Below are 121,518 nucleotides of genomic sequence, written 5' to 3'. Positions count from 1 at the left end.
GCAGCACCAGCTCCCTTCGCAAGAACTGCTGGAGGTAGGCGGCAGGAGGCGTGGGACGAAGTTTGGACCCAGTTGTTCGCGGAGCAGGGCTAGCTCTCACCAGTGAGCGGCTCGCGTTGGCTGATGCGGTTGCATCACAGGCACCTCCAGCTGTAAACAATTGCCAGGTTGGTATTAGAAGATGGGTTTTTGCTAAGACAGGCTGTGATCAAGAGGTGGTTTCAGGTTTAGAGCTGTACAAGTCAGCCCAAGTGACAAATGTGGGGGGGTTTTTTGTGGGTTGGTATGAAATGCCGGGACATGCAGGGCAGAGATCTTCATTTTAGGCAGGGGTTCTCTTTGCAGCTGTACCAGGTATTACTCACCCGTCTGCTCTCTTGCATGAGTCAGCTCAAGGAGCTACCATCATGAGACTGAACTGGAAACTGGTATTTCAGCACCCTCCTTGCTCAAGGGCCGTCACTGTGCCACCGAGAGAGGCCACAACGGGATGTGAAGAGACCCACAAAACGGCGAGCAGGAGTGGAGACTCATACCCGCCAGCGGGGGCTGCTGGATCTCACGCCTCAGGGTGCAAACAGACTGGGATCCATCTCTGCTGTGTCATCCCAGCTGCCCATCTGCCATTTCCTACACATTTCCTACGGTCTCCGGATACTGGAGCAAAAGGTATCAGCTTGCACTCCATTTGCGAGCCTCAGTTCAGCAGATCCCATCTTTCTAAACCTTTCCTTTCCCTTGCTCTGGTTCATTCTCTCCTCCTCCTCCTCCATGTACTTTGCTCTGCAAGGGCTGGGCTCTGGCTGGGACACGGTCACTCTCCCTGCAGCACGGATCGGCTGCAGTGATACTGGTGTTTTGGCGTGTCTGTCTGGGATCCAGGGGTGGAGTTCAGCCCTGCCCTGCTGCCTCGTCCCATGGTCCAAGCGTGCAGCTCTGCAGAGTTTAGTGGGCTCCTCAGGGGGCTTTGGCACACATGGGGGAAGAGGTGGTGGTGGAAAAGCCAGGGAGGGACTGTTTTCATGCTGAAGCTGGTCAATAATTTAGCATGTGTGCTCCAGGATAGGCACTAAGGTGCTTAGTATGCACCGTGGGGTATGCCTGGTACCCAGGTGTCAGCCCCAAATTTTTCTGCCTTCACAAGCATCTACCCCGGTCCCTGCTCAGCTCACGTGCATGCTGTAGGTCCTGCTGCTCTGAACTCAGTGCCCCAAACCAGCAGATGAAATGGCCTTGACATTTGTGTCCCCCCCTTTCCTGTCCTGGCAGTGAGAGCTGCCGCTGCCCTGGCCCCACCATGAGGGGATGAGAAATCCAGTGGCCGACACTGAATTCATCTTGCTGGGAGAGGGAGGTGGATGAAATATTTGCTGCATACATGTAGCACATGGCAGTGATGGAGAAAACGTTTTAAAGCTGTCACAGGGTGCCCCAAGCCAAACAAATGGCATCCAGGTCAATACATGAAGTTTGTGACCTCCTAAAGGACAAGGCAGGCTGCTGCCCGGGAGGGCTGTGCTCTCCCCCTGCCTTGTGCTGCCGTGAAGGGAGCCAGACGCAGCGTTTGAGCTAGGATGGTGCCCGGGCAGGTCAGCCCGGTGCTCTGGGTCGCAGGGGGATGGCATGGAAGCGGGGTCAGGGTGGGCAGGACACATCATGCTTTCGCCTTTGGGACCCAGCCAGCTCCCTGGGGAGCTGGAGCAGGGGCCGGCAGAGCTTTGCATTGCAACGGTGTTTCCTCCAGAGGGGCTGGGTCTGGCCAGTGAAGCCCCCCCAAGGGTGACCGGGGTGCTGACTGCCTCACGGGCAGTGCGGCCGGAGTCATCCTCACACGACCCCACCATGGAGCTGGCAAGTCTCGCGCCCAACCCGTGCTCCTGCCCAGGGCTCCCAGGGGAACCACAGCTTTCACAACCGCCCTGCCCTGTGTGGGTGGCTGGAAGTCTCCTTTGCTCTTCCCAGAAGGATGGGGTTTGCCTTGATGTCCTTCTAAGATACCTGAAATGGGGTGGGGTGGGGGGATGCTGTGCGTCTTGCTTTTTGCTATGTGCATCCAAAGCGCTCGGGAGAGCCTGTGGAAGGAAAGATGTGGGGTTAGGGCAGAAATAACTGGAAGGCCCTGTAGTAGACAAGGAAGGGAACTGACCGACATCCTTCTTGGGTAGGAAATCACTGGTCCCAGAGCACACAGCACCGGGAGGTCCCCGGGGGGATGCCCTCTCCGGGCAGCCCCGAGGAGAGGGAGCAGGATTGTCCCTGATCTCATTTTGAAACCACCTTCCTCTCCTCCGCACTGTGCTTTTACTGCACGCCTTGCCAAACTCTGGCAGGCACCGCCTGGTTTTGCAGAGTCATTGAACCCCGTGTTTAAAAGGAGAAGTGAGGGAGGGACATGTTGAAATCAATTTTTTTGACTATTTGCCTGTTTCCAGCTGAGAGACTGAGATAAGGGTGAGGGCAGGCTGCGGCTCCAGGATTATCAAGCCAAGAGGTAGGGAGATAAACTGCTGTTAATGCTTGCAGAGGGTCTTTTCCTACCAGGTTTTCCTTTAAAGGGAAGATAAGATACACCTTTAAAGAGGGTGATAATGCTTATTCTTTGGAGATATGGTCTCTCAGCAGCACCTATAACCCTGTGCATGAATGAACTGTGGAATTTATGTATCCTAGGGGCAGCCTGTAACCCCACAGGAGTATAGCCCTGTAGTGTGTAAGGAAAAGGGTTTTCCTTTAGGATGAGTTGTCCTTAAAAGGAATGGAGGGGTTCACTCTATATTGTGCATATATATGGTATGTGCCCCTGGGTAGCTATTTTGGGGGGCAGCTTGATGTTGTGGGGAGGGAGGGCTATTTTAGGGAATGCTGACCCACTCCCTTTGGAAATCAAAGTCCTTTTACAGTTTTCCTGACCTGGGATGGCTGGAATGTTTTGCAAGGTCCTGGCTAATTGTCTGCAGGTTTGGGGCATGGAGTTTATGGGGTTTGTATCTACTAACCAGAAATCTCTGCTAATTCTGGAGCTGCTTATAGGTCTTTTCTTATTGTTTCCTGGACGAGGAGTAATTTGAGGTGCAAGTACGATGAGATATGTGAGCTCAGTGATTTTTGTCACCGGTATTTTGTGGAGCAGGTGACTGCTAGTAAAACCCAGGGGAAAAAAGGATATTTGCTGTTATTGAAACAGGATCACCCAGTAACTCTCCCTTTGCATACACAGAGGCTCAAAACCATGCGAGCCCTGCACAGAGACTGTTTATAAAGCCCATGCTGGCCTCTGATGGGGGATGCGTGCTGCCCACCCTGCCGGGCTGTGCCTGAGCATTTCCAGCCGGAGTTGCAAACCAGCCCCCAGCAATGCAGTGATCAGCTGGGGAACTTTCAGGGAAAGTGCCTTTTGACAGACACTTCCACGCTGAAGCTGAACTTTTCCTCTTTAAAGCCTGCAAAACCCCAACACAGCCACTGGGTCCTGGCTGGAGAATGATTGCCTGATGTGTAGCAGTATTTATGATTGCACTGGATTTTATTTCTTCAGCATTACAAGGAGAAGGGAGGTAGATTTGAGGATTAACTAAACTCTTAGCAGTTGTTCTCTCTGTGCTGGTTGAGGTAAGACACTTTTCCCTGACCCCTGTTATTTTTCGTTGGCAAGAAACAGCAAAAGGTGTGAGCAGCTCAGGGGTGCTGTGTCCGCGTCCTGCCTTTATCTCTGTGGTTGCTCTTTGCTAAGCCAGATTTTGCTTTTGCAATCAAAGCTAAAAGCAAAGATGACAGCAATAATTTTCAAATACCATTGTGCACTTTACATCTCTACTTCCTACTTACAACATTTTGCAGTGGAGCACAGTGCTGATGTCCCGGATCAATACACAGCATTTGTGTGTGTCAAGGGAGAGGGATGCAGAATAGAAATCAGCTCCTCTGCTGTCCCCCTCCACCAGCAAGGGAGGAGATGCTTTTAAACTGTTTGTTGGCCCAAGGTGAAGCAAATGCTAGGCTGGTCAAAGTCAAGGCTGAGGCTACCAGAGCTGGGCAAACACCTCTGAGCATCTCTGCCAGCAAAGGGGACGGGAACCCTCACCAGGCACGGGGGCGATGGGGCGGCTCCACTGCCAAACTGGGGAGCGCAGAGGAAGTGATGCTGAAGCCCAGTTCCTCAGGGCTACTGTGCCGGTGCCTGGGGGCAGTTACAAAAGAGCCCTCCTGACATGGGAAAGGCAGAAGAGTAACGAGCAGCTTTTTTCAGACCTTAGGGCATGAGGCTGAACGATCGCTGTGAGAGCAGGGATGGATTTCAGCTTTTTGGTGTCTCGCTGTATCTCTGGATTTTTATTCCGTAGGTCAGCTCAGTATCCCTGTGCCCCTGGCAACTCGCTGTGCGTGTGCTGTGCAGCCCCTCATGGCCCCAGTCCCGCGCTGGCCGACCTGGATAAAGAAAACCTGATCCCCACATCGACCCGCTGCCAGTGCCGGCAGCCCTTTTTCCATCTCCTGGTCCCCCAACTTCAGGGAACGCCTTTTGCCAATATAACTTGTTCTTACAGGGTTTCAGGGCAAAGGGAAATTTTGTCTCTCCTAAAGCAGCTAAAACAGTGCAACCTGCCTTAATTAAAGGATTAGATGATTGCAAGGATGAAAGGGACTGGCTGCCTGCCTCTCCCCTGTCCTCTCACAGGGATGCTGCTGCCAGCATCCTCCTGCAGCTCTTTGCAGCCCTGGTTTGAGCCAGCGTGCTGCGGGTACCTCCATGCTATCAGAGTCACCTCTTTGCAATGCTTCGGTAGTTAAGGGGACAAACTTCCCAGTGCAGTTTTCCATGGTCGTGGTTTCCTCTTCGGATTAAGGAGAAATCCCTGACAGACTACACGGCAGTGCTGAACCTGATGTGGAGCTTCTGCTCCCTGCATTGCATCTGAAGCATCTTCTTTTACGGCTTCCAGGAGTGTCTGGGGGCCAGAAATAGGAAGGCTGGAAAAAACAAAAACCTCTCTCGATGGGGTATGAAGCATCAGCCGTGGTTGCAGCCCTGCTTCACAGAGCCTGTGGCTCCTCAGGAGCCCCAGCAGTGACATGCAAGTCTTGAGCACGGGCTGATGTCTTTCCCCGGGCTGTGGGTCTGTCTGCTCAGCAGCAAATGCTCAACAGCCCTTCTGAACCCGAGGCTGCTCTTAGCTGTGCATGTAAGTACGTTAGACATCCAGGAGCAAACCAGCTCTTCCCTTGGCCATCTCCTGCAGCTCTTCCTGATGCTCACCCGTGCCTTCCCCCCTCCCATTTGCCACCAGCACAGATGTTTTGATAGGGATCTCCGAAGGGACGGCACTGCTGCTGGTCTGTGATAGGCAACTGCCTTGCAAGTTGCAATCAGATAAAGTGTTTACAAGAATGAAAGCTGACAGTAAAGCATAAGTTTTTAACTCCATTTCCTGCTGCTTTTTTTTCTCAGTAACCAGCTCTGTCCAGACAGCCTGTTTGGGAAAAAGGCCACGTGCCCTTTCCCACTGCCATCCCTGGCATGTGCACTAACTGCATCAGTTCTCAGCCCAACCTTGTCCAATGCGTCTGAGTGCCACAGGGATTTCCCACCCTGCAGCTTTTGCACCAGGTTTTAAATCCCTTCCATCCCCTGGGGCTGAAGATGACTTCTGCTTTCTGCGGGGTCCTTGTCTGCGCTCACAGGGCATGATGGCTCCCAAATACACATCAGAGCCCAGATCCTCCATGTTGGCCCCTCCATCCTCCCCACCGCCCCCTTTCCCTGCTGGGCTTTGCCTTCTCAGGACTATTTCTGTCCACTTGTTCCCAATTCCTTGTTCATAAATAATAGCAGGGACTGGATGCGCCACTTTTCTTTTGCCCCCATCCCATTTGTGCCACGAAGTCCCCATCGCCGAGGGGCTGCCCGTGCAGGACGGGGTGGTGGGAAGCAGGGCTGGGGCGCCTGCGTCCCCGTGCTGCTCTCGAAGGAGGCCTGCGCGCGTTTCCGCTTGCTAAAATGGCCATGGCGAGATAAGGTCTGTGGTTTCCTTTGAGCATGCGAGTGAGGGGGAGAGGCGGCAGCAGCAGACAGAGCTGCAGCCGCTCCCCTGCCCTGAGCTGAGCCTCCCCCCCAACATGGATGCTGCTGGCGAGACCCCCATGGGGACCCTCCCTGGGGAGGAGATCCCCGAGGTACGTGGCCTTGACCCTGGGGGGGGGGGCTGGGGAGCGCGTTTGGGGGCTGGGGAGCAGGTTTGGGGTGCAATGGCCCCAGGGAGGGGGTCAGGGCGGCTGTGCCCAGGGGACCCCGGGGTGCAGAGCTGGGTGCTGAGGCTGTAAAAGGGGAACGAGAGAAAAGGGATCGAGTCCGTGTCCTGGCCAGAAAGCTTTGCAAGGCGTGGGCGTGGGAATGTGGGGGTACCATACCCGTGCAAACGTGCACCCGAGGGCTGTGTGTGGGGTCGGCCGCAGCTCTGTGCCGGCACTGAGGGTCCCCCCCTTAGCTTGGCTACAGCTTCCCAGTGCGTCCCAGCCCCTCTGGGCTCCACGCTGCCAGCAGATCCCCCAAAGCCCTGCTCTCGGCCAACCCAACGACCCAGCCCAACTGACTTCCTCTGCAGCGGCCGGACAGACGGTGTCCCTCTGCCTGCCCCTGTGGAGATGGGACTCGCAGCTCTGCACGCCTCTGCCCGGCGCTGCTGGGAGCATGATTCCCCGTGCTGGACTCCTGGAATGATCTGTCCTGGTGGTGTGTCCCCATCCAGCGACTTGTCCTCCCTCCCACGTATCACTGTCTCTGCAGCCAAGCTGCCCTCCTGCACTGGCTACACTGCCCCAGCTAATGGGATGGCAGGGATGCTGGTGGCTGTATCCGGACTCGGATTTAAGCACCGCTCCCGGATTTGAGCTGGGCTCTTGGCGTGGGGATTAGCAGCAGTAAACACATCCTGGTGGCTCAGCTCGGCTATAGCTTAACTGGTCCCGTGCGCATATGGGTGAGCACGAGGGTGGAAGAGTTGAATTTAGTCCAGATGGCCAGGGGATTATGCCAGCCCTAGATTTGCCATGAGCAAATGTTAATGTTCCAGCTTGGGGTTGGGGTTTTTTTGCTATTAGGGGGATCCTAAGGTCATTTTGGGGCGTGGGCTGACCTACAGGTAGAGCTTATCTGTCCACCTGTGCCCACCAGCCCTGGCTGTGCAGGGCGCTGGGGCTGTGCTCAGCATACACCCTTTGGCACAGAAAGGGCCAAACTCGTTTCAAAAAATGCCATTATATTTTTTGGCATTAACCCCTTGCACTCCGAGAGGCTCCAGCACCGGGAGCCATAACGGATGGCACAGGGGCACCGATCCTCCTCCCTCTGGCTGCATCACCCGGCTTGTGGCGGTGTCAGAGTCACCATCACCCAGCCAGGCTCCGCAGCAGGAACAAGTTGTTCAGCTGTGGTGGTGGCTGAATCCAGACTGTGTTTAGAGAAGCAGATGCAGGATGGGCTCAGCCTAGGTGTCAGGGAGGGAAGAGGGGGTGAGGAAGGGCTGAGAGCTGGGGTTTGCTAGGGAAAAGGGTATTTTTGGCAGAGGTGGTTTGATCTCCCAGCTGGCCCCATGCAGCTCTGGGATGAGTGGGAGCTGACATTTGAGGCAGGGGACAACAGGGGCTGCGTGGGCAGCAGGACTCCCTGGCCAGCCCCGGGGCTGAACACCACTGGAGCTGGGCTGTGCCTCATCACGTGGCACTGTTTTAATTTAATTGCCTTTTGGAAAGTAAATGTTATTGCTGGTCATCCTTCAAGAGGGGAATGGACCTTCAGCTCAACAACGAGCAAGGCACAGTTGCAGTGGCGCTTGTTTTTCTTTCTGGCAAGGGGACTCAAGTCACAAATCCCAATGGCTTTTTGACATCTCCTTGCCCATAGCTGCCTTGCCCAGCCTGCAGCTCCTCGCTGCGCTTTGGCTACCTGCCCTCTCCCTTGGCTGCTTTGCTCTCCAGCCTGGTCCTGCTGGGCCTGGCCGAGCCAGCGAGCAACTCTGTGGGGTGAGAGGTGGGTGGCTGGCTTTTGAAGCCTCTTATGGATCACCCCAAATTGCTGTTGCCATCCTCGCTGCCCCCTCCTCAATTAACAGGGCTTGGGGGTGAAGCCCCTGTGCTGCCCCACCGGTGGGTGATGGAGGAAATGGTCCCTTGGCCACAGGGTGTCTGCAGGGTGTCACGGCATCCTTTGGGGTATCCCACCCTGATGGACTGTGGCTGATGCCACCGTCCCAGCTGCCCTGCCCTGCCCTGCCCTGCCTGGCTGTGGTTTCCTCCTAAAACCACAAAGAGACCTGACGGGAAACCTCTCTGCTTCTCTTTCTCTAGATGGATCTGTCCCACCGGTTCTCCAAGAGAGAGGTATGAGCGTGGCCCCACCACGGTCTCCCTTGGTGGCACTGGAGGGGCTGGCAGCGCTGCTGGGGCTTGGGGACATGGCTCAGCTCCTGAAGATGCTCCCCAGGGACAGCCAGTGGTGGCCAGGCAGGGTTGGATGCTAGTAGGGGGATGGCAGGGACCGGCAGGGAGCTTGGGGAGCTGCGTTGGGGAATCATCCCACTAATCCTGGGGGATGCATGGAGCAAGTCCCCACCGGCCTGGCCCCGTGCGAGGTGTCGGCGCTCCCCCCGCAGCTGGCCCTGCTCTACGAGGAGGTCCTCTACACCATCCTGCACCGCCTGGGCAAGCCCGAGCAGCACCACGTCGCGGACGCCCAGGAACTCTATGCCTACGTGCAAAAGGTGGGTCCCCACCTCCCTGATGGGGTCCTCAAAACCTGTCCCCTGAGATGTCCATCCTCCCAGCTAAAGGGGATGGTGGGGGGCACTCAGAGGGAGTTTTTGACAAACACCTTAAAAGATGTAGCAGCAGCATCCAGCTGGAGGGCTGGGACAGCTTGCGGCTGGGAAATATTAGCCTTAGGGATAAATATTTATCTTAGGCTCAGGATGGTGGGAAGAAGGCTCTCCCTCAAGAGCTTTCAGCTCATCCCCAGCCCTTCTGCTGGGGTCTTTGCTCCTGTCCTCTCCCCTCGAGCTGCAGTTGGCTCCCAGGGAGCAGAGGAAAGTCCCTGGCTGCTCTCCAGCCACCATTAACAGGGCAGCATCCATTACCGGCCCTGATATCTACACAGGCTTTTGGCATGGATGCGGAGGAGCACAGCGTCATCATGCAGCAGGTCAAGGAACTGGAGGTACGCAGTGAGATGGTGTCCTCCCAGTATGCTGCGGCCCAGGGGAGGGTCCCCACATCGGGGTGGTGCTGGGGGGGGCTGCAGTGCCTCTTGGCCCCCATGTTTGGGCTTTGGGCTACGGGGTGCGCTGGGCTGTGTTGGGGGAGTCGCCCAGGAGCTGTTTGCTGGCCTGAGCGGCAGCTGATGGTGTGAACCTGCTCGAGCCCCATCCTTCCTCGCAGGGTTGATGACCCCCCCACATTAATCATTATTTTTTTTCATTCTTCCAGAGCCCAATTTTCTGCCTGAAAGCAACTGTGAAGGAAGCCAAGGGGATTTTGGGTAAAGACGTCAGTGGTAAGTGGAGATGGGTGGGTGTCCCATCGGAAAAGGGACAGCCGCTGCTCTCGACAGGGACTTGCATGCTTTTGCCCTCGCAGGGTTCAGTGACCCGTACTGCCTGCTGGGCATTGAGGCCAAAAGCCAGGAACCAGCCCACCCTGACCACAAAAAGCGGATGAAGGCTGTGGTCAAAGACCTCATCCCTGAAGACCAGATCCATCGCACACAAGTCATAAACCAGACCCTCAGCCCGGTGTGGGACGAGACATTTATCCTGTAATCTGCCACCCCTCGGCTTTGCTCACTGGGGGGCTGGAGGGGTTGCCCAGGGCTCTTGGGGGTGGATGGGGGGGTTCACCACTCGCCCCAACTGGGAGCTGGGGCTCTGCCAGGGCAATGCCTGCTGGGGCTTGCCAGGCTGCTGGTCTGACCCCTGCAGCAGGTCCAGGGAAGTGAAAAACAAAAGCGTGGCAAAGCGCCTTCCATCGGGGCTCTCCTACCACTTCCCCAGGCTGTGCGGGGTGGTTTGGGGTCTCCCCCAGGGAGGAGCCTCCTGCTTGTAATCCCCAGCTGTCCTGCCTGCTTGCTGCTGGTCCCTTGGATGCTGCTCGAGTAACGGCATCCCACTGGTGCCTTGCAGGGAGTTTGAAGACACGGAGACGGCCAGCTTCCACCTGGACATGTGGTGAGCAGCAGCATCCCCAGCCAGCGACCCTGACCCCTGGCCCTGAGCAGGGTCTTGCCTCCCAGGAGGCTCCCTGGGGTGGTCCTTCAACCTGCACACTTTAAAAAGCCCCAGAAACCAGCTGGGGACCCCTTTCTCCCCATCGCTTTCTGGTGGAGCAGTGCACAGTGCAGGATACAACCAGCGTGCGCAGAGACCCCAAGCTGGCTTCACCCAGGCAGGGCTGATCCTGAGCCCTGATTTTATTTATGGAAGGAAGGCATGTGCTTGCAGATTTTGGCTGGACAGCTGGTTTTGGGGGTGGCCTCAGTCCTGACACATTCCCCCACCTCAGCACCTTCCCTTTTCTGCTGTCACTGCAACTCCCTGAACTGTTTTGCAATTGCCTGAATTTCTTCCTTCCCCCCCCCGGTGGGTTTCGCTGCCTGCCCTTGCAGGGACTCAGACATGGTGGAGTCGGTACGGCACAAGCTGGGAGAGCTGACGGACCTCCATGGCCTCAAACGGTTGGTGCTGGCGTGGTCCTAATGGCTGCCGAGGAAAGAGGGTTTGGAAAATGCTTATTTGTCTGCTGGATTTTTAAAAGTACCTTTGGAAGGAGGGAGGGAGGGCAGCAGGTCTGCATCACCCTTCTTTGCCTCAACCACAGCTGGATCATGGTTGCAGGAAACCTTTACACCCCCTCCTTCATTCATGCCTTTCAGGATCTTTAAAGATGCTCGCAAAGACAAAGGGCAGGACGATTTCCTGGGGAACGTGGTCCTTCGCCTGAAGGTGAGCGCCACGGTGCATCCTCTCCTTCAAGTGATTCCCCAGGCACCAGTTAAACCTCACAGGGTCCGGGCAGGATCCCAGTCCCGTGGCAGTACTGAGCTCACCCAGGATCCCAGCTCAGAGCTGCAAATTGATGCCAGGACCCTCAGTTCGGTGACAGGTGCCCCAGTCACTCACAACACACTCACTCAGTGATTATACATCTTTTATTTTTAATCCAATACTAGAGTTACCCAATACAGCACCTTCCTGCCCCATTAACACAGTGGGACCTGGTCCCTGTGTGGGATCCTTCCCCCGGGAAGGCTGCCTGGAGCTTCACCCTTGTCTCTGTGGGTGCAGGACCTGCACTGCTGGGATGACCAGTGGTACCAGCTGGAGCCACGGACAGAGACGTACCCCAACCGGGGACAGTGTCACCTACAGTTCCTCCTGACTCACAAGAAGGTAGGAGGGGATGGGGAAGGGGATCCCTTTCCATTGCCTTGGCAGGATGGGACAGCTGCCTGTCCCTTGGGGCCTACTTTGGGGTCACAGATCCCTGCCCCAAGACCAGAGGTGCCAGCACCAGGGTTTGCATGTGCTGGAAACAAGCTCGACCCTCCCCTGAGCTCCATGCCAGCATGGGAGCCTTGACCCTGGTGCACCTGCACCCCTTGGCTCAACTTCAAATGGAGCTCTCTGGTCCCATGCTTTTTGGGTTCCTGTGTTCCCACTCTGACTGCATCCCCGTGTGTTCAGGCAAGTTATGGTTATTCCTTCTATGCCTTGTCTTTTTTCAGAGGGCCACCACGAGCAGCCGGACACAGCCGAGCTACACTGTCCATCGTCACCTCCTGCAGCAGCTGGTGTCCTATGAGATCCTTCAGCACCAGGTACCGAGGAGGAGAAGCAGTCCTCCAGCAGCTGGGCTGGGGTGAGGGCTTCCTTTGGAGCCCACCATGCCTGACATGTTGCTGCAGTGCGATGGAGAGGAGGGTCATGATGATGCCTGCCTGTGCCTGGCATCCTTATGGGGCACCCGTTCCTCCCGTGGTCCTGCAAACACATCCCCCCCTCCCTCGGTGCCTGTCCCCCTCCTCGCTCAGCCCAGCTTGCTCCAGGACACCTCACCCTCCTCTTGCATCCTCGCAGGCTGGCAGCATCGCCTGGGATGGGGAGCTGAGCAGGCATGCCAGCACCGTGCTGTACCTGCACGCCACGCAGAAGGATCTCTCTGACTTCCACCAGGTCATGGCGTGAGTACCCCACGCCTGGGGAGCCACGATACAGCATCGAGGGGGGGGTCAAGGGCCCCAGCACCTTCCCTGGGGGCCATCTGACCACAGCCGGTCTCTCCCATGAGCTCAGCGTGGCTGGTGTTGCCCCCAGCCCCACGAGACCTGGGTCCTGCCCCTGCAATCCCAGCTGTAGCCGTGGCTGGGGGAGCCCCACGCTGGCCCCTGAGTGCCCCCCCAGCCCCCAGGGACTCAGCCCAGCCTCTCTCTCCTCCCCAGGCAGTGGCTGGCGTACAGCAAGCTCTACCAGAGCCTCGAGTTCAACAGCAACTGCCTGCTCCACCAGATCACCAGCATCGAGTACCAGTGGGTGCAGGAGCGCTTGAGGCCAGAGCAGGTGAGGGGGCTCCAGCACCACGAGGAGGGCAGAGATTGGGGAAACATGTCCCGTGCATCCAACCCCGAGCCTCTCCTCCTGGCTCCTGGGGCCGTTTCCCTCCCTGTGTTCCAGGAAGGGCAGGAGCTTGTGAGGTACGGGGGTGCCAGGGTAGCTGGAGGGCATTTCTGGGGAGAACCAGCCATGGACACCAGGGCAACCCATGGGTCAGGGAGCCCTTTTGCCCTGGGGAGTTTGTTCCCCTCTCCGCGCAGAAGCCCCTACCCTTTGCACCAACATCCCCCTTCTCCATTAATGCCATCAAGTCAATCACAACCCCTGCAAAACTTAAATATGACCCAATTCCTGCTTTTCCCGACCTGTTTTCCTAGGGCATCCCAGCACCCTGCTGAGACTCTGAATTTTTCATGCATAGCAATGAGATTTAAGTGCAAAGCTCAGTTCAGCCCCTTGGGTGAGAAGTTACCCAAGGCATCATGGGCTTTTCCTACCCTCAGAGCAGGCTAGAAAGGAACGGGAGCCACCACCTCCCTCCGCCACAGTGCTGTGGTCCTGCCGGCATCTCTGCCGCTGAGGGCAGTGTGTGTTTCCTTCCTTCTCCCCAGAAAGCAGAGCTGGCTGAGTCCTTCCAGTCCTTGCTGACTTATGGGGTCTCCCTCATCCGGAGGTACCGCATCATTTTCCCCCTCTCTGTCCCGAGGTCCACAGAGAGGCTCCAGTCCCTGCTCCGGTGAGTTGAGCACTGGTGCCAGCTGTGCCTGGGGTCGTATGTCTTGGGCACCATGATGGACAAGCCTGTAAGCTTGAGCAAAAACTCGCGTGAGCCTTTTCTGCCCCTTTCTAGGCTGCTGTGACACTCGTTCTGTCCCATCCCTCGTCCTGGGCTCCCCGTAAGGGATGTTGTTGGGAGGGGAAAGTCTGTTTGGGTAGGGTCTCTGGGGGGAGAGGTGGTTGTTTCTGATGGGCTGGTGCTGGGTTTCACTCAAGGTTCTCGTTCTGCAGGGTCCTGGTCCAGATGTGCAAAATGAAAGCTTTCCGTGAGCTGTGCACGCTCAGCCCCGACCTCCCCCAGATGGTTTCCTCGGCGCTGAAGGTAGTGGGACCAGGGGTCTCACCCTCGCCAGCCCCAGGGAGGTGGGACCCTGCGGCTGTCCCTTCCCCTCCATCCCCTGCCCAGTGCCCACACCTCAGCAAAGCCACGTGGACCACCATGGCTGGGGGCGGGGGAAATACCTGCCCCTCTTCAACCTGGTGGTCCCAGCCTGTGGTTCCCACCACATGGAGCTGGGTCCTGGCCACACCCAGGGGACAGTGAGAGCGAAGCAGGTGACAGAGCTGGCCCTGCTCCTCCTGCTTGCCTGCCATCACACCAGGACTCCTCTCTTGCAGTCAGGCACGACGGAGTGGTTTCACATGAAGAGGCAGCACCTCAAGCCCATGGTGAAGGTCAGTTCCCACCTCTGCCTCACTGACATTATAAGAAGCAATTTGCTGGGCTTGGGGGTGGGATGCCCGGAGGGGGTGGGAAGATAAGGCTGAGATGAGGCTTCTCCAGTTTTCTGATACAGTCAAGGCATTTGGGTTTCTAGCTTAAAAATACCATGAGCCGTGTTACCTGCAGCTGCCAAGGTGCATTGAAGCTGAAGGCCTTCGTGCAACGCTCAGAACAGGAGGTGGTCCCCAGCCCAGACATGCAATCAATAGGAATAAATCAGATCAGAATGGAGCCCAGGTCATCTCAAAATCACTGAGCATCCAAAACAAGCTGTTCCTTCCTTTGCAGAGCATGGAGGAGAATGGCAAAGCCTTGTCCAGACTCCTCCTGGAGGTGGTAGGAGATCTCCAGCAGTGCCAGAAAATCTGGAATAAATTCTTCATCAAGTAGGTTTTGGAGCTTCATCCCCCCTCATCCACCTTCCCTGGGGTCAAGAGCAACAGGGCACTTTGATGCCTCATTCCTTGGCTCTTGGACTCCGCAGATAGCATCTGTGGTCCCATCTCTGTCTCTTAGAGCTGTACTGTCCTCACCCTTACGGCAAGGGCATGGCCTGGGAGGGTTTGCTGCTGGCAGGCTCCTGACTGCCCGGTTCTCTCTTGCAGCACCTTGAAGTTGAATCTCTTCTCCATCGCTTACCTGGAGCTGGAGAGCCTGGTGAGCAAGTTGGGGCTGCTCTGCACTCATGGGACTAAGGTCTAAAGCCAGGCTGAGGTTTTTCACCACGCTTCAGGTGGCAACTGCTTGTTGCAAGCCTGGAAAGGGAGCAAGCCAGGGAAACTCTCCATCTTTCCCTGCATGCCCATCAAATGACTATCATCTGCTTACTTAGAATCATAGAATTATTTAGGTTGGAAAAGACCTTTAAGATCATCGAGTCCAACCGTTAACCTCGCACTGCCAAGTCCACCACAAAACCATGTCCCTAAGTGCCACATCGACACATCTTTTAAATACCTCCAGGGATGGTCACTCAACCACTTCCCTGGGCAGCCTGTGCCAATGCTTGCTAACCGTTTTGGTGAAGAAGTTTTTCCTAACATCCAATCTAAACCTCCCCTGGCACAGCTTGAGGCCATTTCCTTTTGTCCTATCGCCTGTTACTCAGGAGAAGAGACCGACCCCCACCTCGCTACCACCTCCTTTCAGGTAGTTGTAGAGAGCGATAAGGTCTCCCTTCCGCCTCCTTTTCTCCAGACTAAACAGCCCCTGTTCCCTCAGCCGCTTCTCATAAGACTTGTGCTCTAGACCCTTCACCAGCTTTGTTGCCCTTCTTTGGACAAGCTCCAGCACCTCAATGTCTGTCTTGTAGTGAGGGGCCCAAAACTGAACACAGTATTCGAGGTGCAGCCTCACCAGTGCTGAGTACAGGGGGACGATCACTGCCCTAGTCCTGCTGGGCACATGATTTCTGATACAAGCCGATGAATCTTCTGAAATGCCACCCAAAAGGAAGAGGAGTCCCCTGAGCTCACCCTCACCACGCAGCTCCAGAGAGCCCCTAGCAGACCAAGCCTTCGCAGCTGGACCCTCACTAACAGTTGTCCCCCTTTCCCTTGCTCACTGCCAGGTCGCAGAGCATGTCCAGGAGCAGTTGTGCGAGGTCGACAGCAGCATGTCCAAGCCCACGGCCGAGAGCCTTTTCCAGCTCTACATGAACCTGCAGGAGCTCTATCGGATGAAGGACTTCCTCCCAAAGAGGTATCCAACTCAGAGAGAGGAGAGATGCCGAAGCAAGGGAACGAGCAGTTAATTGAGAGGAACTCTAAATCCTTCCCATTCACCTACATCACTAATTACACACAAGGCAAACCAGGCTGTTGGTGTCTGGTGTCAATGTGAGCATCACCAAAAGGCTTTCAGGCTTGTTTCTGAGTGGGGTTGATGGACACCTCAACTTCCAGACAAGGGGACGTTTCTCCTTAGCACGGTGCTATGTGCTGCCTCCACCTCGGGGCAGTTTCTTGTATGTGAGAGCAAGGAGGGATGATGGCCCCGGGCCATTGCTGTGCAGCTGGAGAAGCTGGTGCCTTCATCCACAGGGATGGACCTCTGGCTCTGAGCAATTTCCACCAGTGGTTCAAGGAAGCTGTGCCCCAGTGGCTGCAGAAGGCCTACACCATCGCGCTGGAGAGGGCACAGAGAGCCATCCAGATGGACCAGGTAACGTGGGGAGAACATTTCCCTCCGTCCTTTGAGGACACTCCAGCTCCCTCCATGCCTTGCTGCTGTGCCTGGCTCACAGCATTGAGACCACCATGTAGGTGCCACTTGGAGCCCAGGAGTGGGCTGGTTCCTGTCCCAAATGCATAACAAAGGATGTGGTCTCCTGGACCGGCTGATCCCACCCTGGCCCCACACCGCATCCCCGTGCCCCTTCCCTCACTGCTCTCTGGCAGCTCGAGCCAGTTGATGAACCTGCATTTTGGCCATGCTGTGAGCATCCCCTTCACTTCTGACCTTTAGGAAGAGGGGAGGGAAGGCAGCCATGGGGCTGCGGGCTCCTCGCCCTGCTCTTCAGTGTGATCCAGCAATGCTGGGTTGGAGTATGATGGAGGACAGCCTGATGCAGGGAGCTCAGGCTGCTCCATCCATCCTCATCTCCTCCACTCTCCAAAGTGACTGGGAGATGACATTGGGATATATGGAGCTGACGATGGGCCGGAGAGCCCCAAAGTAAAGGAGCAGCTCTCCTGCATGGGATGGCTTCTTTCCATACAAGCTAAGTTGCGTTTAATTTCTCTGCCCTCTCAGCTGACACCCTTCGGGGAGCACAACAAGCACAGCACATCCACTGTTGACCTGTCCACCTGCTACGCCCAGATCGTGAAGACCTGGCAGCAGCTCAACTGGCCGGACCCTGAGGAAGCCTTCATGATCATGGTGAAGCTTGTGGAGGTTTGTACACTGGGCCTTGCCAGCAGATGCCGTGCTCATGGGCATCAGCAGCCAGAGTTTCCTCTCCTGCTCTTGGACATGTGTCTCCATCAATGGGGCCAGTGTCCCACACCGATGTGGCGGGGTCCCCTGGCCCTGTGGTGGTCCCCATGTTGCCCAGCTCAGGCCCGTTGGCTTCTTCTCTATCCTGCAGGACATGTGCAAAATCGCCCTGATGTACTGCCGGCTCATCAAGGAGAGGGCTGAGGCTCTTTCGCTGAGTGAGCAAAACGAGGGTGAAGCGGCCAACAGGGTTGGTATCGGGGCAGGGTCCACTGCCTAGGGAGAGGCAGGATTTGGCCATGGTTTTGGGCTAGAGAGGGAGACAAGCTGCTGAACACCCAGCTGACATCCCCGGTTTGGGTTTCATGGGGATCAGCTGGCCCCTGATATCCGTAATCCTGGAAAATCAAGAGGGAAATGGTGTAAGCAGGGGGAGCAGGATGGAGATGAAGATGGGGGTGGGGATGGAGATGGGGATGGGGATTGGGTTGGGGATGAGGATGGGGCTGGGGACGGGGATGGGGGTGGGGACAGAGATGGGGATGGAGATGGGGATGGAGATGGAGATGGGGATGAGGATGGGGATGGGGAGGGAGCCAGCAGGGGATGCACCAGGGAGTGTGGGACACCCTGAAGCAGACACACCTCCTGCAGCTCTGCATCGTGGTGAACAACATCAAGCAGCTGCGGCTGCTGATCCTAAAGCTGCCATCGCAGCTGGACTGGGCGCATCTGGAGCAGCGCACGGGGGCTGTCATCGACCGGCAGCAGATCCAGAACACGCTGCACAACCAGCTCGACAGCACTGTCTCCTGCCTGGACCACGAGGTCCGGGACGTGGTGCAAGCCCTGGCCACCAAGGTGACCACCTGCCACTGACCCTTTTGCCTCTCGCCTGGCCTAAAGTGGGGAGGTTTCACCTAAGGGGGCCTGGAGTCCACAGTGCTCCTGGGACGGAGACAAGGTGGACGTGGGCATGAAGAAGCTGGTGCAGAGGGCAAATGCTAACGCCTCCATGCATTTCTCCCTCGGCAGCTGGAAAAAGGCATTGCCAGACACATCCAGGAGCTCTCGTCTTCCAACAACACCCGGGAGCCGGAGGACGTAAGTACCTGGTGTGGTCCGTTCCGTCCCATTTTTTTGGGGCAGTTGTGAATAACCCTTGCCTACTTGGTGGAGGCCCCCATCACCCTTCCCCACCTCTCCCTGCCCCATGCCTGGGGCATGGGACACACCAGCGATGGGGCCCAGACCTCCATATGCTTCATTTGATGCCACTGTCGGCAGGACCAGACTGGGCACAGCCTGCCTACATCCTCGCTGTGGGAAGGAGCCCCTCTGGACCCCCTCATGCCCTGCTAGCTCTGGCCAGCAGCTCTGCCTCTCTCCCTGCTGGTTACAGCCCCCCTGTGCCCTCCCCAATGCCCCTCTCCTCTCGCTGCAGTCCATCATCCCACTCATGAAGTTTCTGGAGTCAGAGCTGCAGTATCTCAACGAGCATCTGGTTCAGGAGAACTTCAAAAGGTAAGCGGGGCGCTGGGGATGCATGGCGGATGCCAGCAGCGTCACCGTCCCTCGGCAGGAGTGTCCCCCCAGCCCCATGGGGCTTGGAGACTTCCCACTTTGGGGCTGGCTGCTCAGCCCCGTGGGATGAGCTGGTTCCCTCTGGGGCTTTGCAAAGCCCCTCGGCCGAGGACCAAAGCCCCCAGCCCATTCCCCTGGACGCCCACTCACAGCCTTCCTCCCTCACCCCCGCAGCCTTCTCGCTCTCCTCTGGCATCACACCTTGGCCGTGCTGTCGGCAGCCACGGCGCAGCAGGTCCCCTCGGCCCAGCAGTACAAGAAGCTGCATTGTGCCCTGAAGGTACCGGTGGGGGACAGGGGGTCTCCAGCAGGGATGGGTGTTTGGATGCCACCTAACAGCATCCTTCTCCCCAGAGCCTGGAGCTGTGCTTCCACGCCGAGGGCTGTGGGCTGCCGCTGGAGACCCTCCATACTGCAGCCTTCCTGGTACGGGGTGCTGGGGATGGGAAGGGTTTTCTTTGGGTGCTCTCCAGGGAGGGCAGCCCCAGGCTGCGGACACATCCATGTGCTTGACCATCACCTCTGATCCTCCCCGCAGTCGCTGGACACCCACCTGGCCCTCTGCTCCGCCACCAGCCGCAAACTCATCCAGAAATACTTCAGCAACAGGATCCAGCAGCAGGTAGGAGTCAGGATGCTGCCCCCAGCCCCTTCCCACATCCCACCCTTGCACACACGAGGCTGCCTGGCACAGCGTGCCTGTGGAAAAGTGGGATTTCCCCACCACCCTCCTAGTCCTGGGGCTGTTGGGGCTGGTTTTGCCCCAGTGCTGGGCAGGAGGGTGTTCAGTTGCATCCCAGAGGATGCCCATCACTCGCCCAGTACCCCAAAATGCCTCCTCAGCCTCCACCAGACCCTGGGCATCCCCTCCACAAGCATGCCAAAAGGCAGCACCCTTATTCTTGTACCCCACCGCTCAGCTGGACACCAGCTCGGAGAAGTATGGGGCTGTGACAATCAAAGCGCTGTACCGCCCTTCGGAGCAGAAACTCCGCGTGGAAGTGCTCAACGCCGTCAACCTCATTCCGCTGGACTCCAACGGTGGGTGTGGGTAGGCTGGGGAGACCCACTGCCCTGGGATCCCCTGTCCTCAGTCCCTGATACGCTCCTGGGTAGAAGAGATGCTGGCAGTGCTTGGAGTAATGGGACTCTGTCTTGATTTGCTTTGCGTTCAAAGAGGTGGATTTGGGGAAGAAGCGGGGATTATTGCACTGGTCCGGGGTGGTCCAGTGGGATGCGGCAGGCAGGACACTGTGCCCACATCCCGCTGCCTTCAGTTTGCAGCACAAGCCAGCAGCCAGGGCAGGCGGCTTTTTTCTGTCGTGCAATGGCTCAGACAAAAAAAATATGCCAAGGTGACAAGGGACAGTGTCTTGGGCTGGCTGTCATTTGGGGAGGTCTCCAGGAGAGGTCACTCCTCTTGCAGCCACCCGTGGCCGATCGACGTGTGGGCAGGGTTGGGGATGTTCCTGCATCCTCCCAGGAGCGTGGGGTGGGCTGGGCTGGGGGGTGGTGGTGAGGGTGCCCTGACACCCCCCCAGCCACCCCAGTGTGTCCAGCCACCCCAGCTGGCCGGGGCAGAGGGGGTGGTGGGATGGGGCTGATGTCTGCACCCCACCAGGCTCGAGTGATCCCTTCGTCCAGCTCACCCTGGAGCCCCGGCACGAGTTCCCCGAGGTGGTGGCCCGGACCACCCAGTGCAAGAGGAACGAGCTGCACCCCCTCTTTGATGAAGCCTTTGACTTGTACGTAAGGGCCGACACCCACCGGGACCCCCCAGTCTCCCACGCTTCAACTGAGCCCCTGCTATGGGGCTGCTGCTCTGGGATCTGGGTCCTGCCCTGGGATTTCACCCCCTGCACCCCACTGGGGGGTCAGCTGTGGGGTCCCACGGTGGGAACTGGGGGGGATTGGCTTCCCACAGAGCATCACCCTGGGGAAGCCTGTTTGGTCCCTGGAGGGAAGGTTGAATTTCGGGACAGAGAGGTTGGGATGTGATGTTGCCTGCATCCCGTCCCCCTGCAGCTTGATCCCCCCCGAAAAATGCCGGCAGGAGGGGGCCTGCCTGCTGCTGACCGTGTTCGACTACGACACGCTGGGGGCCAATGACCTGGAGGGCGAAGCCTTCTTCCCCCTCTGCCACCTACCCGGCCTCGATGCTGATGAGGACCAGGCTGATGCGGGACGGGTGCCCCAGACCCGCCTGCCCCTCATCCACCCCAAACCCACCGGTACGTGGTGCCACGGCTGGGCTGAGTCCTGCCGAGCCCCCACCAGCCCTGCGGCCTGGGGAGGGGGCTGCGGTGAGTGTCTCCCACCATCACTCCCCTTCTCTCTGGCAGGAGACGAGATCCTTAGGCTACTGGAGTCCAGGAAGGGGGACAAAGAGGCTCAGGCCTTCGTTAAGCTCCGCAAACAACGAGCCAAGCAGTCCAAGGTGACGGAGTGAGGGAGGCAGAGGAAGAAGGTCCTGAAATGAGGGGGTCTGGCCAGTGGGACCCCAGGATTTTTGTCAGTGCTGCAGCCAGAGCTGTCTGCAGGGGCTGGAGGGATAGAGGGGGTCCCTGTGGCCACTGCCACCTCCCAGCGCCCATCTCACCCCCACCTTCGGGTAGCAATGCTCCCATGAGGCTGGGGAGGGTGGGCACATGATATTTCAGGGGATTTCTTTGCCTGTCTGGACTGACAACACTACACGGGGGATGTGAAAGTGTGTGGCTGTCCCTGTCCATCCCCCATTAGCTTGTCACTGCCGGTGCCACATCTCCGGGCCACGTCCCCAACCATCCCGTCTGCAACACTGCATCAGGGCAATGCAAACACATCGTCATTTATTTGGGGTGGGGACAATCCATGGCCAAACCTGCCTTTTTTTTTTTTTTTTTTCCCTTTTTTCTTTTTTCTCTTTTTCTTGTGGATAAGCCTCTTATTTTAAATTAAAAGCAACAAAGCTGATGCGTGGGCTGAGTGTGTGCAGGGAGTGCTTTGGGGCAACAGCCCTGTGCCAGGAGCAGCTGCGGCAGCAGCGTGGTGAGGTGGGACAAAGCATTTGGGGAACGGTGGGGGCTGCCCCTCTTGATGGGGTTAAGCCGGGAAGTGGCAGCCAGCTGCAGGATTTCAGTGGGGAGGAGATGTCACATGAGTGATTTTGTCCAAGTTTCCCACTGGAAACAGGATGGGGAGCTGGGATGGTGCTGAGCCCTGCACCACTGGCAAGGAGCTGTGCCAGCACTGAGAGGCAGCTGGGTCCCTCACCCAGGGACTGGCAGCACCAGCTCGGCAGTGGCTGGCACTGGCCGCTGCTTTTTCCTCCCCTCCCAGCCTTGGCTGGTCCCTGAAGGCAGCGGAGTCTTTGGCGAGAACTTGGCTGGGCTGAATTAGCCAGGCTGTTTTCCTCTGCAGGGAATCAGGTAGCGTCGTTTTTGAGTTATACGCCATTGCAAAATATCACCTACACCGAGGTCTAAATCAAACAGCTGGGAAAGCTGCCGCAGCCCAGCGGTGCTGGAGGCAGGTGGGGCTGAGCACCCAGCACGGCCGGTGCCTGTCAACCTGCCGACGGAGACAGGTTTTGGCCTGTGAAAGAGCCTGACAAGACAAATAGAAGGTGCAGGTCTGGCTCAGGTATGGCAAAAGGCTTTTAGGACAGGCAGTCCGTGGTGATTTGGTGATAAAAAAAGGGCCCCAGGCAGACATGTGTGTCCTCAGGGCTGCATGGTGCTGGGCGAGAGGGGACGGGAGCAGGAGCCATCCCTGCCCAGCCTGGCATTGCCAGCTCCGGGCCTGGCACAGCCCTGTGCAGCCAGTCAGGTTTTGTGGTTGTTTTTTGTTTGGGGTTTTTTTGTTTTTTTTTAAAACTGTGCATAGCTCTTGTGTGTGTTTTTGTATTTTACCACCGATCCTATCGACCTCAGGGTGCCCACCGGAACTGAGGGAGCCTGGGAGCTTGCTGGATTCTGGGCAGCAATAAACAGCATTGCAGACCCGTCAGCCAAACCACACGGCACTTTGGGCTGCCGAGAGCCCAGACACAGCGGGCAGAGGTCCAGCGTTGCCCCCAGCTTGTGCCAGGGACCTGGGTCCCTCTGGCTACAACCCACAGTGGTGGGCAGCTTCACAGGGTGCATCGCATGTGGGGTGACCCAGCTCTAACAGCAAAAATGCCCAGCAGGGCAGGTGGTTGCAAACTGTTGGGTTTTAGCTGCACTTATTACTAATTATAAATCTGGAGCTCCCTCTGCCCGCACCCTGCAAGAGGGTGGCTGGGTTTGAGCTGCAGCATGTCCCTGGGAGCCACTGTATCTCAGGGAATTAAAAGCATCACCCTCCGGGCTGCCTGAGCACCAGATGCTTTCTTGGTGGGCAGAGCAACCGCTGGGTCAATTCAGGTCAAGCCCTCAATGCGGGGGGGGGGGTGGGGGGAAAGCTCCTTTGGTATCTGTGTGACATGGCCAGGCGCACTCGAACCCACAGCAGGAGGGATTAAGGCACTGCTCGCTCACAAGGAAGCCATTTGCTGGCTTAAATTACTCTTTTCAGTCCCCCCATGTAGCTCTACAGAGAAGCAAGATTCCAGAGAAGGGTCCCTGCTTGCGGAGGAGACGCTCGCTGTCCCAGGGCGTCATTTCAGACGTCACTGCTCCTGCTCCCCGAGAGAGGAAACCCCAAGCCTGCACTCTGCAGCTAATTTGGTGTTGGCACCTGCTAGCAACCTGCCTCATGCTTTATTGCAAGGCTTAGCTATATGGGGCTGCAGGTTTGAACATGGTTTTAGCTTATTTTTAGCCGTATGTTTAAAAATTGCTGTGCTCTAACTTGCTCTGGGCTGACCATCACCCAGGTGTCCTTGCTGCAACAGACAGCGTGTCCCAGTGAGCAGGTGGCATGGGCTAACCTGTTTTGAGGTTGTTTGCTCTTTATTATCCAAGGTGTTTTAGCTTAATTTTTGCTCAGCTCTGGGCAGTTGTGTGGGTCTTTTCCCACCCCGAAAGAAATCATATCATTTACAGAGAAGGGCTAATAAACCTTAAACAATCAGAGTGTAACTAACCCCAGGGACCAGGAGAATAGCCTAAGTGTTAAAAAAAAACAGGCTTGAAGCACAGAAAACCAGCTCCTAGCAAATGCAAGACTGAGGAGGAAGAAATCCCCATCATCATCATTATCATCCTGGTGAAGAACCTTGACACAGGCAGATTGCTGCAACACAAGAGGGAAGGGGGCAGGCACTTACATCTACCAATTTTATTGTGTTACTAATAATCTAATATAAATTGGGTGATTTGGATTATTGTTGTGATTGGACTAATAGTAAGTGATTGATGCATCTTTGAAGCATTAATTAGACCAAAATTAAAAGGTAATTCTTGGATCCATATGTAAGGCATGTTCTTTTGGGTGCCCATGCATGAAACTATGTATGTAACTTTTAAATGTTCATATCCCCTGCAGTTGCACAGGCACACAGGCGCAGGCAGAGCTTACCTTGGCCCAGCCTGGCTCTTGCAGGAGATAAACTTTTATCTGGGTGATAAAAAGCGATCTTTGCTCTGTGGCTTTGCCATTTCCAAAGGAGTTTCTGTCCCACCTAACTGCACCGCATCGACTCTCCCCCTCTTCCATTACTGCACCTTGATCATAAAGGTGAAGGACGCCCACCCTGAAAAAAGGGGCTTGATCCAGAAGGGAGCTCAGGAAGAAATTATTCTTGGTCGTGTGAAAGGGAGAAGGCAAAATTGGCCACAGATCTGTTGTTTTGAGGGCTCCACCGCACAGACTTCTCCACACCTCCCCAAGCTGCACATACACCCCGGGCATGCATGTGCGCACACACACACGCACACACTGCTTTATTGTATTTTTTTTTCTTAGCAAAAAAATAAAAATTTATTGTCCTCTAAAAAAAAATCCATCCTGCCCTTGGAAACTGTGACACAGATTGAGTTCTTTCCAGCCCCACATGCAAATTCACTCTGCCAAGAAAAGAGTCTAAACCAGGTTTCCGACAGCCAAAACACATATTTACAGAGTACGAGAGAACGACAGCTGAAATCACAGTTCTATACATGGAATCAACAACACGTTTTACACACCACCGATCACCATTCTGCCAACTTCTACACGGACTAGGGGCGCTTCTGCCCAGTGCCCTTCCTCCTGGGAAAAGCAGGGAAGAGACTGGTCAAGAATTGCCACCAGAAATACTGCAGTGTGTATTATTATTATTTGTTTTTAAATGTATACTGTATTTATTTTGTTTTAACATTGGAAGCTACGGAGTGGGGAAGCCCCAGAAATCCCTCCGATGCAGTCACTAGATTGCAGGAATACTTCACCTTTAAAATACTAGGTTTTACATCAGTAACATCTATTTTGCTGTTGGCCATCACTCCAAGGATTATTATAATTCTGGAGGAAAACACTGGTAATATTCTTCCTTCTCAGATGGGGGAAAAGGAGAAAGAGAGGAGGTTCGGAGGCTGGTGGAAGCAATGAATTACTGAGTCCATTGAGCATTACGGGCTTCCTCACAGGGTAAGGACTTCTCTTCATTGTCTCAGCTGCACAAGCCTTGCAAGTGGCTCAGGTTCAGCTTCAGAGATGTACAGAAAGTATAAAACCCTTCGGCAGCGGATCAGCTGCAGCGACTCCCTTCGGGGAGGGGGGGGTGGAATCTGCTTAAGGAAAATGTTGTGCTCCAGCTCTGAGACTTTCCCCCGTCCCTCCTGTGCCACTGTGTCTTTGCCACAGCTGGCATGCAGCTACATCATCTAAGGCCAGAGATGATCTAAAAGTGGTCCTGTTAGCCCAAAGCGATGCCAAAATTCTTTAGCTCCTGGCTATTGTCTACAGCTCTAGCCTTGCTTTTTGATATCTATCTACCCAGGATAGTGTTGTCTTAAGCCATCTGCTTCTATATTGTTTTTCCATAATAATGTAAAAGTTTATTGACCTTTAAGATACTGTGGTTTCATAACACAATTAAGACTCCCTTCCCCCAACTCTTAATGCAGAAGTGTCTGACCTTCACAATTAGTCACCAAGGTCAACACTTCCAAAGCTCCCCAAAATTTGGGGAGGAAAATGTCATTGTCCAATAAGGAGTCTGTGTGAAGAGGCAGGACCCAGACATGTTCACAGCTGTTCAGCAACAGCCAGCTGGGGTGCTCATCAAGAAGCCTTGTGGACCAAAAATTTGTTTTGAAGCTTGACTCGGCCAAAAAAGCCCCCTTGGTTCTGATGTGTTACTGCATGTCCTGTAAAAGGGAGTTCCTGCTTCAGAAGGAAGCTTGACAGTACATTACAGGGGCTGTACTTATTAGCACCAGGTTTATTTCAACAAGATTTTTTTTACACCATACAGAAGCTGACCACAGACTCTTCAGCCTTAAATGCAGTGCTGTGATTACAGTTCATCCTTCCTGCCTGGGGCAGGCAGTAACAACTGCTGGGAGTGGGTCAGAAATGCTGCCCTTTCCACCTGCTCTCACCTCACTCGTTATGAAATTGTCATGTAAGTGGCCCCCCAAAATATTCACAAAATATGCAAAGATGAAGTTCTCTTTTCCATCTGATGCTTCAGAAAATAATTCACATTTCAGATTTTTTTTTTTTTTTTAAAGCAGCAAACAAATTCATAGAAATCTAAATTTAGGAAGTGTTTCTTAAAGAACCAGAGGAAAGTGAGAAACAGTCTATGTGCTTGTGCAAAGAGAGTGCTGAGATACGCTGGGATAGGGGCAAGGGAAGGGGCTAGTGCTAATTCCTTCAGGCTGTTCTGCCATGAGTACAGTGTGGCAATGGAAAGTTAAAATTTAAGGGCCACAAGCGGGTGAAGTTTTGAATTCTTTGGTCCTTCAGTATAAGTTTTAAAACAGAGAAACTGTTTTACTCAAAAGGAAAAACATGCTTTCTCTGGCCTGGAATTTTCCTTGTACCCCCTTGTCTAAGCAATGTGCCCCCACAGAAACTGGGGGCAAATATCTCTTCCCCCTAGACCCAATAGCCCTGCATCACACCACGACTGGAAGTCCCACTGAGACAGCTAGAGCTGCCATCCGTGGACAAGTTTCATCTGAAGAGAAGGGACAAAGTGAAGAGCCCCTGTGGGAATCAGATGCAGTCACACAGCCGGGTGCCAGACAGTTCTGAAAAAAGAGGGTTGGCCAAAGGCAGCATCACCCTGAACAGTCCCACAGGGAGGCAGGAGAACAGATAAACCACCATACTAAAAAAAGTGTTACAAACCAATAGGCAAAACCGGCTGATCAGCTCTAGTTCCTATAAATATTGAAGACCTGATTCAAGAGTTTATTTCCTATGATTTAAGTTAGTTACAAAAACTTTTTAGTAAATTTTTGTCTTCATTGGGCTTTTTCCTCCTCCCCCCACTTTTTTTTTTGTCTTCCCTTTTTTTTTTTTTCCTAAAAAAGAAATGTTCACGTATTTTAATAAAAGGTCTTTCCTTAAGATCAGACCAAGGCAGATGCACTGCCCCATGGCACACACATTCAAAGGCTATAACCAAACAACATAGCCACAATAGTCACTCAACAGTGTCTCTCCATAAAAAAATTTTAAAAAACTGATGCTAGTTACAATAAAATACACATGGAAGAAAAAAAAAAAAAAAGCATTTTTACCAAAAAACCCAAAAACAAGTTAATGGGAAAAACATAAAAAAAGAACTACACAGAGCTGCACTTAAGAGATCATCTGGGAATGCATATTAACCCCTTCCATGTAAAGGAAAGGTGGAATTATGGAAGCAAACCTAATTATGTCTTTGCATTAAATATGAAGCTTTCTGAGAGGCTCTGATAAAAATTCAGTTTTCCTACAACAGTGGGCTGCTGGAGGTTCCAGTGCTTTTCCAGGTCAGGGAGGGGTAGCACAGGCAGCATCCCTGTGCAAAATAAAAATGTTTAGTCAACTGAGTGGCCTTTTACTTGAGATCCCAGCAGGTTACTGCAATCCACCTGATGTAAAAATCCAATGGACACACTGCTAAAGAAAGTCACAGGAAAGCTCAGCTACTGGACAGGTCTAAGCTGGTGGCATTTCTTTGTCACGCTGGACTTTCCCTGTCACCACAGGCATACATGATCTCTAGCATGGGGGCTTCTGGACCCAGTAGTCCACAAACCATTCTTGAGGTGCTGACACAGGCAACATCAACTCTGTTCAGTAAGTGTCTTCAGACTACCTGGAATTGTTTCATGCATTTCAGCGGTGACTATGAATCAGGTCCCTGTGGCTAAAACAAAATTAATCTCATCTGAAACAGTGAAAAGTCTCTAGACAGCCACCAGACAAAGGGGTGTCTGGAGAGAACTAACCTCTGCATCCATATTTCTTTCATAAAGGGCTTTAGCTGATAAAAGGGCAGTACTTCTAAGGCTACTCAGACCTGGCACGTTAGCTGTATCAGCAATGAACACTAGTCACTGAATTTTGGGGCTTGGCTTGCTCTAGGTCCAACACTTTTTTTTTCCCTCTTTTCTTCTTTTCATACAAATATACAAAGAGTGTAAAAAAAATTTAAAAAGCGAACTTTGCTGATTAAATGACAGACAAAGTTCCTACACATTCAGAGATCGGCAATGTGAGGCCCACCAGGCAGGCACCCAGCAGAGCTTCCATCAGGGAGGACGGCTTTAACCAAGCTGGGTCAGTGAAAGAGAGGGAGACTGAAGACAGGAACAAGTCATTTCAATCCACCTCGATCCTCCCCATGATCTCAACTCTTCCTCTGGAAAGCACATGGAAGCCCCTCTTGCCCACTCTAAATCCTTCTGGAAATAGTCAAAAATTTGTTATCACCTAAATAGAAAAGAGGAGAAACACAGACTCTTTGCAAATGGCCCTTTGATCTGTATTAAAAACAGCTCTCAAAGTTCCTCAAGAGTTAGAATTAGTGGGGCACAGGTGAGGGGCAGTTTAGATACGGGATGTAAAATATTAAAAAGTGCTCTGCAACTAGTTTTTGTTTTATGTGTGTATGTGCATGTGTGTGCATATATATACATACACAAACATGCACATACACACACACATATACATATATATACACATACATATATATATGTACACATACATATATATGTACGTATGTATAAAGTTAAAAAGTTCTATACGATATGATTAGAACAAGTGTCCTTGGAAGGTCACGACTGGAGAGAGTGGGGCCTGTTGGGATGGCAGATGGGGCACTCGCCCTCCTCGGCGCACGTTTCACACAGCACTGCGTGTTGGCACGGTAACACCACCCGGTTCTCCTCCTGACACTTAAGGCATTTCACTGACTGCATCTGAAATACCGCCTGCAAGAGAGGGGGACAGGGCAAAACATAAGCATCAAAGTCATGAAGCAAAGGGGCTGCTGTCCTGCGTTATGCAGTTTTGGGAACAGCAAAGAGGCAGCAGGGGAAGGACTTGCAGCTGTCTGCCCATTCATCTTCTGAAGCAAAAGCAGAGCAGCACAGCATGATGTCTTTTAGGACCTTTAGGATCAAGAGAGCAGCTTTGATTGACTTAAACTCTGTACTTTACACACAAAGAAGATGTAGGTATTTTCCTGTGAGCTGGCTAAAACTCACTTTGGCTACATCCACATGGAATTGCTTTGATAGGCTTCTGATTTCTGGCTGTATTAAAGAAAAGTGAAAAAAGCTGTGATCTGTAGGAGCAGAGGAGCAAAGCCCTGCCCTGCAAATCCCTGGCACTCACCTTATCAACTTTCTCCAGGTTTGCCCGCAGCTGTTTCTGAAGGGTGTAAAGCGAAGAGAGAGAGAGTGTTTCCAGGTCAGAGAAGGAGCGCAGAAACTGAGGGTCCTGGCCTGTGTGGATCCTCTCCAGCTCCTCCTGCAGCTTCTTCACTTGCAGCTCCAATGCTTCCCTCTGCTCCCGGGCCAGTTCACATTCCATGTTAGCTGTGTTGGCGCGATCATTTGCTTCCTCTGCCTCCTTTTTCCAAGCATCACAAGCCTATGAGTTCCAACAAAGAGGGTAAAAGAAGCAGTCTGAAAACTCAGTCAGCCTCCAAGAGAGGATCCCAGGCAAAAAAAATCTACTTCCATATACTCCTCACCAGGAGTGTGTTCTGTCCAATCTGCTCTGTTCCCAAATTCTGAAACTTCCCTGGAGCTTTGCTTCAAAGCACTTCCATTCCAGATACCCCATCTGGTTGGGCTGTGGTTCTAGATATTTGGCTCACACCGTTAAGGGTATGAAATTTGCATACTAGCAAATTGTCATGGACCTAAGTCAACTGGCAGGTCTAAGAGACTGTCAAGCACTTCAGTGCATCTGTTATGACACCTGGCTTTGCACGTCCAGCATCTGAACACATCAGGCACAGTGATTCAGTCTCTCCTTCCAAGGCAGAAGAAAGAATAAGAATGCTTAGGAGAATCTGTTTGTAAAACCTACAGCTCTTCCCATCACCTCAGTGTATGAAAAGCTTCTCTTTAAAGGCTGACACCCTCCTACTTTACACTCCCTAATCCCTCTTCCCAGGAGTTGCTCAAGTACCTGTTTGGCTTGTTTCCAAGACTCTTCCCACTGCTTTATTGTGCCGTTGGCTTCATCCAGTTCTTGTCGTAGCCGTGCCAGCTCCGCAGCACCTGGACCTGACAGAAATGCAGGTGAGGTACTGGGCGAAAAACTCCCCGAAGCAAAGTGTTCCCATATGCTGCTGTTCATCCCATTTAAACCTGTTTCACAGGGAAATAGAGAGGGTTATGTCACAGGTGCTGGCAACTTCCCCATTTCCTCCCTACCCCTGTGAAATCCAGGATTCAAAAATATGTACATAGGAAAAAAAAAAAGATCACCTTGAGAACTACTTTCATCCCCAGGACCCAGGAGTCCATCAAAGAGGGACTTTATAGGGAAGTCTCACACCATTAGGCCTCATCTTTAATGATACAGGGAGGACCCAAGAAACTGAGTGGAGGCAACTTTTGAACCAGGCTGGTTTTAGAAGCATTGATTTTAGAGCAGAGCTGACTACCAGCTTGAATCCCCCTTCTCAAATGACAACCTCTGAACTGCTTACTACCTTCCCACTTTTCTGTGCAGCACAGCCATCAGCGCTGGTGAACAGATTGGTTCACACAGCCAACCCAGGTGGTGCTTCCCCTCACACTATACCCTAAGAAAAACTTCTGGTTTTGTCTCCTCAGCTTAGTGCTTAGAAAAGCAGTCTCACTTCCCAAACAGTGAGACTAAAATGCACCAGTGTCATTACTGTTTGCATATGCAAGAAACAGCACTAACTAGAAAACCCTGTTTATAAACAAGTGGAGGCGATAGTATATACATCAGCTTCATCCCCTGCAGTGTTCTAGCATAAAGCTAGTGATTGGCACCAGAGAAGACTAACTAACCACTTCCCTATTTTAGCTTGTTCAAATAATTTCTCTTTTCAGGAAGAAATTCAAGGCTTAGGAGACAAAAGCAGTAGAAAACCAGTTGTAAACAAACCTGGCTATTTCTCACAGACTCCAAGGTTTGTGCTTTTTTAATAACAAAAATATTTTTACTTAAAATAAGCATCCACACTTTGCACTCAGGGGAGGACTAGTAGGAAAAGCTCATATCGAGACAGAGCTATTGAGTGAAGTGGACTCTTTGGCACACAGACATGCACCAGTTTGATGTAGCAGTCATTTTCATTTAGTGGTGCTCAACACTGGGTGTGGACATTCCTAAATCCAGTTACATTTGATAATTCGTCTTACAGCAGCCAAACTGACTGTGTTCTGCAAGCAAGCCCCGGGGCCAATGGCCTCTGACTGAGGGCTAACCCAACACCACTTACTTCCCATTTAGTGCCAGCCAAGACACAAACAGCTGCAAAAAAATACAGCTGAGAAATAGTAACTTGTCTTCACTAAGGGCTTAGGTGCATTTACAAGTCATTTAGCAGAGCAACAAGGGCTCTTCACTGGCTCAGGCCACTTACCATAGATCTATTTCAGCTCCTCTGAACCTCAACTCACATTTTGTTTTTAAAGCTCCAGTTTCCTTGAAAGGGAATCTAGCACTAAGCAGGATCCTGGCAAGCCACACATTCTGCCATAATGCTGACCAAGCTTATCTCGTCATTTCTTTTTACTCCCTCTTTCCACCTGCTGTTCTCATTTCACATTTGAAGCAGCAAGCCCCTTTGGTCAGGAATGCCTTCTCTGCACGTTTTGCATCTAGCACAGTGGGAACTAGCCCAGAACTAGGTATTTTTAACTCAATTGCAAAACAAATAAGTAATAACTACACACACTACACACTAACTTACGTGCATTCAGCAAGTCCCACGGAATAGATAGATTCCAGATTCCCAACTGCTAGATTACTATTTAAATATCTTATCAAAACCTCAACAAAAATGGTTTTGTTGTATTAAAGGAAAATATCTGACTTTTTTCTTAAAAATCAAGTATTTAAATGCATTTGTGAATTTCCTGCATTTCTTCAGTTTTTTATTTGTATAACTACATAGTCAAGACAAATGTAACTGCCTGACTTGTTTCTTCAGAAATTAAAAGCAGGCTTTATCAGCAAGTTTTCCTTTTCTTATTGAAACTGGGTTGAACAGCCAGCCTCAACACTAATTAATAGCAGAGATGACCTCTGATGTCTCTTATTACAGTAATTGTAAAAGCTGTTAAAGCCAAACAAATAGCAATCGCAAGGCATGGAAGCATGGTTTTGGCCTATGCAAACAAGGGATGCATTTACACAGGTGAGTGCATGCAGAAAAGGTTACAAAAGCATGTAATAATTTTATTAGGTTAAGCTGAATATTCAAGATTAAAGCATATCTCAAATTTGAAGAAGCATTTATGCCTAGTATCAATAGAGAGAACTAATATTTACTGTTACTAACAGAAATGAGCAGAGTGTCACTGTAGCCTTGAGCCCAAACAGTTTTATTTCTCAAGGTAACCTTGCGTCTTGATAAAAAAAAAACAGATTTGGCCCCTCAGTTCCCAGTTCTGCCTGATACAGCTGAAGCTCCAAAGCAATTTCTCTTTCCTTCACAGTCCCTCATACAGGAAACAGATCCTCAAGGCAGGGTGGGGAAAGGAGCAAAGGGGACAAAGCTGGAACACTAGCTTTTTGCAAAGTCCATACTGCAAAACTGCACGTAGAATGCCAAATAGGAGAGATAAGTACAATGACCCTAGCCTGCTCTAGACCTCCCAGAAGCCAATCTGACCTACAAGCAGTCCCAAGGGCAAACTGCAATCCCCACCGTAACTAAGCAAAGCTGAGGACCCAACTCTTGAGTTCTATGTAAAGTGAAGTCTCTGCACAGCATTGGTGGCAGGAAAAGGCAAAGCTCTTTACACTGAAAGGCATCATCAGAGCAAGTCACTTAACCTATCTGTCCCTTTTTCTGTGCTTAGATACATGGGAAGCAGAGGGAATTGCTCCCTTGTACACAAGGTATTAGCCAATTTTTGGTAAAGCAGCTTCTAGTACTGTTGCTGTTCTCATGGGAAGAAGAGATACAAACGGCAGCAGTGAAATAATACATTAAAATTAAAGCTAACTTAAAAGAAAATACTTACATGGCACAGACAGGCATGTACATGGGACACACACACTGTGCATTTACCTAATGATCCATGAGAAGCTGATGTCCCCAGGAACGTGTTTTCTGATTGGCTTAAGTGTCCCTGGGGCTGATGAAGGAAATGCGATGAGAGGCTGACCGGTGGAGAAGGAGAGGCAGAGTGAAAGGAGGCAGAGCTTCCAAGGGACCCGGGGATATTTACAGGAGCAGAACTTTGCAGCAAACTCCCACCTGGACAAAGAACACATAGAGAGGATGGCTATGTATGACCGTGAAGTATGGGCACAGTGCAGGAGTTCAGAGCAGAAGGTGTTAAGGTTCCCTTTCTCTTCCCTAAGCCCCTTGGGATTCCCTCTGCTTCTCATCATGTTTCATTCCCCTCTCAGCCTTTATGAGGAGCACTGAAGCTGCCATCCCATGAACCACATAGGTTAAGACCCTCCAGAGTTCAATGGAATACTCTTTCATTGGCCAAAGCAACAAAAGGTTTTCTGAGCAGAGTTCAGTCCCTATCAGTCTAGAGAAGATGAATTTGGTATCTGGTGAAATACTTTGTAATGAAAAATTCACTTCTAAAACATGCGCCTCTGCCTTTAATACTTCCAAACAACCTGTAGTGAGAAGACTATCATGCTGAGTCAGGTCATTATCTTAACCACTAAAAATCAGTGACTAGCTTTAGTCACTTTAGACATACTTGAGTGCCTGGATCTATCAGTAATAAAAAACCCCAAATAAACAAAAGCCCAGCCTCCAAAGACATCACACTTCCATTATATAAGAGCTCATTCTGCCTGTCACACGCACATTGAGGGAGAGCTCACCCCTGCTCCCCACTCTCTCCTGATCTCCCTTCTTAGAAGATCACCAGGTAACACCCAGACCTGACGTGAACAGAGGGAAAAGCAGTGTGGAGGATCTCTAAGCCACTGCAGATGGGTAGCGGCAGAAGCAGGGCTATCAGCAGACATGCACAGTAAACTCTCCGACCAGGCTCTCATCTTTGGCAGGGAAGTGGAAGTGATATTCTTTAGGGTTCCTTCCACAGGTGCCTTACTATCTCAATACAGCTCCAGGTAGTGTAGTTCCCTTGGAAACCTTCAGACAACCAAAGTTTGCTCCCATTCAAAAACCTGTCTTACACAGCAAGGGTAGCCAGAAACTACAACCACTTCTAAAAAGTTACGAGACATTTCATTTTCCCCTTGACACTCAGAGACAGGTAGAAGAGGCCTTAGCCTACCTCCACATATTAAGATGAGACAGACATTACAAGAATCAAATCAGCAGACCATGATGACACTCTGTGACAGATGGATAGCATTACCAGGTCAGTGAGTTTCCTGTTACTGCTAGGGAGAGTCTTCTGCTTAAGATGCAAATAGTTATACTTTGGCCTGTTTTTAAAGGTATCAGTTGCCTTCTAGAGTCTACTTGCACACTTTAAAAAAAAAAAAAAAAAAAAAAATCAAGCAAGTCCCATTCAGTCTCAAGAAACATCCCCAAGACACCTGGGCCCAATGGCAAGAACTCAGCTCTGCTAGTCAATAAGGGCAAGCTTTCACTTCAAAGATGCTCAGCAGTTGCCAGAGTTTGTTATAATTGCTGTTTTAACCAATGTTATTTTGGAACTGGATTTAGAACTTTGTTGGGCTGGCTCCACTGAGGTGACTGGGCAACACTGCTTGGCAGAAGATAAAGAAAGCTCTGTTGCTTTCATGTACCTATCATGATGCCACTCGTGTGGGGCACTGTGCTGCTGTCAAATGTCTTCTCCAGGGCAGCCACTCCGAATTCATTCAGGTCCAGGTCATCCAAGGCAGACTCTGCCAGACACAGAGGTACCAATTATGTTATAAAGGACCAACAACTTCAAGAGATAGGATGGCCCAAAGAGCCTACATGCAGAGGAGCCTTCGCTCTCTATTTGTCAGTCTGCACGGCCCTACTCTCCGCCCTGTGCAACACTGTTCTTAAATGGTTTGGCAGAAGTGTCATGGGCAGCTTTTCAGTTCAGGTTCTTTTGCCTGATCTGATTTCTTTTTGTCTCAAAGTATTCCCAAATGTTATAGGAAAACAAAAATTTGATGAAATAACAGCAGTTCCCATAAGTCTTCCCCAAACTGTGCCTTCAAGTCTGTCCATAATACGCAGTAACACTGGCTTATAACACGTCTGTGTCTGGTTTGTGCTTTATCCATACTTTGGTGAAGAGCCACTCAAAGAAATACCAGTAGAAGGGAACACTTGAAAAACATCTCTGAGGTTCAAAGATAGGGTAAAATAAAGAAAGCTTATGAATGCCTGCAAATGTTATATCTATTTGAACATGCCTCATCCCTAATCATGATCAATATAATTCCATCCCACACATGCCCACTCATTTCTATTATTATTTTTAACAAATTAGTGAGATCACCTCAAAAACGTTAGATTTAAAAAAAAAAAAAAAAAAAAAAAAAGAAAAACAGGTGACCAAAAACCTGTACCTATCTAAGAGGAGTGATTCCACTCTCTGGACTCTCCCATTCTCCTTTTTCTTACAGCCTCTGTCCTACACTATATGAAGGGCAAGTCCTTACAATCTACCTGGTGGTAGCCCTCGCTATAAAATTGTCATTTAGAATATAAGGGGTTGTAACTGTGGAAAATGCCCCTGTGATTTCCTGCCTACTCCAAGACCTCTTTGTCACTTTGACAAACCTAAAACTAAGGCCCGTTACACGATCTGACATTCTGAGTAAGCGGCTCAGAGGCCTTCTGTTGGTCCCGTGGGTGAATTTCATCCATAATGACCTGCAGAAAACATCAGATGTGTCACAGTCACAGAAAAAGCTTACAGCCTCAGGAATCTGCCAACACTGACAGAGACGAAAAACTGGAGTTCGCTGGAACACCCATGCTATTCCAATTCTCATACCTGGTGATCCACGTCTGAGGAAGCCCTACTAGCATAAGTAAAAAAGGCAAAGTTACCTATGACAGACTCAACGGTGTCACTGGTTGGATAGAAAGGAAGGGCATTGGCATTCATGCCTGGTATGCTGCTGGTGCCGGCAGGGCTTGGTGGCGTTGCAGCCAGACTGGAGGTGATACTAGAGGAGATGCTGGATGTCAGCGGGCTTCCCACTGGGAGAATACCCAGTATGTCCTGAAACAAGAGTTTTAAAAGGGAAAGAGGTAGGAAATAAGACATCTTTATAGAAGAATCCCTTCAGAAACATGCAGGAATGAGCCAAAGATCAGTAGCAAACCTGTTCCTGCCTGCTTCCAACCTGACAGATGGCTGGTGCTACTACTGGGCTGGGGGTGGGGGAGAGATTAACAGCTTTTCTTTAATTTCTGCCGACTGTTCTCTGTTCTGTCCCCCTGTCCCCCGCCCCCCCAGCATTACAAACATCCTTCAGGCTGCCCCAGAATTAACTCCTGTGACCCACAGGTTGCATGCAATCACAGGGATGGGTCACACAATCACTCACTCAGACTTAGTTCAGCACACGACTTAGAACCCGATATTAAATTCTCTTTGCCGAATCCTTGAACTTGGATGACTCCAGAGATCCATTCCAGCTCAATTTTCTGTAATTTGGAGACTCTCTCCAGCACGGTCCAAACCTATGAATCTATCCTGAATTCACACAGATCTAGCCATTCAAAAATAACACCTCCAGCAAATCATCCCATCTTCATAAAGTAATCCCTCAAGCTGAGCATCCCTAATGGTGTCTGGACTGTCATTTACTCCCTGCAGAGTTGTCTGGATCTGCAGAGATTTCTCATGTCCTTGTCTGCGGTGGTGCAAGCACTGAGCTAGGTTCAGAGGCCTGCTAGCAGTACTGTACCTGTTTGGGCTGTAACAAAGGTTGCTCCTGGCTCCTGTGTTCCAGCGAGTGGGACTTCATTTTTGCTTGCTGCAGTAAAGAAACAGAACAAAAGATAAGCAGAGGGATTAGCAGCAAAATTAAAAATGGCTGACTGCTAGCTTTGCAGAGGCCATGGGAAACACACTCCCCTCCTCTCTTACAGCCTGCTCTGGGCACTAGAGAATTGGGAAAGTGGGAAAGCATAGCAAACTGAAAACACTAAGTAATTTGCTTACTATATACCAAGACATCACCCCTAGAGTTATGCAAAGACTCGTCACAATTACACTTGCCTTCAATGCTGCTGTAAGTCCTCTGCTGGCACAAAGGACATCTTAAGAATGAAGGCCAAAAATTAATTATTTTGCCTTGCTATAACTTATCAGTCCTACTAGTATCTAAAAAAAGGGCCAGAAATGGTGGGAGGCACACTATATTCTTAAATTATGTAAACGTTTTTCAGCTTTGGGAAAATAAAGTACGTAGATTGTGTTCTCCCTCAAACTCTTCCAACTCCCAGCTAGGATTGCAAAGTAAAACTTGGTGATAACTAACCAATTTTAAAAGCAACATCATCAAAACTGATTTTTTAAAAAATCCTTCCCCCATCCATTAACATAGAGAACTCAAAGCTATAAAACATAAGTGAGGTCAAGGCTGCCTGAATTACAAAACTGCATGAATGCCAACATACATTCAGAATTCCACTATCCAGCCTAAAAATTTAGCTTACGGACCTTCCAGCACTATATCCTTAACGGAAATCAACCCTCTTGCCTCACAACATCAGTCAATTCTGAGCTACAATAACCAGAGCAGGGAAGGAAGTGGCCTCATGAGCATGTCAGCGTGTAACGGTCTGTTCTGCAGGCCTTGCTCTGTTCCTCCCATGCTGCTACATGCATAAGGCACAGGGAGATCAATCACACCCTCTGGGCACAGAGAGGCAGCAAAAAAGTGCTGCGAGTCAGGGCTGCTTGTTTACTCACTCTCCAACTCCCCAGTCCGAATCAGAGACCTATTCCAGGCACAAAATCTGCTCAATCGTTTTTTTTTTTTTATTGCAAATGCAGGCAGTCACCATCTCTACAGGGGAGATTCAGGCATGATGTACAACAGCAGCGCATGAGATGCCACACTGACTTGAAGTGATACGCCTTGACTTTTTGGCTTAAACAGTCTTATGAAAAAGATAAATGATTGCTGGAGAGGGATGACATAATCAGACAGGCGAAAGAGCAGTAGAAGAATTCATCACTTGGTTTTACTTAATTAAATCATTTTCTCTGCTCAGCTGTACTACTATGGCCAGATGGGAAGGTCAAAGCCTGGCAAACAGGCAGCTGAGATATGGACGCAGAGATCCTTCTGTGGTAGGTACCATTCTCTCACACTTCCCTGAACAACATACAGTGCATTTACATACAGCAAAACTACCACCGAACCAATCAGGCTTGTTTTCCTTTGTGTGCAGTAGATGCATTACGTTAGTGCATCTGTGTGTGTCTGATAACACGCCTGCTACATTATCCAACACATCCCTACCCTGTTTGACACTCATCTGAACACAAGATGTGCTATCAACAGACGTCAGCAGCTAAAGTGAAGGCACATACGCAACCATGCCCCCCCCACTGAGAGGCTTCCTGCCAATGTAGCTAGCTGGTTCTGGTGCAGTTAAGTCTTACTGGAAGGTTTTTTTGCTTTAAGGAGGAGAAAGTGAACAAATTTCTAAGCTAGTCCCAATTCCCACTGCCTTGAATTCATATAACACCAGTGAATAATGGAGCAAACTGACTGTCACCTCCAAGCCAGTCTCCTTTAGCTCTGAATAATGTTAAAAAGGGCATCAAGACATACATACATCAAGACAGAAATTCAAAGGGCAGGCTGAAATTCTCCAGCTCACTCTGTTGCAGTCAGGGAAGAAAACAAGGGACATAATTTACGAGTGAAACTGAATGTTTTCTGACCAGCATGGAACAAACCCACTGTACTGTGTGTCAGGACTTAGGAACACCTCCTGGTCGTGACACTGAAGTCCATCCAGTGCAGCCAGCATTTTTCCAGCTTGCTAAATCTTTCGGGACTCAGGAAAAGTATTTTTAGCTTTAACTGCTGGCTCAGCCTTACCACAAACTATGTGGAACCTATTAACACAGAAGGTGCATTTTTCATTCTAATAAGATAGAAACTATTTGTACTAGTTCTACAGAGGAAAAATGACAAGCCTATTGCAGAGCTGAGCCAGAGTGTCTCTTAAGTCTTCAAATATGACCGAACAAAGGTAAATGCCTAATTATTAGTCTAATTTACAGGGTATATGAGAATCTCTGGTGCCCAAAAGGGAATTACAGAGGATTTTTAAGAGTATGTAATTATAGATTAAAAGAAAATTAAATCAGGACACTTATGAGACACCTAATTTTGTCTGTAGAAGCCTAGCGTAAGGCAACTGTGATTACTTCCATCTATATCCTAATAGCTATTTATTCCAGTCATTTAACACAGGTTTTTGCTTAATTAAAGCCACATAAGTAAGAAGCTACCTGAATACAGTATCTTTGTAGTACAGCCTGGACTTCAGACACAAATGCTCATCATCTGGCCCTCCTTTTAAGAGTCCTATTCATCCTCCATCCCCTTTCCCCTGGCTCAGGCTTGCTGCCCATTTTCTCCAAAGCAGGGCCTCCCTGGCAACCTGCCTCTGCTGGCAGGAAACAGGGGTTCTCTCAGTCCTTCAGCTTTGGGTTCACTCCTCCTTTGCAGCAGAGGCAACAGAGAACGAGCACATGTTTTTTCTTTTGTTTCTAAACAACTGCTACAAGCTGCTGTGCCCGCAAGAAGTGCCAGGATCACAGCATGGTCTGCTCTCTACCCCCAAAGACGCGTTGCATCAATTTGCAATTTCCTAAGCCACATCCACATTAAGCAAGACAATGGAAGCATTTATAAGAAAGAGCACATGCATATAGCTTAATCTGTATTTGTCACTAAATCATTTTAATTAGACTAAACAGTGTTCAAGACTTGTCCTACTGCAAAGTTTGGTCATATTTTCCCAAAGTTGTAAAAATAAATAAAACCCACAGAGTCTGCTTCTAAGTCCAACTACTTTATGCAAGATCTTGTCTGGACGGGATATTTCCACTGTTTTCTCACAGCAGTGCAATACTAATGAAGCAGTATAAGCTTATTAAGGCTAGCTTCTTTAATATTACAGACAAGAGTTAAAACGTAGCCAGGTTGAAAGCAGCACTTCTTGTCATCTCTGTTTTCAAGCAACATAGACCAGGTATTTTTATTCCTTTTTGTATTTTTTTTTTTTTTTAAAGAATTTGCAGGAAATATTTTTGCAGGCACCTCTTCATAACAGTAGCTATTTCTTCCCCTAAATTGAGATGTTCTATTACATTTACAAACCCAGTGAGGAATAAAAACTGAGACCCAAGCTCTGGGTTGGACTCAGCTGACTTGAAAGGGATGGTGCAGAGAACCTATTAATTGCAACATCAAGAAAGGAAATTCACAGCAAGAAGTTGACTGTGGAAAAGCTCATGTGTGGCAGAAGAGATGGAAGAGACTGTTCTAGGCTTAGGGAGCAGTCTGAATAAGGCATGACACCAAGAAGGAGAAGACTGAGGAAGCAGCAAGGCAAGACTGGGATATCCAAAAGGGCTAAGAGGGAATGTCATTAGAGATGTGGGTTGGGTAAGATTGCAGAGGGTTCTTCAAATGAGAATGAGGAATTCAAATTTAATACAGAAGCCACAGGAGAGAGTCAAGGATCAGAATGATAAAGCCAGAGAAGCAAGAGAGAACCAACATGACATTTTTAATACACCGGAGAAATGAATGGTGAAAACAGAGGACAAACCAAGTCACGGAGATCAAGGTAAGAGTTCGGAGTGAGAACAGAGAAGGAAGGATGAGTTTCCATGAGACAATACAGCAAGAGAAACAGCAACTTCTGGCAAGGACCTAAATAAGGAAAAAGAAAGAGCAAAAGTGATATGTGGGCAGCTAGTCAGGGTCAACACAGGACAGAAGTTGTGAGGGATTAGGAAAACAAGCAGCAGCTCGACTTTTACAAACTGAGCGTGTGATGGCAGCTAGGCAGACAAGAACAGATGTAAGATGGAAGAGACTGGAAGGGAGGCTGAAAGCAACAGCAGAGATCTGAGAACTGCTAATGAGAATAGTGCTTTCTCATTTCTGTTCCTTGAAAAATAAAAATACATTCGAGCTAGACTGGGCAATTTCTCTTTCTTCCTCATCCCCCCAACTCTTCCAGCCAATATTCCCTACTAACCTGGCATTTGAAACTCTTCAAATACTCGGCCCCCACCTGATCTTCTCGCTCAAACCCCGGTGCTTTCTTGTAGCTGCCGGCTGCTGTTACTGAGTCTGGAGGAAAACCAATGGTCTCCAAGCTGTGTGGCTTTCCAATGGCACCAGGAGGAGACCCACATATATTAGATGGGCTTCCGAGACTGCTGTTCCTACAAAGAATCTAATAGAAGGAACAAGTGTCAGGAAAGTAGAGCTAGCCAGTAGCAACAACTCGGAAAGAGGCATCCCAGTCTGACAGTCAACACAAGCATACAAGCTTCCAGTAAACAGTAATTAAAAACCAGGAAAAAGCTCCAGTAGATACTGGATTTACAGTCCCACAATTATGGTTTTATTGTCATTACTTCGTACTGGAGTGCAGTCTTCTAAAAAACAAACTACAGCTCTAGTGACGTTTATTCTTTTTGAGGCCTCAGATGTGACTGATCAAGTTTCCAAACCTGACCAAAACTCTCTTCGCTTTCCTTAGGCCACAGTGGATCCTGTCTGCACTCTGAGTAGTAGTGTGAAGCCCAGAAAGGTGCTATGGCAGTCAGAACAACCAAGCATATCTGAGCTACATGTAATACTGTATCTTTTGCTTTCCAGTTGGAAATCTGAAAGTTTTAATGCAGGCACAAGCCAAGTATCAACAGCTGCATTAAAAAACCCAAGGATTTCCAACAGTTCCATTCTTTAGACTAATACCAGGGATCACAATCACATGCAACAAGGCTAGTTTTGCACTGTAGATGAAGCCACAGACAGCAGCAAAGGAGATTAAGATGAGTTTTAGAGAAAGCGCCTACCTGGATCAATGCAGATACCCCATTTCTCTGGGACAAGAAATTATTTGCCCACACTGGCAAGCATGACTGTGCTTCAGACATCATTTAGACAGCTACTGCTACCACAGGTTCAAATGTGGCACAGTCTGGGCTGGCATTAGAAAGAAGGAACATCCTACAATGTTTTGATTTTATTTTTATACAGACATTCTGCTGTCCATGCTTCCCTACAGTCGCAAAGATACTACTCACTGTGGTGGAGGTGGGGCTAGTTGGCAGAGTTCCTGATTTATTCCACACCTACAGTACAAATACAAAACAGAACAGGCCATGTGAGGCTGGCTGCTAGAGGGACCTTTTTCTCTGATTAATTCATCATGTAAAATGATCACCAGCAAAGCCATATTTGTTTGCAAGCTACATGCAGATGCCCTGTGGAGTGATGAAGTCACAGAAAGACATGTGTTGCTGTTTGGCATACATCCAAGGATTAGGAAAGACTGTTTAAAAGACTAAGAGCTTGAGATAGAAAAGACCTAAACGGTCTATTAAGTGGAAGATACCTTCAATTTCACTGCAGTTTCCAGAGAATTTAGATGATACATTCATAAGATGAAGGGGGTTTGTTTTTTACTGCTTTCCACAGTGTTAGTGAGAGAAAATATTATGTCCAGACTTCTCAAGATCTGTTTGGAATTCTAGCTGCAATCAAATTCAGGAGAACTATGAACTGTTAGGTTGGCTTTGGCACTAATAAAATAAAACTATCAGCTTCTCTTTTCAAAGAGGGGGAATAAGATCAAACAGAGGTCCTAAATGAGTTCACCTCATTCTGACCAGTTTCAAATGAGTTAAACTCATGTCATTTACCTTCTTGAAACCTCGACCAACCACTTGAAAAGGTTGCACACCTTATCAACAGTAGTGCAAACAAGACAGACTTAATGGACAAAAAAAAATCTCAGCAAAAATGAAGTGGTCTAGCATTCCATGGTCGTCTTATATGTCTGTGTGTATCTCTTCAGCATTTAAAGATCTCCCTTCTTGTATGTTCAACTAAAAATAAAGTACTACCAACAATCTGGGGCATTTCTCAAACATATTCCAGAGTTTAACTATCTCCAGAAGTAGGAGAGGGAGGGAATCAAGGATATCCTACAATGCAACACACAATATGCACGGGCTAAGCCTCTGAGATTACATATGTAAACAAACTCGATTGTAGTTATGTACTTTAGACGTTATTGGCTCACAGCCTTTAATGAGAGTACTTGGAAACTAAGCCCAATAGGTACCTCCAGACAGGAAGGAGTTGGACTTCATGTGCGGATGTATTCCACTTTCCTGAAAGTACATCAACAAACTCTGCACAGAAGGGAAGGCTTAGAAATTTTATAGATGAGAGGACAATACTAAAGACACTGAATTGTATGTTCCAAGCAAATAGATCCCCTCTGAAAAGTGTGGAGCTGAGATCTAAAAGAAAAATGCTATATCCTTTGGGCTTTTGGATAATTAAGATTTCTCTTCTTGGGAGAAAGAAGTACAGTGACACAGAGAAACCCAAATTTATAAAATATAGACAAGGCTTCTCCACAGTGCTACATACATTGCTAAGGTCTGGGGCATGTGGACTGGAAGGGCTGACTGGAACAGAATCACCAGCTGCCGATGGCATATACATCACAGGGCCTGTCTGTGTCGGGCTAGACACAGCCGAGGATTGCTGTAAGTCTTCATTGAGCGCAGGCTCTGGAAGAAATAAAAGCACACAGAACGTTACTCAAAGCTGTACAATTGCAACAGACCACAAGACATTTAGGAACAAGAACACCTAGATATTCTTGAGAAGAAATATTCCACAAGCCCCTACTTGTAAGTATAGAAGCAAGAAGAAACCTTATCTGGCAAACGGCTACTACTTATCTAATATTCCTTACATTGTTACTGTCATCACTTGTACACTGTGCTGCTCTTTAGTCCATTAACACTGCTCCAAAATTATCTTCCCTGCATGAACTGCGTGTTATTCATTCAGCTGTCTTGAACTAAGCAGAGCTTCCTTCATTGCTAGGCACAAAGTTGATGGGTGCATTATAATCAGCTGAGGGAGATAAGTTTCCATCTGTGCTCAGTACAAACCATTATTAAAAAAAAGAGTAACGTACATAGAAAGGCATACACAAAAAGAAAGTGTCATTGGCTTGAAAGGTAAAGTGGAGATGCTGTAGACTTGTAGTATTTACATCTAACACAACTCAGCATCTTTACAAAAACCATATAACTGACACTATGCCTGTATCGCAATATCTTTTAAGTATTGGTTTCAACACATTTCTTGCTAATAATCAGCAAAACTCATGCTAAGAGCAGATACGATAAACGGTCTCCTGTTATTTTAACTGAATTAGGCCCTCAGTGCTCACCTTGCTAAGAAAGGACTAAAAGCTACAATTCCGTAAGATGGCACAAGAAGTAATCCCGTTGGAATGACCTAAGTACCACAGAATGTTACTCTGGCTTTAAAGCAGTATAGTATCAAGTGCAGTAACCTTGTTAGGAATAAGGCATCTCCTAAACAAAAATATTATGTTATACACAAGGGAGTTTGCTAAATGCTGTTTCTTTATCAAGATTTCATTCTCTCTTCAGCTTGTTGGATCATACTGTGTAGTTGCATTACTATGTTTTGGGCCATTATAGCCCACAGCTCTAGCTATAACTACTGCTTGTTGACAAGGCTTCCTATAAAAGGAACTGCATAACCTGTAGAGAATTTACTGTCACCATTCCTTGACAAAGGCAGCAGTTACTAATTCTACCATTTACAAAGGATAATCAAATATCAAAGAGATTTGCTCAAGGTCATGTAGTGACCAGTATCAGAGCCAATCTATTGAATTCCGAGTAACCTGCTCTAATTGCTGCATATTCAACAGTGAGACTGGAGTACAGAAACTGAGTAGGAGCCATGGGACCAGGAGCTAACCATTTATCTATGAATGTTAGTACCCACCTGAATATAGAACTCCCACAACCAAAACAGCATCACTAGTTTACATTTGATGAAAGTGAGGATTGAAATAATGCCCCATAAATGATGGAGCTATTGAGAAAAAGACGATCTGAGGAAAAGCGGACAAAAAAGCTGCATATTTTTCTTCTCCAACCTGACTTAAAGAATCAAACTCTAAGCAAAACTTCTTAAATAGTAAAATAGTATTTAATTTTTAAAACTGATCAATATATTATCTAAAATTAGCAATTTTATCCTCAGCTTTTTAAAATACAAAACTTTACAATTTAGCTAGGTACAGTTCATCCACGTACAGAAGAGAAGCAGCTTTCTCTGTTTCCGTCCTCCTACACTGAGCAAGCGAGAGGGAACAGAGGGAGATACTTCAAGAGACAGTGCAGTTGAGAGCTAAGGGCTGAGTCCTACAGACTACCTACTGCCTTCAGCTCTGCCAACACCTCCCACACTAGCACGGTTTTACAGGAATTATCAAAATTAATACTTTGGTTTTGAAAATCCTTCACAGAAGCTCTAGTTTAGCAGCCCTATATTTTAAACTATCTATTTTGGCCAGAAGCTCTCCATAGCTCAAATATCGATGAAAGACGAGAGAAGCAGCCCACGTACGTTCTACATGTGCAAAGGCACAGAAGGGTCCTCGGGGACAGCTGCCAGACTGCTGCATATCATTGCATTTGGTGGATTTGTAGATCTAAGGATGGGAAAAAAAAAAAACAAAAAAAACAAAAAAACCAGACATGAATAGGAAAAAAAACAGTGACCGGCAGCCCAGGTACAAAAGTACTACGGAGAGACTCGACAGCAAGACAGGAACACAGATAAGAGGCGCAAAGGCCAGCAGAGTTCAGGGTGACCATTTCAGTGCTTTGCTTCCAAGTAAGGAAAACCCGCTATAGTTATGGAAACACCAGAATATGCCCATCACAGCTAGAGCTCACCCAAAGATCAACCCATCACACATCAGCTCACCCAAAGGTCACCATTTGCCATAAAGTCCCTCAGCCTCACTGGAAGCTCCATGGATATTACAAATAGTAAAAGGTAGGAAACAGTTGACAGATGACAGCACAGAAAGTTACAGCCACATGTTTGCAAGGAAAATAACAAACCATTGACAATGATTGTAGGAAATGGATTATTTCCCTTCCCCCCAGTTTGACAGGCGGTGACAATGGTTACTTTGCCGATACAGGCTCAACAAAGCTTTTCAACACTGTAACATGAAGCAGACTAGGACAAGGTCTTAATTACAATTTCTGTAAGGATATTGGAATGCTCTGGGCATGCTCACAAGTAAAAGCTTGGTGGTTTTTAGCACCAGTTCACAGGTATCTATGGTTTAGTGCGTTCATCATTAACCAAGAATTTTTCCTCAAGGAAACAGATGCTGTATGCTTACCAGCAAACCCACATCACGCTTTCAAAAGGACCCCCATACATGAGACTGCTCTTACACTTGGGTTTTCCCCTACTTTTCTTACCTCTTCCCATACATTCTACCTAATGAAAAGGGACCCCCGTAAAGCAGCTGATTTTCAGCTTACTTCCAACATGCAGTTTCTCTATAGCCTAGGACCACACTGCAAGCAGCCCACATACTCTCCCAGCTGGCACACTAATTTACTTCACAGGACTGGAATGCTTTTGCTTTTCTAGTCAGCTACCAAATGGAGTGAGCAGGTTACTGTACCTCTGGATGGAACTGCTGTTCTGTGCGCGTGTGGCAGTATTGGCATGAGTCTCCATTTTCACACTTACTGGGATCTCCCCACTCATCTCCATGTTTCACACTGGGACATGGCGAAGATCTGTGTAAATAAGGTGGCAGGAGAATACATCAGACTCACAAACGTGCTTCGAGCTTTGCTTCCTCCATCAGGAGGCAGGTTTGGCTGCCCACCCTCAGCTGTACAATCTGTTTGGCTGGCTGCTGCTTCCCCAGCCCCCACCCTGCTGCTATTGCATCTTCTTCCCCTTCCAATTTCCCAATGAAAGAAACATGGCTTAACTCTCCGTCTGAAACCGAATACAACCTGAACCAACATAACTTAACAATATTAGCAGCTGATGTGATTAGTGTCAGAAATGCTGGGTCTGGTTTCTGTTTTGGAACTGTACATTCATAGAAAGTTAATAAGTTAATTGGCTAATCCTAAAACACATAATACCCTTACAGTGGTATGTTACCAGGGTTATAGTATGGCCATGTGGAAAAGGGGCTGAGTCAGGTCACTGGGGAAAAGGCAAGTCCATTTTCTTTCTCCCAGCCAGGAACGGTTCTTTTTCCCAGTTCTGAATTTTTGTCGTGACCTACTTCCCTTGCTCTTCATGCTCTTAACCATTCCCTCAAACAACAGCAGAGGGAAGCAGACAGCAGCAGCAGCCGCCTGCACGAAAGGCAGCCACATCAGCTGGGGGTGGGGAAAGCAACACAGAAGCGAGTGGAGATCGGGAGGGGAGAAGGTTTCACCTCTTCCCTTCCCAAAGGGCCCAGGCAGGGGCAGAAAGCACATAGCTGCTGCCTGAATACTGGCTTAGTGTTTCTGTTTCTCCTGAAAGTGTTGGGATTAATGTTCCTTTGATTTTTATTTGTTTAAATACAGGACTTCGGTGCCAATTCAAAAATTTCTGTGAATGTTGGGGGTGGGGAAGAGAAGCAAGAACATCCATGGTATTTTCTCTCCTGGCTTTCTGGTCTGCTCTTATGTTTTTCAAAAAAGAACTAAGGAAAAGCCCCACTGAGACCGCAACAAAAGCTCTGTTGTGTTGGAGGAAATGAGGGCCTATAACTTGGATGAAATGTGTTCAGGGAGACACTGCATGCTGAAAAATCCAGCGACAGCTGAGTGATGAGAACACCCTGGTGCCTCAAAAGCACAGTCTTTAGCAGTTGGTTAGGAATGCATGTCCAGCTACAGTACTGGTCACACCGTGCCTCACGATTCCCATCACCAGGCACACACAACAAGCAGCTTGATGATTCTGAATCCTTTACCATGAAAACACTCTTGTGTGAGTTTGTTTCTAGATGGGGATTAAAACTTTCTTTTGTTTTCTTTTTCCTGCACTGCTTTCTAAAGCAGGAGTTTATATGGTAAGGGCAAGCCAGACACAGGTTCTGTTTGCTATAAAAATCAGAGTTGTAACATGATTTAGCAACAGTCATTTATCAGAGTTCCTATATACAGGAAAACTCCTTGTTTAATTTGTTACCCTTCTCCTAGGCAGAAATAACAGTCCATCACATCTGTCAGTACAGGCCTTGGAGACACACTAAAAAGCTATCTAGTGGACAAAATCCTAGATCCTTTGTTACACATTTCTATTACACCTCACCACTCAGCTGGGAAATACAATATCCAGGACTGCAGTACCTGTATTTGTGTTTTCTTGGGCTTCTTCTTCTGTCTTTGCTATTGTGGTAGTAGGGACAGGCATAACCCTGGCGACAGAGACGGGGGGGTTTCTTACATTGTTCTGTCTTGTAATTTCCCAACACATATGTTGTATCTGCAAAAGAAGCAACCAGTTAATGGGAGATGACCATGATCTATATTTACTATACAACAGCTTTTGACAGGAGCAGGCACTCCACAAACACCAGACTTTCCCAACCCCACAGACCCTAAGTGACACTCACCTTGCCATCTTGGCTCCTCACTGAGTATTTTCTCTATCATAGCATGGCTAGCAGCGACTGCAGACTGACCCTCTATGCCACCTTCTGATGTAGTCTGACCATTCTGCAAAGCCTCCATTGCCTGAAGCTCCCTTTGTGGACAGAGTTAAATGAACATACAGACTGAGCAGATGAAGAGATAGATAAATGTGTATAAAAACTGACATACTGGAGCGTGTTAACAACTCCTAAGCAGGTGCATTTCATTCATGCATTTTTTGGTCAGAACATCTTTAGTTGAACAGCAACTGCAATACATGTTCTTCATTCCCTGGGAATTCCAGATGCGTTATTTTGAGGCCCTCCCCCCCAATCTGACTCCAAACCACAGCACAACTCGTTTAAACTGTGGTCCTTTCCCCCATTTTCAGTATCTTCCGTGGAGATTTTGTAGATTTGTCTTATTAGGAATGCACATATCATCACCTCAACCCTAAGCATTTCATGCTGAAGTAGTACTGTCCTTCAATCATCTGACTTTTCATTTGGGTACAGAAATTACCTTTTTCATTTACAGCCCCAACCTCTACTAACCTGATGTCATACACTGGAGAGCGTAGGTCATGGGGCCCATGAGCAAACGCGCAGTGGACTCCATTCTTCGTGCAGTTTCCCTTGGAGTCTGTCTCATGAATACAGATTCCAGTTTTGTAGTAGCGCAAGTGATACCTCCTCTCTGTGTCTCCAGTAGTTCTATGCAAGAAGGGACATCTAAGGTACAGAAGGAGGGGAAGAACAAAGTTCAGTCACACAGGTGACTCAACACTACCAGAAGACATATTGCCGATACAGGATGCTGCAGTTAACACCTTTGCTAACTCTCCCCCTTCTCTTATACTGCGCCTTCCAACACTACACAGAACCCCTAAACCTGTCACTACTCAGTATATAATAGTTTCACTCCCCAAAAGACTACTGGATTATTAAGCCAGCAGCAGCTTATTATTCTAGTCTAGTGACTGCCAGGGATCTGGAAGAGAGCAAGGACACTGTCAAGGTGTTCTGATATACTAGCCATGATTGAAGGGACATCACATGGCACATACCATTTCCTCAGCAGCACATCTAGACTTCGTGCTGTTACTGTTTCCTGCTGATGTACTGCTACAGAGCTGTGACAGTCTATCTATAGCCAGATGCATCCTTTATGCAGAGCACAGGACAAGAAAGGAGAATTACAACACTACCATTTTAACTTATGTTTTGTTTCCCCTCTTAGGCAGAAAAAGAATAATCTACACTGAGAACTAAAAAAAGAACAAGATGGAACAGGTAAAGTTCAGATATTGCAGCATCAAGCTAAAAATCAGCAGAAAGTTCCGAGATGGCAACAGTTTTCATTCAGAGTTTGAGCACGATATGAACCAGTGATCTAGAAGCCAAAGCCCCCACATATCCTATTTCCAGTCTCTTCCAGTTCTTTTCTAACAACGAAGAAAGTATTGAAACTGACGCTTCAGGCTGGGGGATTATTCCATCCTGCTGTAGTCACAAGTTCTTTACTTAATCGGGTAATAAAAAAAAAATTGTTTTCCTGATAAGTAGCATTTTTCTGTGTGTTTATACTGGCACTGTGAAAGGGAACTGAAATTCCATCTTTCTATAGCATCTCTATATAAAACACTCCCTATATTTGACCACAGTTTGGCTACACTATTTAATCTTCCATATCTGTCATGTGGCTAAAATTATATTACTGGGTTAACCCTTTAATTGCTGGTGTCTGCCACATGCACAGCAGAAACACTTGCATCTCTGCTCCAGTTAAACTTACCACAGTCACAGGGAGAAAAGACCCAGTAAGACAAACTCTTCCTCATGTTGCCTTATTCTGGGTACCTGTCATTTCCCTACTGGCTTCTTAAAAGTTCAGGAAGACAAAATAAACTGGCAAGTAACTGATACAATTTAAAAAGCTGGGGATAGATAATTCAGGGGGCAGACTAGATGACAAAGCTCCTCCTCTTTCTTCAATCTGTTAAAAACTAAGCTACCCTGCTAGTGAGCAAGAGCTATTATTTGACAGGCAGGGACTTTCTGACCCCATTCGTCAGTGAGCTGTTTTTCCCACCTCAACTTTTCTGAAGATGCCAAGGCTCATGAGGACAGTGAATGATGCAGGAGGCAAATTCCCATCTAAGTGACCCATAGTATCATCTCTGCAGCAGGCCTGGAGCACATGGGTTGCTATTACAGTTTTTACATCTGTTCTCATGTTACGTATGTTACAAAGCTGCTTTACTGCTGACTTGCCTCATCTCTACAAGAACTGGCTGGAATCATCACCTGGACTGATCCCAAAAGCCTAATGCCTGAAAAGCAGGGTGCAGTCTTTACTTACTCATCTCCTTCTGGGCAGATTCCTGTGGTCTCGTCATACTTGGTACAGTAAATGTCAGGGCTGTAGTTAAATGTACCGTCCCGGCGGCGGATAGATCTGCGACGACGCTGGTTGACAAAGTGCCAGTGGAAGCAAGTATAGGGCCGGTGCTGAGTGCACTTGTGCTGCACGAAAAGAGGACACTGCTCCGTGCGGAACTCCTTCAGGTAACTGCAGGCAGAAATCCAACAGCAGGAGATTAGGACCAGGATGCTGGTCAGAGGCAATATCCAATCACCCTGCAGAGTCCAGGCGAAACCGAGCTGCATCCATCACAGAGATGCCTGCTGTCCTTCCCACACCCTCCCCTGCTTTCGCTCTTAATAATGGAGGCTGGAAGCTGCTGGTTGTCTGTAATGGGAAGATACCAGTTACCACAAACATGAATGCTAACAATAGCTGAAATTGTTTTCTATTGTGCCTTTCCGTATCATTTTGAAGAGGCTTTTCAAGAGCTTAGAAAATAGTTTGTGAGAAAATAGAACTCTTAAGTACCTTTCTATCCATTTCTATCTCTAAATCTGTGACCTATCTGGGCAAAAGGAGGTTTCCTTCCTATATGTTCAGTTTAAAAAAAAAACAAACCAAAACCACTTCCTTGTAGCCATGTTTAAAGCTTCAAGTTAATGAGAGAAAGATTTTTAAAAGACTCTTTCACACCTCATCCTCCTGGTTTAACTTGGCTTCTTCAGTACATGATTGACTATGAAATTAAAATTAATCAATTTCTCTCTTGCAATCTTGTGAATTCAGGACTCAGTCTTGAAAAAGCAGGATAACTATCCTCAAAGTCCTGCACGTTTATGCTGTTTTAATTTTAATATGTAATTCTCTGAAAGTACGTGTCGTCTTTTATCCTGAGAACTAAAGAAGTCACAAGCTTTTATTTGTGACACTAATAACAGTCTCTAAACCCAGATTGTAGAGGATTACAAAATGGTTTAGATCAACATAATGATCTGACTGTGATCTGTGTGTAGGTGCTTACAAAATCCACGCTGCCTGAAACCCACTAGCTGCCCTGTATTTATAGGGAACATATGAACAGTTCAAGTAGCTCAGACCTGAATCCCACCAGGTTCGGTCTCAGAGACACCTCCAAGAACACAGAAGGCCCAGAGCATTCTGGTCTCTTATGTTTACAGGTCAGTTTAAACAGCGAGTAACAAAATTTGTTGGTCAAAATAAAAGTACTAGTATTCTGCTGCAAGCAACAGGATGATATAACAGCAGATGTAGACTCATTTTAAACTGCATATGTACTCCGAGGCAACAAAATGGAGTATAGGAATTTGTCAAGTATTCATTCCCATATTGGACGATCTTTCTATCATGTTTCTAAATAAATGGAAAGATGTCTGATGACCAAAGGTGTATTTACAGATAATATCGTCATGCTAGATTCATTCTGAAAGCAACATCTGTAAATAAAGCCTCCTTTCCTCTTTACTGCTGGCTGAAGGGAAAGCCTCAGGAAAATGCACAAATTCAAAGAGGTTTCATTTGTTTGCTATGAAGAGAGAATATCACTGACAAGAGCTTTCCTACATTGGATTTTGCAAGCATGAAAGGATAAAAGCTCTTCCCTCTCTTCAGCCTCCAAATACTCCAGACTTGCAGGTTCCACTGCTTTGGATCTGCGAACCTCAGGGCTGGAGAGTCTCTGCAGGGGGCTGTAAGCCCTTTTCAACCCAAGCCCATCTGTCCCCTGCAATCCAGCGTGGCTGGAACAGTATCTGCATTGGGGCCCAAGGCTTAACATCAGAAAAAAAAAAAACTGGAGCCAGCGTGCAGAAACAGGTCTGTTTGGAGTAGGTGAGGGCTAACAACATCACTTTGTTCCTTTTCACTTCTAAAAAGCCAGCTCCATTCAGATGGAGATCCCTACTCCAACCACAGCAGCAATTCATCGGAAAACTGAATGCCACAATAAAATTAATCCATTCTTGAAAAGCTAAGCTGTTGGACTACGTACAGTTGTAAAAGGTGGAATTCCACAGATTATTTTATCGGCACACTAGTAAGACTTAGAACAAAAGTGACTGTAACAACATTTAGGTTAGAAAATGAATTAAATAAACTTAAGCAGCATGATACTTCGCCTGTCATCCACAGATACTACACAGTCACCAACCAGTCCCTTCTATCCATACATCTCCATGTACACCTTAGAGACACGAGATTTACGTTACCCCCATTTTACATACCAGACAAACTGCAAAACAGCTGGCTACGTGCCCCGGCCAGTATCATACAGCAATCAGAGTTTGTGACAGAAACCAAGAGCATTTAAACTCCTCCATCTTCACCGAAGTGAATCGTCCTGGGCTTAATTTGAAGAACAGCATCCTGAACCTCTTCAAGGCTCTGGAAACTAAGGGGAGATACCAGGCCTACACAACCTGGGTATCAAGCCCAGCACTCCGACTTGTAGTGATAGGCATGTAAAAAACACTGTTAAAAACCTAGAATTTAACAACTGCATGATCAACCCAGCTTAAACAGCTTCCCTTTAGCAGGAGAGTTTTAAAATGTACACACTGCCTAGGGATTTTGGTCTCTGGAGTGTCAATTGTTGCTGAAGAGCATTTGAAAATTAATTGCATTTCATGATTGGCTAAACTCCCTGGAGAAACATTTATTATAATGTAAATGAAAGATAATTACATAAGTAAATGGTTCACCTGAAAAGTGTTTAACACCTAACTTGCTTCATCAGAAACTCATTCTTTAATGCTGTCTATTAAATAAATGATCTCTCACTCTTAATTTCAGAGAAGTCCTGCAAACAGGTACCATTGAGCTCCATACAACACATTAACTGTGCATGATCACCTCTGCAATAGATCCAACAGAGGAAAAGGAGAGTTGTCACATTAAGTCAGTCATTTCAAGCCTTTCAATCACTGCTTTGGGTTTTTCTCTTTTTCAAGCCACTATAACATTTTAAATCACCCTCCTCCACAATAGCCTGAGTGGTAAATTGCCTTACAGCCCTGTATTTTCTTGATCCGTGAAGTGAGTTTTGGCTCCTCTGGGAGTGCATGGACCACTCAACCAGCCACTTTGTATTAAAATATATGAAAGGCATCTAAACCACATGTGTTTTGGGAACATAGAAAGGATACACAGACCACACTACCGCAATGTGATGTCTCACAAAGCAGAAAGCTATTAATATTTCAGTAGCCTCTTTGCAAAGGCTCTAAAAAAAAAAAAACACCACACAAAACACTATCATGACAGATCATTCTGGTGTCAATGGTCTCTATAAATTTTTTCCCAGAACAGCTGAGAAAAGGAATTTTGGAATGACCCTTGAAACTGAAAACATGTTGATAACTGGTACACATTTCACAGCATGTCAGCCAAACGCTGTGTCTGTACAGGAAAAGGAAATCCAGCAATGATAACTTGCATTTCTCAACTCCTCTCTCAGGAAACTCTACAGCCCCCACGAGAGGCATAAGAATTATTACCCCCATTTTATATAGGAGTTACTTCTATATTTATCTAGAAAAAAACCCAAACCAAAACAACAAAAAAAGTGAAACTAATCAGTTTTGTATTGGTCTACTTTACATGCACTTTCTTTTGTATGGGTGTGTATGTCATATTTTCAAACCCATACAATTTTTAAAAAAATGGAAACCATGTAGCACAGTCTTCTTCCGATACTACATTAACATCAACAGCAACATCTGAATTCCTACAGGAAATGTTATCATTTATGAGTTCTACTAAACAAAGACAAATGCAATTCTAAACAAATAGGACAAGACTGGCCAGAACAATGCAGATCAAAGTCCGCAGCCTGAATTGGACTTGTTGCCGAACAGGACGGACACTACTGGAAATGAAAGCTTCTTTCACGAGGAAGACAAGAGGAGAGGTTCTTAGGCTAGCTTTGGGAACTCCCAGAGACCGACAGGAACGGCAAGTATTAGAAAAAAACCCAATGCTACGTTGCTGAAATTCCACTTCCTCTGGTGTGGGATGTGGGAAGGGGCAGTAATTACTCTCTGCAAGAATTTACACTAGCAGGGAAACTGCTAACTGTCTTTAATTGCCAGTGGCAGCTCCACTCTCCAGGACGGGGCAGCAAGTGTTTACATCTGCAGCTAGTAATTGCAGCTAGTTCCCCCTCTGCCCTGGAGGAATTGAGCAGCAATCTGCTCTGGGAGCCGCATGAAAAAACATGAGGGGAAAAGGAAAAAAAATAGCACTTCCAAACACTACCACCAAAAAAAAAAAAAAATTCAAACCTAGAAAGGAGGAGGTAAAAAACGAGAAACCAAGAAGAAATGCTAACCTAGAAGCTTTAAACTCAAGAATTGCAGCCTTGTCCTGGTCACATTCATTGCCTGCTGCTGCAGAGATCTCTTGCTTTGCTGCAGCTTTACTGGTCTGGCTCTGTTCACACTCAGTGCACTCAAGCAGCTCAGCCTAGAGGATACCTGCATCCGTACTGCGTTCCAGGACTGCAAACTTCCTGCCAAAGTTGACATAAGTCACACATGCAGCGGCATGAGCTCAATTCAGGAAAATATGCTGGTAATGCACAAAGACAGCCGAGTTCTAAATTCCTCATTAAAGACCTTACCCAAAGCTCCCTGAAATCACTGGAAGATGGACACTGACACCAAGAGAGAAGTCTCTGCTTTGTAACAGAGGGATCAAGAAGACTGGGGAGAGAAACAATACTGAGGAGCATGGAAATGAAGGATTAAAACCAACTCTTCCAAACTCTTGTTGCTCCCATAATGCAAAGCTGGGCCCTCCTTTGCTTGTGACACCCAAATAGCTTGCACTATTTGAAATTTTTACGTAGGCCCCAAGACGAGCTCCTCTCCTTTGCAGCCCTCCTTGCTCCACCCAGTCAGTCCCCTTTCTGCCAAAATTCCTCTCGGGCCCAAAGAGAGCACTGAGGTTCATAAACAGGATCTGAACCTTCTGCAGCAGTACAACACCAGAGAGAAAACCATTAGATAATTATTTGGCTAATCCAGACTAAGACACTGTCTGTAAATGTAAGACAATAGTGAGAGCCAACACCGCTGTCATCTAGATTTCACATACATGTGGGTGTGTTTACACCCATGAAACTATGCTACAGCACCCTTAGTAAAGGCCCGCATTAAGCTATTGGTACCAGTGCTGTTTATCTGGTGCTAGACCAATGTAAACTATGGACATCTTTTACACTAGCGGGCAGGTCCCCATTCAAAGCACTGGCTGCTGTCATTGGGGCTCCATCCCTGCAGCTGCTCCTTGGTCACAAGAAACTAACCCAGAGAAGGTAGCCCAGGCCATGTTCAGACAGCACAGGTTCTGGTCATTTCTGTAAAGTCCAGCCTGGTATGGACACTTTACCTAATTATTAGCAACGATATTAGGAATACTAGTTCAGGGCTATATAAAGATTCTTAGTACTAGCCGCTGTCCAAAACAGCACACAGAGGCAAATCTAGTTAAGAAATCTACAAAGAAAGTGTTTGGTTTCGGGTTTTTTTTTTAAACCAAGGCTTAAGTTCCTGATAAAATTTCAGGTATCAGCAAGAAAATGCTCTTCTGCCATTACCATTTATTTTAGTCCTGTCTGCCTTCTCTCAGCAGAGGATCACACCGGCAAAGGTATTAATTTCATCGGCACAAAAGTACATGGGAATGCTGGGGACTTTTGCCGGCACTTTTATATCAGTCATGTCCTGCTGTTTCAGACAGGACTACATGAGGCCATAGACCTCTTTGTAAAGTTTCAGGTGGTCCCAGTTCACCTCTCTTGTAGACAGACATCCTTCCTGAAAAATGCAGCCTGAATGACAGAGGTCACTGCTCTCAGCTGCTCATCAGCTTTCCTTTGCTGCAAGTTCCTGTTGGCACTGATCTGTCCAGACAGCAGGATGGAGAAAGTTTTCCTAATTCAGTTTAGGGTAAAAAAAAAAAAAAAAAAAAAAGAAAGAAAAATCACCAGCTTAGCTTTCAAGTTTAAATTAGTGGTTGGAACTAACACGGATAAAATTATCTGAAGTAAACCAGGGTGTGCTTACCCAACAGACTGCCTGCAAAGTAGGCAGCATTGCAAAACCCAGGAGAGAATATCTAACCATGGATATAGATGTTTCTAATTCAATAATGCTTATCTATTGAAAATATTTTCAAAACTGCTATTTTCTTCTTAAGCTCAAAGAGCCACCCCACCACAAGAGGAAAAGAGCTGTCCATATTTAATCAGCTCTCTAAATTCATTTCACCCTCATAAAATTTTATTGCAAAAGATGATATCAGACACACTTTAAGTAAGAAGCCCATGACTCAATTATTTTCTTTTACTGAACTGTGGTATTCCAATTGAAATGAGTCAGTGGTGCATGACAGAATCTACTTATTCCAACAGGATACTCAATAAAAATCCTGCTAATGCACCTTTCGTTTAACATATCATTACTGATAGAGAAAACCCATGATATGCAGTTCTGACATTGCTTAGGAGTTTTTGCTCTTAGGGCAAAGAAGATGTTCCAGAATAAAGGGGGGGGTGGGGGGGGGTGGAGGGGTGAGGAAATAATGGGGATTTAAAGAATAGTGCTGTTCCAAAATAATTCAGAGAAAGGGTTTGATACCAGCATTCCCATGACATCTTAGAAAATGCTGGCATTTCAATGCAAAGCAAGCTTCCTGACAGGGAACATAGCCTTCGACTCTCAAGATTTCTTGGGATTTGGGAGAAAAAAGTCAAACAAACAATCTAACTTCATAGGAGTTGTAGTTCCTTGTTCCCAGGGGTGGACACAAGGCAACCAAATCCCTCAACCGACAGCTGCAGACTACCAGCAGCCTCGTTTACAGCCTGCCTAAACCTCTGCACGAAAATGTTTAGCATCCTTCTAACAAGAGCAGTAGTTAAGACAAGTCTGTTTCAATAAACAATATTTTTTTTACTTACTGGCAGATGAAATCTAATATTGAAACAGAGCCTCACACCAATCACTGCTGAATATCAAACAATAACAAACACTTTTAGCAGCAACCTTGAAGGTTTTCATCATGATTTCAGGAAAAGTTCTGACCAGGTTTTACCAGGAATCTTTATCAGTTACTGTGGCTCACCATTATTGGATATTTCCCCATTTTCCATATTTAATGGTATTTTTGTAAATAACCTCACAGATCTGACCAAACCCTCACACTTCACACCAAGGCTTTTGCCTATGCCATGCATCACTTGACACAAAATGCAAACATCTCTTTCAGTACATCTCAACAATGATCACTCTATCTGCCTTTCCATAACCTCAACAGCCAGGTGCAGTTTTGTAAACCTTGAAAAGATTAGAAAGCATTTAAATCTCAAAGAAAAATATATGGATCACTTTATAAAAACAAAAGGCTGACTGTGAATGCGGGGAAGGAAAAAAGGATGAGGAAAAAGTTTCAGTAAGCTCACATCTGTCAAGAAGATAGACTTCACATGCCTCAGTGTTTTCTTTATCACCTAAATAAATTGAACCATCAACTGGAAAAAGGTCACACAGCAGACAGCACTGTGTGATTTTAAAGCTGTTAGATTTCCCCTTCTCCATTAGAGCTTGACAATAATGTCAGTCTAAGGGCAAATAAAGTGAGAGTTGGAAAGACTTATTACAGATGCATGGAGTTGGGCTTGTTTGGTTGTGGAGGTTTTTTTGTTTTAAGAGTTCACATAACTCGTTGTGTACCTTAGATCAGAAAGACAACTGCTCACATCCATAGCCCACAGCTCCCCCACTTTTTGCTACAGAAATAGGTAGGCAGCAGTCAAGTTTTCCTTTTTCTAGGCATCTGATCGATTTAGCAAGTAAAGTTGAGCTGGATGCTTGCAAATAAATGCTAAAGGATAGTGTGTACTGCAGAAGCTAACGTACAAACTGCTGGATTACAGAAAACTAAGGATAACACACCAACAAGTACAATAGTCATATTCAACAGTAACCTGATCGTTACTGTAACTCTATTTCTGGATTTCAAAGATCATGGGGTGGACAACAATGCAACTAATTCAATTCAGCCACAACGAAAGATCTATCTACTACCAATACTTTATAGATAAGAACTTTGACCGCAAAAGTTCATGCTAAAAATGACACGTGTTGGCAACAATCAGAAATGATCAGGACATTTTTCAGTTAAAAGAAAAATGTCAGACAAACAGTTGTGTCTTGTCTACACTGAAAACCTAAGGAAAAACAAAGAGAAACACTACAGCATGGTGCCAGCCCATCACAGGAAGACAGCCTCGCACCAGTTTCAGGCAAAACATTGTTTGGTTTCCACAGTTATAGCAAAAATGGCTCTGTTTTGAGAGAAATACCATGTTGTAGCTAAGTAGCTCACCAATGCTGTGTCTTGATGAGGAAAGAAAATCAAGGCTTTCAACTCAGAGTTAACTCAATAAAATGAACGTTTATCACATTTGTGAACAGTCAAGACACGAGCTCCACTGAACTACAATTGCGTTACAGTCTGCGGGTGTCAGGGAAAAGAGGTGCTTATTCAGACTTCCCTTGAGCTGTGCATCCCTTAGGCTTGGCATACATCGAGTTGTGTCATTCAAACCCAACAAATAAAACAATCTGAGTCATTTTTTTGGCAGTGTGCTCTCTTTAAAAAGCATAAACTTGTTGCGTCAGTGGACCATGAAATGTATATGATCAAGCCATACCAATAAAATCCATTTTAAACACAAGTGTTTGTTTACACAGAGCTTTCACCTTTTTTAATTAAAACAATCCAAGCACGGGCATATGCAAACACTTAAATGCACTACATTTCAGAGATGCTTCCTTAAAAGCCATTCAGCAAGATCCAGAACTCTGCAGAAAGCCTTGAGTTTACATTCACATTTCCCTGAGTTTGATCTCTTTTCTCCCAAATTAGTTGGCCATGAGTATGTGTTACTTGACATGACCTCAAAATTAACTAAGCATTTAGACAGTTCATGCAATGTTTTAAAAACACAGCCAACTTTTTCCCAAGTTTAAATGACATATTTTCATTTTGACACTGCTGGTTTATGTGAACAACACAGCTGTGCCTAAAGTACACCTCCCTGTTTTCAAACATGGACCAACCCCAATTGAGACAACCCTCATCACCCTGTGGGTTGGTTTCTGCTCTACAAACTATTTAGCTGCCATGAATTCTTCCCTACAGCACCTGTGTAAGTGCTGAGTCTATGAAAACAGGATCATACTGAAATAATTATTTTTCAATAACATGTGGGTTGAGCCCAACTGTTTCAGTGAAAATACCGGCTCTTACTGCATCCAGACAGCTGTACACTGTTGAAGGTTATACCTGGTTTCATTGTCAGCACAATGTATCAACATGTGCTTAAATATGAGCAGTTAAATATTTTACTATTAATTACTTTGCAAAATATCCATCCACAGACTTGTCTATTATGGTCATTTATTCAGCTTATATCCTGATAAATTTTCTATCTCTTATTAACTGGATTAGACAGGTGATGCTTCTTTATCCTAGCGTTAGTGTTTGTAGCCTCAGACACATGGAGAATGTCTGCAGAAAGGCAGGGTTCAAATGGAGTTAACACATCAGGTTTGCTGTGCTAGACTACAATGAATTAAGGTCTGAATAATACACTGATGACCTGTGCTGTAAAAATTAAAAGTTCCAGCTCCCAGTAAAGTTTTCCCACACTGTACTTCTCTCACCATCGATTCAATCACTAACAAAGCATACCGAGGGCTAGCAACTGTAGAAACACTAGTGAAGGCTGGAAACAGGGCTGGGCCGTTTCAAAACTTGTGTTACTCACTCTGCTAGTTCCCTAAAACAAAACATCCCACATGCAAGAATTCGTAAAGTCTAATTCAGAAAAATGTTATTTCCATACATGCCATTACATAACTCAGGGTTTCAGTTACAGGTTTTCATGAGCATTTCTAGGCAGCTAACCTTTAACATCTTGTCTCACAAGAGGTGCTTCAGAAACAGAGCACAGTAGCCTGCCTTCTCCTAACCACACCAAGAACCCTCATGATTTAAAAAACAGTTCGTAGATCAATTGCAGCCCCATACTCACAACAGTTTTAAGACAGTATGTGAACTGTTTGAAGGTCTATACTTACACTGGACCAAAACCAGAAAACCAAAACCCTGCAAGAAATGACGGATCTATAGTGCTCTCATCCAGACCAATCTACATTTGAAAATGAAATGGCATCTGCTTCTTCTCAGGTTAAATGCCAACCATGTTTGCAGCAGCCTCTTTGGAAAAGGCTTACATTTGTGAACAGACATTTTCTGTTGTGAGTTTGAAACAAAACACGGTGATTATCTAACAAGCATGAACCTGCATCCCATAACACATGTGCCAGCACAAAGATAGAAGCCAACTCTTACTGGTTGATTTTGAAGAAATCAATGTTAGCCATTCAATCGATTTTCTTTTCCATTCAGCACTCAAATCAGACTTCATCCCTGTCTGCTACAGCCCAGTGGACTCTTTTGACACTCCATAAGGCAGGCACACCTCAGAATAAAAGTCCTATACACACAGATAGACTGGTCCAAAGAAGCACCATTACACGACCCCACACCAGACTGAGCTTCAAACAGGTAGGCTGACATGAAGACGTATACCAGCTCTCCCCCAGGGGAAAAGCAGTCAAATCCCAGGCTTCTCATTTTCCATTCTGACTAATCAATACATGAATAAATCTGGTGGCACTCTCAAGATATTTTAACCGTGCAAACAATATTATTATTTTTTGTTGCTGTAAAGCAGCACAATTGCCCTGAGGCATCTGCTGTTTTTATTTCGGCTATGATGGCAATATTCAAGTGCTATTAATGAAACCTCACAGTCTATTGAAAATTAGAGGAGAAAAATCACCTCTGAGCATATTGGGTATGGACTGACAGCTTCTTTTTGAACTGTGGTGACATGCTGAAGATGAAGGCTAACAAGTATAACAATATTGACTTTAATTAATTCAGATTTTTGCAGATATTCATCAGGTATAGTTTCAAGAAACTAATTCCCTTTCCATATGTGCATGACCGCATATTAATCTAAAGAAATTCTAGGCATACAATGATAAAAAGCAATCCAACTTTAATTTCTTAACTGTAATTAACAGTGCCATCATTCTCAATAAGCCAGTACGCTCTACTAAAATGTATTTACAATTTTTGACCAACAGATAGCTAGGGATGGGCTAAGATTTTTTCTTGTCTGACCACAAACTTGGTTTAAGTTCCTCTTCTGCCAGTGTTCGGACAACTATATTCAATTAAACATCTCTGACTTCGAATAAGAGATAAGAATCAGGCCAGTATCAAGCATCTCAGTAAGCTAGTCCTTTTATTGCCATCATTGCACTTTAGCACTTAAAATTGAAATATTTCTTTCAAAGAAAACCTAGAACTTTTCTTGTAGTAACAATAACCTTCTAAACCTGAATGAACACTACGGCAGGTTGAAGGTGTGTGAGTCAGAAGACAGCCTGCAACAAACCTAAGAAGAGAAGAAATTGTTGGTATTCATTTTAAGAGAACATTCATTCCAACTGATATTTCAAATGTCAAACTGGTATTAACTGCATCAAGCACTGATCAAAATACACAAGACAGAGATTGCTGAGAAAATTATCACAAGCATCTAAATTGGCTGTCATCACTAGGTGGAGTCTGAGAAAGTACAAGCCTTTAGCATCTCCTTGTGTACCCTTCTGGTGAGGCTTTGTATTTTTGATTGCCCTGATACAAAAGACAAACTCTCTCTAAATAAAGTAGAGAAAAAAGGCAGCTAAGAAACTGTACTTCCTCTACAGCCTGCTGCCACATAACCATTCATTAATTTAGGACATTAGGGGATCTGCTGACTGGCTCTGTGCATAGCTTTCAGTAACAACTTTGTACCTGATTTGCAAGCGATCTGCTGAATGTTACAAAAAGTTTATAGAGTATATAAAGCCTTTATAAGATAGCAACCTCTGTGATTGTCTCCTCTTGTAGTCCACGATTTCATCAAGATTTAGTTTAAGGAGTTTTTAAGGAGTAAACTAACTAACACAATATTAAAAAAGCAACAACAATTAGACAAAAAAATTCTTAAAAACCGTTTAGATGTAGGTCATTCCATTAGGCGAAGTGATGGACCAGGTAACTTCTCACCATCTCTTTCAGCCCTGCCTCTTGTGCTTTCAAAAAGATTTATGAAGTTTTTAGAAAGCAAGAAGAAAAAGTTAACGGAAGGAACAAAACACCACCTCAGCATCCTCTGAAAATGAACATAGCTCTTAGGGTCCTGACAAGCTGGTTCTCATGAGCCTCAATGCAGCAATTTAAGACATGATTGCTCCAGCTCTTTATTTTGCTCCTCTCTCAGAAATTACAGCTCCTTATGACAGGGTTAACAGAAAGGAATGTGTGCCTGCTCTCTGGCTGCCCCAGTTCACAGCCTGGTATATTAATACAGTCTACCAGCGACAGTTAGCTCATGCTAATATGCTACACAATAAGCATGATTAACTGATGTACTGACACATTCCCTCCTGCCACGTTGTTACAGGGGCAGTAACATCCAGTGAACAGCTAGGCAGCAATGCTGTAATGCACTGCAGGAAGATTTTCCAGAGGACATTGGTCAGACCGTTTGTAACAAGAAGGCTGCACATTTCAGCTGCTCATAGAAATTAGAAAAACCTTATTCTGGTGGAAAGAACAGATCTAGAGAAAATAAAATACTGAATTCCAACAGAATTTTACTTAAAATATAGCCACACAATATAAAAAAATATTAGACAATATGTAAACCTACAGAATGAGAAAAAGTGATATAATGGGAAACTCTTAAGCTCTAAGGTTTTCTAAAAGAATTATCAATGTTAATTTTGTCTCCCATGCCACACAAAATTATTCTATATGCTAATGTAAACAATGTATGAACATTAACATAGTACTTTATTTTAAAGTAAAAAATTGAAAGAACCATTTTCCAAGTTGGAACAATTCTGCATAACTGAATCCCTCTCCTCTTTCACAGAGTTTCCGATTTTTGAAATACCAAGCCTTGCCAGACCAAAACTAATTCTGAAAATGTCAAAGCAGCATATGAAGCTTTTCACTCTGCAAAATATCTATATGCCACCTACAGAGCAGTTACCTATACGTGAATTACCTGCCACTTTTATATCCAAAAGTACTCACTTAAGTGTAAATGTAGCAAGGAAACCACAGCTCCAGTCTCACTGCAACACAAGGGGGAAATACCTTATTGCCTCAACATGTGCATTCATCAGCAGGACAGCGCAGTCCTGCACAGAGCCTGTACTGATCGGGCCCAGACAACCCACACTGCCCACTAGCCCATCTCTCAAGCTGCAGTCTTTCAACACTCATCCTTTGAAGAACAAAAAATCTAAAGTGTCATTTTTCAGTGTATGTATTTGGTGGTAAGCACATACTGTGAAGGCAGCACATACTGTGAAGGCAGCTCTTCCTGTTCACACTCCAGTACTTTATACTTCCAACTTCCTGTAACTATTCACACTTCCTAATAACAGTTTCCAGTGGACTTGTATTCAGTGAAGTTTACACAGACTTAAAAAAGAGCAATAATAACCAGCTTATACTTCCCCGATAAGCTGACATTTACAGGTAATGATGTAGTAGGCTGCTCATAAGTCCCCAGGTTAGAAGTACTGACTTATTCTGTGCTTTCCTAACTATCTCCAAGGGTATTACCAAACCTGAAACCTAAAAATGCGTGGGGTTTTATTTCCCCACTGTTGCTGTTCTTGTTTTCTGGGTTGTTTGTGGGGTGTTTTGTTTGGTTGCTTTTTGTTTGTTTGGGGTTTTTTTGTTTAAACAACAGGGCTAGTTTCTATTTTTGTCTAAGTCCATATCATCATATTGATCTAAGGGCTGTCACCAGTAAAACCAAAGCAGAATTAGGGCAACAGTATGTTATTTTAAGAGTTCTGATGGTTTAAAAAGAACACAAACCGTTTCTAAAAACAATTTCAAAAGCCTAAACATATTTGCTAGGTTGTGAAAACCACCCAATTCAAGCACATCAAAACTATAATCTAACAGACTATGCAGACAAATGCTACAAGGGTCCTAGAAGAGCAAGCCACTTAGGAAAAAAAAAGCAAAAACTCTGAAAAAGTGTTAGCTACACATCTGGTTTTGGGGTTTCTTTGCACAGTCAGTCTGCACATTTGAGATCAGACATGCTATGTTCCCCCTGCCAGTGATAAGACACTGTCCACTGATAAGAAGATAAGGATTACTCTACTACAGCTACTACAAATGCTTCGAGGTGCGTGTTTGTGTGCCGTTGGTTTTGAGTAAGAATTTAAACATAAGATTTTGAGATACATAAGACTGTGTGTGCAAGCTCGCCATTGAAATCCAAGTCCACCTATGAGCTTGCTATTTTTATTTCTTCTTCACCCCTATTTCTATCACTGTCCTAATCAGAGTTCCTATTTAAGGCTGAGAAACCACCAGACAAGGCACTACTCGACAACACGCCAAGTACAAAAATGTCTTTGATTCGAGCTATAACTAAAGCATTGCACCAACCTGATTTTCATCCCCACTTAAAATGTCCTTCACTCAAGTGCACTAGTCCTTCTACCTCTAAATGGCTGGCATCGAAATGGTTGCAAGACAAAGCTTGGGTGAGTGCAAGCCAGCAGTCGCTAACATGACAGCACGACCAACTGTGCGGATGCAGTTCTAGCACTACTTACAAGGTACTAATCCTTCAGGAATTTCCCACAATTCCTTCCCTCGTGCAAAAGGGAAGACAAGTTTTTTGTCTTTTACGCTGCAAAGGCATAATCACAAAGCTTATCTTGCTGTAGCACAAAGGAGGACAGGATGTGCTCCCAGGCATCTCGGTCCAGAACTCAAGTGAGGGTACAGCTTGTGGGGACACGGAAACCTGAAGTTTATTTACAGGATGGCTGCTCATATTTAAGACGGGCACACTTAAGAGAATTATCTTCAGTAGCTATGATCTGGGTTATGCCCAACAAATCTGTATCCCAAAGAGCTTATCACATAAATCAGAGCATTTTTGACACTGCTTTTGAGCGTGTGTACTTTCAATAAACTAGAATGAAGGCACTCTTTGTTTTTTTTATTAAATAGGTTAATTTATCTTCACCCGAACATTTGCTTTCCTGCAGAGTTATTAAACTGTCTGACTTTCAGGTGAATGCACAGTGAACAAAGGACTGCTCTACTTTCACTTATCTAAATTCTGCCAGATCAATAAATACCCAAGCAGTGGATACGATCTTTACAATTCACAATTAAAGAGTCCAGTCTGAAAACCAATGAAGACATCAACAGCCAAATGGATAGACTGTACCAAACAAAACTACACGATAGTACTCGGTATCTACAACTCCAAGTGACTGATCGCTTGCTTTCAGTTTCTTTGAACTCAGCCTCTATCCACATTTGTAGATAACACATTAAAGACAGAGATAGATACACACAAAAATAACCATGCCAGCTAGAGCTAAAAAACGGTGCAAAGTCACTACTTGGTTGAGGTTTGACAGAGCGTACCCAAACCAAATCCACTTCCCACTATGAGCAATCAACTAACCCCTGCACAGCACATTGTCCGAAGCAGATCAAAGCCATGCCAGCCCGCAGGTACCCCAGAAACGAGCCCATCTCACCCCTTTGTTCGGAGGAATACACTGACCTCATCCTGCTACGGGAGCTGCGGGATCACAAGGAACAGCCACATGCAGAAATCTCTAATCCAGCAACCCAGAGAGAACACAACAGCAGTTGTTGAGTATTTCATTACTTGCTTGAATTCTACAAACAGAATACCAGATCCCCAGATGAGAAACACACCATTCATAATTAAATAGCAAAATTTGGCATACACCAGAATGACTTGGTCTCCAGGAGTATCTAGCTGCATGCTACAACTGCTACCAAGGACACAATTGAAGGGGTTTTTTAGGCTCTTCTTCTGCTAGCAAACAGTGCCAAAGGTGTGAGATAGCATCATTAATTCTTTTTTTTTTTTTTTCCAGATTTTCTTTTGCTGTACATCTAGAATAAAAGTAAGGCTTCCTGACAGGATCTAGAAATGCAGTTCAAAGTACCTAAAAATCTCATGCAAGTAATACCAAGACTTTAGAAATCGACACTAATACAGAAATTGGAACATTTCCTAACAAATACAACCAAAACTTTCCAAGACAGAGATCCCCAGCACCAGATTGCCTGTCCCCAGGGAACAAAGTATGCAGATAATTAAGCTTACTTGAGTTTACAACTTGTAACCTTCATGTCATTTTAAGGAAACAAACTATATTTAAGGAAAAAAAAAAGGAAGAAAATATTTACATTGTGACAACATACAACTTGTTCACATCAACGACCACCACGTAAGTTCCCATATGTTATCAGAAGGAGGTTTACAGTATGATGTGACCTAGTGTACAAATCCAAGACTTTCAAAGTATGGCTCGCATCCCGCTGTCAGCACTCTGCAGCCCCCAAACCCATCCTTCACTTATGGTTATTCAGCTTCTCCGCAACTGTTTTCACTGAAGTATTTTTAGCATCCATCTGAAAATACAAGTTTTACCCTCTGGAAAGAAGCTAATTGCACCAGCACCTTTGCTCCACACTGTCCCATTTTGGTCCTCTGTCATTTTCAGCTAGCGGGTCCCAATCTCCCTTCTCCCATTTCTTGAACTCTTTCTTCCACTGTTTCTTTCCTAATCTTTGATATCCTGGTTTCCATGGTCATGCTCAGCCATATTATCACCTTTGTCTTGCCCTACATAGCGTACTTACAATCTCTCTACCTCACCTCCTTGCCACCTGGGTTTTTCCCCATCTCGCTTTTGACCGATTGCTTCTCTGTCTTTGGTGTCGCTCCACCTCCCTCTGTACTCCACCTGTACCCTCTTTTACCACTACAGCAACAGTCCTAGCAGACTCCTTCATGCCAGTTTCTCCTATAAAGCTGTCAAACTTTAACTGCAGACACCACCAGAAATAAAGTAACCTATAAGGCTGCGACTTGCCAACTCCCTGAAGATCACAACAGGATCTTCACGACAGACATAAAACCTAGAAGCCCTCATTCTGCCATACACTCGGTATTCTGAACAGCCTCAAGGAAGAGGATGTCAAATAGCCGGTGATCCCTGCAGCAGGCATATGGGTTGTATGGATCCATGCCTCTACATTTCTTGCAGCTCTTTTCATTCCCTGTATCATAGTGTGAACGCAGGGAAGAAGTCCATCACCAACCTTATGAAAACACAAACTAAAAGAACACAGGCCACACTCTGAACCTGCCCTTCTCATCATGGGTGGGGGCATCAACACAAAGGAGAGATATGGGTAATTTGTACAACTTTTTTCTGTATGTGGACAACACCCTATAATGATAAGGGTAGACAGTTTGGCACACATATTTTGTTCACAAGGAACAGTCCCAAACTTTCTTCTTTTAAGGACGATAGGGAACACCTGACCTATTTCCATCTATTATATGTCCATCGCTAGCCCATCCTCACAAAGACAACGCTCACTCTCAATCCACCTCGTTATCCCTATTGGAAAAGGGGAACTGAATGTCATTGCCACAACTTCCAGCCCAAACAACTTATCACAGGCCAAGTTCACAGAGCACAAGCTCCAGGAGGTCGTATATCCTTGGGACAACGCAGTGAAATGGTATTTTTTGCTTAGGGAAGCCACATTCCAGCAAAAAAGCCTTCACTGAGGCACCGACTCCAGTGACGGAGGTGATACGCACCAACTGTGTTTCCTTCACAGAGGAATTCCACCCGAGCGGTGTAAGAAAAGGCGGGAAAAGGACAAGCACTTCTCGTGATTTTCGGGTAACATTTCCCACGGGGGCTATTTCTCACACACGTGTAAAACGTTCCCGTAGCTTGCTCGTGGGCAACTTCTCAAAGACGCCTGTCCTGACGAGGGACCCTGCGACGAGCCACCCCTGACAGGCCGGCAGCACGCGAGGCGCATGCCGGTGGGGTTTCGGTCCTTGGGGGCCGCCACACAGCGCGGCACCCGTCTCCTCACAACGCCTCCCTCCACAGGTGCCCGAGGAGCCCCCTCAGGGGCTGGGGGACCTCGGTGACAGCAGCACCCGGGCAGCAGGACCCGAGGAGCCCGACAGCCCAGAGTGCCACCACCACGCCTGCCACTTCCACGCCCGAGGTGACACACGCGTGGGGGGGGGGGGGAAGGGGGTCGCCACCCCGCCGTGGGGGCACGCAGGGGGACCCCCGCCAAGGGGGACAGGGTGGCAGGGTGCAGCGATGACAGCCGACCGACCGGCCGGCCGCCCCCTCACAGGGGCCGGACCTGCCATGGCGGCCGCCCCGCCACAGGGGCCGGACCCCCCCAACGCCAACACCAACGCCCCGGGGGGAGGCCGAGGCCGCCGGTGCCCCGCCGCCCCGGTGCATCACGGTCGGCCGCGGGCCGCGACCCGCGGGGGGAGGGGGAGTCGCTCATCCCCCGCCCCGCCCCCCCCTCCTCCTCCTCCTCCCCCCCCCCCCCGCAGGCGGGACCCGCCGGCCCGCGCCGGCTGGGGCCGGTTCCAGCCGGTGCCGCGCGGGCGGGCGGCGGGTCTCCGTGCGCGCGTGCCGCACGCTGCCCGCTGACGTCAGGCGCGTGTTGGCGCGCGGGCGGGCGGGCGGCGGCGGGGAGCTCTCGCTACGTACGTGTAGTGCTGCGGCTTCTCGGGCTGCGCCTGCAGCGCGCTAGCGGCGCTCGCCGGCCCGGCCGCGGCGGAGCCGCTCGCCACCGGGCCCTTGGACATGCCTCCTGCCTTCCGCTCCCGCCGCCGCCGCTACCGCCGAGGAGACCTTTATTATTCACTCTGCGCGGTCCGCACGGAGGGCGCCGCGCGCAGGCGCCGCCGCCGCCATTGCCGCCCCGGTGCGCGGGGCGGGGTGGGACTTGTAGTCCCGCCGCGCGCGCGCCCTCCGCCAACCCGGGACGCGGCGGGCGGCGGCTTCCGGCCGGCGGGACTACAACTCCCAGGGGCGCCCCGCGGCGGCGCGGCCCGCCGCTTCCTGTCGCGCGGGGGACGACGGGACTTGTAGTCTACGGGGGGGCCGATGGGCCTCAGCCCCAGGGCGCCCCCCGGCGGCGGGGCGGGATGGCGCCCGCCGCGAGGCCCCGTCGCCGGGTCCGTCCCTGGGGAAGGGCCCGAGCCCCCGGGGAAGGCACCGAGCCCCGGGGACGGCACCGAGCCCCGGGGACGGCGTGGCCCCTTCAGCGCGGCCCCTCCAGGCAGGCAGGGAAGGGTGTGGGGGAGGCTGGGCCAGGAGGCCTGTGAGAGGATGGGGAGTTATTTGTGGCAGGCGGCCTCACTTCCTTCCTCCCCCCCCTTCCCTCCGCTTCAGGGACTGAACGTGGATGCGGGAGCACGGCGTCCCGGCCAAAGGCTTATTTTAGTGTTGGCATCTCTCATCGCTCCACGGCCTTCCCCACCCACGGGACAGCGCCGTCCAGGAAGTGCCCGGGAATAGCACTGCAGTCCCGAGGAGGAGGAGGAGGAAGGTCCAGCGAGCCGCATGGAGAACCTACCTCCGAGTAGGTGACACCAAAGGCCCCTGGATACTGGGTCATCAGAAGATTGCATGGGCTCCCTGTCCTCCCCCGGGAGAAAATCCCCCCCTGAAGGAGCCGTGTCCAAGGAAGCAGCTGAATTCCCATGCGAAGAGCTTCCTCCGTAAATTAACTTCTCTCCCAGGGGAGGAAATGATACGAGTTTCTTTTAATAGGACTTTGATCTCTTGGGCTCCACTCAGAACCACTTCCCTCGCTGGGATCCTCCAGCTGTGTGGTAGAGGGCAGCAAGGATTTATAAGGCAAACACCTTTTTTTAACTCTGCCAGCACGCGCGGGGTGAACGATGTTAATAATAAACTTTCAGGCCTGGTCTGTGTGCTGCCTGTGCAGCTGTTTTGGGGAGGGAAATAACTTTTTTCAATTCTCATTTACACTGATTCTACTGCGGGCAGGCTTTTACCGGGGTAATTTAATAGCTATTCCCCTGCGTTTGCAGGAATAAGTCATAGGATATCAATACCTTCTTATTCATCTAACAACCCTCCGTGGGAGGCTGGAGTACTATAATTATGCAGCTCTTGGTCAAGTAGGACAACTTTTCATAAGTCAATATGTGTGGAGGTATTTCAGTTAATATCTATGCATACACGCCTATACACCCAACACAACATCACTGTCAGTGATGGACCTGCAGAAAAAACCCTTCAATTATCGACGAATCACACTGAAAACACCATCAACGTGCACTTTGCGCACAGAGATTCGGAAACCACGGACTGGAATCCTTGTACACTGATGTTTACGCTACAGTCTGGTACTGACACTGTTTCCTCTTCCAGTTCTCCGTTTCACAGTCGGGACAACTTGACGCACACTCTGCCATGCAACAGAGAAATGTTTAGGACGTGCCAGGTACGTGTGCCCAGGGTGCACTTACTTCCATCTTTGTGCACGTCCTCATTAACGTGTGCTCGTTTGCTCTCTTCGGCTTTGGTGTGTACACCTTTCCCTCAGCCGGTTTCATCCAAGAGGATGCACAGCTTTTCTCCAGTCTTGAAGAGAGCAAAAAATCAAAAGTATCGCTAAAATTAGAAGCGTAAGCAGCCATTGCTATGAAAATATGGGCAAGGAAATATCTCAGGAGCACCTCAACTCCTGGTAACAAACATTAAGCACTGGTCTCCAGGCATTAGTGACAGTGGTGTACGCTCTTAAAAAGAATAACTTTAAAGTATATGCTGTTACCCTCAGAACAGGTTTCTAGACTTCTTCTTGCTAAGCGTGAGCGACTCAGGTTAAAGGGGAATTCTTTCCTTCGGATTTTCCAAAACACATACAATGCAAAGGATTGTTTACCGACACCTCCCAAGTCATTCCACTGATGCGCAGCTTTTTGTCTCTGATAAATAATTAACATTTTCCTTTCCAAGAGAGAAAATTAACCTGAAAATGAGGACCAGAGGAGATGCACAGGAGACGACAGCCCTGCGGCAGCCCCAGCCCGGGCACACGTGACGGTCCTGTCGCACCATATTGGTGCATGTTTGCTTGACTTACCAGAGCAGGTGGAAGAGCAGGAGACACGCTCCCTACGTGCCGAGCTCCTGTGCCACGGCAATCCTCGCTCTGCCCGCCGTGCCGGGTGTTGGCCCGAGAGACTTACGCATTGGGAGAAGATGCAAAACCTCATGCAAAGTCTGGGTGACTACAGCTGCGCTCCAGTTTGCGGAGCTCACGGATACCTTTAGGAGCGGCGGTTAAGCAGGCGTCTGCGTTCGCTATATATTCTGCGCGCTACAACTGCGGGGCATTTGAGACCTGTTCTTCCTGATCGTGGTACCCTTCCCATGGGGGCAGGGACCTGCCTCCGCTCCCAGCAGTCGCTACAAAGACAATGAAATAGTAATATAGAGCCAGGTGTAAGTTAAGGCAGCAACTTCCCCCGAAAGCCAGTCTTTTTATTTAATTGCCATTTATCTTCCCGGATGCTACCAACAGGGAACGCGGATTCTGGCTTTCTACTCGCAATGAAACTTTGCAATTCGCTTTAGTGCTGAAGGCGACCCACGAGGTCAGTGGGATCTGGGGAACGGAGGCGCAGAGGGGCACAGCCACAACCCCTGCCTGCTCCCAGGCCGGCTCCCGGGGAACGGCCCGTGCTGGCCTTCCCAGGGCCAAGGGTCAGACCCCTCCCGGACTTTTGGGGGGGTCGCAGACCAGCAGGGCTTCCCGGTCCGAATCCAAGCCCGGTGACGAGCGCTCCTAGGCTGCGGCAATGATAAAACCGGGCAAGAAATGCCGGAGGCGCTGCCAGAGCCTCTTCCCTTGCCAGGGGCTTCGCTCGTCCCCGCCGACACTCGCCAGCGAGGGCCCCGAGCGAACCGCCACGCACCGGAGGCTCCCGCGCCTCGCCCGAGGGCCGCCGCTCCCCGCGGCCTGCGCGCTGCGGCTCCCGGGGGAGGCGGAGGCGGAGTGTGTGTGTGGGGGGGTCCGCCGTCCCCCCGGGCGGCCCCGCGGCCTGGCCCGGCCCTCGCCGCTCGCAGCCCCCCGCCAAGCGCCTCCGCACCACACGGCCAGGAAAGGCGCTTTCTGACGGGGGCGGGGGAGGGAGGGGGGGGGCGGGCCGGGAGGCGGCGGGGGCCGCCGGGGCCGGCCGGGGGGGTGCCCGGGGGAGCCCGCCGCCCCGCTGCGCCCCGCCGCCGCTCGCCCCGCTCCTATTGACTTCCCATTGTGGAGCTTTGCAACAAAGGGTAGGATCCAAACCGTGCCCCGTTTCGTCCAATCAGCGCGCAGAGCGCCCGCCCGCCGTCGATTGGCCCCTTCTCGCCTCACAGTACCCAATCGGACGCCTACTTTAACAACCAATCAGCGGCCGGGCACGCGCCCAATCAGCGCCGAGGAAGCGGAGCACGGCCTTTGTGTGTCGTGACGCCACGGCGCCGGCGGAGGTCCCGGCCAATGGTACGGCGCGCTGCTTCCAGGCATTGTGAGGTCACCGCGCCGTGTGCCGCCCCCGCTATAAAAGGCGGGTCCCCGCGGCGGGGAGGGCGCAGTGAGGGGGTGGCTGGGTGCGGAGCGGCTCGTGGTAGGGGCAGCGCAGGCTTCGGTGCGCAGCGCTACCGGCACCGGTGCTTCCTTCTTCTCCGAGCGGTAAGTGGCGGGCGGCGGGCGCGTTCCGTGGCGGGCGGCGGTGCTGCGCGGCCTTTAGCGGCCTTGGTTCCTCCTAGAGCCTGGCGGGCAGGCCGGGCCTTGCCTACGTGCCCTGAGTCACGGCCGGTTCCCATTCCCCCCTCCCCCTCCGCCGGGGCGGCCCGGGAGGAAGCAGGAGGCAGCGTGACTCAGGCCGCTTCCCCCGGGGAGGGGAGCGGCCGGGCCACGACGCGAAGCGGGGGCGGAGGGGGAGAACCGTGACTCCTCCTTCCCCTCCCGGGGGAGGCCGCTGGCCGCCTGCCCGCCTCAGCGGCGGGGGAGGGGTAGGGGGGGGAGGTGGGCAGCTCGCCGACATCTGCCGCTTCTGGGACTTGAGGGGATCGGACGGGGGGGGGGGGAGGGGGACGGGTGGGAAACAGCGTGTAGCCGGGCTTGGCGGATCGTGTTGCCGCGGGATTGGAGAGAGCTGGACCCCGTGTCACGCGTGCCTGTCTCCGTAGGTAAGTGAAGAAAAATGGCCCGTACAAAGCAGACCGCCCGCAAGTCCACTGGGGGGAAGGCTCCGCGCAAGCAGCTGGCCACCAAGGCGGCCCGGAAAAGCGCTCCCTCTACCGGCGGCGTCAAGAAGCCTCACCGCTACAGGTAAGGCCGCCGGCACGGCACGGCCCGGCCCCGGCCCCGGCTCCGGCCCCGGCTCACCCGCTCCCTCCTTCCTCCTCCAACCAGGCCGGGCACCGTCGCCCTCCGTGAGATCCGCCGTTACCAGAAGTCCACGGAGCTGCTGATCCGCAAGCTGCCCTTTCAGCGGCTGGTCAGGGAAATCGCCCAAGATTTCAAAACAGACTTGAGGTTCCAGAGTGCAGCCATCGGTGCGCTGCAGGTATTGCTAGCGGCCTGCCGGGCCTCGGCGCTCGCGGCGCTGAGTGTGCTTCGCTGAGGGTTTCTAACGACATTTCTTCTTGTGCTCTTGAAACAGGAGGCCAGCGAAGCATATCTGGTGGGTCTGTTTGAAGATACAAACCTGTGCGCCATCCATGCCAAGAGAGTCACCATCATGCCCAAAGATATCCAGTTGGCTCGCAGGATACGGGGGGAGAGGGCTTAAGTGAAGGCTGTTTTTATGGTGTTTTGTAGTAAATTCTGTAAAATACTTTGGTTTTAATTTGTGACTTTTTTGTAAGAAATTGTTTATAATATGTTGCATTTGTACTTAAGTCATTCCATCTTTCACTCAGGATGAATGCTAAAAGTGACTGTTCACATAAACCTCAGTGATGTGAGCCTTGTTGCTCAGGAGTGACAAGTTGCTAATATGCAGAAGGGATGGGTGATCTTTCTTGCTTCTCATGCATGTTTCTGTATGTTAATGACTTGTTGGGTAGCTAAACTTGTAAGGTACTAGAATTGATATAAATGTGTACAGGGTCCTTTTGCAATAAAACTGGTTATGACTTGATCCAAGTGTTTAACAATTGGGGCTGTTAGTCTGACCATACATCACTGTGATCAAATGTGGACTTTTTTCAGAGGGTGAAACTACAAGTCTTAACCACAGTGTAACTTACAGTTTCCTAAAAACGTAAACCTGGCAGCTATAGAATACACTATGTGCATTTATAATAGCTATTTTATATATTGTAGTGTCAACATTTTTAAATTAAATGTTTTACATTCACATGTGAGGAGTCTTTGTCATTTGGTTTGTATGGGCTTGAAGAAGCTTCCTCCTCCTGGCTCCAGTAGGTTAGCAGTAGATGCCTGTAATGCCAGACTGCTGCTGTGACAATTTTGTCTGTCAACAGAATGGAGAACTTGCCCTGGCCACCCTCAGAGGTTTTTGGAGGCTTGCTGTAGCTTGAGTCATTGCTCTTGGCCAGTGAGAGCAGAGCTGAGCCCTTGCAGCTGTGGGGTAGAGGAGGAATAGGCTGACTTGACAGGCCAAGGCTAGGCAGCAGCCTTTTGGGGGGGGGGGTGGCTTTTGTGCCTTTTTTTTCTTTTTAATAAAATCTAACTGCTTATTGCTGTCAGCTGTTCAGGCACAACTCTAGAGCTAAGCTTTTTTTCTTTTTTTTCCTCCTTTCCACTAGGTGCAGGGGAAGTTTATTTCTGTGGCATGACTGGTCTGCCCAAAGCAAAACTACCAGCTTGTTCCCTGAGCAGTGTTGGGTGCTGAGTTGGGGGGGTGTGGCTGCAGCCCCCGAGTTTCTGTGGCATCTGGCTGTGTGACTAAGTCCCGGTTAATAACAGCAGCCAGCACTAGCAGTGCAGGATGGTTTGTGAGTGGAAAAGCTAATTATACAACCTGAGAGCATATGGGCTGCTAAGCAAACTGGAATGGGCACTCAATAAGATTCTCATTTCCCATCTAAGCTTTTTTGATGAAACAGGATTATACACTCCGACCTTCACTTCAGAACAGCTCTTTGGGCTCTCTGCTGAGACAGGTCTGGTTTTCTCAGCAGTGCCTCTGGGAACAGCCCTACCTTGTTAGGTTGTGGTACAGGAAAGCTGCTCAGGCTGCATCTGAAACACAGGTAATTAACATTTAAATTGAATTGTGAGGCCGGCTCTCCTCAGCTCTTAAAGAACGGGCTGCACTAGTAAGGCTAGAGTTGGCACAGAAAAGTAGCACAGGGAAGTAGTTTAGCCAGCTCATCTTGATTTATTTCAATGAAATTAAAAGTGCCATGGCAGAAGTGGCATTTCAGGAGGAAGAACAGTAATGGTTTATACCAGAGAGCAGGCAGTAAGTCAACACTGGCCGTCCACGCAATTGTTTGCAGACCGGACGTGTTTACAGCACTTCCTTCCACAACGGCTGCCTGAAAGCAGTTTGAAAAGGACCCTGACTCCTGCTCCCTGGAGCTGGGGCCTGCCTCGCTCGGAGCGCTGCCGGGCGGCTGTGTCGCAGGCGAAGGCTGGACCACCGGAGCTCGGGGCTGGAGCCAGGGCTCTCCCTTATCAGACAAACCACTCCGTGTGCTTAAATCCTGCAGCTGGACGAACAGGCGCTCCTTACCATGTGCTCTTACACAACTTCCTCAACGCCCTTTCCTACGCCGCTCTGAGCGTGCTTGGAACAAATGTAGCCCCCCTGTTAATACCATTATCATATCTGCCACAGAGCTGCTAAAAACATGTTCTAAAATAATCCAAGATTAGGTTTGAAACAAGCATTTTCCTCACTGCTAAACCTGTAGGGAAAAAGATTTCCTTGCATCTACATTGTAAACTTAATTGCTTTAAAGGCCTGGATCAAATTTAAGCACTGTCTCAAACTTCAGTTGATGCTAAGTGATCTCGGGTAGAACACCTGGGCAGGTCTGTCCTGGGGGTACAGCCTGCCAAGGGGACAGCTGGCAGGGATGTCCCCACGAGAAACCTGAGGGTCCTTGGGTGGCCTGGGAGCCATGCAATTTGGGAAGCATCACACAGCTTGCATTTAGGCAGGTTAAAAATAAGAATTCCACGTGGCGGGATTTATGAATGCTTGCTTTGGTGCTAAACTGCAGTAGCAGGCTGGGCTCCTGCAGGAAAAGTATGTTTCAAAATAACATCCCTCGAAAACAATGTTTCCTCCAAGTTCTTAGTGGAAACAATGAACCATCTGGGTATGCCTAGAAGCTGTTTCTTAAAATAAAATCATTGTCTAGCACTTCTTGAAAAAAAAACCAACAACACACAACACAAAAAACAAACCCACCAGAAAAACAAACCCACCAGAAAACTGTATCAAAGTATCTATTCATCTTAGTAACCTCAATAAAAAGAAATTAAGCTAGATCTTGCATGTGGTGGACCAGAATAGCAACTCTTGGTATTCCACAATCTCACTGTGATGATATCTGAAGACAGAAACCGTTCCCTTACCCATTCTCCTGATGATTTCCTCGCATTCTTGCTCAGAACTCGATGCAAACACCAGACAGTCGAATGTGCTCCCGTCAGGGCTCTCTGGGGAAGCGCTAAAAATGGAAACACGTACATTAGCCAGCAGAGAGAGTGGCTCTGAAAGCCCAGCCCTGGCTTGTAACCACACCAGAGACCCCGTGGCTGGTCTGAATGTTGCTTGTTTATTTTCTAAAAGACCCGCATCCCTCTATATCCCCCCTCCCAGGGCCCACGGGCAGCACTTACGCCACGCAGAAGGCGAATAAATTGCTGCTGTCCACATAGCGTCCCACGCAGGAGATGGTGGGGTAGGGGTAGCGGCACAGGAGCTGCGCAGGGGACAGGAGGGAGATGGTGTTGGGGGCTGCAGTCAGTCCCCATCGTCCCCGTTCCTGGTTTAAACTGGCCCCATAACCTCTCCAGCCGGGCTCCCTGCGCCGCAAGATTGGCAGCCTCGGGAGTCACCTGGACCTTGGGTGTTGCTCACTTACCTTGGAAGAAGTCTTCTCCTGTATAAGGACTTCTGCTTCCTTCACATCAAATAAAACCTCCTGAATGGGGGATGGAGGGGAGAGAAACCCCGATCGTCACAGCGTCTGAGCTCTATTTTTAATAAGACACTTATGAGAGAGATTATTCAAAAGCAGAGGTGACAAAGCACAGTCAAGCACAGCTTTTTCAAGGAGTTTTCTCTGTGCTGCCCTTTTTTTCACCACCTGGTGCTCTTGCACTTGAATCTTTTCACAAACAACCCCCCAAAGGCTCAAGCAACAGTGACCTGAGCCCTAAAGCACCCTGGAACCAGGCTTAGCCTCCCCACAGTTTTCCAAGTGCTTTCCTGCACGTGGTTGTATTTTTTTTCCTTAATGCACTTTCCTATCCTGACTGCAGAGATGCTTCTAACCAGAAAAAAAAACCTCACAGGGATGGGGGATGTCAAATACTCAGCCAGGCCAAATGAACCTGAAGCCAGCAGGAAAAAATATCCCCAGGCAGAGACTGTATTTCCCTGCAGTTTTCTCACCAAGCCCTTCCCGGGATGCCCTCAGCCCCGTCGCTCACCCGCGCTGCCGAGTGCCTCTCCAGCACGGCGGGGATGGCCCGGTCCAGCACCTCTTTGCCACCGTACTGAAATGGAGTGGGAAGGAGGGAATAACCCACCGGCACGTGAAAAGAAACCCAGAAGAGACAATTTAGCCCTAGGCACATCTCTGGCCCATTGCCTTACCTCCCCAATGCTGGTCCGGCCCAGGTACCGCAGGTTGTAGAGCAGCCTGGGAAGAAAAGGGCTTGGGGGCATCAGGGCAAGAACCCTGAGCATCCTCCTGCTGCTCTTTACAGGGGAAGATGCTCACAGTCCCCCACCACCCCCAGGCCACAGGGACAGCTTTGGCCCCACGGCCTTGAGCAGAGACCGGGGATATCGTGGGTAAGGGGCTGTCCCGATGCCAGGACCCCCAGCCCAGCTTGGGGGTCCTGGGCTTGCCGGACCTACCTGTCCCCCTGCAGCCTCTGTGACTCCCCCTCACCCCTGCGCCGGGGGCTGCGCTGGAGCTGGAAGCGGGGCTCCTTCTCCTTCAGGACCTTCAGGTAGGGCAGCAGTGGCTCGTAGACCCCCCCGTCGTGCCACTGCCACCGCAGCAGGCGGAAGCTGAGCGGTTGTCCCTTCAGCTTCTGCAGCATGGCCCCGGCCTGGAGGGAGGGTGGGGGAAGCAGAAGGGAGGATTTGGGGGGACGGACAGGAGAGGGCAAGATGGAGGGGACACGACAGCCCTCTGTGCTCACCCACCTGCCCACTGTAGGCGTTTCTCAGCGAGCAGCCGTTGATCTCGTCGAGGATGTCGCCGGCCAGCACCACCTCGTCCACCTCCACCTGGCTCTCGGGGAGCACCTCGGTGACAAAGACTCGGCCGTCCACGTACCTGGGGGTGCGGCCGAGCTCTGGCTCAGCCCTGGGGACCCAGCTCATGTCCCCCAGCCCTTTCGTACCATCAGCGATGTTTCACCGATACACGGGGGCAGGGAAAAGCCACCCCTCAAAGAGCAGATACTGGCGACGCTGAGCCGATGGGGAGAAAAGCACCTGAGACAGCCCCGATGCTCTCAACAGAGTATTTATCTCCCCTTTTTGGGGAGTTTTGAGTGTCTTCGTGTCCAAATCCTGCTGCGGAGCAGAGAGGAGGATCAAGGGCTCCTACCTGAGCACCATCCCCAGCGCTCGGCATGGGACCGTCTCGTAAGTGATGCACACCTGGAAGAGAGTGGCCGGTGACAGTGGCCCTGGCAATGGCCACAGGACACCCAAGGAGCATGATGAAGGTGACGGGGAGGATGGGGACCCCTTGCCCTGGATCATTTCTGGTACTGGTGCCAAACCAGGGCTTCGGGAGCCCAGGGAGGGAGAGACCGGTCCCCAGTGCCCCAGGCTGGGCTGGGACCATCAGTGGCTGCTTGACCCTGTCCTCTCATGGGATTTGGCTGTGCCCAGACCCTCAAGGGACAAACCTGCTAGATGGATGGGATGGCAAAGCAGCAGGTGAACCCTTAACTCAGTGAAGAGCCTTCATCCCTCGTCCCAGGCGTCCCCACGCAGCCGGGGGAGCGCTGCCACCCCTCCCCAAAGTGCTGCTGTTTGCAGCGACATTTACTGTCACATCATATTAGCCAGGGACCCGAAACACGGCCAGTTCGGCTGGGAGCACTTGCTCTTAGAAATGCCCAAAAGCCATCAGGATCCCAGCCTCAGCAGCAGCGCCATGGCTCGGCACATGCCGCAACCAGCCCCAAAGCCACCTTGAGCTTTTGGGGGGATTCTTTTGGGTTAAAAAGGCAGTGGAGGGATGCTTTTCACTTTTAAAAGACATCAAGGTGTCCCCAGCATTCTCAATAAATGCACCAATATGTCCGTGAGCAAAACCAAGAGCAAAAACCAACTGACACATAATCTGTGTCAGCCCAGGGAAATGGGGATTTTTTGGCAAGAAATCGGGGAAGGGAGCATGGGAAAACTTCATTTATATCAGCAATTTAGGCCTGGGTACTACTCAAGCTTGGTTTTACTCCCAGGAATGCTGGGATCTGCTACTGGTGACAGCGCAGGCACCCGGCAGGATCCAACCTCGGTGGCAGAGGGAGCTCTGCTCATGCTGGTGAACCTGAGCCAATTCACCCCTGGCTGTGGCCAGGCAGAGAGTTGTGTGGCAATCCCTCCCCACCAAATCATTCCTTATCTTCCTCATTTGACTTTTCAGCAAGGGCCACGCGGCAGAAGGACGGCTCCGCGGAGAGACAAGCTCTTACCGGCAGCAGCCAGCTTTCATCCAAGAAGCTGCAATTCTGCAAACAAAGGAGCTTCAGCGCCATCAGTCCCGGCGAGGAAGGGGCCGGGGCCCCGCGCCAGCAGCCGTGTGCCAGCCACCACCCAGCCGATTTGTCACCGTACCTGCAGGTCCAGGGAGAAATCCATCTCTGTCACCACCAGCAGCAGCGAGAGGAAAGGCTCTGCAGAGGGATGGGGATGGAGAGGCAGTATCACCACCGGGTTCCCGGCAGCCACAACCTTGCGGGGACATGGCAGAGGTCTGAATAAAGCCATTTTCGGCGTAACTAATGAGCTCTGGGGAGAGAGGCCCTGAAAGCATCCCAGCACCATGGCACCCAGGCTGCTGCTGGAGGATCGTCCCGGGCTCCCGCTACCGGCATGGGGAGAGAAGCACTGCAGCTTGATGCCTGATTTCCCCAAATTCAGACCAAGGCTTGCAGCAAATGCTGCTGACGAGCAACTTTCTCTCCATTCCTCCCCTTAAATGCAAAGCAAAGCTGCCTGGGCTCTCCTGCATGAGCCTTGCAATTACTCTGATGGAGAGCTGCAATCTGCTCACGCACCAGCAGCGTGGGTGATTTATAAGCCATCTAGGTACAGGTTTAACGCGGAGTTATTTATCATAATCAAAAGATTAAAGGCTTTCACCCTGGCCTGCCCCCCTCCAAGCAGCATGGTTGCAGATGGAGTGGTGCAGCTTGTCAAGGCAATGCAGCCATTTACCGCACCGAACCCCCCGTGTGACCCCTCATGCGGGACTGCGGCCTGAGCCCAGCCACCAAGGGCTCCCCTCGAAGCTGGACTGCTGGGTCCGCTTAAACCAGCATCCTTGGTACAAATAACACAGAAGACTCTTCAGAAGCAGTTTTCCTATCCCATGATGCTAAAACCAATCTTAGATGGATTCAAACCATGTTTAAATATTTACACCTCTTTTTCCATCACTGCAGCAGCATATTTAGATTTTACCACTAAGTTTGGCTTAGAAAAATCACGGAGGACTATTTTTCTCCCCCTCCGCAGCAGCGCGGTGCCATAACACCTGCGACAGCTGCCCCTGGGGTGGGTTACATCCCGCTTCGGAGGAGCAACCGTCCTACCCAGGAGGTCTTCGTTGCCGAGGATGGAGCTCACCGGATCATAAAACTGAAACAGAGAAACGCCACCATTAATTACGCTTCTGTTTTGCTCCCCATCGCCCGTGGGTAGCAGCTCCCCCCACAACATCCCCACCGTGTGCTGCACCTCCAGGAGCCGGGGGGTCTGTGCCAGCTGCTGCACAGCCGCTGCCAGCACCTTTCCCTGCAGAGCCAGGCGCAGAAAGTACCGCCCGTGGCCCTGCGCCGTCCGTGCCTTCTCGCAGCTGCCTGCTTTCTGGATGCTGATGGAGAGAGGGGTCGGCCTGTTTGGGGAGAGGGGAAGCAGCTCGGGGCTGAAACTTTGGCGGCGCGTGGGAGCATCCTCCCTGCACCCTTTGGGATGAGCACGTCATGACGGATGCTGCCATGGTTCAGATTTTCATCCTCAGCCCGGCTCGGGGCTGCTCACCTGCCACTGTCCCCCGTGGGAAGCTGGTCCAGCCAGTGCCAGTAATCCCGTCTCCTGAAGCCCCAGGCTGGCTCTGTGGGAGAAAGGGAGACCGAGGCCCCTCGCCGCGGGCACCGGGACGCTGCCACCCCCCACCCGGGCACGAAGGACCACTCACGTCGGAGCCCCTTGCGCAGGATGCACTCCAGCAGCTGGCAGAAGGAAGCGAGGTGCGGCGAGGTGTCTGTGCAGGGCCCCCCGTCCTCCCGCAGCCGCAGCACCCCACCTGTGGTGAGGGGACCATCAGCACCCATGGGTGCCCCAGCTGGGGGTGGGTGTGTGGGGGACACACCTATGGGAACAGCTCTCTGTACAGCCCCAGGGAGGGTCGCTGGTGCTGCAGGAGGTGCCCGACACCCCGGCAGGATGTGACCCACCCCGGCTGCCCACAGCCACACCGGACAGAAACTCAGGTAAACTTCCTCAAAACCGAGGTCAGGTGCGGTACCGAGGGGGGAAACACCCGCTCAGGCGGCAGGGCTGGCCCTGCCACGGCAGCCCCCAGCCCGGGGAGACCCCACCCGGCCCGGCCCGGCCCGGCCCACGCCGTCTGTCCGGCTAAACCGGTGCAGCAAGGGGCCGGGCCCCCGGGCGAGGGCTACCGGGGGAAGCAGGTACCGGCGCCGGGGGGCCACGCTCACCTTTAAAGGCGCTCAGCAGCGGCTCCTTCCTGGCCATGGGCTCGTCCCCCCTCCCTGGGGGGGGGGTCCCGCGGCGGCTGCGGCCGGGCGGGAACCGGGAACTGGGAACCGGGAAGGGGCCGGGCCCCGCCCCGGGAGCGGAGCGGAGCGGAGCAGCCCGGCCCCGCGGGGGGGTGAAACCTACCGGCTCACACTCACCCGCCTCTGCCGCTGCGTGCGGCACCGCACGACGGACATGGCGATGCGGGCGCACACACACACACATATATATATATTCACACACATACACACTTACAGCACATCGGTATATATATACATCTACGTATGTACCTGTACGTAACGCATCTCTAACAGAGACACCGGTGCATATACATATGTATCTGTGCTTATATTAGGAGAACGCAGGCATTGGGATAGGGATGTAGATATATGCATTAAAAAGTCCCAGGTACCGGCACCGCCATAGGTACGTGCACACCGGGGTGTGTATAGGTGTGACGCTCGCCCTGCCTATAGGGATGCACACGCACCAACAGCGGTTCCGAGGCTGCAGCCAGGGACGCGCACGGCCCGTGGGAAGGGGCTGCGGGGACCGGGAAGGGCTCGTCCCCCCGCCAGCTCCTCCGGGCCCCCTCGGGGCCGCGAGTTCGAGCCCGGCCGCCGGCGGAGCGGGGAGGGACCGGGGGCGGTCCGAGGCGGAGCGGAGCGGCCATGGCGGAGGCGGTGGCGGAGCCCGGGTCGGTCCCGCTGCTGGCGGCCGCCCGCCGGGCGCACCGAGCGGCTTTCGGGGGGGCGGCGGCGGCGGTGGTGGCGGCGTGGGCCCCCGGCCGGGTCAACCTCATCGGCGAGCACACCGACTACAACGGCGGCTTCGTGCTGCCCATGGTAAGGGCCGTGCTCCGCCGCCCCGGCCCCGTGATCCCTCGGCGTCACCCTTCCGGGTCCCCCCCTGCAGCCTCCGGGGATCCCCGGGGGCCGTCTCCCCCCGCCTGCCCCAGGACGTCCCCCCGGGATCGCCCCGCCGCGGCCGGGACCACCGGAGCTCGGAGCAGGACCCGGAGCATCGGGGGCAGCACCCCGCAGACCGGCTCCTAACTCACTGCAGGGGGGATGTGATTCCCACGACCGCCTCTTCGAGGGGCTGAAGCCTCTTTTCTGCAACCCCGTCAAACAATTTTCGGTTCCTGGAGAGCGATGTTTTGGTGGCAGAGATGGTTCGAAGTAGCTGGGGCTTCCTGCCCTCCTTCGGCTCGGGGAGGAAGCCCTCGCTCAGTCCTAAATCAAACCTACAGCTAATTATTTTGAGGCTGAGGAGCGTGGGAGCAGGTCAGCTGAATTTCCCTGCAGGCAAGAAAACTTTGCGAAGCCTCTCACGTCCTTGTCGTGGGTTTCCACTCCCCCGGAGCCCAGCAGCCAGCGCTCTGGCGCTGAGCTGGGGTGGTCAGTCACAACATTTCAGTCCTAAGACTGACCCTGTGATGCATTAAATAGCCAGAAAGTTTAATGTTGTGATGAGCCAGAGTGTGTGGTGGGGGCTGGCAGACAAAGTTAAGGGTGACGTGTTGGCTGCTGCCAGCTATGGGTTGAAGCAGCCACAGCTGTCCCCTGCCACCAGTGGGGATGCTCCAAGGGATGCCGTGGGGTCTGAACCCACCTTCCCCACCCCCCCCAGGCCCTGCAGCTGGGGACGGTGCTGGTGGGATCCCCCACGCAGGACGGGACCATCTCCATCCTCACCACCTCGGCAGAGGCAGACGAGCCCCACAGGGTGCAGTTCCCGGCTCCCCGCCAAGGCAGTCCTCTCAGCCCGGGGCAGCCTCGCTGGGCCAACTACGTCAAGGGCGTCATCCAGCACTACCGGGGTAAGGCCCAGGCTGCCGGGTGGGTTAGAGGTCCCCTCGCGTGAGGCCGGTTCTCGGCGCCTGGCTTTTGGTGTGCTCCAGGGGCTCTTCCAGTGCCGGTGCGATCCTGCAGCTGCTGCCGGGACCAGGCTCCATCAGAGATGCTTTCAGCTCTGAAGACCCCTGTGTTTGGGGAGGGGGGTACCTGGGTCACACTCTGCCATGGGTCGCCCTGCGTTTTAAAGTGGGATATCGGACAGGGGCTCCTCTCCATCAGTTCCCTGTGAGCTGTGGGGCAGGGCAGCCCCCAGCCCTGCAGGGGCTCATGGCCCCCATCCTCCCTCCTGTTCCCACAGGTGGTCCTGTGCCGGGCTTCAGCGCCGTGATAGCCAGTGACATTCCCCTGGGTGGAGGTCTCTCCAGCTCGGCCGCTCTGGAGGTGGCTACTTACACCTTCCTCCAGCAGCTCTGCCCTGGTAAGGCAGCAGCTGGTTCTGGCCCCTGGTGCCTCTGTTCCCGGCTGGGAGCTGGGGATGAGTGGGGTGGTCTTAGCAAGATCCTGCAGCCCTTGGGGAAATGCCACTGTGGAGTGGGTCACAACACCCCGCCGCTGCTGGAGCTGGCACTGCTGTGGTTGCGGGGCTCCTCCAGCTCACCCAGCCTCATCTGCCCATGCCTCTAAAGCCCACAGACCACCCCTGGGGCTGGCTGGGGGGATGAGAGGATGTTTCCCTGGAAGCATGTTCTCCCCACCCTTACGTCCCCCAAAATGGAGACATCTGAGACACCAGTGTCAAATTATCGCATCCAGCTGGATCCAGGGACCCATGCTGGCACAGATGCTGTGCACTGCTGCAGGAGCAAGCACCTGCAGCTGATGCTTTAGCAAAACCCCAGTCCATGGGAAAGCAACCCTTTACCTTCGTGTTTGCTCCCCCTGCTCCAGGGCAAGGGGTGAAGGTCCCAGAGCTGCTAACCTGCGTCTCTCTGCTCTGGCACAGATGATGGTGATTTGGTAGCCAAGGCACTGGCGTGCCAGAAAGCGGAGCACACATTTGCTGGCATGCCCTGTGGGATCATGGACCAGTTCATATCTGTGATGGGCAAGGAAGGCCACGCGCTGCTCATTGACTGCAGGTCAGGGCCAAGTGCCAAGCTCACTGTGCTGTGCCCACCTCCTTGGGCAGGTGGGGATGACCTGGTCCCGTGGCCATGAAATAAATGCAGGAGTGCAGGGAGAGGTTAACCCCTGAACCCAGCCGAAAATCTCATTGCGGGGCTGGGACTCCCTGCATTTTAATTCCTGCGTCTTGATTCCTCCTCCCGCATGCTTTCTGCTACTTGCCTGGGCTGTCTTTCCCGCGAAGTCATTAGGGTCTCTCATGGGACTAATAATTGGGAGGGAGTGAAATGCTCGAGCAAAATCCTAAACCACTTGGACTTTGCCTCAGCGGAGGCAGGAGCTGCCTGCCACGTGGCCGCACCCGGATGGCCGAGGGGTGGAGCGGGCAGGGGGACGGGCACATGGCCTGCGCTGAGCTCTCGCTGCAGGTCCCTGGAGACCGTCCTCGTCCCGCTGACTGATACCAGCTTAGCCGTCCTCATCACCAACTCCAACGTGCGGCACACGCTGACGGGCAGCGAGTATCCCACGCGCCGGCGGCAGTGTGAGGAGGCGGCGGCGGCGCTTGGCAAGGCCAGCCTGCGAGATGCCACCATGGCCGAGCTGGAAGGTGGGGACAGTCCCTCCCTAGGCTCTGGCCACTCCTCAGGGCAGCAGGACCTTGGTGCCCCATGGCACGGGCTGAGACTGTGGGACAGCACCTGGGACAGGTGGGTGGGTGCACACACCGGGATGGGAGCGTGCCACAAGTAGAGAAGCTCTGGCACAGGATGGTTGCAGGATGCGGCCGTGCTCATCTCCAGCAGCATCCCGCAGACCCGAGCGGCTTTGCTGCAGGGGCATGCATGTCTCCGCAGCGGCCAGGAGCCGGCTGGGCGAGGAGGTGTACCGGCGAGCCAGGCATGTCATTGGTGAGATAGCACGGACGGCCCAGGCAGCGCAAGCGCTGCAGGACAGGGACTACGGGATGTTCGGGAGGCTGATGGTGGAGAGTCACAACTCCCTCAGGTGAGGATGTACCAACCCTAGGGCAGGGCAGGCTGTGTCGGGGGCACCGGCGTTGAGCCCTCGTGGTGTTCCCTTGCCTGCGGGTGCAGCACTGGGGGCAGCCAGAACCGTGTCCTGCCTGGCATCTCTCACGGCTCAGCCTGCCGGCGAGTTTTAAGAAAAGCCCCACAGGCTTCTGCATCGGGGGGTGCTGGGATGAGGCAGCCAGTCACATATGTTACAGATGCATGCTGCTTACAGCAGTGCCCAGCGGGTCCCCGATGCTTGCAGCCTTGCTCATTTATACGTGCACTTGTAGGCAGAGAGCAGGACTGGGATCTGCGGTATCCTGCGTTGCTGCAGTTTGCTATGGCAATGGGTGCACCAAGAAGTGTGTTTCAGCTGCTCGTGGTGCAGGGGATATGGTCAGGGTGCAGGACAGGGCTGATCACGAGTCTCCTCTCTCCAGGGACGACTATGAAGTGAGCTGCCCAGAGCTGGACGAGCTGGTAGAAGCAGCCCTGGAGGTCGATGGAGTTTATGGCAGCAGGATGACCGGGGGTGGCTTCGGAGGTTGCACGGTGACACTGCTGGAGGCTGGGGCTGCAGAGAGAGCTCAGCACCACATCAAGGTACACAGCAGAAAAGTGCCAGGAGATTGGCTTGAAGATCCCAAGGAAACACTCAGGGGCATGGCCCAGGGATGCCATTGAAGCTGTGCTCCTGAGGCACTTGGGGTTGCTGTAGCCCATCCAGTGTTGCACAGGGACAGCCCCCAAGTCTGTTCATGCTACTAAGCTCTTGCAGGCAGTTCAGCACCATGCTGGTCACAGAGCACTGCCCAAGGACCTTACTGCATTGAGAAAGTGAGCGAAAAGGTGCTGGGTGAGCTTCAGGAAGACTAAATCTATCTAGGGAAAAGTAATCCAAGCCAAGCCTAGGCAATGCTGATTGTCAGCAGTCACAGCCCAGGAAAGATCTCAGTGCTGTCATCAATGTTCTTTAAATCAGCAGCTCAGCATGCACTGGTAGCTGAAAACACCAGCAAAACGGAGGTGTCAGGAAACGGGGGCTGTGAATGAGGTAGACCCTCATTTTATTGCTATATGAGATCATGGTGTGCCCTGTAAATGGGGGGGTGGGGGATAAAGAAGGGGCAGAGTAAGATGTCTGAAATGAGGAGAGACCAAAAGGGCTGTGCCTCTGCCATCTAATGAGAAGCTGGGAGAGAGGGAATGTGACAAGGAGTTAGAAAACAGCAAAGGGGGTAGATAGGGTGAGTGTGGAACTGACCCTCAAATCCTCCAAAATAAGAACCAGTGACCACTGGATGAGTTAGGACTAAAACAGAGCCGAGGCAGCACTGTGCAGAGCTGGCAGTGAGTTTTCTGCTGTCGCCAGACGCTGTGGAGGTCGGCAGCATCAGCAAGGTCAAAAAGGGGGTGGAAAAAGTCACAGAGAACAGTCCATAAGGGGCTGCTGAAGGGTCAGCTTGGGGATGTGCTGATAGCCTCCCTGCCCCATGCTGTGGATGGACCAAGGGACCCCAGGCAGTGGCCAGGACAGCATGCTGTCCCTGAAAAAGCATCCCATGTGGCTGCTGTTGGAGCAGTGGCTGGGCCAGATGCATGGCTGGGCCTTTCTCCCCCTGGTCCGGCATCCCCCAGCCTGGCCTCTTGCTGCTGCGTAGTACAGCCCCAGAGCACCAGCACTTACTGCTCCTCTTGTCTCCTAGGAGAAATACAGCGGCACAGCCACCTTCTACCTCACCAAACCCTCCGGAGGGGCAAAGGTGCTGCCCTTGTAGAAGAGCCACCACCTCGCCTGGGCTGGGATCGCCTCCCTCCAAGAGGCGGCTGCTTTCCTCCCTTCGCAAAGGAATCAGTTTGTCTGTCTGCATCATTTGCCTAATAAATGCAAAACATTTGCACAGTTCTGTGTCTGCATGAGCTGAGCTCTGATGCCAAAGTCACTGGGGACCTTTCCTCAGAGGAGACTGCTTTAACTCCGGTTAGCACTGGTGTAACAAGCCATTACAGGGGACATGGGGTCCAGCACCCTGCTTGGGTATCTGCTTCTAGCATGTGTCCTTCATCTGCTGCTGCAGATGGAGGGTATTGGGAGGGGGGGATGATTTTTTTTTTTTTTTTAAATAAAAGGGAAGAGGCAGACTGTAGAGAAAACATTTATTGAGTGCAATAGGAAGCCATCTGCTCAAACGCTCACTGTCAGAGTGGGCTGCTGGATTCACCTTGGAAAGGCTGAAACACCACCAGCCCTAACAACCAGATGAAAATTAAAAAGTGATGCTGTTCTAGTGCAAGGCATTGGTTAGGCGCACAGCCGCCTTGCGCGTAGGGATGGCATGATGCCCTGGAGAGCAGCAGCTGACAGGCTGTGCTCTTCTCTTGGATAACAGGATAGTCTTTGGTTAAAATGCATGGAAGTGGGGCTCCCTTTTTAGGCAGTTTTCAGTGTTTTATCCTGGACCACAAAGCACAGGGAAAGGGTCATGAAGTCCTTGTGCAGGAGGAGACATGTCAGCTGGAGAGGAAACTCCCAACCACAAAGGTGAGATGGGAACTGGGAGGCAGGCAGGCTGACGCCACTGGTACTTGCTCAGGAAAAATAAATGCTTCTTGAAGGCACAGTAAAACCACAGGGCTGGTGAAGTACCTCTTGAACCAAGTTCAAAACTGACCTAGCTCCAGCTGCAGTCCTGGAGATTCCTGCGGACTTTACTCACCCACATGCCTCTTTAGCTCAAACATGTACAACCCCTCCCACTCAAATGAACAGCCCGGAGAGGAGAAGGAGCTCTTGGTGGTGTTAGTGCTGGAAAGTCTTCTTCTGAGTCTGAAAAAAAAAAAAAAGAAAAAAAAAAAAAGAACAAAAAAGCCAAGGTCCAGCATCAGATCAAATCAGGCAGCCGATGCTGCCAGGGAGACCAGGCAGCTGCTGTTTCGGTTGGAAGGTCTAATCCAGAATGGTGGCAGCTGCTGTTTCAGGCAGGATCCTTGCTTTCAGCAGGCTCCTTGCCTGCTCCCGTGCAGCTGAAGCATGCCAGGGAAATGCGCTGCTCAGCAAGACTCGGAGCCCAATTGTTCTTGTTGGCAGAGGGCAGCAAGATGCCAGGCATCACGCCCAGAGCCAGGAAACGAGGTCCAGCAAGGTCTGAGCTCAGCCCTGCACCCAGCATCATGCCAGGACAGCTAAAGCGGAGGGCTGAAGAAGGCCCAGAGCCTTGCTCAGGATGATGAGAGACCCTGCTGCTCCCAGGCTTGCTCTTCCCTTGTGTTTACTGAGGGATCGCAGGTCCCTTTATGGACGTTGTTGTTGGGCAAAAGGGCTTTTGAAAGATATCCAACACCACCTGCCCCAAAATCTCACACTCTCCATATCAGCCATGTAAAAAACCCCAGGCACCATTCCCGCCTCCAGGCACTGCTGCCTGGACTGTCCCCATCCCTCATCTCCAGGCAGCTCCCAGCCCTTCTGCGCACGTGTGCTGTGGCTGGAGAGTGCTCAGCTGATGGATGCTGTGCAATAAGCGGGTCTGGTCGCTTGCAGCCATCTGCTGAAGTCTCCAGTGCTGGAGGATATAAGGTGCAAATCAGAGCCCACCAGCTCATCAACAGGCTTTCCACCAGGTTTAGTGGCCTTTGGATCAAGCCCTTAAATAATTTCTTCCAGTTATTCATTTCTCAGCAGCCAGAGTCCCAGTGTAGCCTCCACATTCAGCATAGATCTCATCCACCTCAATTTTTTTTATAAAATAATAAAATACATTTATATATATTTATATATATATACTACGAAAACTGTACAATATTGTATGCAAAAATGCATCAGTGGCCATCATGAGCAACGCTATACAAATGAAAGACTATACTTTGCTATCGTGGTACCAAATGTTAGCAGTGAAGGACAGACACAAATAGGTGCAGTAAGAAAGCATAGGTTACCCCAAACCCCTACCTTGCAGCGCTCATAAAAAAAACCCAAACAGAGCGAAATAACCATCTCCAGTGGGCAGACAAGTTGCCGGAGAGCCTGGAGCAAAGATGGAAATGGTGACCCTGGGATCCTCTCAAAACTGAGGACCTGAGAATAAATCATTCTGTTCCATTTATCTGGGGAGGCTGGAGCCATCGAGACACCCGGATTTTGGCAGGTGTATTTGGTTGGATGGGCATTGAAGAATGGCATTGGAGTGAGCGGTGATTGTTCATGGAAGACAACCCTGTGGACTCTGCAGAACTGAGTCTGTGTGGAGCAGGACAGGGTGAACAAGCCCTGAAGGATGAGCACACACCTGATGACCCAACTGTGCCAGAGCTTTGAGAGCGCTGGGCTCCAAACGAGAGGTCCAGAGCTTGAAATGCCATGGAGGGTCTCTGCCCACAGGAGGAGCTGCCGAGGCACCGTGGCAGTGTCTCGATGAAGCACCCTGGGATCATTCCACAAAGTCCTGCCATCTGAACACAAATGTCCCGCTGGCGGGCAGCCTGCCCTGGTTCAGGCCTCGTAGAACTGCCTCTCCATCTGTTTGGTGAGGGTCCCACTGGACATCACGGTCCGGCTCACAAACTCTTTGGTGACCTGTTTGGTGAGGGTGCTGCTGGCGCTCTCCACTCGCTGGGTTGTCATGAGCATGCCATCTGCAACGAGAAGCTCAGTGGTCAGGACACCGTGCTAAGTACGGGGTCACAGGGAATAGGATCTGCTCTACCTAATGATTCCTGACAGACGCTTCTCCTTAAATACCACTTTCACTGATGGAAAACCTGTCCAGATGAAGTGATTCGGTACTTTGCTATGTCAGTCAATAAGATGGACCTCCTGACAGCTCCCAAACTCTCCATGTTGCAGTGTGAACCCATGAGACCATGAACTCAAGTGGGACAACATGGAACAACTACACTGATGTGATTAAAGATGGTCATTACACTTCCCTGTTTTTTCCTGCTCTGAAGAGATCTAACCTTGCAGGAAGAGCTATGATTTGGACCCTAGTGATAGTCCTGGGGGACTCTGAAAACTCAACGTTCCCTCTGTGACTGGGCAGCACATGGGGAAATGACTGCAACTGCCCCTGGGGCAGAGCACAGACATGGTGTAGGAAAGGGTCTGGTCATCTTCATCAGTCCTGCCTGATGGACCCTTCCTCCTTGCCTTTGACACTTGAGGTAAAAGCACCCTCAGACCTTTGGACAAGCAGAGTTATCCTTTGCTTTCAGAGGCTTTCAAAGCAGACAGCAAGTCCCTACCCGTGAAGTGGGGATCCAGAGAGGAATGGCTGATGCTGGTTTTGGTGCTGTATTCGGTGGGGAAGTTGTACACTTCTTCTCTCATGTACTGCTGTCCTCCAAACTGGGAGAAAGTCCCTGGGGAGAAGGAAAAGGGATGAATCAGCCAGGAAACAACAAGGAGCTTCCAACCCCTCAACCCTGCACAGTGAGCACCAACAGTCAGCTCAGGAGGTTTCTCTTGCTGACATCAGAGCCAGGTTTAGGAGGAACTGGGAGGACTGGGAAGGTCTTACACCTGTGCAGCGTAAGAAGCTGCCTCCAGGTATGTGTACAATCAGGCATAAGACAGAAGTTTCATAATAAATTAAACACTGGCAGGTTCTCATGATCCTCCCTCATTCAGTGCATCAGGGTTGGGACGGTGCTCACAAGGCACAGCGCTCACAAGGCACAGCATTGTCTTCATGGAAGACAATGTCTCCATGTCTTTCGTGGAAAATGGAGTCACCACCAGAGCTGGAAAGGGACTCCAGGAGTTGTGTTCCCTGCTCTGAGAGGTTTCTTATCTTTGCATCTCCACAAAGACACGGTACTGTACCTCCATCCTGAGATTCGATGGTGATGATGCCTTCTCTCTCTGGTCCAAAGCCTTGGGTGGTCTTGGCTTGCACTTTGAACTTGTATGGGACATTCTCACTCAGGTGGGGCACAGTCAGGGTAGTTTCTGGATTGTCTCCTTCGACATAGATATTCCTGGGCTCCCCTAATCCACACAGACATACCAGCGATGAAGACAGACAGGAGTGACAGTCCCTCCGAACGCACTCCCCCCAACTCTGGCTGCTGTCTTGCCTTTCCCTAAGCTTTATGCCACCCACAGACTCTATGATTGCACTCAGTTCTACTAAGGGTTAAGACAACCCTATTTTAGTACAGTGGTGATCCTCAACAACCTCCACTGGGTTTGGGCTGTAATAAGCTACAGGTCCTTCCGCTTCCAACCACATTTGTTACACCAGACCATACAATGACACAAGGCGTCAGGGTCCAGCAGCTCCCAGGCCTGGAATCAGCCTCATGTCCCCACTTTGAATGCACCGATATAAGCAGACAGCTTTGTTGCTGGTCCCAGCAAAAATGCAGCAAGTTGCTGCCTTTGCTGGAGGTATCTTGTGCTCTACATGGGGAACTGGGCTTCTACAGCCTGATACCATACCTCCTCCATGCAGCATCTCACAGGTGACCATGTAGCCCAAGATGGACCCATTGGGCTTGCGGGGTCTCTCCCAGCTGAGCTGCAGGGAGTCAGGGCTGAGGGCAGTGAAAACCAGTGGTCCAGGAGCACTGGGCGTGCTCAGCGTGAAGGGTGAACCTGCAGGGGTACGAGCGAGAGGTCAGTATCACAGAAGGTGGCAAGAAGGAGCCTGGGAGGGATCAGCACACAGCATTTATGAAACAAGATGGAAGGTCTCAGCTATCTAGACAGCTAGTGGAAGGTGAGTACATGGGGAAGAAGGTCCTATTTCTAAATGAAAGGAAGGAAAGAGCTCAGGATGTGGTAAGGGGAGAGAAAAAAGCAAGGCCAGCACTGTAGACAGCAGCAGAGACATCAGTGCCACCATTCTCCTGTCCCCCATCCACCTCACCTGGTACAGGGCTGAGTGGGCTCTGCGGGTCCACCTGGGACTCTATGGTGATGACTCCTTCCCTCTCGGGACCCCAGCCTTCCTCACTCTGGGCCTTCACCTTGAAGATGTAGGAGTGGTTGGGTAGCAGGTCCTCTACCACCACTGAATTCTGGCTGGGGTTAGGGATGGTGAGTCGGTGCACTTCTCCTGGGACACACAGGGAAGGGGGACATCAGTACCATGTTGCAGGCACAAAGACAGAGCCATAGCTTTTGCCTAAACTCTATCTCAAATGAATTGCCTGGAAAAGTCATCTAGGGCCCCTCCCTGACCACATCCATCACACCTTGCCACCAACAACTGGTAGTGCAGGACGAGATGTTGTTCCAAAAAAGGCTTGGGACAAACAACAGCTTCTTGAAAACTCAAAGATTTTCAGCCAAAGAGAATAATTTTCACTAACACTGCCCCAAGTTTCATGTAAAAATAAGAGATTTTCATTCCAATCTTTCCTCCAAGTCCAATGTGATGAAAAAACCTTCAACTAAGACGTTGGGGATGATGGAGAATGAGGCCAACATTTTTTGGAGTAGGGGTAACTCCACAAGCAACCCCAGGAATTGTCCCCCCAGTAGAAATGGGGAATGAGAGCTGTGGGGTAGCCAAGACATTTCCTCAAGGCGTACATAGAAAAAGCAGAGTTGGGACCAGCCCCTGAATCCCAGAACGCTTGTGGTTGGAAGGAACCTCTAGAGGTCATCTGGTCCAACCCCCCCTGCTCAAGCAGGGTCACCCCAAACCAGTTGCCTAGGAGAAGACCCAGACCAGACTCTCTACCACCACGAACTCCCACCACCAGTTGCCTGGTGGGCACTGGCGACCTGTTCACTGACCTCCATTGAGGAGCTGGTACTGCACGCTGTAGCCCTGCACCTCCTTCTCGCAGTGCGGCTCCTGCCAGCTCACCTTCAGGGAGGTGGGTCCCAGGGCGGAGAACACCAGGCGTGTGGGGGTGTCAGGAACGCCCAGTGGCAGCCTGGAGTCTAAGGCAAAAAGGGAACATCAGGGTGGAGATTTGGGGGCTGGGGGGCTAAGGGGGCTGGGGGAGAGGAGGGAGTGGCACACGCAAGCGGGGGATGGTCCCGATGGTCTGGGGAGAATGTGGAGAGATGTCATCTCTGCAAGCTGGCCCATCATGAGGGGGGATGGCTGGCTCTGCACACCTACAGCCCATGGCCTTGGGGTGCCAACCTTGGGTGGGACAAGTCAAGGTAAGCTTCATGCCCCTGTGGTAAAGAGACCAGAGCATGGGCTTGGGTGCAGCGTATGGCCCTCCTCGTTCACCCTGAAGCACCCTGTCCAGTCTGCCAGAAGCTTCACAGACATCTTCAGATGTAGTTTAGTTGAGACTGGCCCTAGTCTATAGCTAAAGCAGCCCAACATCTCCAGGGACTGTTCAAGGGAATGGGGGCAGCTGGGACCAGGACTGGCTGCTCTGGCTCCCTCCCAACTCAGCCCACTGGGACACAAAGCTCATGGCAAGCACAGCAGCCTCCCAGGTGACACTCAGGTTCTGAAGCCCTTCGTTGACATGGGCTTTGCCCAAGGAGCTTGCAGAGGGACATCTCGTATGGAGCACACGTTCTCCCCCAGAGTCCTCCAAAGGCCTGTGGGGTAAAACTGAGAACAACAAGCTTGTTAGGAATGAAAAGGACAGGGACAATGAGCTGATCAGCTCGTTAGAGCATGGTGATAGTGGTGGTGGGTGTTAATCAGCCCAGGTGGGTTGAAACACAGCTGAAGTCACCTGCAAATGGAAAGGTGGTGTGATGGAGGCACAGGCCAGGTCAGGAGGAAGATCAGTGCGGCACACAGCAAGCCATGGAGAGAAGGTTTGGGGTGAGCAGTGGGTGGCAACAGCTCGTGGATGGCCGGTGGCTTGGCTGTTATGGGATGCATGGCTGGGAGGAGACACCGGACAAAGCTGTACCTATATACTTGCAAATCCCCGCAGACCCATCAGTCATGATTATAGAGTCCCGAAAGCCAGTGCTGGGGTAGTAACCCTTCACCTTTGCCCTGCTCCTGAAACCCACATCCCGAGGCCGTGGGATTGTCCTCCCAGCATCTTCATGGATGGGAGGGAGGAGTCTCCCCGGGTAATCTACAAAAGCGGTGCAAGAGAAAGAAAGAAACACCATTGGAGACTTCAGAGCGGGTTCAGCCTAGGTGCTGGCTCCTGCAGAGATGACTTTTTAAGGCTCAGATTTGAAGAGACTTTTAACAACCTTCTGTCAGTGCCAGCTGATGTACACATGTGGAACTGAAAGGCAACCATGCTGCTAGATAGAGTAAGAAGAGACACATGCTTTTCCTGGAGTGCTTCACAGTGTGAGGATAAGGATGTAGCTCCCTTTCCTGAGTACTCTGGCACGTGAGGGATGGGAACCCTTTCCAAACTGGTCTGGGAGCAGGGTGGCCTTAGCAAAGCACCTACATGGCAGTGATGAGGACATGACCTTCCAGATCTCTGGTTCGTAGGCCCCCTTAGCTGTGAACACAGTCCTCACCCCAACAGGACTTGCAGGGCATGGGTCTGAAGACAGTCATGGAGGTGGAAGAGAAGGACAGGTCCCATCACCACAGTACTCACCGTGCCCCATCAGCATTGTGGAGTAGTCTCTTGTCAGTGAGGAACTCCCCAACACCCTGTGCTCCTGCTGCATGTGTGAGGTCAGCTGGTGGTAGCTGGTGTTCGTTGTCCTGGTCAGCGTGCCGCTGCCACTGCCAGGGAAGGAGAAGTCCACTCGGCCGTTCAGCAAGTGCTCTGTAAAAGAGGGCACACTGTGAGGAATGTGGCTGTGGACAGGGCTGCTGCTCCAGTTTCCATGGGGAGGAAGCAGGAGGCATCATGGTGCACCCTGCCTTGGCTGCATTCCAGCTTCAGCCACTCTGGAAGGTTGTTCTGGAGCGCTACATCTAGAACAAGCCACAACCACGCAACGCGATGATGCGGAAACAAACAGGTAAATGGAGACTTTGCTCTACACCCAGCACCAGAGACACCCATGGTGCCCAAGGTAACTCCAGACCTCGGCCTCGCTGGGGCACTGCCTTGTGGTTCTCGCCACGTTGTCTCACATCTCTCCTTAGACGCAAGCACAGGTTTATAATTTCAGATTAAAAAAGAAGGCGGAAGAAGGAAAACAGCCCTTTATGGAGGCAGTTTCTCCAAATCTCACTCTGGATCCCATCTCAGCTGGATCTGAAAAGCAAATTCTGCTCCGTTGTTCTGGTCCTTGACAAACCCCCATCCCTTCCCAGCAGGCCAGGAGAGAGCAGCTACCCGTGAGAGAGTGATTTCTGTTTAACAGTCCAGCAGATCTGCCCCAGAAGCTTAGGGCACTTAATTAAGGTGAGAAGCTGCCCTTGGAGGTGGCACTTAGCAGGTATCATCTGAGTTTGCTCCTGCCTTGAAGGTCCAGCCTTTTGTAGAAGCAACTTGCTAGCAGGCTCCCAAGTCCATGCCGAGATGGGGGTTACCTTGACACTCTTGTGAGCAGACACACCAGGACAAGGTTTTGAAGCAACTACAGCACATGAACAGTGCATCACGCCAACACGAGGATGGGCACACAAGGGGAGGAAGGGGACACGTGCTGGGGCAGACCCCAGCTGCCGGCCCCTTGGCCCAGAGCAGGACGAGACAGGACACTCAGTGCCGTAATGAAGCCGTCCTTCACCTGCTTGGGGCCGGGGCGTCCCGCTCCTCCTCAGGCTGCCAGTAGCCACGTCGCTGTCCTCCTCGTGGAGGAGACCCTCGGTGTCCGAGGAGAAGCGGCTGCTGCCAGAGAGGCGGGGAATGGTTTCAGGTGGGAGCCTCCAGGTGATGCGGCGAAGATCCAAGTCTTCTCCCAGCAACTGCACATATTTCCACCTGGAGCCTTTTGGGACAATGCAAGCACTGGTGTTGGCATGATCTGCAGGGGACAGAGTGGGCTACCCACCACCTTCGTGCTGCTTGCTCGGGAGGGGAAGGGGCAGGCGCCAGTGGGAATGACACCCACTCACAGCCCATCTCGCCAAGTGTTGGCTGATGAGTTCAGGCGGTGCAACCATTGTGTGACTGGTAGATGGAGGATGGTGGGAACGTGACATGCACGGGGGTTCCTCAACCCCAGGGCTGTTTTCCAGCCCTGTGTCCATCATGACAAAAGGCGAGAGTCAAAGTCCCACCACACGCCTGTCCCTGTCACGAAGAGTCTGCGACAATTGTCCTCTGCTCAGGAGAGGTTTCGTCACTCCTTGATGTGCGCTCGGGATGGTCGGACTCTTGGTGTTCCCATCACCTTGCTCTCTGAAAGGACCAGGGACTCGCTCCTGGATCCCAGGCTCTGGAGAACCAACCCAGGAAAGACCCTCCAGATCCTACTGACAAGCCTCATCATTTCACTTATGGCCCATCTTCTCCTCGTTGTCCCAGTACAAGACAAGGGAGCCAGCCTCATTCAGAGAGTGAAGTGATGGAGGAAGAGAGGCCAGTGCCTTCCCAGCACTTGGTGAGTTCCCTCCTGTTGGCTTGGCCAAGACTCTGAGCATCCAAGGGACTCAGAGGTCTGTGCCTTGCCAGTGCTTGTTTGCTGACAGTAACTCTTGTGGTCCAGCCAAATGGCAACAGGGAGGGCCATGAAAAGCTCCTCTCCCACCCCACGCTGAGATTTCTCTTTGCCTCATGGCTAAGACAAAGAGGCACTGGTCTTATTTACACTGTGGCTAGTCAAGTGTTCCCATGGATGCTGCTACCATGCTTTGGAAAGGCTGATCTCCACCATCTCTGTGACTTGGATCTCCCCATCTCTGTGAGGAGGAGAGGAGCAGTGAAGCTCATTGCTGAAAGCTGTTGTTAAGGAAAATGAATGTTAAAAATGACCTTTGCAAAACTCAGAGCAACATACCTGAATCATCAGAGACACTGGGATGCTTGCTGCCAGCTGGAGAGCGAAGAACATCTGCGCTGTACATCAGGTAGCTGTCATAGTCCTCACCTCCCTCTGCATCAATGATGGGGACGTCAGGGATGATGGGGACTGGAGGAGACGTGGAAAGTGCCATTCGACAAACAGCTCAAAACCACACAGGCCTCCCACGCTCAGGATGGCCTTCAGCATTCACCAGGGTGGCTGGTGTAGCAGAGCAAACAGGACGCGGAGAAGCAGCTGGGGTGATGGGGAGCACACCCCAGCACTGCTCCTGCCCCCCTGCTCCCCACCCAGGCAGGGCAGTAACTCACTGGACATTGGGCGCTTGGGCTGCGTAGCAAGGTTGATGGTGGCTTCTCTCTCAGGTCCCCAGCCAGCACCATTTCTGGCCTTCACCATGTAGCGATAGGGCTGGGACTCCCGCAGGTTTTCTATCAGCACCATGCGCTTCTTTGGGTCTTCAACAAGCACCTTCTTCATTGGGCCAATGGGTACTGCAAATATGGGTATGCCTGTCACCCACAAGGTCACGAGACACAGGGGACCCCACAGCACCCCACCCTTGGCCAACAGGCTTGCTGAGGTTTGGTGTCAGGGCACAGCCTGGCTCTGGGACAAGGTGCAGTGGCTATTTGGGCTGCTCATGACAGGCAGCACATCTCAGGGAAATTCCCAAACTGAATGATGAAGTCAACCTACAGCAGAGGTCTCCTGTTGCTGGTGTGTCACCAAATGGCATCTTCCTGGCACCCTAGCCCTAGGTTTAGACCGAAGAACTAAGTTTTTAAGAGGAAAACCAACACAAAACACTATGGAAGTGAATGGGAACTGAGAGCCTCCAGGCTTTGCAGGATTAAATCCTGAGGGGTGATTTTTCTGTACTCCTTCCATCAAGAAGTGACCCCTCCAGATCCCAGTTTTCACAGGAAATGTGCTTGGAGCCATTCTGGTTCTGCTGCTGTTTGGGACCAGCCCCACTTGTGGAAAGTGTACTCTAGCCCCTCAGCCTGGCTGGACTGCTCCGTTCAGAAAACGAGCTCTTACCATTGTCCTCATTGACGAGTCCATAACTGACTTCGTAAGCTGTGATCTCCCCATTGGTTTCTGCAGGCTCAGCCCAGCTCAGCTGCGTCACGGTGGAAGACACAACGTTGAAAGCCAAGCGGCCAGGCTCGCTGGGGACTGGAAAGGCAAAAGGAAAGGGTCCAGGTTACCGCAAGTCAGGAGCCAGCGCACACAGATGCCCAGAGCTCCCCGGATCACAGCTGGGTTGCAGTGGGAGCCACTCAGTGCTTGTCCCCAAGACCAGCAGAAACTCCAGGCTGGAGCCCTGACCCCATGCCGGGTGCACAGCACCAACTTGTTCCCACATGGTGGGAAGCAAAGTGCAGAGTCGCTCACCATCCTCAAGCGTGCGGCAGTGGATGATGTCGGAGTAAGCCCCTTCACCCATGGCGTTGTAGGCGCAGACTTGCATCTCATAGTCACAGAAGGGGTAGAGGTTACTCAGCTCTGCTGATGGTGCTTTGACATCAATGAGATGGGCTTCTGACTCGGGGTCCCCTTGGATCCAGTATTTCACCTGGCAAAGCAAGAGCGAGCCATGATTCCCTCAGATCCTCACCATAATGGGTGAGAAATTCCCCATCTCTTATTAAATCTCTGGGAAAGCCAGGGTGTTGTGCCATTCCTCTGAAATGGGAGGCCAGAACAGTCTGGGCATTTCATGATAAGTGATGGAAAGGGAGATGAACCCACCAGGAATCTCCTGCAAATCCCACATCCACCCAGCAATGGTCCCTGAAGGATGGAGGGGGCCAGAAGGGGTGAGCTTTCTCCCTCATTTGGGCATCTTCTCCCCATCCCTTCAGCACAAATGACTCTGTGTGTGAAACACCTGCAGGATGGGACCCACACCCTCCCCCGGGATCCACTCACCTTGTACCCCAGAGGTTTTCCAGGTGGAGGAAACCAGCTGAAGCGGATTTCCCTGGAGCTGAGAGCATGGGCATTGGGATTAAGCGGTGCACTCAGGCGGCCTTTGGGGGACTGGGAGACCTGGCTCAGACCAGTCATCGAGGGGACACCATCCACCACCTCTGCAGACACAAGGAAGAAAGGTCACATCAGTGCTAGTCCCCCTCATGGAAGGAAAAGAAGGAAGCGTGCCTCTCTCCAGCATGGTACAGAAGGGAAACTGAGGCGCTTGGTGATGATATCCCCCAAAGCCACACAGCAAACTGGCATGAGAGTCAGGCTCAGACTCCCCAAGTCCTGCACCTCCTGCTGCTTCTCACAAGCTGCCCAGGTAGGAAGAAATGAAGAGACCACCTTCATGCCTCTGAAAATCTTTAGCTCTGTCTGAATGTATTTAACAATGCTTCAACAGCTTGATAGTTGCCCTGTGCAGCCATGAGAGAAGATGGAGAGGGGCAGAGCCTTCTCAAGTCACCCAGTTTCTTCTGCTGGAAACCCACCAAGTCCAGCTGAGAGCTCTCTGGAGCCCACCCCAAACCCAGTGCCTGCCCCTGAAGTGGTTCCGGTTGGTCCAGTGACAAAGGACTTTCTGGTACCCCCAGTATTCATGACCGGTACTGTGATACATACTTTTACATTATCGACCCACTTGATGACAACCCATAGAGTTTTGCTTGTCCAGCCACAGGAACCACCAAGCACAGCTCATGGCAAGTCCCACATTGCCCCTATTTTTATAGCTTTTTATTCAAATCCCCAAAGAAAAGGAACGAAAAATCCACTGTATTTCCTTTTGCGAGGTAGATTATCCATCTTCTTCCCACCCACTGTCTATACCCACTAATGCCTCTAGAGGGAGGCCCAAATCTACCAGTCGGAGCTGGAGGAACCTCCTCATTGCCGCTTTTTGGGTGAGTAGCAGGGCTGGAGCTCTGTACATCACCCCGGGGTGGGCTGGTCCGGTGTGGGGGTCCCACACCCCCTGCTACCATTCCCCACCGCCTGGCTGCCAGCCCCTACCTGGGTCGGCGATGGTCACCGTGGTCTGGGGGTATCGGCCAATCTTGGCACCGTACTTGGGATGGAGGAGGTCGACGGCAAACTGCTTGAGCTGGCAGTTGTGTAGGAGGGTATCTATTTCGGTCAGCTCCAGCAAGGGAACCTGCACCTCCTTTCGGGTCTCCCCGGGCTGGAAGACCAGGTCACCCTCTGTGAAGATGTAGTCCTGGAGGAGAAGGAAGAGGTGTGAGATGATAGCCTGCAGCATCCATGAGAAAGCTCCCACAGAGCTTCCCCTTGTCTCCCAGTGAATCCCCACTTGCCTCCCAGTGCCCACAGCTCAGGGGGCAGCTGGTACCCTCTGCCTCAGGTACAGGCAACCTCTCAGATCCCTGAGGCACAGGGAGGAAGGGATGGAGGGGAATGTCTGCCCTTGTACTAATAAGCCTTGGGTCTCCCCTCTCCCAGCCACATCCCATTTGAGCCCGATCAGCTGCTCTTCTGCAGCCCCAGGTTCGGTTCCTTCCCAGCCCTCTGTGCCCACTCGTTCCTGCCTGCCAAGGCCAGGAACACCACCCTTACCCTGCCATTCTTGGCGGTGAGATCCCGAGTCCTGTAGGTGACTTGGGATTTCCCGTTGTCTATGATCTCCCGGAGGACAGGGATCTTGGCCAACTTATCAAAGCGGCTGTGGGAATAGGCTGGCTGCAAGAAGGTGATGAGGCTGCTGGCTGGAAGGGGCAGGAGAGAAGGAATGTGTAGAGCAAATATGTGAAGGATCACATTACAAATACACCGGTGTCCTCCCTGAACAGAGTTCCTATCAGCCATGGGTGTGAACTGTGTATGAAATATTACTGCATGGGCTGGAGACGTTACCACTCCTGACTTGTGCTCCCTGCTCAAAACAACCAAGTGGGAAGCAGAGGCAAAATGCTGGGGACATTCACCTGCCCCAAGCACAGCATAACAGCAAAGAGGTTTTATTTTATTCCAGCGGCCTATGAACTGGAGCAGCAGAGGCATATAGTCAACCCTGGATCTGCCATGGAATTGGCAGCATCTAAACTTGTGATGGTCAAACGTTTGGGTCTCTGCCACCAGGGATGATGACCCTCCTTTGGATGCTTTAAAAGATGCTCTAGTTTAGACCCCGGTGACTTAAGATAGGAGTCACCAAGCAAGTCTCTAGTCTGTGACCTGGGTGAGCTCAGATACGCAGCCTGCACCTTCCTTAGAAACCACATGGGTCCATCTGGACATGGGACACTCAAACACAAACGCCCTTCATCTCGTGCCATGGTCGCAGCCCTTCACCTTGTTCTTTGATGATGGTGATGTTGACAAGCCTGCGTCCAATCTCTGCGATGCCAGTGGGGACATCAATAGCCTCCACCTGCAGCTGCTTCTCATCATCATCATCCTCCCTGATGAAGAGCGGGACACGGACATCCACCAGCTCCACGGCCTCTTGGAACTCCACCATCCCATGAGCATCTGGGGGAAGGGGCAATGGTGAGAGGTGGGAAATGCCCCCCCCTGCCCAGCCAGGAGGCAGTGCTGGGCTCTGCTCCCTACCTTGGTCTGAGGTCACAGTGTAATAACCCGGTGAAACCTTCAGGTCATTGAAAGCCTCGTGGGAAACATGCTTTTCCGTCACTTTGATGATCTCTGGCTTGGCTGAGCGAGGGGCGGTGAGCACTGTGTCCACAATGGTGTGGTCCTGCCTGTGACCGGTGGGAAGAGAAAGCTGGGTAAGAGCTGAGGCCAGGGTTGCTCATCTTACATAGCAGCTAGTGAGTGCGTGGGGCATTCAGTCACCCCACACGTTTGTGTACAAAGAGGGAGAAGCAGCACAAGTGAGGGCTGCAAGTTCCTCTTACCTTTTCCCAGAATTGGGCTGTAACCTGGGGGGGGGAAAAAACCCAAAACACGAATCAGAGTGACTAACGCATTTGGGGAGATAAAGTTCCGCGTGAATCACAGCCCTGTGCAGGTCTGAGCTGCGGCAGCTGCCCTGCAGGTGCCAACCCATCCTGCAGAGCCCGTGGCCCCATCACATGTTCCCTCCTGCCTGCCTGCTCCCTCCAGTCCTGGGTTTCCCAATGCAATAAGGAACATGCCCACAGGGGAGATCACATCTGGTCAGAGCCGTGGGGAGGGGATAACACTCCCTGCCCAGCGCCGGCATCCCCAGACTCCTCTGTCCTGCACCAGGCACTCGTAACTTTGCACAGGGCTGAAACTTTTGAAGTCAATGGGAATTTTCCCGTTGAGTACCATGCGACCAGGATTTGTCCCTGTCTGTAGAAGTCTCAGGTCCAAAGCCAGATGCGGCTGAGATCACCTGCACAGCTGAGTGGGCTCTGCTTTGCAGCCCTGGGTGGGTGAAGCACTGCATTGGGCTTGTGCCAGGGATGTCTCACAGACCATGCTCCCTCAGGGCATCCCACAGTTCACACCCCAGCCCTCTGGTCTGCTCCCTCATCAGCAGGGCCCTGGGGGAACCCTGCCCCGCAGGAGGTCTCTCCCCCAGTGACTCACCTGAACTTGGTTTGCTGGAGCTTGTGGCAGCCGGGGATGTGCTTGAAAACGTCATTCAGCTGCAAGGAGCAAGAGGGCCTTTCACAACATATCCTTTGCTGAACAGGGATGTGTTCAGCGACCAGACGCTGCTGCCAGCAAACACGAGAGCCCTTTGGCCACCCCTGGGTCCCCCCCCTCGCCCTGCCACACCAGGCAGAGCCCACCACAGTTTCTCCCCAGGACATGGCAAGACGCTGCAAACTGAAGCCGAACAAAAGCTTCAGACCACGTGCCCCGAAGCAAACCCCAAATCTCATCAACATGATGTTTTGATAATTCTCACAATTGCATTCTTAAAATCTGTGCTGCTTTCAGAAAGAGGAGAAATTGCTTCTTCCTTTCAAGAGCTGTCTGGGTTCACAGGGAAGGAGCACTCCCCCTTCCCCAGCACACTGCAGACACCCCCTGAGCATGGCTGTCCCCCAGTCCCACACCCCAAGCCCCCTCATGCCCGGGCTCGTACGTTCTCCTCCACTTCCTTGCGCAGCTGCTCGCACTCCCGGGTGTCCGGCTTCACCAGGTTCTGCGTGAAAAGCCGGGTCAGCCTCAGAGACAGCCCGTAGGGAACTGGAAAGAAAAATTCCCAAGTCAAACTCCTTCCTTCCTGGTCAGAGAAATAACCCAGCCAAAAGTTGGAAGCATGGGGACACGCATGATGCTCGTTGTCCAGATCCTGTATCGCTAGCACCCAAACCCCATAGCACCAGCAGAGACAACCCTCTGAGAACTGGAAGGCTAACTGGGAAGCTCTCTGCCAGATCCAGCAAAGGAAACAGTGTCCAGTGGTGGCTCTGGACTGATGAGGCAGTGAAATCAAGGCTGAGCTAATGAGGCTAAGACACATGCAGCATACATCCACCACACAGCCAGGCTGTCAGGAGGTCTCCAAGGCTACCACCTGTCCTGCTACAGGCCTGGACACAGGAATGTGCTGCTCAGCTTCCCCCAGGATGGAAGCAGATAAAGGAACAACCCCCCTTGCAATTGGGCTTGGAGGTAACGCCACGACTGCTGCAGCTGGGGGCCACCACCAAGGGTTTGTGTCCTTTACAGCACCGACAGCATCTCCTCTACGCCCTGTTCCTCAGATGTGGCACTCACTGAGATCTTTGGGGTTGGCAGCAGCGAGGGAGGTGAAGCCCTGCTTGTGAACATTGTTGTTGATCTTCCAGCGGACTATGTCTCGGCCCTTGAGGGACCCGCTGCGGACCATGGGAGTGTCCAGGTGGTCAGAGGACATGAGGCTGTGGCGAAGCATGTAGTGGTCCTCCTTGAAGCCAACAGTGCGACCTGCAGAGCCAGGGGCAGGGTCAGAGTCTGGGCAGACTGGGACAACGCCAGCCATCAACTTCCCGACACCGGAGACTTTGTTCTGGGGAATCTTTAGGGCTTCTACCATGCTAAGGGTGTTGGGATGTCAGGAGAGGAGTGTGGTGGAGAGGGCAAGGGGTGTCCATAAGCGGGGAAAGTACATCACACCAGCTGGACGTTACAAGGGACACTGGTCAGGGGAGAGCCAGCAGCAGGATTCCCAGCATGGCACACCAGGGTGTGGGGCAGGGAGGAGCAGTGGAGCAGCAGCTCAAGGGCTCCTTGGCTCAGGCTCTCTGCTAAGAACTTTTCCCCTGATCTACCTCCCCAGCTCAGAGAGGAGGAGGAGGGACGCTTATCGCAGCATGACCCCCCCAGCCCGGGAAGGCAGTGAACCCCACAGGTCCCTCCCCCCCTAGTTCAAAGGGCTGGTACCTCGTGCGCAGCAGGGAAGCAGGGCCAGGCAAGCCTAGAAAACAAGTGGCCAAAGACACAATCACTTTGCGGCCAAGGGCAGAAATCCCCTTGTCTCCAGCTGGGAGGATTAACATCAGCAGGGATGGGTGGGCAGTGGGTGGACGGGGCTCTGGAAGCTGATTTTAGCCAGATATCCCTTCAGTGGGGGAAATCCCACAACAACTCGTGTCAGCAACAACAGAGTTGCTAGATACAACTGGGACCCAGCCCATGCCAGTCTGGCCATGATGGAGGCTGGGTGGATTCTGAAAATTTGTCATGTTTTTGGCCTTTATCTGGTCCTCTCCCCAGGCTGGGGCAGCTGGCCGAGGCACTCACCTTGCAACAGGCGCAGAACTTCCAGCAGAGCAGCAGCAGCAGCCCCAGGAGCAGGATAAGGAAGATGAGCAGCGGGATGAGCCAGAGGAAGCTTCCCGGTGGGCACTCTGCAAGCAACAGCAATGTCACTCGTGGGGATCAGCCCCCTGCGTGGGGTGTGCAGGGAGGGAGTGGGGAGGCAGGGACAGAGGGGAAAAGCTGGACCACAGCTCTCTAAGGGATGGAGCAGCCCAGTTAAGCTTGGAAACTTCTCTCTTGGTGCTCACAACAAAAAGTGCCATTCAGGGAGAACTATCCCACCTCTCTGCTCACATCCAGCCATCCCAAGGGGCTATTCAGCACCTCGCGTCAATCCCTGCCCTTGCCAGCAGTGAAAAGGCACTGATCTCTAAAGGTGCTGGTCTCTGAGGATGCTACACTCCACTCCTTGCAGTTCATGTGACAGCCAATGTCACCCAGCCCTGTCACGCAGGAAGGTGGGAAGGTGCAGCTGGCCCTGCCCAGGGCCACAGCAAAGGGACAAAGCGGGGATCGGAGGCATTGTGGAGGAGGGCACTGCTGATTCAGACCCCAGGCTGGACATCCCCTCCTGCCGGGTCCCTGCTCACCTTTTTTCTTCTGCACGCGGACGGTGGTGTTGGGGAGGACGGTGGGGTCTCCCTCCAGGGTGTAGTGGTACGTGCAATCGTCCTCCTCGTCCTGGAACGAGCAGTACTCACTGGCCTCCTCTGCAGAGAGAGAGGGCACGGTTGCAAAGTCATCAGGACCAGGAAAAGCGTGGGGAGCAGCCCCACATGCACACACACACACGGGGCAGGGCCCACAGGAGACACACCACACGTGTCTGCACCCAGCTCCGCTTCTCCAGGTACCTTTCTTCAGCTCTTCCACCATCTGGATCTGGAGGTGGCACGTGCTGCAGTTCCCTTTCGTGTTGCCTGTTCCCCAGGCCTGGCAGCGAACGCAGTCGCGGATGCTCTCGCACACAGCCTGGAAGCCCTGGGCAGAGAGGGAAGGTGGGATGGTCAGGAGACAGCCCACGGGGAGCGAGGAACGACATCACCTCCGAAAGGCAGAGCTGGAGAGGCAATGCTGCATCCTCACCCCAGTTCCCAGGCAAGGTCAAAAAGAGGAATCACAGAGAACAAGCAGCTAACAAGGGATTTATAAGCCCAGGAGCCCAGCGCAGCCGGCTCCAAAATTTCTTATAGAAACAGCCTGCATTTGGGCAGCGATTAGATCTTCTCCAAGGGGTTTAGGTGGCCTTTCCATAATACAACCAAGCCAGCTTTCTCCACTCCCACTGTGGGATTAGCCCATGTTGTCAATGGGGAAACTGAGGCACCAGACCGTGAAATGTTTTTTTCCAGTCTTGAGGCAAATCAGAACAAGCCAGGAGCTGAGCCTCAAACCTCTGCCCTTCACCAGTGTGCAGATAAACACAGACAGACATTCAACAGTTGCTGCTGGTAAACTGGAGAACAAAGAAAGCCCGTGGCTGCAAAGCAGCTCTCATACCAGACCCTTCCTGGCCACTGAAGGCAGGACAGGCAAGACTAGGCTCAGGATTTTGCTCGTGACTGAGATGTGCCTTCATCTCTGCATTGCTTTCCTTCCCTGGAGGCTCTGCATGGGAAGGAGAAGTGATAAACCCAGAGGGACACCAGGCTGAGCCTCACCAGGGAGTAGCTGATTTCGCAGGTGGAACTGGTGTACAGCGAAGCCTTGTCACAGATGCATCTGCCGCATTCGCACCTCCCATGGTTGTTGCAAATGCCCTGGGAGGGAAGAGGTGACAGTCAGCATCCGAGAGCAATCGTAGACACGCAGCGGCACTGGGAATCAGCAAGGTGCCAGCTCCCAGTGGCCCTAAGCTTTGGGCTTTGGGTCGATTTGCAACAGCCCTGCCTGGTTTGGTCGCCCCTCGTGCAGATACGGCAGGACCTACCCCTCGACTGTCGATGCAGGTGTCGTTGCTCATGGGACACTCACAGCCCGGACCTTCCCAGCCGCTCTCGCACACACACGCGCCCTTGGAGCAGCGACCGCGATCTGCGACACAAGAGGAAGAATTACCCAGGGTCCAGTGCTGTGCCACTCCCCTGGCCCTGTCTGCAGCTCTCCTGCTTTTTTTGGGGTGCAAAGGGGCTGCAAACAGACTCCACAGCATCCTCCCTGCACATTTGCAAGCACAGAGTCCCCGCAGCCCACCGCCAGTCACTCAACCCCCCGTGCCAGTGCCACCAGCCCAGGGACACCCAGCCTGTGCCACCAGGACAGAGCAGGGCACAGCACGTCCCACAACTGGGGGGACGCTGGGGGCGGCAGGGCTGTTCTCACCATTGCAGAGGAAGCCGGAGGTGCGTGGGCACTGCAGGACGTCGTACTGGCAGAACGCCCCGTCGAAGCGCTGTGTCAGGTCCTCGGAGTAGCACTGGCACTTCCCGCACAGGCACTCGCCCCGGCCTGAGCACGGCTCCACATCCCCAGGGCGGATGCAGGCTTCGTTGTTGGGAGACGATGCCGGGGAGCAGTCGCACGTGTCCCCTCGCCTGGTGGGGAGGAGATGGTGCTGAGAGAGGCAGGAGCAGAGCGCAGGACAGCAGGGTCCTAGGCAGGATGCCCAAGGTACAAGTGTGTGTCACTGTGGGTCCTCAGACCCAGCACAAACCCTGGGAGGCGGACGGAGCTGGGCAAAGTCCTTACCAGCCCGGGTGGCAGATGCACTGTCCACAAACGAAGTCCCCATGGAAGCTGCACTTGCGTGAGTTAAACTCTTGTTGCTGTAAGAGAAGAGAGACGAGGCGTTGCCGAATGGGCTCAGCTGCCCCCAAGACAATTTCAGGAATCAGAAAGGCAGATCTAGGGGCAAAGTTTTCCCCACAAGACCGAGCTCTGCCATAGGACAACATGCCCAGCTTGGTACAGGCAGTGATGAAGATCTCCTTGGCCAGGCTGAGCCTCCGCTGAACAACGCTGAGGGGTCAAGCGGGACCCACAAGTGCCGGCCAACGCGTTCCCACCCCAGGCTGGCCAGGAGGAGGACATGTCTCTGCAACATGCCCCCCCACATACCTGTTCACAAGGACACACGTCACAGATGACAGAGGCTGTGACTTTGAGGCTGTCACTCAGGGACGTGGGTTTCACGTGGATAACTCCCTGCCGGTCTTTCTCAGGGAGGCTGCAGACGTGCTGCCCACCAATGTACTCAAGTGCCTTCACACGCACATTGAACTTGCCCTGGAAGGAAGGGACATGCCACAGGAGTGAGCCAGCTCTGCTGGACCACAGCTCAGCCACACTGACCCTGGGTGAAGAAGGAAGGAGGGACGCAGCGGAGGGCTCAGCCCCTCACACGCACATTCTCTCCAGGGCCATCCAAGGACTTACCACTTCCCCACGGGTGATGTGGAAGGAGCCAGATTCTGTCTTTTCATACATCAAGGAGGTGAAGTCTGTCTTCATGGCTTTGGGGATGAAGTCAGCCCGGATGTCCATCTTGGAGCGGATGCGCTGGGTGGCAAAAGATAACCACAACGTTGATTTTCAGCAGTACACCTGCAACCACCCCATGGCCTGCCCCAGAGGGGCCGCATCCTGCCTCCTGCCTGCTCTCCTGGGCAGGAGGTGCCTACCCTCTGCCTGCCCTGGGAGCAAGAGCAAAGCCCCAGAGAGTACAGTTACCTCAAAGGCTGTGCGGAGCAACTCCACGATGTTGGAAGAGTCCTCCTGGAGCACCCCAATCTCAGAGATGGGGAAATACTTGCGCAGCTTCTGCAGAGAGAAAAGAGCCCCCTGAGCCAAGGCCTTGAGCAACCTCCTCTGGCACTGAACTGGGCTCTGCTTGGAGCAGGACTTGGACCAGAGACCTCCAAAGGTCCCTTCCAACCTAAATTACTCTCCAGCTCTGTGTCCCCACTGATGTACAAGAAACAGACACCAACATGGGGAGACCTGTAGGACCCCAGATTCCTGCACCCAATAATACACCCTGAGATGTCCCATGACCCAGAGCAGCCCCTCAACACACTGTAGCACCCTCCCAAAGCATCAAGGTGTTGGTTTAGCACTTGGGGACAAGAGATGGGAGAACACCTTCTCCTCACAGCCGAGCTGCAGGCAGAGGAGCAATGGTCCTGGAAGAAAGGTAAGCCCTCATGGCATTACCGCCATGGTCTCCTCACCTCATAGTAGCTGTAGGAGTGGTTGGTGACAGCAAAGATGGGGATGATGTTGTGTTGGCCCAACAGGCGCACAAGGGTGGGCACTGAAGGATAATCCTGCTTGGTGTCATACACATAGGTGCCATTGGTGTCTAGGTGACATTGCTCATCGTTTCTCGCCAGGATCCCTGCCAGGACGTTGGTACCATCAGCTTCATAGTGAAAGGCAGATTCGGTGGAGAACACGAGCAGGTGAGTGCTGTCCTTCCTCCAGCCGATCTTATCCTACAGCCGGGGAAGGGGAGAAGGAACCATTATCTCTGTGCCCCCCAAACCACTGCACAGCCATTGGCAGGCCAGCACGGGCAGGAGTTGGAAAACCCAAGGGGCAAGGCACCACCTCCACTTGGCAGCAAACGCAACCAGCTACGTGGCTCGGGGAATCCAAGCCAGCAGGTCTCCGCTTCCCCCATCTGCACTCCCAATGCACAGGATGTTTCCCAGCAGCTCGGTGCCAGGCACATATTTGTACAGGGGGCAAGCCCATGCTTTTCTGGACATGTTTGGAGCTGTGCTCATCCCTCAGCCAATGGCCAAGCCCAAGTGGGCTGTTTTCCAGGGAGCAGAGTTTCACCACCGTAGGCACGCGGGGGGACAGAACAAAGAGCACACGCAGGGTGCCCAGCAAGCAGCTCCTGTGCTGGGGATCAAACACCAGAGATACACACACAGATGGTCTAAGACCTAGGAAAAATTGGGAATGCAAAACAACTCGGCACCAGGAGCACGCGGCTGGGAGGGCAAGAACCAACTGTAGCTGAACGTATAACCTGGGCTCCCCGGCTGTCTTGTCAGCTGCCCAGCATGCTGCATTTTTGCTCATCACCCAGTATCAAGATCCACTCATTAAAAACAGAGCCCTGCCCACACGGCTCCTGCATCCCTGGCCACCATCACCTTGCAAACAGCTGTCTGCAGGATGGCATCAAAGCCGCCCTCAGGGGCATCCAGGTTGCCAGAGATGCGCTCTTTCCTGAGCTCCTGGCTGAAGTAGTTGATGTTGCTGGTCAGGCGGATGACGTTCTTGAAGGAGAAGGGGGAGTCGGCATTGTTCCAGGGCTCGCGCAGCCTAGGAGAGAAGGGGGGAGCAGGGTTTTTGTAGGGGGCAGGAGCAAAGGGATGCCTGGGTGCAAGGAGAGGAAGGATGGGGAGAGTACCCAGGGGCTGGAGAGTCCCTCAAGGGAAAGCATGAAGTTGAGTTAGCAAGCCATCAGCGCTGACAGAAGGGGTGAGAGCAGTAGGAGGGATGAGGGCAGAGATGGAGGAGAAGACAAGACATGCAATCTGTCGTGGCAGGGTGGGGAAGGTATGGAGGCGGAGGAGGACACTGCTGATATTGGCATGCTGCTATAGCAAGCCCTGAGCACAGGGCAGGGAGGCTGGAAAAGACATTTGCAATGAAAGGAGAAATGGATGGAGGCTCTTGCACTGCAGACAGAGAGGATTAGGAAAGCCATGTAGAAACAGAAGGCACCTGCCCTCCCCTCTCTGCTTCCACCCCAGGGATCCACTGGCCTCACTCACTTCTCAGGTCTCATGTCTGTCTGAGGGGATGAGACTTTGTCCACAAACTTGCCGAATCCGATGGTGTAATTGGAAGTCAGGGCTTGCAGGAACTCCGCTGGGAGGAGAGGAAGGGAGGGAGGAGTGGACACGTGAATAAAGAGAGATCTGTGAGGTTGCTGCTCCAGGGAAAGAAGTCCTTTCCTGGGCATCTTCTCTGCTGGTCAGGTCTTAGATAAGACTCCCAAACTATCAGTTCTTAAGCTCTTTAGGCTTGGGGCTTGCCTTTTTGGTGTAGAAACCTATGCCACCTTTGGTAGCCCCTCTCCAAGACTGGAGCTTCTGCAATAGCACACACCACACCTATAGATTCAAGATGCCAAAGCCACTGCACAGATCAACTCTGCAGGGCACCAGCCCCCACGCTGGGCTGAAAGGAGAGAGCACACGTGATGATCCCTGCAGGGCCAGGAGAGACATCCCCCCACAAAGCAGCAATAGTAAGAAACTCTAGTTAAAGCAGATGCCTCTCAGCCCTTTGCCGGTTGCATCCCTTTCTCTGGTGCCGGCAGAGAACTCGCAGCCGTGGGCAGGAGTGAGCTGCCTGCCTTCATCAGCACAGGAGCTGGCTCCTCTCTTCTCCCAGCTCTTGTCTCACCTAGGTTTTGGCCCATGCTTTTGAGGTTGTCCAGATCATCAGACATAGAGTAGGAGAAGTCCATGAGGATGTAGAGATCCACAGGGCTCTCCGAGGGCTGGAAGACATCCATGTTGAAGCTCATCTCCTCCCCAGCTCGCAGCCGCATGAACATGCCCTGGGGGGACACCTGTGTCCTCTGCAGGGCCGTGTTGATACTGAAATTCTGTGAAGAAAGAGCGATGTGAAGGGGACGGACTCCATCTCCTGTGCAGATGCAATGAGGAGGAGGCAAGGAGCAGGGAGATACGTGGGAAGTGGAAAGGCAGGGATGATCACACTCCCTTCCCTCACATACAGCCAGGGACCGAGGCAGCTGCCCCCGTGTCAACATGTGCTCAGCTGGGCGCCTCCTCCAGAACTTGGCATTTTGCTTACATCTGTTTTGCCTGAAAAGCCACTCCAGCCCTAAGCGACCAGGGCTGGTTGCCAACAGGTTCATCAGCTAGCAAAGGCAGAGCATTGCTTTTGAGTAGACCCTACATAAACAGAGGTCTAGACTTTGTATTTTTCCGGCTGAAGACTCTAGAGGAGGATGAAGGACGTGAAGGACACTGGGGAGGTGGGACCCCTCAGAAGCAGCCAAGCAAGGGCTGTCTCCCCAGCACCCACCTGCTGGGTCTGCATCTCGCCCCTGGTGTACACGATGCTGGCTTCCCCACAGCCATACCGCAGCAAGTTCTCCCGCAAGTCACAGCGAGACTCTTCAAAGCTCTGCCAAGGGGGCAAGAATAACATTACAAGCCAGGAAGCAGCAAATCTTCTGTGCAAGGGGAAAAGGCACTTGTCAGGAAGCAGGGTGCTCTGCTGAGACCATTAGCGAGCAGGAGTGGGGCAGAGAGATGGGGACGAGTCTCGCACAGAAGAGCCAGTGGCCCCAGCAGCAGGGAAATGTGACCACCAGTGAGTTACTGGGCTGTCTGGGATAAGACTCTCCCTCCATCCCTTGCACACTCTGTTTCAGAACTGGCACACTGGCATTTTCTGATAAACCCCTGTATTCCTGCAAGTTTGCCCCAGATTCCCCTTCCTCCCCATTTGTCCACACCAAAGAGACCCCACATTTTTGTGCTTCCCATCCAGACCAGCTCTTTGCAGAGAGAAGCTGGAGCCAGAAGCTGACCCTGTTCTCAGGTCACTCTCCCAGCTTTCACTGGGGGTGGTGGGATCCCTCTGACAGCAGGATGGGAAGCGGAGCCCCACGCTCCCCTGCAAGGTCTCACCTCATCGGTACAGAAGGAACAGTCCTTATCCACTCGGATGCACTCGGTGCAGCTCTTTGCCCGGGACAGCACGCAGCGGTTATCTACCGAGAAAGACCAGGGCATCAGGAATGGAGGAAACAGAGCGAGTTGTGGGAGGGCATGAGAAAGGCTGAGCCCATTCCTGGGGGAGTTGGTGGAGATTTTGCCTGGGTGGTTAGTGGAAGCTGGCTACAAAGCAGCAGTGGGGTAGCAAGAGAGGGGCCCCAAATGCTGGGGAGATACAAAACAGGAGGAAAGGCACACAACAGGTCTTATCCGCATGAGGACTGACGTTTCTGGAGCCCAGGAGGGGCGTGCACAGTCCCCATGGGGCAGCACCAAGGGGATACCACAGACGGATACACTCACTTTTGCTCCTTTGGCAGAGGCCGGTGGCACAGAGCAGGGACAGGAGTAGCAGCCCGGCACACGCCCGTGGCAGCACATCCATCCTCTTCCTCCTGAAACACATGGATCGCTACGTTGCAGAGAGCTGAGAGATGGAAACGGTCCCAGAGCTGATCGGGGCAGAGGCCCTGCCCAGCCCTGCCAGGGTGGGACAGCCTTGTCCACCCAGGGCAATCCGATGCCTGGAAGCAATCTCTGATCTCAGCAGGGCAGGGCACAAAAGCAAAACCAAGAGCGGCTCGTCCTCTGATCAGGCATCTGCGAAAGGCTCAAAGTCCCCAGCAATGCCAGGGCAGGGCAGCTGCTACGCCACAGCAACCCCGTGCTCCGGAGTTGGGGTGCCCGGCTTGCCGGGTCCCCTGGGGCAGCGGGGTCGGTGCAGGCAGCCGGAGCCCAGGCTGCTCCCAGCCGGAGCCCAGCGCCGTCCGCACATGCGAGAACCAGCTAGGTCAAGACCTTGCTTTTCCTGGCAGGTTAAGGAAAAAAGAGAGGAGGAAAACAAAGCAACTGTCTACACCGCTCCCCCAAAGCAAAACAGACCCCTCCCTTCAGCTATTTCCTATTGCACTAAGAGTTTCCAGGATGGTCGAACCAACAATAAATAGAGGGTGAGGCCTTGGGAAATGCCAGGCTTGGAGCTTTGGAGCTGTTGAATGAATCTGTGGTCTTGAGAGTTTGGCAGCTCCAATCTGTCCTGTTCAGGGCAGCAGGAACCCCTCGTGTGGATCCAGAGGCCAAATCCTAAACAGAGTGAGCCATTCTCCCTGTACCCACACGTGACTGAGAAAACTCAGTGCCATCCAGAAGTCAGCATTTGGACATGGTAAACAAAAGAGACAAAGCTGGAACTCGAGCTCTGTGGCTGCCATGCTGGATGGTGGCTCTGACTCTGGCACCCCAGCAGGGCAAGTGAGAGCAGTCAAGGCAAAAGACTTGGTATAAAGACAATTTTAAAGCATCTCCTTTCTGGAAGATGCAAGTGTGAAACATAAGATGCAAATGGATTGTCTTATAGCTTCTTGCTGTGCAAGCCCTGATTCTAAAAAAATGAAGAGAATGTGAAAACCACTTAAAACAGGGAAGGAAAATAGAAATAGTTGTTGCGTGCAATGAAGATGTCTGGGTTCCCAGGGGGACATCCAGCACACAGACTGGTCACTTGGTGACTTAGCTACTAACAGCCTGACCTGGGGCCCAGGCAAACCCTTGGAAAGACCTGCTCTAGCCTCAGCAGCACTGGATCACGCTTGGCCTCTGGATCCTGCATCAGCTACTGAAGCCAACGGGAATACACTGAACACGTGAAGCTGAGCACTCGCAGAAATCATTGCGGCACAGAGCTCCAATCAACATAGCATCGATGCCAGAGGACATCTCCCTTGGTATTTGCACTTTGTTCTCCATAATGGTCACTGGATACACGGGTAACAAATGACAAGACATTGGTATCTCACTTATCTTGTCAGTTGTGCCCAGGAGGATTTATCGCAGTAATTAATGCCCCATAGCTGAAACATGAGAAATACAGAAATCTCAGGGCAGCATCTCTGCAGGGAAACCCAGGGAAGCTTTGCCGTTCGTCCGGACCTAGTAGCCAATATGCTGGTTTTCTTATGGATAAAAGGTACCAGCTGACCAAGGAAATCTCTTTGCTTCCCTCCTGCAGCCCCTGAGCAGAGCTCCCTGCAACACCGACCCTCCCCAGCTGAGGCTCCTCACAGGTTTGTCTTGGGGGGGTTCCCCCGGCCAAGCCCCAGCGCTGGCTCTCAGGCCAGCGGTTACCCTTGTCCCTGGATATGCCCGTGACCTCCTTCAGCAAAAGTCCTTGTGCCACTACATGCTGGCAAACGCTGTGTCCCTCGCCACTGAGAAGGGTGGGTTTTGGAGTCAGGAAAATCCCTTTTTCCCTTGCTCCGCCCCAGTGAGCCCTGCCAGCCACAGTGACTAGTGCTACAGAGACGTGGGGAGATGCCAATTAGAGGTGAGATGAAAGGGTAGGGAAGTCCTTTGAGCCCGTCAAGGGAAAACACAGCAAAAACATCCCCTGAGCACTCAGCAAATCCCATCTTCTATCATAGTAAAGGCCACGAGGAAAAGATTGAGTACAGGGGACCAGGTTGCTCAGCTCACACCCCCATCTTCCAAGGTAGCCTCAAAGCACAGACCTAATTCATCCTCCTTTAATCACAAGTCAAGAAACAGTCACCAAGAGATGGATGGACACGCCCTGGGCTTTGGACGCATAAACTGCTATAATGTCTTTTCAAGTGCTGAGATAAAAGGCCATAAAACTCAGCTCGATATTAACGTCCTGTTGCCCTGTGAGCTGCCAACCTCCAAGGCTTTAGCTGGGCAGTTGCCAGCGGGCAGGGCATTGGTGGCACAGAGCATCGCTGCTGCCACTCGGCGCTGCCAGCTGCAGGAATGTAGCCCGTAATATTTGTGCAAAAATATGCGAGCGGCCATCCTTTGATTTCAAAAGTGTCCTCTGAAAGGGAAAAATGCCACTTTCACTTTGGAAAAGCTGCAGGGGTTCGGTTGAATTTTCATGATGACAACAAAAAAATGCTGTTCAGTTGTGCAAAACCAAGGAATGAAGCAGAGCAGCTCCTGGCTGCATGCAAACACCCTACCCCTATCCCAGACCACCATTCTAGCATTTCCTCCTGGTCTCTTCCCTCTCCCCTAGCCTTTGCCTGCACCTCAGCACAGCCAACACACCTGCTCCAGAAATACCCCTGGAACCCCCAAGCTTGGAGAAGCCCAGGCTGGGTACCTCATCCCCAAAACCCAGGGGATGCTCCAAAGAAACCACTGGAGCAATAAGACAGCGGACAGGGTTGGAGTGGCAGAGCTTCATCGCCCTGTCCCGTTCCGTCCCCACGCCATCCCAGCAGCTCCATGCTGGGAAGGACAAAGTTGAAGCCGGGCATCGCCCCGGAGTGGATGGGGGAGAAGGACCAAGGAGCAGATTATGACAAGCCACGAGCCCATGGTGGGAGCCTGGTCCCAGGTGCCACACAGGGGACACCCGGCAGGTTGCAGACACAGGAGTGGGAAAGCGAGGGAGATGCTCGAGCTCCCCAGTGCAGACTTTCCTCCCTCCAGTGGGCTTTGCCTTTTTTGTGGCTACAGACCCCCATCCTGCCGAGGGGTGCACTGGGGCTGTGTAGGGGACTGACGCCCTGGTAGATGGGAAGGCATCTGGAGGAGCATCTGCTTGCCCACGTGTGCCGAGGACAACAGCGCTTGCAGCCTGCTGGGGCAGGCAGGTGGTGCTGGTCACCGTGATCAGCCTCAGCACAGGGCTGGGGGTCCCAAGGGAGAGCTACTAGCGATGGAGGCAAAGCAAAAAGGCAGCTGGGTGCCTGCCCCAGGGACCCCAGTCCCGTTCCCCTGTGGGCAGCACAGTGACAGCCGCAGTGGCTCATGCAGACTCAGTTCTCCTCCCAGGGCAGGGCCGCGGGCGCATGGATCAGGGCCACAGCTCACGCTCTCTCCCTCCCTGGGCTACTCCCTCCCTGACACACGCGGCGACGCAGAGCTCCTGGGGACCGTGCTCCAAAACTTGGAAATTACCAAGCCAGATCCCCAGAAAACTACCAAACACTTGACCAGCAAATCAAAGCATTGCTTGAACACGAAATCATATTTGTCTTTGATTTTGTTTGTCTTCCCCATCTATGTCCCCTCCTTCCCCAGGTGTGCCTCTGCAGCCGGGAGGCTCCATGCCAGTGTCACCATTTGTTGTTGCCAGTGTCACCATTTGTTGTTGCCAGTGAGAAGGGGGATCTCAGCTCCCAGATCAAGCTCCAGACCCCAGACACGGTCCCTGGCATCCTCCAGCAAAGAACAAAACACAGCGGGACCCAGCCCGGGGACCCACACGGCGCTGCTGGGAGCTGGGGAGTTGCCGACACCACCCTGCGCAAAGGGCCCATGGCTGCAGCACCGTCTCCTCCCTCTGCCCTCCGGGTTCGGGCAGGGGGGAGCCCCGAGGAGCAGGCAGGAAGGTCGGGACCCTGCCTGCAGGGCTGCCCGAACGCCAGCACAGCTCCAGGACCCTCCCGTCCCCCTTGCGCATCCCCACGTGCTGCTCCCAGCACATTCTCTGCTCCTTTGGCCCCACAAGATGCCTTTCCTCTCCCTCCTCTCCGTGGGCGCTCCTCACCCCTCTTTTCCTCCTCCTAACCCAGCTCCCTCACACCAATCCTTCCATCCACGCATTTCCCTATTTTTCATCTGTTTCAGATCCACCAGCTCGCAAATACCCCGACACCTGCAATTCAGCAAAGCTCACCCCGAACCCCCACTCTCCCGTGGCCTTTTCCTCCGGGGACACCCCCTCCCCTCGCTCCCAGCCGCTCCCCCCTCGCAGGGGGGTGTTGCACACAGCCACCCATCCTGCAAAACAACCTCCCTGGGTTCAGCAGGTCAGAGCCACCCGCAGCCCAGCCGACTGCCAGCTGTTTCACCCATGAAAGCTTTCCCTGGGTGCCAGCTCCAAGGCACAACCGCCTTTTCCCCTGGAAGCGGGGCAGACGGAGAGGACGACCTTTGAAACCCACAACGAATGGTCCCCAAAGGGCTCTGCTCTGCCTCACCACACCACAGTACCCCCACCTCCACGGCCCCCCACCCAAATACCTTCAGAGACAAAAAAATGCCCCGTGCAGCCTCGCAAAGCTCTGCTCGGTCACGAGCGTTGCCCTTCCCAGCCGGACGAGAGGCACAAGACGGCGTCCGACAGCCAAAACCAGAGGAAAAAGGGGGAATGAGCAGGCAGGCAGCTAAGCACCCTCGCTCCATGCCCTGCCTACCTGCTGGCACAAGGAGCCCTGCACTTTATTTCACCCCCCCGGTTAATCAACACTGCAAAATTAAAGCAAGCTGGACGCTAAAGAGCACAGATGAATTAATTCCACAAACCTCATTAGCGCTGGGTCTGACTCAGTGTCCAAATCCTCTGCTGCAGCCTGAATAAGAGGCACCCACACACCAAGCCAAGAAATTCTTCCGAAGGCAGAGGGGGAATGTGCTGCTTCCCTGCCACGGCTCAATTTCCAGCCTTAGCCTTTTCTTTTTTTTTTTTTTCCTTTCTTTTCTTTTTTTTTTCTCCCTCCTCTCTATTTTCTGTCCTTTTTCTCTTTCCGGTTAAACGTCAACTTCCAGTCCGGCAGAGAGGGCAGACAGCCCGCGATCCCACATACCTCCCCGCTGATTTCTGTACCCTCCAGTCAAATATCAACTTTGTTCTCGCTCCCTTCGCCGTCCCGGAGCTGCCGCCTCTCCCTCCCGGGGGGCTGGCGGGGAAGAAAGGTGGGAGCCACGATAAATGAGATTGGATCCCAGGTGAGGACGAGCTTTATCCCAGTTGGGGAGGGAGGAGGGGGTGCCCGTGACTCAGGGCTTGGCATTCCTCCCTCGCACACCTGGACGGGCAGGCACAGCCCGCACAACCGCCCGGACCCTCCCTCTGCACAAGCACAATCCCACAGGAAAAGGGCTGAGCGGGTGGTGGGAAGGTGCCCGCCACGCCGAGGGTGCGTGGAGGGGTCTGCGGGCAGCGTGGGCGGCATCGGCTGCTTGGCTTCACCAGCCTGCTCAGGGCAGAGCCGAGGGTGCTCCCCAGCCCCCTTCGCTGGGGTTTCTCTTCCAAATTGCCCACTGGCATGAGTGGGGGGTGTCATCCCCAGCACCCGGGTAATGTCAAGTAAATTCCTGCCGTGACAACAACCGCCCAGCTGCCGAGCCCAGCCTCCGTACCTTGCTCACAAAGAGGACGAATCCGCATCCCACTTTATCCAGAGCACGACAGCCCACTCTGCATCTGCCATAGATCCGGCTCGTGGGTCAATGCAGCCCCTTACAGCACCATAAGTGAGACCCATCCACACCTGCTCCTAATGCATCCTACCATGATCCAAGGGTGCAAAGAGCAGCAATCCCACCACTGTGTCCAGCCTTTCTGCTGGGCTGGATCCAAAACCCCTTCCCCAGCCCAAGGAGCAGCAGAGGAGGGTTTGGAGTTCAGGTGAGGTTATTTTTTTTTTTTGTCCCACAGGACCCTTTTGCTTCAGAGCCTGGGGTTTGTCACGGCTCAGACCCAGCCACACCTCCCACGGTGCAGAGTGGACACGTACCAGAGCAGATGCGATAGCAGAGGCTGCATTTTAGCTCCCCAATATATCCTCACAAGGAAAACTGCATACCCTCAGCTTCAACACGAACAATAGCAACAGCCAGACAAAAAAGTAGCATATTTCCTGCCTGCCTTGGAGATGAGAAATATGAGCAGGGCAATTTTGGTCTCTTCATTATCAATATAGCATCACAGAGGAGCAGGATTCCTTTCACTACAAGAAATAGAAAGCTCAAGTAAATATGTGTAAACTGATTAAGCCCCAGGAAAAAGGAGCATGTGCTCATGCCATTAAAAACTGCAGCAAATGGGAAACAGGCAGGGGAGCAGC

The 121,518-nt window shown here is 51.2% G+C and overlaps 6 protein-coding genes across 20 annotated transcripts; 3 read left to right on the top strand and 3 right to left on the bottom strand.

Moving 5' to 3' along the window:
* Positions 1–454: 454 nt before the first annotated feature.
* On the top strand, positions 455–21,573 carry UNC13D (unc-13 homolog D). Of its 4 annotated transcripts, none has more exons than XM_052808837.1 (32): positions 455–669; positions 8,341–8,373; positions 8,646–8,753; positions 9,146–9,205; positions 9,475–9,541; positions 9,625–9,802; positions 10,167–10,211; positions 10,649–10,717; positions 10,916–10,985; positions 11,328–11,432; positions 11,768–11,860; positions 12,120–12,223; positions 12,482–12,599; positions 13,205–13,329; positions 13,602–13,692; positions 13,989–14,045; positions 14,383–14,480; positions 14,700–14,751; positions 15,665–15,795; positions 16,137–16,257; positions 16,849–16,992; positions 17,186–17,284; positions 17,689–17,895; positions 18,070–18,138; positions 18,479–18,558; positions 18,793–18,898; positions 18,973–19,044; positions 19,157–19,240; positions 19,539–19,659; positions 20,240–20,363; positions 20,644–20,849; positions 20,961–21,573. In XM_052808837.1, the coding sequence occupies exons 2-32, from the start codon at positions 8,341–8,343 to the stop codon at positions 21,065–21,067; spliced, it is 3,144 nt and encodes a 1,047-aa protein (XP_052664797.1). In that variant the 5' UTR covers positions 455–669; the 3' UTR covers positions 21,068–21,573. The 4 variants fall into 4 exon arrangements, with proteins under 4 accessions (XP_052664797.1, XP_052664795.1, XP_052664796.1 ...); XM_052808835.1 differs by lacking the exon at positions 455–669 and adding an exon at positions 2,417–2,491; XM_052808834.1 differs by lacking the exon at positions 455–669 and adding an exon at positions 5,958–6,171.
* A 3,043-nt stretch (positions 21,574–24,616) lies between these two features.
* Positions 24,617–70,236, bottom strand: UNK (unk zinc finger). Of its 6 annotated transcripts, none has more exons than XM_052808826.1 (17): positions 70,043–70,236; positions 51,240–51,449; positions 49,433–49,609; positions 48,860–48,990; positions 48,594–48,729; positions 46,910–47,027; positions 45,826–45,910; positions 43,792–43,934; positions 42,435–42,482; positions 41,375–41,575; positions 37,042–37,110; positions 36,176–36,350; positions 34,924–35,025; positions 33,242–33,430; positions 30,151–30,248; positions 29,347–29,604; positions 24,617–28,940 (listed from the first exon to the last, which is right to left on the bottom strand). In XM_052808826.1, the coding sequence occupies exons 1-17, from the start codon at positions 70,138–70,140 to the stop codon at positions 28,785–28,787; spliced, it is 2,394 nt and encodes a 797-aa protein (XP_052664786.1). In that variant the 5' UTR covers positions 70,141–70,236; the 3' UTR covers positions 24,617–28,784. The 6 variants fall into 6 exon arrangements, with proteins under 6 accessions (XP_052664786.1, XP_052664784.1, XP_052664787.1 ...); XM_052808824.1 differs by having other exon boundaries at positions 30,151–30,332; positions 70,043–70,233; XM_052808827.1 differs by lacking the exon at positions 70,043–70,236 and adding an exon at positions 67,021–67,040 and having other exon boundaries at positions 30,151–30,332.
* Positions 70,237–73,897: 3,661 nt separating this feature from the next.
* LOC128151406 (histone H3.3A) lies at positions 73,898–75,725 on the top strand. Its single transcript, XM_052808833.1, has 4 exons — positions 73,898–74,048; positions 74,549–74,690; positions 74,775–74,928; positions 75,025–75,725. Exons 2-4 carry the CDS (start codon positions 74,563–74,565, stop codon positions 75,151–75,153), a joined length of 411 nt encoding a protein of 136 aa, XP_052664793.1. The 5' UTR covers positions 73,898–74,048; positions 74,549–74,562; the 3' UTR covers positions 75,154–75,725.
* A 604-nt stretch (positions 75,726–76,329) lies between these two features.
* On the bottom strand, positions 76,330–83,598 carry LOC128151405 (uncharacterized). Of its 2 annotated transcripts, XM_052808830.1 has the most exons (16): positions 83,490–83,598; positions 82,967–83,074; positions 82,810–82,882; positions 82,507–82,663; positions 82,362–82,407; positions 81,382–81,440; positions 81,240–81,275; positions 80,138–80,190; positions 79,729–79,861; positions 79,435–79,631; positions 79,168–79,213; positions 79,002–79,067; positions 78,431–78,490; positions 78,186–78,268; positions 77,919–78,013; positions 76,330–77,044 (listed from the first exon to the last, which is right to left on the bottom strand). In XM_052808830.1, exons 1-16 carry the CDS (start codon positions 83,524–83,526, stop codon positions 77,010–77,012), a joined length of 1,284 nt encoding a protein of 427 aa, XP_052664790.1. In that variant the 5' UTR covers positions 83,527–83,598; the 3' UTR covers positions 76,330–77,009. The 2 variants fall into 2 exon arrangements, with proteins under 2 accessions (XP_052664790.1, XP_052664791.1); XM_052808831.1 differs by lacking the exon at positions 82,967–83,074.
* A 591-nt stretch (positions 83,599–84,189) lies between these two features.
* Positions 84,190–89,372, top strand: GALK1 (galactokinase 1). Its single transcript, XM_052808212.1, has 8 exons — positions 84,190–84,374; positions 85,162–85,351; positions 85,687–85,806; positions 86,332–86,467; positions 86,882–87,063; positions 87,311–87,461; positions 87,910–88,072; positions 89,176–89,372. Exons 1-8 carry the CDS (start codon positions 84,201–84,203, stop codon positions 89,245–89,247), a joined length of 1,188 nt encoding a protein of 395 aa, XP_052664172.1. The 5' UTR covers positions 84,190–84,200; the 3' UTR covers positions 89,248–89,372.
* Positions 89,373–89,597: 225 nt separating this feature from the next.
* Positions 89,598–120,533, bottom strand: ITGB4 (integrin subunit beta 4). 6 transcript variants are annotated; one of them, XM_052808207.1, is made up of 41 exons: positions 119,975–120,533; positions 115,007–115,098; positions 114,617–114,699; positions 114,006–114,107; positions 113,355–113,559; positions 112,718–112,814; positions 112,091–112,262; positions 111,155–111,418; positions 110,655–110,744; positions 110,361–110,483; positions 110,043–110,210; positions 109,674–109,750; positions 109,308–109,519; positions 108,916–109,019; positions 108,647–108,745; positions 107,840–107,966; positions 107,576–107,695; positions 106,968–107,074; positions 106,608–106,641; positions 105,963–106,151; positions 105,325–105,428; positions 104,820–104,878; positions 104,159–104,182; positions 103,854–104,002; positions 103,593–103,772; positions 102,858–103,006; positions 102,297–102,501; positions 101,238–101,398; positions 100,701–100,881; positions 100,344–100,481; positions 99,611–99,793; positions 99,276–99,407; positions 98,064–98,264; positions 96,974–97,147; positions 96,311–96,484; positions 95,214–95,363; positions 94,339–94,527; positions 93,909–94,064; positions 93,291–93,455; positions 92,711–92,827; positions 89,598–92,101 (listed from the first exon to the last, which is right to left on the bottom strand). In XM_052808207.1, exons 1-41 carry the CDS (start codon positions 119,977–119,979, stop codon positions 91,959–91,961), a joined length of 5,604 nt encoding a protein of 1,867 aa, XP_052664167.1. In that variant the 5' UTR covers positions 119,980–120,533; the 3' UTR covers positions 89,598–91,958. The 6 variants fall into 6 exon arrangements, with proteins under 6 accessions (XP_052664167.1, XP_052664168.1, XP_052664169.1 ...); XM_052808208.1 differs by lacking the exon at positions 119,975–120,533 and adding an exon at positions 119,693–119,912; XM_052808209.1 differs by lacking the exon at positions 96,311–96,484.
* Between the last annotated feature and the right edge of the window lie 985 nt (positions 120,534–121,518).

This window comes from Harpia harpyja, chromosome 14, assembly GCF_026419915.1.
Source record: "Harpia harpyja isolate bHarHar1 chromosome 14, bHarHar1 primary haplotype, whole genome shotgun sequence".
Taxonomy (NCBI): Eukaryota; Metazoa; Chordata; class Aves; order Accipitriformes; family Accipitridae; genus Harpia; species Harpia harpyja.
The sequence above is the reverse complement of the archived record's forward strand: the minus strand, read 5'-3'. Positions and strand labels throughout refer to the sequence as shown.

Bases quoted from the DNA above. Each gene is read 5' to 3' on its own strand.
- UNK (XM_052808824.1), bottom strand. From the start codon at position 70,140: ATGTCCAAGGGCCCGGTGGCGAGCGGCTCCGCCGCGGCCGGGCCGGCG. The intron at 48,730-48,859 runs GTGAGTGTCACT...CTTCTTTTGCAG, and splicing joins TGAGGAGCCAAGATGGCAAG to ATACAACATATGTGTTGGGA. The intron at 41,576-42,434 runs GTGAGTAGTATC...TCCTTCTATTAG, and splicing joins CTAGCCCCACCTCCACCACA to ATTCTTTGTAGGAACAGCAG.
- LOC128151406 (XM_052808833.1), top strand. From the start codon at position 74,563: ATGGCCCGTACAAAGCAGACCGCCCGCAAGTCCACTGGGGGGAAGGCT. The intron at 74,691-74,774 runs GTAAGGCCGCCG...TCCTCCAACCAG, and splicing joins AAGAAGCCTCACCGCTACAG to GCCGGGCACCGTCGCCCTCC. The intron at 74,929-75,024 runs GTATTGCTAGCG...CTCTTGAAACAG, and splicing joins CAGCCATCGGTGCGCTGCAG to GAGGCCAGCGAAGCATATCT.
- GALK1 (XM_052808212.1), top strand. From the start codon at position 84,201: ATGGCGGAGGCGGTGGCGGAGCCCGGGTCGGTCCCGCTGCTGGCGGCC. The intron at 84,375-85,161 runs GTAAGGGCCGTG...CACCCCCCCCAG, and splicing joins GCGGCTTCGTGCTGCCCATG to GCCCTGCAGCTGGGGACGGT. The intron at 88,073-89,175 runs GTACACAGCAGA...CTTGTCTCCTAG, and splicing joins GAGCTCAGCACCACATCAAG to GAGAAATACAGCGGCACAGC.
- LOC128151405 (XM_052808830.1), bottom strand. From the start codon at position 83,526: ATGGCCAGGAAGGAGCCGCTGCTGAGCGCCTTTAAAG. The intron at 81,276-81,381 runs GTACGGTGACAA...CTTTGTTTGCAG, and splicing joins ATTTCTCCCTGGACCTGCAG to AATTGCAGCTTCTTGGATGA. The intron at 77,045-77,918 runs GTAAGGGAACGG...CTGTTCGTCCAG, and splicing joins GGAAATCATCAGGAGAATGG to CTGCAGGATTTAAGCACACG.
- UNC13D (XM_052808834.1), top strand. From the start codon at position 6,115: ATGGATGCTGCTGGCGAGACCCCCATGGGGACCCTCCCTGGGGAGGAG. The intron at 8,374-8,645 runs GTATGAGCGTGG...CTCCCCCCGCAG, and splicing joins ACCGGTTCTCCAAGAGAGAG to CTGGCCCTGCTCTACGAGGA. The intron at 18,139-18,478 runs GTAAGTACCTGG...CTCTCGCTGCAG, and splicing joins ACACCCGGGAGCCGGAGGAC to TCCATCATCCCACTCATGAA.
- ITGB4 (XM_052808206.1), bottom strand. From the start codon at position 115,109: ATGTGTTTCAGGAGGAAGAGGATGGATGTGCTGCCACGGGCGTGTGCC. The intron at 110,211-110,360 runs GTAAGTCCTTGG...CCTTCCTTCCAG, and splicing joins ACATCACCCGTGGGGAAGTG to GGCAAGTTCAATGTGCGTGT. The intron at 101,399-102,296 runs GTAGGGGCTGGC...TTGTGTCTGCAG, and splicing joins GGTGACCATCGCCGACCCAG to AGGTGGTGGATGGTGTCCCC.